General features: G+C 35.4%; 4 protein-coding genes across 4 annotated transcripts; 1 reads left to right on the top strand and 3 right to left on the bottom strand.

Annotated features, from left to right (window-relative positions):
* The first annotated feature begins 20938 nt into the window (after positions 1-20938).
* Positions 20939-28957, top strand: LOC128243399 (uncharacterized). The gene is made up of 8 exons (XM_052961156.1): positions 20939-21330; positions 21859-21919; positions 24063-24248; positions 24752-24817; positions 25173-25280; positions 25893-25997; positions 27637-27741; positions 27971-28957. Coding segments are annotated over exons 1-8 (1509 nt in total). The 5' UTR covers positions 20939-21329; the 3' UTR covers positions 28848-28957.
* Positions 28958-29906: 949 nt separating this feature from the next.
* On the bottom strand, positions 29907-32993 carry LOC128244331 (uncharacterized). Its single transcript, XM_052962346.1, has one exon. The coding sequence runs from the start codon at positions 32991-32993 to the stop codon at positions 29907-29909; it is 3087 nt and encodes a 1028-aa protein (XP_052818306.1).
* Positions 32994-35849: 2856 nt separating this feature from the next.
* On the bottom strand, positions 35850-66747 carry LOC128244803 (CCN family member 3-like). Its single transcript, XM_052962884.1, has 7 exons — positions 66740-66747; positions 43004-43018; positions 42120-42236; positions 40653-40685; positions 37130-37309; positions 36572-36683; positions 35850-36029 (listed from the first exon to the last, which is right to left on the bottom strand). The coding sequence occupies exons 2-7, from the start codon at positions 43014-43016 to the stop codon at positions 35903-35905; spliced, it is 582 nt and encodes a 193-aa protein (XP_052818844.1). The 5' UTR covers positions 43017-43018; positions 66740-66747; the 3' UTR covers positions 35850-35902.
* Positions 66748-81176: 14429 nt separating this feature from the next.
* LOC128244330 (multiple epidermal growth factor-like domains protein 11) lies at positions 81177-96413 on the bottom strand. The gene is made up of 13 exons (XM_052962345.1): positions 96260-96413; positions 95647-95679; positions 94643-94750; positions 93783-93806; positions 93325-93372; positions 90219-90329; positions 89908-89943; positions 88366-88383; positions 87769-87882; positions 87034-87066; positions 82761-82955; positions 82185-82296; positions 81177-81356 (listed from the first exon to the last, which is right to left on the bottom strand). The coding sequence occupies exons 1-13, from the start codon at positions 96351-96353 to the stop codon at positions 81230-81232; spliced, it is 1053 nt and encodes a 350-aa protein (XP_052818305.1). The 5' UTR covers positions 96354-96413; the 3' UTR covers positions 81177-81229.
* Between the last annotated feature and the right edge of the window lie 8274 nt (positions 96414-104687).

Genomic DNA, 104687 nt, shown 5'->3' with positions numbered 1-104687 from the left:
CATAGGCCCAACAATATGTACACACGAAGATATTGCATCCATAACTGAAAGCGTGAAATAGTTTTGTATGTTTCAAACAATTTAAATTACATAGAAGTGGGGTAAAAAGAAACTCATCTTTTACTGCTTTTGTTACCCAAGTCCACTGGTGTGAAGAAAGAGGATGTGGGAGTCCGTCAATGGAACGGTAGGAGGAATCGGTGATGGTACATCAGTTCAGGTGGATAGGGCATCACTTCCGGTTGCATGATGGGTCACTTCCGGTACAGTAGAAGCTATAACATTGAAGAAATTCACTTAAGACCAAGTTATTTAGTGAATTCATGAAAATGGCCCCCTAAAAGGATTAGAGTAACCAACCGTGATAGGGATTATCACTTTAAATAAGATAAATCGTCCTACTGTTAAGTATGAAATTAATCCCTTTTAGATAAAAACTTAATCCCACAGAAAAGAAACCTCCTACTTTTATATGCATTTATATAAAAATGAACATACACGAAATCGAAATAAAGTGTTTCTGCTACCCATGTTCGGTTCAAGAAATCTTGGGAAAGATGCTGGCACCTTTTAGCATTTTCACTGTAAGATTTCGAAAACCAACAGAAATGTTGGTTTCGACTTTCGTGCATTTCGAAAAAGAATTAATTAATTAATACATCTTGTTGACCAACTCCACCCCCACCCCTTCCCCGCCCTTGAGAATTGAAACAAACAATTACACTGAAATTTTATGAGATTGATGATAAATTGTTTATATAATTAAGAACTTCTACCTATACCGAATTTAAGTATGTGTGGTTTTCTTGATGTTTGAACTAATACACAGAGATAAATGTTAAGAAAATTATATACAGACTTACTTATAAAATAAAAACAATCGTTTTGAGCCGGCCTGTTAGTTATTAGTTTTTCTTTAAATGATCCCTGTGTTTACATTACCGTTAAATGTTTAACTTTTGCCTTATCTTAAAATGCGAAACAGACTTAATGCCTTCAAAATATTTCTTTAACACATAGGTGAGCACAATGAAACTTAATCTTTTGCCAATGATACTATCAACGTCAGCTGGCGCGAAGACTGTCCGAGTAGAGGTCACGTCGATGGAACATCACTTTATGTGAACTAATTAATGTAATTCTATTTCAATATAAAGCTGATTATGTAATATAATGAAGCACACTTAAGACCACGTTATTTCGGCAATTCATGAGAATGGCACCTTAAAAGGATTAGAGTTATCAACCGTTACTGAATCTCAAGGAAATTATATTTTTCGAACGTAAATAAAAAATATTTTAATTGAACAATTAATTCATCAAATTCTTGAAAAAATAAATGATGGATATTAACTTTAAATAAGATAAATCGTCATACTGTTAAGTATGAAATTATACCCTTTTAGATAAAAACATTATCCCACAGAAATGAAACCTCCTACTTTTAAATGCAATTTATATAAATATTAACATACACGAAAACGAAATTAAGTATTTCTGCTACCCATGTTCGGTTTAAGAAATCTTGGGAAAGATGCTGGCACCTTTTAGCATTTTCACTGTAAGATTTCGAAAACCAACAGAAATGCTCATTTCGACTTTCGTGTATTTCGAAAAGAATTAATTAAGTAATACATCTTGTTGACCAACTCCACCCCCACCCCTTCCCCGCCCTTGAGAATTGAAACAAACAATTACACTGCAATTTTATGAAATTGATGATATATTGTTTATATAATTAAGAACTTCTACCTATACCGAATTTAAGTGTGTGTGGTTTTCTTGATGTTTGAACTAATACACAGAGATAAATGTTAAGAAAATTATATACGGACTTACTTATAAAATAAAAACAAACGTTTTGAGCCGGACTGTTAGTTATTAGTTTTTCTTTAAATGATCCCTGTGTTTACCTTACCGTTAAATGTTGAACTTTTGCCTTATCTTAAAATGCGAAACAGACTTAATGCCTTCAAAATATTTCTTTAACACATAGGTGAGCACAATGAAACTTAATCTTTTGCTAATGATACTATCAACGTCAGCTGGCGCGAAGACTGTCCGAGTAGAGGTCACGTCGATGGAACATCACTTTAGGTGAACTAATTAATGTAATTCTATTTCAATATAAAGCTGATTATGTAATATAATGAAGCACACTTAAGACCACGTTATTTCGGCAATTCATGAGAATGGCACCTTAAAAGGATTAGAGTTATCAACCGTTACTGAATCTCAAGGAAATTATATTTTTCGAACGTAAATAAAAAATATTTTAATTGAACAATTAATTCATCAAATTCTTGAAAAAATAAATGATGGATATTAACTTTAAATAAGATAAATCGTCATACTGTTAAGTATGAAATTATACCCTTTTAGATAAAAACATTATCCCACAGAAATGAAACCTCCTACTTTTAAATGCAATTTATATAAATATTAACATACACGAAAACGAAATTAAGTATTTCTGCTACCCATGTTCGGTTTAAGAAATCTTGGGAAAGATGCTGGCACCTTTTAGCATTTTCACTGTAAGATTTCGAAAACCAACAGAAATGCTCATTTCGACTTTCGTGTATTTCGAAAAAGAATTAATTAATACATCTTGTTGACCAACTCCACCCCCACCCCTTCCCCGCCCTTGAGAATTGAAACAAACAATTACACTGAAATTTTATGAAATTGATGATATATTGTTTATATAATTAAGAACTTCTACCTATACCGAATTTAAGTGTGTGTGGTTTTCTTGATGTTTGAACTAATACACAGAGATAAATGTTAAGAAAATTATATACAGACTTACTTATAAAATGAAAACAATCGTTTTGAACCGGAATGTTAGTTATTAGTTTTTCTTTAAATGATCCCTGTGTTTACCTTACCGTTAAATGTTGAACTTTAGCCATATCTTAAAATGCGAAACAGACTGAATGCCTTGAAACAATTTCTTTAACACTTAGGTGAGCACAATGAAACTTAATCTTTTGCTAATGATACTATCAACGTCAGCTGGCGCGCAGACTGTCCGAGTAGAGGTCACGTCGATGGAACATCACTTTAGGTGAACTAATTCATGTAATTATATTTCAATATAAAGCTGATTATGTAATATTATGAAGCACACTTAAGACCACGTTATTTCGGCAATTCACGAGAATGGCACCTCAAAAGAATGTGAGTAATCTACCGTGACTGAATCCCAAGCAATGTATTTTTTGAACGTTAATAAAAAATGTTTTAATTGAACAATTAATTCATCAAATTCTTGAAAAAATAAATGATGGATATTAGCTTTAAATAAGATAAATCGTCCTACTGTTAAGTATGAAATTATACCCTTTTAGATAAAAACATTATCCCACAGAAATGAAACCAACTTTTAAATGCAATTTATATAAATATTAACATACACGAAAACGAAATTAAGTATTTCTGCTACCCATGTTCGGTTTAAGAAATCTTGGGAAAGATGCTGGCACCTTTTAGCATTTTCACTGTAAGATTTCGGAAACCAACAGAAATGCTCGTTTCGACTTTCGTGTATTTCGAAAAAGAATTAGTTAAGTTACACTTATTGTTGACCAACTCCATCACCACCCCCTGACCTCCGCCCCCGAGAATTGAAACAAACAATTACACTGAAATTGTATGAGATTGGTGATATGGGTTTTAATTAAAAACTTCTACCTATACCGAATTTAAGTGTGTGTGGTTTTCTTGATGTTTGAACTTATAAACAGAGATGACTGTTAAGAAAATCATATACATACTTTCTTATAAAATGAAAACAATTGTTTTGAACCGGAATGTTAGTTATTACTGTTTTTCTTTAAATGATCCTTGTGTTTACTTTACCGTCTACTGTTTGACTTTTGCCTTATCTTAAAATGCGAAACAGACTGAATGCCTTGAAACAATTTCTTAAACACATAAGTGAGCACAATGAAACTTAATTTTTTGCCAATGATACTATCAACGTCAGCTGGCGCGAAGACTGTCCGAGTAGAGGTCACGTCGATGGAACATCACTTTAGGTGAACTAATTAATGTAATTCTATTTCAATATAAAGCTGATTATGTAATATTATGAAGCACACTTAAGACCACGTTATTTCGGCAATTCATGAGAATGGCACCTTAAAAGGATGTGAGTAATCTACCGTGACTGAATCTCAAGCAATCTAGTTTTTGAACGTTAATAAAAAATGTTTTAATTGAACAATTAATTCATCAAATTCTTGAAAAAAATAAATGATGGATATTAACTTTAAATAAGATAAATCGTCCTACTGTTAAGTACGAAATTATACCCTTTTAGATAAAAATATTATCCCACAGAAATGAAACCTCCTACTTTTAAATGCAATTTATATAAATATTAACATACACGAAAACGAAATTAAGTATTTCTACTACCCATGTTCGGTTTAAGAAATCTTGGGAAAGATGCTGGCACCTTTTAGCATTTTCACTGTAAGATTTCGAAAACCAACAGAAATGCTCATTTCGACTTTCGTGTATTTCGAAAAAGAATTAAGAAATACATCTTGTTGACCAACTCCACCCCCACCCCTTCCCCGCCCTTGAGAATTGAAACAAACAATTACACTGCAATTTTATGAGATTGATGATAAATTGTTTATATAATTAAGAACTTCTACCTATACCGAATTTAAGTGTGTGTGGTTTTCTTGATGTTTGAACTAATACACAGAGATAAATGTTAAGAAAATTATATACAGACTTACTTATAAAATAAAAACAATCGTTTTGAGCCGGACTGTTAGTTATTAGTTTTTCTTTAAATGATCCCTGTGTTTACCTTACCGTTAAATGTTTAACTTTTGCCTTATCTTAAAATGCGAAACAGACTTAATGCCTTCAAAATATTTCTTTAACACTTAGGTGAGCACAATGAAACTTAATCTTTTGCTAATGATACTATCAACGTCAGCTGGCGCAGACTGTCCGAGTAGAGGTCACGTCGATGGAACATCACTTTAGGTGAACTAATTCATGTAATTATATTTCAATATAAAGCTGATTATGTATTATTATGAAGCACACTTAAGACCACGTTATTTCGTGAATTCATGAGAATGGCCCCTTTAACGAATTAGAGTAGTCAACCGTGACTGAATCTCAAGACAATTATATCTTTCGAACGCAAATAAAAAACATTTTAATTGAATAATTAATATCAAATTCTTGAAATAATGTCTATTATAGATTTTCTTTTTAAATTAGATAAATTGTCCTACTGTTAAGTATGAATATATTCCCTTTTAGATAAAAACATAATCCCAGAGAAAAGACACCCCCCCCCCCCCCCCTACAGTTATATGCAATTTAAATAAAAATGAACATACACGGACGTGAATTAAAGTGTTTCTGATACCCATGTTCAGTTAATAAAATAATGTTAGACGGACTTTTTGGTTTCAAACGATTTCTTAAAACATAAGTGAGCACAACAATTAAACTTATCTTTTGCTAATGTTGCTATCAATGGCAGCTGGCGCGAAGACTGTCCGAGAAAGGGTCCTGTCGATGGAACATCACTTCAGGTTGCAAGAGACATCACTTCCAGTTGCAGGAGGGAACTTAAACATAAAACCAAATCATGTTTTTCGATTTCAATATAAAGGTGATATAAAAGAAAGAAAGAAACTTATTACATGTCTATTCTTGACTAGTGTTACGAACAAATACGTATTTAACACATGAGGGTGGCCCCTGAAATACAGATAAGAGTAACCATGAGTGTGTCCATAAATTAATATTGAAAACACTCGCTGGGTCTATCCCTAAGTTTTGGGGTCCTCACAATAAATATTTTGTATTTGATATCAGACTCTGGCCCGTGAAATAACTACATAGATACCTCGTGAGTTGCATCTTTATAGTAATATGGTCAACACGCCATATGCCCAACCATATGTAAACACGAATATACTGCATCCATAACTGAAAGCGTGAAATAGTTTTGTATGTTTCAAACAATTTTAATAACATAAAAGTGGGATAAACAGAAACTCATCTTTTACTGCTTTTGTTACCCAAGTCCGCTGGTGTGAAGGGAGAGGGTGTAGGAGTCCGTCAATGGAACGGGAAGAGGAATCGTTGATGAAACATCACTTCAGGTTGAAAGGGCATCACTTCCGGTCAATGATGGGTCACTTCCGGTACAGTAGAAGCTATAACATTGAAGAAATTCATATAATTCTACTTCAATATAAAGCTGATAATATATATTAGAAAAATCGACTAAATAACACGTCAGTTCGGGGCTGGTCTTACGAATAATTAGTATTTACCACATGAGGGTGGCCCCTGAAATACAGATAAGAGTAACCATGAGTGGGTCCATAAATTAATATTGAAAACACTCGCTGGGTCTATCCCTAAGTTTTGGGGTCCTCACAATAAATATTTTGTATTTGATATCAGACTCTGGCCCGTGAAATAAATACATAGATACCTCGTGAGTTGCATCTATATAGCAATATGGTCAATACACCATAGGCCCAACCATATGTAAACACAAAGATACTGCATCCATAACTGAAAGCGTGAAATAGTTTTGTATGTTTCAAACAATTTAAATTACATAGAAGTGGGGTAAAAAGAAACTCATCTTTTACTGCTTTTGTTACCCAAGTCCGCTGGTGTGAAGGAAGAGGGTGTAGGAGTCCGTCAATGGAACGGGAGGAGGAATCGTTGATGGAACATCACTTCAGGTGGAAAGGGCATCACTTCCGGTTGCATGATGGGTCACTTCCGGTACAGTAGAAGCTATAACATTGAAGAAATTCATATAATTCTACTTCAATATAAAGCTGATAATATATGGTTGAAAGAAACCAACTAAATAACACGTCAGTTCGGGACTGGTCTTACGAATAAATACGTATTTAACACATGAGGGTGGACCCTGAAATACAGATAAGAGTAACCATGAGTGGGTCCATAAATTAATATTGAAAACACTCGCTGGGTCCATCCCTAAGTTTTGGGGTCCTCACAATAAATATTTTGTATTTGATATCAGACTCTGGCCCGTGAAATAAATACATAGATACCTCGTGAGTTGCATCTATATAGCAATATTGTCAATACGCCATAGGCCCAACCATATGTGAACACGAAGATACTGCATCCATAACTGAAAGCGTGAAATAGTTTTGTATGTTTCAAACAATTTAAATTACATAGAAGTGGGGTAAAAAGAAACTCATCTTTTACTGCTTTTGTTACCCAAGTCCGCTGGTGTGAAGGAAGAGGATGTAGGAGTCCGTCAATGGAACGGGAGGAGGAATCGTTGATGGAACATCACTTCTGGTGGAAAGGGCATCACTTCCGGTTACATGATGGGTCACTTCCGGTACAGTAGAAGCTATAACATTGAAGAAATTCATATAATTCTACTTCAATATAAAGCTGATAATACATGGTTGAAAGAAACCAACTAATAACACGTCAATTCGGGACTGGTCTTACGAATAAATACGTATTTAACACATGAGGGTGGCCCCTGAAATACAGATAAGAGTAGCCATGAGTGGGTCCATAAATTAATATTGAAAACACTCGCTGGGTCCATCCCTAAGTTTTGGGGTCCTCACAATAAATATTTTGTATTTGATATCAGACTCTGGCCCGTGAAATAAATACATAGATACCTCGTGAGTTGCATCTATATAGCAATATGGTCAATACGCCATAGGCCCAACCATATGTAAACACGAAGATACTGCATCCATAACTTAAAGCGTGAAATAGTTTTGTAGGTTTCAAACAATTTAAATAACAAAGAAGTGGGATAAACAGAAACTCATCTTTTACTGCTTTTGTTACCCAAGTCCGCTGGTGTGAAGGAAGAGGGTGTAGGAGTCCGTCAATGGAACGGGAGGAGGAATCGTTGATGGAACATCACTTCAGGTGGAAAGGGCATCACTCCCGGTTGCATGATGGGTCACTTACGGTACAGTAGAAGCTATAACATTGAAGAAATTCATATAATTCTACTTCAATATAAAGCTGATAATATATGGTTGAAAGAAACCAACTAAATAACACGTCAGTTCGGGACTGGTCTTACGAATAAATACGTATTTAACACATGAGGGTGGCCCCTGAAATACAGATAAGAGTAACCATGAGTGGGTCCATAAATTAATATTGAAAACACTCGCTGGGTCCATCCCTAAGTTTTGGGGTCCTCACAATAAATATTTTGTATTTGATATCAGACTCTGGCCCGTGAAATAAATACATAGATACCTCGTGAGTTGCATCTATATAGCAATATTGTCAATACGCCATAGGCCCAACCATATGTAAACACGAAGATACTGCATCCATAACTGAAAGCGTGAAATAGTTTTGTATGTTTCAAACAATTTAAATTACATAGAAGTGGGGTAAAAAGAAACTCATCTTTTACTGCTTTTGTTACCCAAGTCCGCTGGTGTGAAGGAAGAGGATGTAGGAGTCCGTCAATGGAACGGGAGGAGGAATCGTTGATGGAACATCACTTCTGGTGGAAAGGGCATCACTTCCGGTTGCATGATGGGTCACTTCCGGTACAGTAGAAGCTATAACATTGAAGAAATTCATATAATTCTACTTCAATATAAAGCTGATAATATATGGTTGAAAGAAACCAACTAAATAACACGTCAGTTCGGGACTGGTCTTACGAATAAATACGTATCTAACACATGAGGGTGGCCCCCTGAAATACAAATAAGAGTAACCATGAGTGGGTCCATAATATTGAAAACATTCGCTGGGTCCATCCCTAAGTTTTGGGGTCCTCACAATAAATATTTGTATTTGATATCAGACGCTGACCCGTGAAATAAATACATAGATACCTCGTGAGCTGCACCTATACCTTAGTATGGACAATACCCCTTTCGTCCTTCCATTGGTAAACACGAAGATACTGATTCCATAACTAAAAATGTGAAGTAGTTTTGTAGGTTTTAAACAATTTCAATAACATAGAAATTGATTCTTTTTACTGGTTTTGTTATCCAAGTCAGCTGGCGCGAAGATGAAGCGTGGTGTAGGTTTGTGTCGATAGGTCGGGAGCTTTCGTTGATGGAACATCACTTCATGTGGCAAGGGACATCACTTCCGGTTGCGGAAATGGACACTTCCGGTTGCGAAAATGGATACTTCCGGTTGCGCAAATGGAGATTTCCGGTAGAGCGGATACTGAAACATCGAACCGTTTTATGAATTTTGGTTTAAAAGAATATCATATAACATAGTAAAAGAAACAAAATAAGAACATATTCATAGAAAGCGGATACTGAAACATCGAACCTTTTTATGAATTTTGGTTTAAAAGAATATCATATAAAATAGTAAAAGAAACAAAATAAGAACATATTCATAAATATGTGAATAAAAAGAATATATATAAAAAACAACTAAAAAACTTCATTTGACAATCCTTTTCAATTTCTTTCAATAATTTCTTGTATATATGCCTTATCACTTCATATTTTGTAAACCGTCCTACTATAAAGTATAGAATTGACCCATGCATTGCAGATTATTACAATCTCAAACAAATTTAGCCTCCTACTGGTTATGTACAATACATATTAATATGAACATACACGAAAACGAAATAAGGTGTTTCTGCTACCCGTGTTCGGTTAAAGTAACCTTGGGAAAGATGTTGGCACCTTTTAGCATTTTCACTATAAGATATCAAAACAAACGGAAATGCATTCTTGATTTTCGTGTATTGTTAACAAAGATTGTTTGCTCCTACTTTTTGATGAGAACATTAAAATAAATTAAATAAGGGTTATTGAAGCTATGTTAACGTGTTTGACTGTATTCAGTGATAAATATAAAGCTCATCATTCTTAAAGCAACTTTTTTGTGAAAACTGTCGTTTTGTTTCGATCGTTGATCATCGTATTTCTAAACGTATAATTGTTTAACTTCCTCTTTAAAATACAACATTGTTTTTTTCCACATAAAATCGAGCCAATACAAACTTACTTTTTGTTGTAGTGGATCTCATCAGCAGCTGGTGCAAAGGGGGTGGGGGGCCTTCATTGAGACGGGGATGAGACGTAACTTCGTATGAGCCTTTTCAGTGGTTCCGTGGTGAGGATCGGCCCATTAATGTTGACGTCATGTACGTACAGGTAGGTCGCTGTGACGGAATGGATGTTCATCAGTTCCACTTCGGACAACAATTCATCAACTGAAAAATCTGGTTAACAAGTATTCCAGACGGATCACACCCATAATCGAACCGTTGACAGCCAAATCAATATAAACTGATCATTCTTACAATAAGTGAACTTAAGAATTATGATTTGAAAAATGTAGATCACGATAAAACTGCCACACTGCTTTTGAACTGTTAAGCAGGTCATTTTAGAATTATGAGATGATCTGAACGATTTGTTTACCGACAAGAATCGCACGAGAAATCACAAAATGAATAGAAACATTCCATTAAAGTATAAGCTATTATGATGAATAACAAACGAGCGAGCAAAGTATGCAAGGTACCTGCAACCTGGAAATATTTCTCGGTGGCCGCCAGAAAGAAGACTGATCAATGTGTTGGCAAGGTGGACCAAATATCACCATGTTCACTCAAACTTATGTCAACATGTCCACGGGCTATAAGGCATTGTTTAAATTCAAAAGAATCTTTATACCTGTTATTCTTTTTATGATTCTTGAATTTAGAGTTTGTGCTGTCCTTGCGGGGTGAAGTTGTGGTGTATAAGTATTTTATATAAACCCCAATACCATTTTTATTTTGTTATTTACCATACTCCACCTCAGCTGTCCTGTGGTCATTTCGATTGAATCGTTCCTTTTAACACATTTAATACTAACAATTCGCGCACGACTGGTTTTCACGTGTGAAGTGTAAATATCTTTGCATTTTCTATATACATGTACATCTTATTATAAATAATATTCCGTGTTTATGTATGGTATTTATGACTGCAGGAGAGTGTATTATGTCCAATTGTTTCAAAACGTGTATTTCAAATTAGATCTAGTTTTATTTGCAATTAGCATCGTTTGTCGATAGTTATTATTAACTTAATATGAGGGTAAATCATATCAATTGTTAAATCGTAACATAAAACATAGAAAAACTATTTGTATTACTATATATATTATATGTTTTAAGTACAATATTCGACGACCAGTAGTTTGATTTAGAGTGCCGCGAGGTAAAATCGTTGTATAAAAAATGCTTTATATGTAATTAACTGTAACAAAAATGATGTTAACAGGTTAAGTATGTTAGACTATAAACTAGCCTACAAGCGTATGGTTAAGAGAAAACTTGACTTGACTTTTCGAAATTATTTAAAAAGCCTAAAACAGCTATAGATAACAATGTTTCTATTGAAGATTTTTACAGTTATTTTTCATCATTGCAAAATGATATACCTTCTGCTGAAAACAATGAGGCAGGCGATTTTATCAACAAGCATGATTTTGAAAATTTCAATTGTAGGTTTGAGGAACTAGATAACCCTATTACATATGAAGAAATATTAAAGGTCATTAAATCACTTAAGAGGGGAAAAGCTTTTGAAGACGATCAATTATTAAATGATTATTTTAGTCGAGTCAGTTGAAATTATGTCGTCACATCTTGTTGATTTATTTAATACTATGCTCAATTGGGATCATTTCCCCCTAAAGGCGTTATCGTACCAATTTATAAATTAAATTCAATTCAATAGTTTATTAGCACAAACATTCAAGTTCATCGCCTTTACTTCTGGCGGTAACATTTATTTACATACATGAGAAGAGCATGATATTATAATACACATATTAATAACACTATTAGGATATTGATAATTCACGTAAAAAAGTAATCATTAACGTGAAATTGCTTGAACATTGGCGTACCTTAATCCTTTACAGAACAATAACTATAAATTGACCACCCTCGCTAATGCGGTCAGGCATGTTTTGACAGTAACGGGTATGTTAGTGATGAAAAGTGATCGTTGTAAGGCCACTGTTCAGAGCATAATTATTATTTGTTTTAGTTCACTGATCAGACTTAAGAAGAAAAAAGAATAAAAACAACAACAAAAAAAAACCCAACAACAAAAACCATTGTTTCAAAGCAAGCAATAATAGCAATATAAGAAAAAAAAGAAATAAAATAAAATAAACATTTATTGGTTTATGATACTTTCTCGTCTTAAAGTTGAAAGATATACATATTTAGCAAGTTTAATTTGTGTACTATTCTGCTCAAAAAAGGGCAACCCTTGCAATCCAAGTAATTACCGAGGTATAACACTAGTCAGCTGTTTTGCAAAGATTTTACCTGTATATTGAATAAACACCTGGGCAGAAAATAATGACATTCTGAGCGATTCTCAATTTGGTTTTCGAAAGGGTCGGTCTACTACAGAAGCTATTTTTTGTGTTCAATACAGTTGTCAAAAACTGTTAAATGATAAACAAAGATTGTACTGTGCCTTTATTGATATGAAACGTGCCTTTGATAGGGATGGTTTAAACAGCCTCTGGTTAAAGTTATATAGATCAGGAGTTGATGTAAAAATGGCCAGAATAGTTAAAAATATGTATGCAAATGTCAAATCATGTGTAACAACAATTTTGAAGTTCGCTGTCCGAATATTTTGAGTGTGCTGTCGGCCTTAAGCAAGGGGAGATAATGTCCCCGATATTATTTGCCCTTTTCGTTGATGACCTTGAGCTATTTTTAGAAGGTGACGTGTTATGCGGACTTATGATTGACGAGTAACTAGGATGTTTTTTGATGATGATATGGTTGTTTTGGGTAAAACTGTTGATGAATTACATAATAGTCTAAATACGTTACATGGATACTGTATCAAATGGGGCATACAAGTTAATATAGATAAAACGAAGGTCATGTTTTTTTCGTAAAAGGGGCAGAGTACACAACAATGAAAAATGGCTATACGACAATAAGTACATTGAAACGGTCGATAATTTTAATTATCTTGGTACTGTTTTTCAGTTTACTGGATCTTTTGTTTTAAACCAAGAAACCATTGCAGGAGGGGTCTTAAGGCACTAAATGTACTTATTAATGATACTAAATATTATAATTGCAAACCTAGTTTTCTTTGCCAATTATTTGACGCTTTTGTAAGTGCCACGCTGAATTATGAATGTGAAGTGTGGGGGTTTTCCAAATCAAAAGAAATTGAGCGTATTTGAAGTTTTTCAAAAACATACTTTGGGTTAAAACAAGCTCATGCAATATGGTCGTTAATGGGGAATTAGGTAGATACCACTTATATGTAAATATATATGGTAGAATTATAAAATTTTGATGTAAGACTATTGCCTAAGAAAATATTATTATAAATAAGCTATACAGCGAAATGTTGGGTAATCATGCTAACCGAAATAATTGGGCTAATGATGTAAAAACTTTGTTAGATAACTTTGGTTTTTCTTATGTGTGGTTAAACCCAAACTCGGTTAATTTGAAAAGTTTTCATATTGTGTTTTAAAATAGAGTGCTCGATGTATTTAAACAATCATGATTTGAAAATGTTAACAACAGTAATACCCTATGTACTTATAAATACCTTAAGGAGCACTTTGGAATTTAATTTTATCTTTTATCAAACAAATAAGAATGCCTTTTTTCCCACCTCAGATAAGTAGATCCAGTAATTTAACCAGGCTAGAAATTCTTATCTTGCCCACGGGCGAAGATAAAATGCCCCTATGGAACTCCTTTTTAATGGGCGCCACATTGTAATTACCTCCCTTGTTGAAGACTGTCATGTGTAGCATCATGGAAACCTTGTCTTGTGGCAATATTTAGAATGCTAATTAATTGCTTCTCGCTTCAAATGTCACCATAAAACAGTTTTCATGCACCTTTCAAGAAATAATGCATCACTCTCCTTAGAACTATTTAAAGATCGATTTGACCATTAACATCACTGGGCGCATATCCATGACAACCTCGAATTATCGCATATCGCATATCCATACGCAATTATTTTCACTGAGCAAAAAAGAGTTCCAGCAAAAAATACATTTCAAACTGAATTTTGTTTAACTGAGGTGGGAGAAAAAGCATCTTCCATAGCCGCTTATAGCATCCCGACCCTCGCGCAGGGTGTTTTGCGGAAACTCGGTAAACCTCGTTCGCTAAACACCCTACGCTCGGGTCGGAATGAACCTATCTTACACTCTCGGCCATGGAAGATACTTATAGTCTAAGCTAAGATTGTCGACACATAAATTACCTATTAAAACAGGAAGATATGGACGTAATAGAATTGAAAGAACTGATCGTAAGTGTGTTTTGTGTAACTCTAGCGATATAGAATACGAATACCACTTTGTCATAATATGCCCTGTGTATAACAATATCAGAAAGGAGTTCATAAAAACAATGTCAGAAACCCATGTATGTACAAATTTGTTGAATTTATGAAATCCCAAAATATAGTTGAAATAAGAAATCTTAGTAAATTAATAAACCAAGCATTTCTCTTAAGAAATTCTGTCACGGCAGAACGGCCAAAGACTTGAACTCGGTAACCAGCAAAGGCTTTCTCTTCTGTTATAAAATAGTATAGTTTTAAAGCTTTATTAGTAGGACTTCTGAATTCAATGTATTTTATGCCTTATTAGGACGATGTATGCCGCTGGACGTTCAGACTTAAAAGTCTAACCTTTGGGGGTAGGACCCTCTCCCTAATCATATTTAACAGTATTTGTTTGGTTCTGGAAGAAACTGCATCCGCCTCTAACGCCAAATCCTGGATTTATCCCCAATCATTATATTTCAAGCTATGCACGTGAACAAAAATAAACTTCACACTGATAATATGGTTACCAACTGACTAAGCATCATAACTTAAAAATATTACATGACTGCCTTTTTAAAGATAATTTATTACCTTGATGTGTTAAACATTTAACTTACATGATCTTAATGATACGTTACCTAGTATAAATTTAATTGAAATACCCTCTGGAGTCACTGATTGGTTGGTGTGCTCCACGAATAGAATGGCCAAACGGCATTTTGGTTATACACTTACCTACCTTCAAACTCTAGGAGCACTTGGATGGACCCGGGCTGGGACCAATAACAAATCCTTTTCTCAGATCCGGTACATAACCGACCCGATAACCTAATGGTAGAGCTTTTGCTTCGAGCACTTTAATAAGTGATAATGCAACCATAGAGCGCTGGCACACCATCATACACTCTTAGAAACAAAACAAAAGATACTGGTACATTAGTGACACAATGTCGTTGGCATATGGCTAGACAACTTAATGAAAGCACTCTGTTTTATAAACACAAAGTATACAAATGAAAACAGAGGTACTGAAAGTAAAAGTTACAGCCCATATTGTTGTAAGCGTGAAACGCTGAAAACAGACATCTTTCAAAACCATTGTTTTATTTTAAATGTCCAGATTGTAGAAGCCAGACAAGAACTACCTCGCGTAATGTTTAAGAATGTTTATGAAATAAAAAGATATATAACTGTGCTCTCAAATCAATCAGAATATGTTTATAAACACGTAATAAATCACGTTTCACTCTTCTGGAAAATCCGTCTGCCCTCCACGGAGCGCCAGTCAGAGGAGATAAGCGAATACCGTACATCGGTATATACATGGAACAGCGTATAAATTTACGTTTTTTTAATTCTTGGTTTTTGTATTTCATCAGAATTTAAAATTGCCCCGATAAAAATAACGAAAAACGTGTCTTATGCCAGGACTTCAAAACCGTGAAGTAGAAAACAGTGATACATTGCTTCAAACATTAACTCGACGGTTGTGTAAAACAGAGAAATAAGAAATAAATGAGCAGTTAATGTTCACAGCCGCTCAAATTCTTATCTCACTTTTTTATAATTTGAAATTAATGTTTAAATAAGTCACATTTCCTAGTGGTTGCTAATAGCTCAGATGAAAATGAACTTTTTCGATCTGATAGTTGACCTTTGAAAGTCAGTGTTGTGTTAAAAAAAACGTATTGTGTGTTTTATATATGTTTTCAATACACAACCTCCTGAAGTAAATTTAGTGTACCAATTAATATACCAATTGTACTACCAATTTATTTTTTAAGCAACCACATTCTTAACGCCTCGGTTATCTCCGGCAAACTCGACATCGTCGAGAAAAGTTGTCTAGCGTCTTCAAGTAAAACAAACAGTGGCTGGATATCACCGATCGGATAAGACAGTCCGTCGTAATGGGCTGGATGCATTCCTTGCAATCTTAACTACCCAGCCATCTTCAGCAAGCTCGGGATACAATCGGAACACCTCGGCCATTATCCAACGGTGACAATATATATCGAAGTTTGCCGGAGATGGCCGAGTTGTTACGATTGGCTCGGGATAGTATATTTACTGAAAAAGCCGAGTGCGAACAACATTTTTCTTCCTCATTGCTCCGTAGCTCATTCAAATATTAACAATTAAACTTAAAAAAATTGGCAAAAAACGCTACACTTGGCACAAAGGTTGCTTAAGGCTATTCTAAACACCATGTGTTTTTTCATTGCAAAAAATATATAAAACAGAAGTGCGCACCGGCTTTCCTACATGGTATGATTACATATACAAGGTGAGGAATCACGTGGCATAAAAGGGTCCCCATTTAGGTTACCCCGGATCACAATCGATATGATTAAACAACTAAGGGACTTTAATTTCTAATTAAAAATAACTTATATGAAAATATGTCATAGCCTTTAAAAGGCTATGCCATTTTCTGCTTCTAAACCCATTTTGTAGAACGATGACACAATTTGTATGACGATGCAACGCTGAGAACCCCTTTAAGTCACTCGATTCATCCCCCTGATATATTAATTTTGATGTAGATTAAAGGACATTACAACATGTTATAGAACTCTTTACAAAGTCTTTGATACAGCATCATTAATTGGGACATTATACGAATTACATACAAATTATATTTGTGACCTAACCTGCTTTGAATTCGAACTATATGAATATAAATAGGGAAATTCTGTAGTTTGGCTTTTAAGGGACCAGACACTAGATGGTCCCAATTTCGGCAAGTACATTATTGCGATAAATGAAGCATTTAATTGTCAAATCGAGCTAGTATGAGGCCGATATTACATCGCTTTACATGATTTAAAATAAAATAATATTTTGTCGCTGTCTCAGCTGAGTTTAACCGTTTAGAAATAGTGCATAATGGATTCCCAGTTTATTGTGTGTATATTTTGCATGTGAAACTCACATGATTAGTACATATACAGATACATGTACCGACGCTATTTTTAAATTAACTAGGATTTACTTGATAGACAAACTCAGTAAATTTCGAATTGGAAAATACGCAAAAATGCGACAGATACATACAGTCGAACCCCGTTGGCTCTAACTCCCAGGGACCGGCGAAAATACTTCGAGCGTCGGAAAATTCGAGCCAAGCGGGATTGTTAACCTTAAATATCAAGAAATCGGTCCTCTCAATCAAGTTCGAGCCAACGAGGAATTCGAGCCAAACGAGTTCGAGTCAACGGTGTTCGACTGTATGTCGGAAGCAATGTGATACATCAGTTAGTAAGATTCAATGCACTGAAAACAACGGTATCAATTTTGTGTAAGAATGGTTTTTGACCTTTTTTTCTTGCAATAATATCAGCTGGTGTCTAATCCTTTTAATTATAAGCATGATTAGATAATAAATAAAGATTATTGGTGAATAAAGTGCCAACAATGCATATAAAATCATACAGACATATAGCAGGTAACAGTTATGCGTCAAACGTGCTTGAGGTAATGGCTTGATCAGTTTTTCACCTGTACGCCTTATCCTGGTGCTGTAAGCTTTGAAGTGTTCAATATCTATTCACGCAGGCATGGCTGATAAGTCATTTGCTTCAAAGAAGCCACCCCGATCAACAGCGATAACTAGGAAATAATTCGGATGTTGCACATCCTCTTTATCAAAAGATACACGGATCTTTATTCAATTTCTCGTGGGAGCCGAACCATCGCTCGTAATAAACCGTGACTCACAATATTGCTGAATACCTTCAGATAAATTTTAATATTTTAAAAAACCATATGTTTTACAGGATTGTCCAAATTTAAGTTTTGACCATAATTATTTGACATTTTGTATCATGTAATATTTTCAGTGTTATATTTTAGGATTTTTACATGATCTTTAAGGGATTTCTGTTGAGACGGCCAAATTATCGTGTTATTAAATGTAATCTCATGTTATTTATACTTGAACATTTAACAATCACCTTCTTTAAAAAATGTAAGAAAACACATTTAAAGTTACCTCGCGCGTGGATCGTTTCAACCAAGTTAACTCGTGCCATGAATAATGCCTCAATTCATCACGAATGATGTGATGAACACAATAATGAAACCAAGTTAAACAGCGTGTATTCACTCATACCATACTGTATTTCAATTGAGGTCTATACAACGCACATACATGGCATGGCGGCAGGTACATGTTTAGATTTAGAATATGATACCCAACATGGGAATCGGAGAGTCATGAATTTGACTTGGAATATAACTTACTAGTTCATACTATATTTTCGAATACATGTTAATAAACAAGAATTCATTTGTACCATATCTCGTATCCTCATACACATATACATATAATATGTCTTCGAGTAAATCACAATACAAATAAGCTATACATTTAGTATATACATGTACATGTAAACCAAAATCCAGTATAATTTAATAATAATTATCTTCTTTAACTTAACATTATATTGGTGCTTATGAACTGGATGGTTAGTTATGCAATTCGGTTTATGTATTATTGGCGTTGAGAATAATTATTTTTTATTGTGTTGTTTTGTTGCGGATCTACATACACCAAACAATAACACCTGCAAACAATTGTAGCCTTTGATTTTGTTCTTAGTGTCTAGACAGTTATTAAAGGGACTGTACACCGGATTGGCACCCAAAAAAGTTTTTTTCTGTAACGAATCTCAGGACAATTATTTATTAAAATGTTTTACTCTTTGATATCATAATTGTAAACAAAATACCAGAATACTCAAGTTTATGTCAGTTTTCGATTTTTTTTCGCTATTTCATCACACGGCATACAGCCCCTTTAAAGGGACTCACGCACGTTTTGGACGCACATTTGTTTCCTAGCAATGCATCTATTTAAAACACTTATATTATAAATATATTACTCTCTGTCCATAATCGAAATTACTGAAAAAACCCACACAATTCAAAGTACATGTATAAAGAAAACCTTGGTTTAAGTGAGGAGCGCCGGTACAGTCAAGAATTGTATTGAAAACTGACAACAAAACCGCACGCCCACAAGAACTCTTAAATAAATTGAGGGATTATTAAACCTTTAACGTTGAACGTTACTAACGATTTTCAAATCATGGACTTCAAAGACAATATTTGGGCATATATCAACATTTGTTGAAGGGTTCCAGCCGTCAGTATCTTAGTTTAAGCATTCCCAATGATTTGCCACACTTTATTTCGTCATGGAAAAATGCATTGTTCAAAACATGAGCGTCCCTTTAATAATCGAATCAATGCTTATCAATACAGAATTGTTTCTCACATTCATTGTCTGTACAGCATTTATACATCGGGCCGATTGTTCAGAACTTTGTAAAGTTATCAAGGCAGTTAATACGATCATTGTTAACTGTCAAATCGTTATTGCCATGGAACTAAAATGGACACTTTTGCGGTCTTAATAACAAGGTTCGATAAACCTGTTACAGCTTAAAATATTTTATCCAAAGACATGAGCATGTTATAAAATAGTTCACCTTTTAAAATTAACAACGATTCTGTTAACAACGTTTTAAACAAAAAAATCTGAATACTCAGCCCAATGATTACCCCCGGGACAAGCCTAGTAGTCAAACATTCAAATATAAACCCTGTGTAGAACCACGTGATAAAAGGACCAAATGACGCTGAACGGAACACACGATAGTATAGACACCACAAACAGACCTGGGGCCAGTTGCTCAAATCCTCTGTTAAATATAACGCTACGTTACCTTAACAGTCCGTTAGTTCCCTAACGGGGCGTTACTTAACGCTCTGTTAAATATGAGTTGCTCTATGCAATTTAACGCTGACGTTAACTAACGGCAGCGTTAAATGCTTAACAGTCCGTTAACTCCTACTTCCTGTCCCATAATGCATCTTCAATCCAAATAATCCCATTCCAAGATGGTGGACTGCCAGATTTCTTCAAAATCTGAAAAAATGATAATTCTTTTTAAAGAAATGAATTGGGAAAATGTATCAATAAAAAGCTTTATCAACAAATGATGGGATTACCGCCTTGGAATGGTCAATGAAACACTAGGAGACGAGTTTACTGGGGGTTTAAACCAGTTCTGGTGCTAAAAACCTCTTACATGTCCAAACATTTATAAAAAATAACAAAGTTCAAAAATACTACTAACGGCATTCAAGACGATATAATGTTTGTAACACTTCGTCATTGTGAATGGCTGTTTCCATGAATGTACCCTGTGTTTGTAACCCCGTCCCCCTTGCGTACCGAACACTCATTTATACCCTACCCAAATCCTGCGTACCAAAAAATAACTGACGCGTTTGAAAATCCGCATACCGAATACTGCACTATAGTGAGTTTCTGCATACCTCTTTCCACTCTCATAAGTACTCATCAAATCTCCAATGAATATTGCGTACCAAAAAGTAGAGTTACACCCTCTACCCTTCAACCGACATATAAAACCAAAAAACTACTCTCATGAATGAATCTCGCTATCAAGCTAGATATGTTGTGTTTTTTCTCTGCTTTTTTCCCACCACAAGCACGTCCCAGCTTTACAGTAACATATCTATCACTTTATCTAAAACATGCCTTCGCATCAGGAGACTTTCTGTTCGACGGAATCTCGATATTTCTTGAAAAATACCTGGAAAATGAGTGTTTCGATTTGTTAAAGAATAAAACATTGGCAAATATACCTGATGGTTTTATTTTCAAAAGGTGCCATCTTTTCTACATACAAGTGTTTTGAATGTACACAAATGAAACCTGTTCTGGAATTTATATTTTTTTGTCTACATTATGTTACCAAGGACGCGTAATAATACCTACATAGGTTTTGACATTTACAGCACCAGCATACGGCAGAAACAGTTTGTATCATGAATGCTTGGAACCTGGAGAACAATAATAATAGCAGAATGTGCCGGGTTTATTGCAGAATGAGTGGATTGTAATACATCATACGGAGCAGAAGTAAGTTTTACATATTTCGTATTTATGAAAGAAGAAATATTCGAGCACGTACCAATAAAGTTCTTAAAGATGCACTCTTTCTCCAAAATAAGTAGTACCACAATTAATACAATTTTTTAATTTACCAAAAACGATGAATAAATATCGAAAACAATGGTTCTTATGAAGGAAATCGTGTTTAATTTTAAAAAAGGGTGCAGAAAACACGGTATTTCTACCACTGGAAATCTTTTAGGACTCACCAGTCATTTAATATGTGTGCCTTTTCAGCTGTTAAATACACGGTTACAATCTTTTTGTCAATGATTAATATTTTCCATAAATGCATTATTTAGTTTGTAGTTAACTGCTTATCACTCAAAATTTATTATACATGTATATGTATTTTTTTTTAAATTCGTTTTCATCGTAGCTTTTTAAGTAGCTTTTTGCATCATTTTTATCATTTAAATTGTCTGTTAAGTTGTAGCAACTATATTGTACCAATTATTTGGTTATTAATGTATGTATTAAATGGTATATTTTCAGTGCTTAAAGTTCTTGGAAACATTTGTAAATGTGGGGAAATCGGAGTTGCTTCGAGACCAAAGTATGTATAAATTAACATACCAGCCTATTCCTGATTATGATATATAATTGAGTAATCTAATGTAGATGAATAACATGGTATAACGCTCTATGCTCGGAATAGTACTAACCTATTACATAAAACTTAAACGGTTCGACAAGAGCATGTATATATTATTGTCGGTACTTATTTATCAATAGACTGCTTGTTTCTTTTATACATATGTTGTTCCATGGTCGTTATATGGTACGAATACTTTATTCTTAATGTTTTAACACGTGCCTCATTACGAATACATGATCAGGGGTGGTATTAATTACTGGTCCTTATTATCTAAGAACGATGTAGCTAATCGGATTGCGTGATATAAGTAACGGACCTATTCAGTGAATGAAGTCAATGATGTATGACCTTAAGTATTACTCAAGCTAAATATTGAATACCACCCCTGGTTTAAATCCCCCAGTAAATTCGTTTTCCAGTGAATTTGCGTTTCACTGGCCGTTCCAAAGCGGTAATCCCTTTATTTAAAATTATTAAGATGAGTGTGTGGTCTGTTGGTGGTGTTTTTCGTTCAGAGTCGTTTTGGCCCTTACCTTGTACATCTAAACAAGGTTTATATTTGAATGTTTGACTACTGGCGCAGTGTGTGTATACCACGTGATAAATTACTACGTATGCTACGTCGGAAGGCAACATTTTGCTTAAAATGAAGACTTAAATCGAAGATAACATTTCATTCACTACACCATTTTATATAAAAAAGGGCCGTCTATGCCACCTAAGGAGCCCCGCCTTCGTTTTATTACCGGAATAATGCCTTTACCTTGTACATCTAAACAAGGTTTATATTTGAATGATTGACTACTGGCGCAGTGTGTGTATACCACGTGATAAATTACGTCATAAGGGCTACGTCGGAAGGCAACATTTTGCGTCGAATGAAGGCTTTAAACAAAGATAACTTTCATTTCTTCACCATTTTAAATGAAACATGCCGAAGTCTGTGCCGCTTACGGAGCCACGCCTTTGGCCTTTTACCAGAGTTTGATTGAGAGTTTCGTTTCTTAAAACACTTGGACAAAACTTTTCATGATACGACCGTCTGACGGGGCACTGTCAAAACATTATTCCGGTAATAAAACGAAGGCGGGGCTCCTTAGGTGGCATAGACGGCACTTTTTTTTATATAAAATGGTGTAGTGAATGAAACGTTATCTTCGATTTAAGTCTTCATTTTAAGCAAAATGTTGCCTTCCGACGTATCATACGTAGTAATTTATCACGTGGTATACATACACTGTACTGGGCGTGTCACTGTAGTTTTCATTGTATTATTTATATTGATAGAGATTGAGAATACGCATGTTCACTTAATTCTAAATGCTGTAAGAGGCTCATTCATTATGTTCAAGTATCCACTTTTTTGATTTTCGTCATTTTTCATTTCGTTTTTATTTGCATAAACATTTCTGATGAGAAATCGTATACATTATATAAATATTGGTTAAACCAAACATATTTCGGAGATAAGAGTCTGCTGCGAACGATATTTCGATTAAACACATTCACGAAGATTCTACGAATCTTGTTCGTGTGCTTAGCCTGTGCGTGCACAAGCAATACAAAATAAATGTTCCATATCTCTGTTATTCAGTCGTAGATTACAGATGGCTGAAAAGGGACAAACAACCATTGAATAAAGCCGTCACTGACTTCTTAAATTCTAGCTACTCTATTGTTATTTTTAATGTTTTGACAAATATTTATTTGTGCGTCTGCACATTTCGGACTGACTCGAAGCCCTAGGGGCGTTTTAATAAAGATTGTAGTCGTAATTTGAGAGTATCTTAGTGCCATAGATTCTTATTTTGCAACATATTTGTGTGAATTTAACATTAGCCAGAATCAAAGATGAACACCAGGTTGAGGAAATAAAATATCAATGATTAATCTTTTGTGACGTTTATACAGTTTTAAGATTACTTTAGTTACGCCCAGGAGACGTATAACCATCAAATTGTCAAAAACATCGAAAACATGCACCCTTATTTTTTATGTATATATTATGGGCATAACGAGGAACGAAATTGTCGTGATGTATATTACATGACTTGCACATTCACAGCAATGATATTTTATCATGACCTACGTATCACTCCAGGGTCTCGGACGAGGAGACGATGCTGCCGCCATCCCCAAACGGCACCTACACTGGTTCTCTGTCGCCGCCAAGTTCCCCCGGAGCCCCGTCCTTGCCCAGCTCAAACGGCTCCCATGAATCGCCACCTGAAGTGATCAGACTCTCCACCCAGCAGTTAGGACAAGCGCCACCATTACACCCAAAGTTGTACGTGGTCCTTTTTGGTTTCTTAAAGAAGTTATGTAGAAAATAAACACGGAGATAAATACTAATAAATGGGATGAACAGCTTATGAAGGGGCTTTAACATCCCGACCCTTTTTGATACGCGGGTTAAAGGCGCACAATAAAAAATATTAGCGATGTTTGACCCTTTTTTAATTGGGGAATTGTTGGCCATGTTGCTATTAATTAAAAACACATTTATAAGGACTTATATTTTAAATATGTACCTAAATCATATTATTTATTTGTTTTATCTTTAAGTCAAGGGAGTTCAACATAGTAATGCATTGAAAAGAAATAATAACTTATATTGTACGTCTTTAAGATATTTTAAGGAGTAAACGGTACTGAAGAGGTTGGTCACTCAAAATTGCCCATTGTTCAGTAGGTCAACTCTTTCGGTACGCAAGTGGGTATAGCGGTTAAACCGTCAGTGAAAACGGTTCTATTTTTATATAAAGCATTCAATTACATACAATTTTCTAGATGCGCCAAGCGTAGCAGCTCGAGGACTAGAGAGGACAATGCCTCGGCAGTAAGAACAGAAAATAGGTATAACAGTTCCAAGGCCGGATAAAGTTATGTTGATGTATATATAGAATGCTATGCTGATATATATCTACTATGTTATGTTGACGTATATCTAATATGTTATGTTGATGTATATCTAGTATGTTATTTTGATGTATATCTAGTATGTTATTTTGATGTATATCTAGTATGTTATGTTTACGTATATCTAGTATGTTATGTTTACGTATAAATTGTTCACGAATATGTACCACAAAATATTTTTCTTAATATATATTTTTTCTTATAAGTAAAACAAAGTTACGCGGCACGTTAACAATACGTGTGTTTAATTGTTATGAACTCCAAAACCACACGATCATGTTGATTTATGCAGGATTCTGAGCGAGTCATGTGACGTGAGAAGGTACCTGATAGACAGAAAGCGTCTCCTCACCCAGCAGAACGACACCTCCGTCATGGAGGAAAAGGACACAATCATAAGGTAATACGTTACCGAATTCTTTGACCAATTTTCTTTTTAAAAATCTAGTGTCAACATTAGATGTTTGAAGAAATAAATGCATAATTAGCTTCTCACATACTTCCTAATTTTGGCCAACGAAACTCTTAGTTCTGTATAGATGAGGGTGAGTGGTCTAGTGGTATAGATGTCCCCTCTTTCCTAGAGGTTGTGAGCTCGATCCCCAGCAGGGGCACTTGTTTCTACCCAGGTAATGGACTCGAGCATGATTCTATAAGCTGTCAGCTTTGGTCACTTCGGAGCTAAAAGAAATTATTATGAACTAAAAATCTGACTCTGAGTGAGAAAGGTAAATTTTTGGATTTTTTTGCAAGCAACTCGAAGACAGCATTGTATATCTTAAACTTATTGTTCAGAATTACTCATAGTAAAATAGACATCCAGAGGCCGAAAACTCGCTATTTCAGCATAAATATGACCATCTGATCAAAAATAAAATCCCAATTTTTTTTCCAAAAATAATCAACAAAAAATATCCCCCCATTGCACTGTTTAAACACACTTGAATCCCACATAACTATTTGTGTTGATAACAATATCATGGATTAAACCTCTTTTTAATGTGTTTTGTAGACTGATCACGATTCTTGAGGCTCTACAGAGCGACTACGAGAGACTTTGCCAAGAGCTGGGTGATCTTAATCACACGAGAGAAATCTTAGAAGATCGAACAGCCAGGTGGAGTTTCACATATTTCTACATTTTCTGGATAGATAAATGACTGCCATAGGTTTTCAAGACATCATCGATGTATGAGATAAAGCTAGTCGAATTCCTTATCTGTAGATATTACTCAGAACTTCTCCTACTTCAACAGATCGTCGATTGAAATAGAAAATATCAACTCATGATTTCATCGTTTGTATATATCATTTCGAAAATATTTGCGCATGTTTATGAAATGATTGATTTGGAAATAATGGGGGTAAAGGTGAAGTTCATTACAAATAAACTGCTTAGCTCCTTTTGCGAACTAATAATTTATTACCGTTCCAAGCCAATATTAATTAATACAATTTATTTTCATCTTCATGGAATTTCCATTTATTCGTTGTCAATACAATACAAACATCTTTCTTACACTCTGTTCATATATACATGACAGTATGAGAATAAATACAATTAGTTAACAGTGTTAATATATGCTCAATAATACTACTACGAAAAAAGGATGGCTTTGTCTCTAGCGGCGGAAATAAAATGGTTGTGTATTTTTTTTATAGCCGTATATGTATAAAATATGTCTCTTATCACGGAAAAGAGGAAGTTACTTTAAATATCTTTACAGAATACAAGGGATATACAATGTGGTGCCAGATTACAAACACTTTGTCTTGTACAAACATAACGTATAAGTTTGTTACAATCGTTATGAGGGAACTCAATATAATTACTTTAATAAAACAAACGTTGTCGCATGTGAGTGTGTGCGTGCGTGTGCCTCAAAGAACACAATAAAGGTTGATGCAAATATATATATATATATATATATATACTCATGGCCAAAAGTCGTGTCCGGATGGGTTTCATTTGTGCCTTGCAAATCCTAAATGCCAATTTACAACACATTACTGTACCGGCAGTAATGGCTCAAATTCCAAAATTCTGTTTTCATTGAATGCATATTAATGTCCTCTTTCTATCGATACCAAATTTATGAGTGTGCGATATAAAACATAACAGATATTGTAGATTTTGTTGATCGGACAAGACTTTTGGCCATAAGTATATATATATTTTAATTTTAATGCATTTTCACGTTTTACTCATTTTACTTTAAAGATAAAAACCCCATATGATTTACATACAGATAAAAAATATTAGCCCATATAAATGTGATATAATGTGTTTTTAGAATTAATAGCTACCTAGCCACACATTCCCCAGTTAAAAAAGCGTCAAAATATCGCTAATTATTTTTATCTGTACCAAAATCATATGCATTTTGTTTAGTAGTGATTATTAAAATGAAATGAGTTGAACACGATGATGCATTTAAATGAAATAAAAAAACCACCCAAACCTTCACCTGAAAATTAACTCTCTCAGAATGAATTCTGGCTCCCAGGCATGTCATTTTAGATTCCATTATACAGTCGAACCCCGTTGGGTCGAACTCCCACGGAACGGCAAACTACCTCGAGCCACGGAAAATTCGAGCCAAGCGGGATTGTTTTTCTACAATATAAAGTAATCGGTCCTTTACGTCTAGTTCGAGCTAACGAGGAATTCGAGCCAAGCGAGTTCGAGCCAACGGGGTTAGACTGTATATATATATATATATATATATCTATATAAAAATAACATACTCTTGCAGTCAGGAGAATGAGATTGAAACCTTGAAAAATGAAAGCACACAGAGAGCTAAAGATCTGGCCGAGGCGAGCAAAACTGTCGCACATCTGAGCAAAGAGTTGGAAAGGTAACAACAAAGAATAATTTGTAAACATTTAATAGATCATTCCAATTTCAAACTGTGCCATGATATCATCATTTATAATAAACTGTAGATCTTTAATACAAATAGAATTGACTGTAGTGTGTTATAATACTTAAAGCACAATCTTTATTCCACATAAATGACCGTTTAGATGAACACAGTTATGTAATCTAATGCTTCGTATAATTGAAACATTACTTGCATATTGTAGAAACAGGTCCTCTCGCACATCAAGACATTTCCGATCAATGAAAAAATTCTCATCGGCAGCAGATATGGCGAAACTAAAGTTCAGCATGACAGAGGAAGTTCTAGTCCAGTCCCCAATGGATGAAAATAGCTGTAGAATCACAGGATGTGTGCTTGTCACCCCTACCACGATGGCTGTGGCCGATTGCAACAACAGCGCCGTCAAAATTGTAGACATCCAGAACAACAGTATTGTAAGATATTTCAGACTATGCGCCGCGCCCTGGGATGTTACAATTCTACCCAATGATGAAATTGCAGTGACTTTGCAATTGAAGAAATTTGTTCAAATCATTGCGTTGGACTCTAGGAATCAAGAAGTATTTCTCAAAGTCGATGGTGATTGTCGGGGCATTGACTACGTTCACAAGCTACGAGCACTGGTAATAACATTTGTTGACCCGGAAAAGGTGGAACTGATTGATCTGCAAGGTACTCCGTTGAAAACGTTCTCATTTCACAACGGCGAGGCTATGTTTCTACGTCCGCATTACGTTTGCTGTTCGAATACGGAAGATCTCGTGTTCGTTTCTGATACTTTAAAGAATACGGTCACAAAACTGTCTTTAGCTGGCGAAGTGTTAGGTGTATACAGTGATAGAGAAATGACAGAGCCTGAAGGTGTTTGTTCCACGAGTGATGGGGGCTTTCTTGTCAGCAGTTATAGCAAGAATTTGATACAGCTGGTGTCTAAAAACTTTGAAAAAATCGAAAATATTCTCACAGATATGGACGGTATAGAAGGTGTCCAAACTATGCATTTTGATCTTAAAAACTGTAAAATCTATGTAGCTTTATACAAAAACAACGTGAAAGTTTTCTCACCGTCAGGAAAATAGATTAATGTTTATCTCAAACGCGATTCGAATAATATGACCAGAACTAAAAACTTCGAATCTAAATTATATGCTTGCCGGCACCTAGCAATAAAATACTCCATCACCACTAATATCTTCGTTGTTGTTCATACGTAGAAAACAACATTAAAGTAGGGGATGATGACATTGCAAAATACACATCTGCCTACTCAGACGGAGCAGTGCATGTTCGACAACACAGCTTATCAAAAAGTTTAAAAAAGAAAGATTATCCAACCTACCTACTCTTTTTCGTAAGGACATAAAACCAGTAACAAACATAATTGTTTTAGGCATTAAGAATGTTAATTTAGGTGTGTTTTTTTTAATTTTCCAAATTTCATTTTTTTCATAGTATGGACCGAATTCTTAGCCGCTGAATCGTCCATGCTTGTTATAGTATCAAATGTTTAGGTCATTTATTTAACAATACCACTGGTATACTTTCTTTGGTAAGGTCTCAGAGAACATTTCCTGAATGTATGGTGCATGTACACGTCAAATAACGCATTTGCATTCAGATATAAACCCGTAATTTAGAAAGGTTGGTGATAAATAACCAATAATTGAAATTCAATTTTATTTACAGAGCTTAGGATTCATACGAACGCAGAGAAAATAGCAATACACATTTTAAATAAAACATGCGAAGGCGAGAAAAGAGACCTATTTGTATATGAAATCAATACACTTACTTCCAACACACATATTATAACAACGCTTTTTTATTTACTGACATCCATGGTCTAGTACAAAGCATTAAATCAAGTAGAACATACTATTTAACAGAAGCCAGACGGCAATGTGTAATGTCTTGTATTTCAAAATGTAAAAATGTCTAATGTTATATTGGTCAATGAGAATAAGGTTACATTTTCAAACAAGGAAAACAAAAGATAAAGCATATAAACACGCAATAAATCCCATATGTACCACTTTGAATACATGTACAACAGTTTACCCTAAATACACAAACAATTTTCATTTCTTATCAGGAACCATATTAAGCAAGTTAATACATGTGTAAGTGCTTTGAAATATTTACGATGGTGTGACTGAGCCCTTATCTTGAAAGTCCCCGAGAGGCACATATTTAACATCGTCACTCAAACCAAACGCCTGAGGCCCGACCACTTTCAACGCCTCCTCTGAAGACATCAGGGGATCTACTCGCATCGCGATTACCGCAACTCGCATTCCAAAGCGCACTTCCTCGGTCGGTATCGGCTGTGCCGTGTCCGCATCCATCATTGTTATCAGGTCAGGAACGCAAGCAAGAACTTTGGTATCATCGTGTGAGTGTTCCCTAGCAATGAGAAACTCGTTTTGAAACTCGATTGAGAATGAATGACACTCATAAGAGTCTAATCCATCTATAACGATCTTGCCTCGATTGAAACCATATAACAGAAACTTCCCATTTTCGGCCTGTAGAACTGCCTGTATAGGAGACACATGTGCTGCCCGAGCTCTAAGTACAGTATCACCGATTCTCCACGCGTGGCTAATTGTATGCTTTACAGCGTACTTTTCAACTTCGTCTTTTTTCAAATGTGACATAACAACTCCGCCACTACAGCCCATTTCTACACACACGTTTCTGAAATGATTTTCAAGTCTTTTTGAACTATCTACGTTTAATACCACAGCCCGCCTTCCCTTATCGTCCGCCAATGTCGCAGGATATGGCTTACAACCATATATAAAGGGAGTGAACATCTGTATCTCAGGAAACGCCCTCCCCATACCGTCACAGTCAAGTACCGGTAGCCCCAACTCAGCCCCAGCGACAAGAGAATCCAGACAGTTCATCCCTCCTATCTCTACTGTCATAATTGCAACGATTCGCTTACCACCTACCGTTGTATTCCGACTATTTCCGTTAGAGTACGTGTAATCATCTATGTAAGAAATGTCTTGGTTTCCTTTCACATGAGTTTGACAAGGATTTTCAAGAGCTCCTGTTGATGTATTATAACTTCCGACGTCATACAGGTCTTGCAAACATTGCAAAGCGCCGCTCGTTTCGTTTCCGGAAATCAACTTTTCGTAATATATCAGCGGAGCCCCCATAAGAATAAGTGGTACTATCAAATCTTTGTCAGCATCAATTGTTTTAAGGAATCGTTTTGGTGATACAACTCGTATTTTCTTTCCGTTTCGTAGTGCTTGCAGGGCAATCAATTTACCAATGTGCGGATTGAGACCACCACCACAACCCATGATACCAGCTCCGATTTCAAGGCAGGCAACATCATATTCCGACAAAATCCATTCTCCGGATTCTTCATCTATGTAAGGTTCTTCTATAGCAATACAATGTTCTACCTCAGACAATTCAACACCGGATGTAGAATACTTTTGCTTTTCGCTCTGTTGTTCACTTGTTTTGTCCACTAAAGTTTTCATTGGTGTGTCTGTTATAACCAGTTCATCAAGGTTATCTGAAATATCTAGTTCTCCAACTATCTTAATCTTTATCCTAGAAGCATTGCCCGGTATGTATGTCAAAGCCACATCTTCCATTTCAACGACAGCTAATGAACTAGGCAGGGCGCCATTAGCGATTGCGTCACGTTTGAGTTTTTGTTTTATTTCTTGTATTGCTTTTTCGCGTGCAGACTGAAATAACCGTTTACGTGTTTCTTCTGTTGGTTCATGCTCATTATCGTAGACAACCTGGCGATCAACAAACTGGTCATAATCCACTACCTTATCAACAGAGGCTGAAACCTGACTCATTGCAGCACCAACAGCATTCGCTACATCAAAGTTATCTGGCACAATTATTTTAGAAATGCCGCCAAATTTGGTTTGTTTTCCAACTATTATGCTGCCTCCACCGACGAGAATTAGTGGAAGATCCCTGTTATTTAGCCTTAGTTTGTCGATACATGTTGACACTAAGTCATTGATTTTTTCAACAGCTTTCCGTACGAACGCTTTACTGAAACCATCGACGTTCTGTTTGTCACCAACCTCTGTAAGACCAGCTGCAACAGCTATGTCTGTAGCAGTTACACTACAGTTTTCGGAACTTGTTTCAGCAAAAACGAACGCTTCCTGCTCTATTCTATAACCAGCACTTTGGGGTCCAACAATCACAAATTCCTCTCCCTCCTTAACCCCCGTTTGTACATAGGAACCACCACCAAGCCCAATGCTTATGACATCTGGCATTCGAAAATTGGTGCGTATTCCTCCAATTTTCACTTCGGTTGATGCCTCTCTTGGGAACCCTTTCAAAAGTATACCCACGTCTGTACTTGTACCGCCTACGTCAACTACCATTGCTTCCTTCACTCCAGATAAGAACGCTGCACCTCTCATACTGTTTGTCGTGCCCGATGCAAAGCAAAATACTGGGAAGCGCAGAGCCCGTTCTTCGCTTAAAATAGTGCCGTCATTTTGCGTCAGAAACAGAGGACATTTCATTCCAAGGTCATTTAATGCTAAACGGAAGCCAGTGATTGTCTTTCGGCAAAGAGGCTTAATGCATTCATTTAATACTGCTGCATTCTCTCTTTCTAGCAAACCAATTCTGCCAATGTCATGGCTTGCAGTAACACTAGCTTCTGGAAATTCCTTTTTGATAATCTCAGCAACCATTTCTTCCTGGTCTGACCGGACAGGAGAGAAAATTCCTGAAACAACGACGTTCTTTTCTCCTTTAAATTTTAAAGACTTGATGCATTCTTTTATTTCATCTTCATTTACTTCCGTAATATCTGATCCATTAAACTGGTACCCACCATTCACCATATAAACGCTACCTCGTACGGCAGGTAGTAAATGCTCTCCAAAGTCGCTATAAGGAGGAAGTTGATGAGATACAGTTCCGCATAGTCTTATAACAGCCACATTTTCCAAATGTTTCCCTTCCACAACAGCATTTATGAAGTGAGTAGTTCCTATATTGACCTGTTGTATTGCAATTCGTTCACACTGTGCTTTGGCTTTGAATAGCACTTGCCGAATTGCAAGGTTAACACCAGAAGTAACATCAGCTGTCGTTGCCGTCTTGACTTTGGTCAGAAGGTGCAGCTGACCAGATCGCATCTCCATCACAACGGCGTCTGTGTTCGTCCCGCCAACATCTACTCCAATTATCACCCGTGTAAGCGCCATAGTTTAACGTAGTGAAAGTTTACCGAAATTGAATATACTATAAATAAAATAAATAAAACTATTTATTTATATTTTACATCAAGCGCATCAGCACAACAAACAATTAGGCCGTTAACATCCATCCAATGTTCAGCTCTCAGTATTCAACCTTCCTTTTAGGTAAAACTGTCTGCACTCGATGAATATGCACTGTATTTATAACCTAATGTCAGGTCATGCACGGATTCATGACCTTACATTAAAGGTTAGTAACCATCATAGTCACGCAGGTGTAAGGCGTAGATAAAATTTGTTTGTTTCTTCTAACCTGATCGACCCCTTTTCCGACCGGCCCCTACACTTTTTTGCCGTAGTGTGGATTTCTTTGTAATTTTCTAAAAGATGTGTACTTTTTGAGTGAACATGTTAAATTTGATCATCGTTGTTTTCTAAAATAGTGGTATACCCTTATATGGGGCGATTTGTTACAGAAACTCAGTGCTTAAACAGGAAAGTAGAAAACAAGTATTGTTACATACCTGCCGTTGCTTGAGATGTTAGTAGAAACAAAAAAATGGTTGGCCTAATCGGACGATTCATACAAGTATACTTTATATATTAAACATTTCACTAGCACAGCGCATGACCTGTGCCCTGTATTTGAATAGGTCGCTTGCTAAATACAATAAAAAAATAGAAAGATTTATTGTCCTACCGAATATAATGTGAAAAGGTTTAAAAGGTTAATATTCATGTATGCTGTTAAAAGTCAGTCGAACAACAAAGCCGTTTTTCATTTAAAAATGTGTGTTATCTAGGTGTTATCTAGGCAGAACCGCACCATTTGCACTATGGAAAAAACTCGCGTAAACACAGCACTTTTACAAAAATATGACGCTTACGTCAACACATAATCAACTGAATTTTGGCGATTTAACTAATAAATACGGGAAGTAAAAAGTCGATCAATATGGAATTCAAAGTGGAATATTTTGAAAAATACTGTTATTGCATTGGTTCAGAAATTATTCGTGATTCTTAATAACAATTTGACCAAAATATATTGTTCGCCACTAGTTGTCCAATGAGAAGGCAGTATTTCTCGATTGTTCCAATACATTTATTTCAGTAAATTAGCAGTCAGCCGTAATTGATTTCAATCAGGTGAAGCAGTAGTTATTAACACTGACTGAACCTGTTTGTAGGTATTTAAACAGTATATTTGTAGACCACGAAACACCTGCGTCGCATCATATCATTTATTTTTATTAAGTATATATTAACATATCTGAGCCATTACTAAAGGGTTATTAGTATGCACTTACCAAATGAATGGGCGGAGTGTCTGTCACAATTATTTGAATTTATATTATTTACAGGTGGTAATTGTCAATCCTGATATAGACGTGGGCCTCTGTTTAAAGATGAGGGACTCATGCACAAAACAGAGTTAAGGGGCTTAGATCCCTTCCGAAATAGTTTCCAAAGTCATTTATATGCATTTGAAGACATTTCCTACTACTGAAAACGTCCAAGCAATAAACATTCCTTACAACTGTACAGCAGTCTAAATTGAGATTATGCACTAGTCAATTGTAACCACGCCCCCCCCCACCACCGGGGGTATACCAAGGATAGCCGGGAAAATGGGCCGTGTTTATACCTTTCAAGTGGCCCCGCAGTGCCGGATGAATGCGGTGGTTTTGTCTTCGCGCAAAATTTAGCGGGGAATGGGCCTTACCTAGGGTCCTTGGGGTGCGGGGGTATTTGGCGGGGATTTTACCATCAGTTCGTCCCCGCAGGGCGGGGATTTTACCCGGGGTTGGCATGACCGAAAGTCAAAGTCCCCGCTATTCCCCGGACCTGTAGGGCCGTGGTTACAATTGACTGGTGCATTAATGATAAACTACAAGTCTTCAACTATTTCAATCCCTGGATAATATATGGGTTTCTGGTCACGTATTCGTATGACCCTGAATACTTAGGTCAACCTGGCAATACTTATTATTTCAAACTAATAATATATATTGTTTCCTAATCATATGAGTTCTATATGACTTATTGTAACAACATTTAAATATGTTAAAACATTTTCCTCAGTATTCACGTTGACCTGAAACACGACGAAATGTGCATTTATTGTTGACGATGTACATTGCACATGTTTAAAATATGGTGTCGGTTCTCTTCGCAAGCCTATCACTTTCAGCTATGAAATTGACGATGTGTAAGACATAAAAAGAAACATTCAATGTCTGTTCACGTTCAACTGTGCTTTAGAACCGACCAAATGAGGAATAAATCATGTACAATCAAAACTCGATATGCCAAAGTCGTTGGGACCACGTACGAGATACAATGGAGATAACCAAATTAAAAATACACACACACTTAAAGTGATACTCTTATTCAAAATCAATACATACACATGTATAACAAACACCAATTTTGACTAATAAAACTTTAACTTCTTACTAAATAATGCATTTATGGAAAATATTAATTACTGATAACAAGATTGTAACCGTGTATTTAATAGCAGAAAACACAAAAATATTAAATGATTGGTGAATGCTAAAAGATTTACTGTGGTCTCATGAGGTAGAAATACCGTGTTTTATGCTCATTTCTTTCAAATTAAACTCGGTATCCTTCATAAGAACCATTGTTTTCGACATTTATTCATCCTTCTTGGAATATTAAAAACAATATTATTCATTTTGGTAAATCTTATTTGGGAGTAAGAGTGCATCTTTAACCAAACCCATTCGAAGAATGTCCTACATACTCCGGACACTGAGATAACATGGTTCGATATAGCGAGTATCGACTGTATCCACAATATAAACCAAATATATATATAAAATAAACAATATATAGCATGTTTGTAACTTTAATCGGAATAACACCGTAGCATTAGTATGCGGAAGCTACTGCTCTACGTAGCCTGTTGGGTATTGAATGCTGTATACTAAACCGCAGCTTGGGGTCTGGCAACATTTGCCCGGAGCTGGGGGCTCGAGGTGGCACATAGGAGGCAGGTTCCATTGAACGCACCTGTGTTTTGGTAAAGAAGTATTGATAGATGGATAGATATATCGATGCACTACAACTGCTTTTGGTGGCACTGCGAATGCAGGTTCAATGTAACGCACATGATATAAGACTACTGTTTTCACATCTGTCCTCAATTTCTTAAAATAGATTAAGCATAGCACGTATATGTATCATATTTATTTCAACCAAATATCTGAAACTGTCATAAACTAAAACATTATATTTTTTTTAATTTTAAGTAAAAATGGTTCCCATTAAAAGTCTCAAAACTCGTTCAAAGTGAAAAAGATCATTATAATCTCACATAAAAAGTGAGTAAAGCTTAATCCCGTTATAACGGACCTCGTGATGTGAGTAAAGCTTAATCCCGTTATAACGGACCTCGTGATGTGAGTAAAGCTTAATCCCGTTATAACGGACCTCGTGATGTGAGTAAAGCTTAATCCCGTTATAACGGACCTCGTGATGTGAGTAAAGCTTAATCCCGTTATAACGGACCTCGTGATATCGAGAAAACGGGGCCAGAAAGAACTTATACTTACAGCTCTTGACACTGGTATTTTCCTGATGCTCCATCCACGCAGCTGCAGGTATACTTGCAGGCGTCTTTCCATATCTGGCCCTGCTGATAGACGGTTCCGTTGTACAAGCATCCTGCACGGTGATTGCGGTAGTTTGGTTAAATAATACTATCGTGTGTTATGTGCACATTGACCTTCAAATTGATGACTAAGTATGCTATTTTAGTTTTAATTTAAGAACGGACATTTGCTTTATTGTTAGTACTCATTGTCTCTCAAAGAAATTGTCAATTCTTTTTATTTTCTACAAAAAAATCGATTACCTAATTCCGGAATGAACAAATGCTGCTTGGAATGTAAACAATAAACATGTATTTTTGAACAAACTTCTATAGCTTGTATAAGTATTGACTTTAAGCGTCAAATTATACCCGTTGTCAGTATCATTGCATAATTGGAAATAACAATTGAAGATACAAATAACTAAACAAATGTTACATTTTAATTGTCATTTTCGATATATCATATTAACAATGTTACTTTAGACTGTTGTGAATTAACTCATTTTGTCAGTTATACCTGTGCCAGAGCCGCTTATGCTACCTCCGGTTCTGGATACAGAACCACCGGAAGTAGAGCCAGAGCACATGTTACAGGTCATAGCACAATTCTCCTGGGCGTAGATCCTCGCACCGGCGTCCGTGCAGATATGAGAGGAAGAGTCCAGCAAGGCGCAGTTTGAGTTCTTGTCCACACAGCCTAAAGATAGGCCAATATAGTCAATAAAACACCAGCACTGATATCAGGGACATTTCAGCGCTGCAAAGAGTCCAAAGCAACTATTGCTAAAGTAACATAATCGGGACCGGCCAGTCAGCCACCGAAAGTGTATATGGGCCGAAGCACTGTGATTATTATTGTTATTGCATGTTGCAAACAATGGCTGATTTTTACAGGAATGGTCATGAAGTGATAAGATACGAGGACCAGTTATAAAGATCCGGGTTTGATCTTGCCAAAACATACAAAATCATTTAAAAATAGAAGTTACTTAACATCACGTAAAACAATATATAAATTTGATAAGTGTTCAAAGTTTGTAAACAAATAAGCCTGTCGTACGATTCCTCAAATCCAATTAACTGTGTTGTGAATGCGCATTAGCATGATCCTTCTATGATAATGAATAATTGTTCTTGAGTAAATTTCAGCACCGATAATGTCTGATATAAACATCCTACTAAATTCATAAAAACTGATCGGTAATTGTTATCAAGATTGATATTGAACGGCAAGGTATAGCAAGAGTTAAAATTAGATTTAAAGTGAAAATTGGTTGTCGTTGTGGAATTGATTTGATCACGTTTGGACAGTGCCATGACTACAGGTTTTAAATAAAGAGGCATTTTTTTCATTAAGTTAAACTTTTTCTTATACCATTTCATTATTTTAATTCATGGAATACAACACGAACAAGAGTATTGTAACGACCGAGCCCCGTGGTCCGTCGACGCTATCAACTGTCCCTTTTAGGGTGACAATGTATTTGTAGTGCCCCCTTGTGACTGCCCCACAAGTTCTGGTAGCGAAACCTCTCAATGGCAGTTAAATGTCATGTAGTCTAATCTTTGCGTGTCGAAAATAAGTTCACCGGAAAGACAACTCAAATCGATGTTTACAAGTTTTATAAACGCTGAGAAACAGTACACCAGCGGAATAAATCATCATTTAAATATCAGAAGAAGAAAAGGTACAGTATATAATCGCTGGGTAGACAAAGGTAAACGCTAGATCATCGTGTTGAAATCATTAAAACAAATTTTCCGCTATTTTTCTATTAAATTATTTTGGGATTTTATCAAGGGGAAATCATTAAAATTGACCCGAGCGAAAATGAGCCCACCGAAAACGACCCAGATTGGGTCGAATGACCCAAATTGGCTGACAGCCAATACAAGGTTGGGTCGTCATAGATCGTGAACTACTGAAAAGGTAAATAAAGATTCTTCTCTACATGAACGCGTGGATATTCACGTCTGATTTTCGGTTTTCTGTGTCTTTACCCAAGTTTATCAGGTTTGTGAGCAATTCAATCTGAATATAATGAATGTAAATAACTTAACATTTGTACTAACTTTTATCCCTAAACATTTAACATTGCTGCTTCAAAATGTGAAATGATTGCTCACTCGGCGGTGGCAAATTTCAAACAAGGGCGGCACGCCTGGAATGTTGGAGCGTTGCTAGTTTCTTGTGTGATTTGCCATTGACCGATAACAACAACAATACATATTATACAAAGAAGGTAAGTGCATATTTTCTAACATAACCAAACATATGCTGTGGCATATCAGTATTTTGCAGAAATCTTGCCTTTGTATAAATTACAAACGAATAATATATACTTGCTTGAAATAATTTTGCGAAAATATATAGAATTACAAACAAAGATGTTTCCTTTAATGTTTTCTCAAGTTAATGCATACGTTGATAAGATTTACAATTTACCTTTTTTACTTTATTCGGGATTCTTGGGATAAGAATGAGGTTGTGCACGTAGACCGGTTTAAACGCCCAATAAATTTACATTTTACCGACTGTTCCAAGGCGGTACTTAACAATACTTGATACACAAACCTAGTTATTTTATATAGTATATATGCACTGTGGTGTTTGTTGAGTTTTGTGCTGTTGTTCCATGTTTCTTGTTTGTGATTATTTTGTTTTTGTGTTTAATGTCTTTGACGTTTACCCTGTGCCATTAAACGGGGTTTATGTTTAAATTTTTGGCTACTTAGCTTGTTTCTGTAGTTTTTCACATAAGCATACATCAAAATGTTTCTGTTTAATTCCGACAGTCCGGGATCTTTACGAAAGCAGGGATTGTAACTGCAAGATCATCATGTAAAAGACAAACTTCAGTTCATCCCTCGATGGCCACACTTCAAAAAGCCGAAGCTGCATTAAGTTCCGGTTTTGGAATGTTGACATCATTAATATAATAAAAGGAAGTCGCATGTTATTGCAAATTGCCGAATAAAATATTCCAATAGGAAAATATTGTTTAATCAAAAGGTCAAAAATTGATCGGACATCTCGCAGAGAAACAGGAATGCCGATTCTTTACTTCAAAATTGTAACCGCGGCATTTTGTTAATTATTTTGTGTAATCAAATTACCAAGAACACACTTAAAAGGTTGCTACAGAATACTTTGGACTTTGTAACTTCTGCATTTTGTGTAAGGAAATAAAATTGCATCTGCTGCGTTATATTATTTTGAAACAATTCTAAATTAGTCATTTACATATTTCAATTATACAGGAACATCGATTTTATTATAAGTTAAAGAACTGACCATAGACAAAGTAGAATTATATTTAAAGCGAGGTATATTTGATTTATTTGCTTGATTTCGATTTGACGTTTTATTGGAATCCGTGAATATTTTCTGAAACGAAAATTATATTTGCTGGGTTTAAAAATCACAAAATCTGCGTCCTCATTAAAGTTTACTGATGTCATTCATTCGTGATCTTAAGTGTTGCAAGCTCAACACAGACATAAATTTAGAGTAAGCTGTGCCATGTACAAATCAACATCTAGCTTACAAGGAGGCCAAAGAGGAAGGGTGAAATAATGTTAATGTTATTTAACAAACACTAAGTTACTGGTATTACATTTTATGTTATTTCATTAAAACTAAACTACAGACATCAAATTGTATTTAATTTCAAAAGGAAGAACAGTCCACCTTGTCCATACAAAATGATGTCGCTGTAGAAGCAGAGATATAGGAATAGAAATAAAAGGAAATTAAACTTAGTGTGAAAGCTGCAGCTGTAAAACTTCAAAGCTTATCATTCAACGAACAATCGATTTGGAAAGTACAACTTCAAAAGAAGCTTGAAGAACGAACACACATTACATTCCTATCATGCTAAGCAAACGCACTTTGGTAAGCTGTTTAAGGTGAAATGGTAGCGTAACTATTTATTAAATAAAGCTTAAGGGCCGGTTGGCAGCAAGAAAGCAAATTTGTCATCAAATGCTTTTAAAGTAATCGTATATTAATAGAAACCACAGTACTAAATGTATCTTACCGGGTGAACCGCCGGATGATACTCCAGATCCACCTAAAATATAGATACACAATGTTGATCATTAAGTCCAGAAGTATGTTACTGCTCTTAAACAATGCAATGTTTGAAACACGTTTAATTTAAGGGTCGTCCACAATACAAAGTAGGTTCGGAAAGTCAAAAATAAAAATGTTTCAAATTTTCAATGTTTTTCATCGCTATTTATGGTACAATCTTTTGCAGTTGTTGACCATGCATGTAACATGTTTTAGTGTTAAAGAGTTGCGCAAGTTTTATGACGATATATATATCAAAGATGAAATGGAATTCTATTGGCATTGAAAAGGACAAGTATTTCGACAAATGAATATGCTTGTGTGCCAAAATATTCAAGACTATTAAATCAGCAATGTATTTCTTAATGACAACTTGCAAATAAGAAAGATATTTAAAAACACTATATTCTAGTTCTGATCGTGTCAAAACATCATGGGACCTTCACTACTCCTGTTAATGTAGAACTACGTTTGAATGTAAATGCTATCCTGTTGTTGCTTTCGACATTAATAGAGTATACTTGTTTGTTCCAGGGTATGGTCGCAATGTATTTCGAGCACCAAATGCTTCAACTGAGAAATTCTCTTTTGACATTCACGAGTTGAAAGGTATTGCGATCTTGCTCTGAAACAAACATTTTCTCTGTTTATAATATGCCTAAAAATATATGGAATGACTGTTTATTGTATTTTTTTCAGAAAATCGAGCCAAAATAGATGCGGACGTTACATCATTTTGGAAAAGACATCGTAAAAATCGTTTCCCAAATTGAGCGCTGACATTTGATTCGAAAGTGAGAGCGAGCTTACACTTCAAAACAGTGAAAACTATTTAATGGTTATTTCATTATTTGAAACAGTGAAATGTCATTTTTTCATCGAGAAACATCTATAAATGACCACAAAAATATACTAAAAATCAGGTATTTATCATAATTAAGAAATTGCCATAATGAAAAAGTGGTTTTGAAAGTTAAAAGTACAAAACTACTACAAACAGGGATTGTGCTTTTTAAAGAATTTTAGCGAGCTGAATAAATACATAATTTTATACTTCAGGCCCAAAGTTCTCAAAAATTAATTTACCTAAGGTGTAACTTCATCGCTTACTCATCTCATTTTACCATTTTACGGTCTTGCATGGTTCTAAATTCTTACTCTGTTAGAATAATATTTATCATAGATATTTTGGTAAAAAAAGTTTTAGAACAAAACTATGCTTGAGTAATAACTTTTTTCTACTTATCTGAATTTGCATATTTAATAACATCATAAACGAAATTGACGCACACAATTTTGAGTGACACACAGACATATCAACCCATTCTGTTTGACACAGGTCAATTGCAAAACAGCTGCACAGTTTGGGTAACACAAAAAAGCAAGGACACCAACCTTTATACGTCAAGAGCCATTAAATGAAACAACTCACCACACTTGTTGCAATACTTGACACAGTTCTGGGATACCCACGTGACATAGTCTGGGTTAGTGCACACTGAGAATCCATAGTCGGCGCAGTTTGTAAGGGTGTCCCGACAGCTCCCTGAAGCCGGATTAGACTATCTTTATTAATACGTTACAGAAAACCTTTTTTAGAAAACCAATAGAACCAAAGTATGAAACTTACAGTCTGACTCTGACGTAGACTGTTCAGTGACAACATTGTTTGGTACAACAATGTCAACAACTTAACAAGCGTAAAGTGCATACAACAGTAAAAGTGATACTCCCCCTGTAATGTATTGTATGAACAAGATGTTTGTTACAACGTTGTCAACAACATGACAAGCGTAAAGTGCACATAACAGTTAAAGTGATTCTCTCACTGTAATGTATTGTTTAAACAAGTGCAGCCAGCAAGTCACATGTAACGACAATATGAATTAATTAGCAATGGGCCGATTGCTCAGACATTGTTTAAGTTAACAACGAAAATATCTACATCGTTGTTAACTTTAAACTTGAACTATTTGATTATTTTCTCATACATTCAAATATAAACAAGTACAGCTGAAACAGTGGTACCTCAAATCTTGTTAACAAAGTTCTGAACAATTGTCGCAATGTTTCTAGATAAACCATTGGTTTGGCTATGCTTCTAATTTACCTTTATCCAAGTTTGTTAGAAGGCGATGTCCTATTTCGAATAAATTAAAGGATATAGTTAATTTATAGATATTTTCTTTGGCTTTGCTTTTATTTTAAGATTAAGTGGCGGCCTACACAAGTGATCAATATCGCCTACACGCAAATACTTATAAGGTTAATTACTGAATGTATCCAGAAAAACTAAATACAGAACTAGTTTATCTGTATGAAATGTCATGCCTGCGAATGAAAACCCGATGATAGTATAGTTTCAGTGATTTTTTTTGTCAACTATGAATTTATTTTGATTCAATTTTGCTTGCAAAAGAATGTCAACATATTTAACTTGGTTTATGTGGCATCGAATTATTTTATTTGGTCCATAGTCAATCGAGGATATTTCAATATTTTTATTCAATAGTATTAAGTAGATCTTTTCTGATTAATGCACTAAAACACAGTTCATTTCAGTATATTTCAGTCAGTCTATTTTTCTACCTGGACTTACTTGTTCAACAAGTGTCATTAGTCAAATGTAGCGTATTCTTAGTGTGCATTTTTGTGTGGAACACAATTGACAATCGATAATTTTTTTTTCGAATTTTACGTAGATCGATTTTGACGAATGCACTAAAACACCAAAATAAGTAAAAGTCCAATATTGATGATCTACAGAAAACAGCTAAAATCAGCTGATCCTTAACATTAACACGGCACAACTGTCAATCTATGTGAGTGCAACTTTAAATGGACTTGCACATGTTTTTATGAAATGCACTCTATTAAAATGCCGAAATAAAATGTGGCAAATCATTAGGAGTGTTAAAACAAAGAAACCAAAATGCTGGAACCCTTCAGCAAATGTTGATATTTGCTCTAATGTCGTCTTTAAAGATCACTATCTTTAGTAGCGCTTATAACGACTTTGTTGATGCGTGATTGGTTGATTGACATTATGATGTGACATTATAAATATATTGTACAATGTCAAAATATCCAATCATTTGCAAGTCTTTGTGACCTAGTGGTTAAGGCGTCCCTTTCTTATTTTGTCTTACCTTAACCGGCATGGGTTCGTAACCAACTAAAACAAAAATACTTTTTTATACTACACAATTTCGATATCAAAGAGTGCAATGATTAAATAAAAGGTTTCAGAAGAATTACCGGGAAAACTAATATTTGGTCCAATAACATGAGCAAGTCCCTTTAAATTTGTAAGTTTACCCGCCAAAATGATTTAAAAATGAAAAGGTTATTCAAGTTTTAAGTAGTAGAATAGTGAAGCTCATTCCCTCTGGCAACTAGCTCAAGAAGAAAACAAATTTAATCGTTAATTCAATCTAAACACCTCTTTAAATAGTTGACTAATAAGTCATGAAACTTCAGTGAAAACGTAAATCAACAATGCATTCCATAATAATAATTATGAGTCATCCTAAAATAATGATATGATTTACCATAACTTGTATTTGTCATACTGAATAATAGTAAAATTACAAGATTATACCAACCTAGTTGTGTTGGTACTCCGCCCCCGGGATCTTCTCCTGGAGAGGAACAACATCATTAGTTGGTACACCATCAACAACTTCATGTAACAAATACACGCAAGCATCATAACATACGTCTTATTCTGATAGAATGTCACATGCAGTATATGAAGATAGCTCACCAGAAAATATTAATAATTTGTGGTATTTCTTTAATTCTGGAGAATAAACAAACCAAAACAGTGACAGAAATAATCTAACACCAATTGTTGACGCTATATAAATATATTCAACTGTGCGAAAATGACTCATTTATTTAGCACACGATACACAGATATAGTGGCTTCACCGTATATAGATATCTATTATAATGACTGCGATTTCGCCGTTATGCTATACCCATGATGCCTACTCGGTATTTGAGCATGCCATGAGGTTAGGATCTATGACACTGCCTTCTCCGCGGAACTTGGCGCAATTCGACGATACGCCACGTTGTGTTATCGGCGTTGGGGCTTGAAGGGTAGCATTCGATAACACTTACTGCACTCTCCACGGAATTTGGCGCAGTTCCTGGATACGCCACGTTGTGTTATCGGCTTAAGATCATACCACGAGGGTAGGAGTCTATAACACTTACTTCACTTTCCTCAGAACATGGCGCAGTTCGTGGATACCCAAGTGGTGTAATTGGTGTTGGAGAATACCACGAGTGTAGTATTTTATAACACTTACTGCACTTTCCATAGATTTTTGGCACAGTTCGTGGATACCCACGTGGCGTAATCGACGTTGAGACATGGCGACTGGGTGTAAATCTATAACAATTACTGCACATTACGCAGAACTTGGCGCATCTCGTGGATACCCTCTTTGTTAATCGGCGGTGGGGCATTGCCCGAGGCTAGGATTCAATGATACTTACTGCACTTTCCGCAGTACTTTGCACAATGCGTGGATACCCACGTGGCGTAATCGGCATTTGAGCACACCGATAGTGTGTAGTCGGCACAGTTGTTAACAGCGTCCATGCATTCTGTGAATATTTAGATTCAATCAAAATACACCAATTGAAACAACGTTGACAAGCCAGATAGCCAACACACAACAAACAAACACCAAATAAAAGACACAAAACGGCACAAGACAACAGAGATAACGAAACTTACATATTATCGGCATTGGTAATTGCTGAGGAACCGCACTGTTAGTAAACACTTAATAAGAACTCGATGGGGTTTAAACCGGTTTACTAGCGCTTAACTTTACCATAAACGTTTAAAGTTACTTTCCACTTAATAACATAAGCAACAGTTATAGTTTATGCTGTGGATATATAGGATACAAATACTGATATTGTCATACAGATATTTCAGTAAAAAGGCCTCTATGTGTTGAAACAAGACACAATACTAACGTTTTTCAGTGTAAACAAGATTATTCCTTTGACTGAAAATTTGCATGAACAGCAATTTATCAGATATTAATAAAGTACACCTGTTAAAAGCTCTACCGATTCGACCAATACCATATGTACAGGCACAAACAGTATAACATGTTTAGTCAACGCAGTGGTTATAGCGCAATGGTTAGCACACAATCATGCTTCTCACAAAGGCGTCGAGTCGCGGCTTGGGCGTTTGCGAGTTTGGTCTGTGTTCACATAGACGGACAATTTGGTTCACGCCGTGTACTGTGTTGTCAGTGTTACTGATTTATAAAAAATATCATTCACGTTTCACTTACAGTTTCTTAACAGATAACGAGTGTTCATAATGATATGACAATGAGTGCACATTTTTTATTCTGAGTTTACAAGTGCAATTTTAATAAAAATCTAAGTCGTTTTGAATCTTTTATTAACATTATCTAAGTAATAGTTTCATTATTGTTTTTCTTATATTGGTGAATTAACCTTTAGCCAACATTGAACATGAACACAAAGTTGTGATTTTTTCCCGATAAATTGCCATTTGTGCATTCATACATATTAAAATAATGAAGTCACGACTATAATTCTTTATAGAAGATATTGGTCTATAAAAACCGAAATATCTTGTAGCCTTGTAAAGGAGAATTCAACTCATTGTGTCCTAGATTACTTAATAATGTATTGGCGGTCAACAATTGAACATCAAGTGACTGTGTCAATGCACCTTTTAAAGTTCTCCCCACTTGGGGATTTAGGAAACGTTAGACAGCCAACATATTTTTGAAGCCTTGGGCCAGGGATTCCGTGGTATGCCGTTAAAATTATTTTGTCTTTTAGCTCAGTTCATGACTAAGATATTACAAAGTTAACTTTGGAATATATAAGCTTACCAGGTCCACCTGAAAAAGAAGATTAATAAATTAGGCCACAATTTATAGCTATATAGCGAGCAGTTTTAAACAGCCATTCTCTCAGAAAAGTAACATGTAACAAACATGTCTTTCAATTGAACTCGTACATGTATCATTTATACGCATTCAAGGAAACCGAACCATAGATATGTGAATTTTGGATGTGTGATGACCCAATAGTGTTTTGGTATCATTTGAAAGTGTTATTCGTGCAAAATGGAAGTTATAAATAGTACCGAAAATAATATATATTGAATGAGTAATTTTGGCCTTCAAAAATTGCAAAAGTGGTCAGTTGACGTCCAGCTTTATGTTTAAATAACTTATGGATATTTATGTTGCATATACATACCCAGCAAGCAAATACCTTAATACAATATCACATGGCATCATCAGGCATCATTATTTAACATTATAATGAATGAAACTATAAAAAAAGTAGCTTATTTGTGGGTCGGAAAACGGCTTCAATGGACTGATACCAAAGTGTGTCCTCGCTACCAGATTTTATGATGTAGCTACAAGTTTAAGTTGCATTTAAGTTGATAAGCCGTTTGTGAAATTTCACTAACAACTTACAAATGTAGGTTCGCTGTTACTCGCATAAATCAAGTTCATCGTGCTATCGTACATGTTATCCTAAAGTTCAAGAAGTGTTTTGCAACAACTTCATTGACTCACTGGGAGCACTAAACGACGAGTTTGACAAGTGAATTATTATCTTACTGCAGTAAGCACAACAATTGTCCGCGACCCATCTGGAGTTTTGCGAGTCAGTGCACACAGCCCTGGTGTAACTAGCGCAGTTGGCGATCTTGTCGACACACATCACGCCTAAACATTAAGCCAAGAGCATGAAATTAAATAACAACATTGTTTACACACTTACGTGCTATTACTGTGGTAGTTAGCATTTTTTTTGATTCATGTAAACAAAACCAATGTGGATAAACATTTAATCAAATACAATTTTCTAAGTTTGTTTTATGATACATGGCTATTAAATAACCCTTACTGTCAGATATCAGTCTTATTTGCATGTAGACAGGTCCTTGTAGACATTATTCAACGTGCGGTGGTGTATTTTACTTCATTATTTAATTGGTATGTGAATTTTCCGGAAAGTTCGTATAAGACTGTCAGACAGTAAAAAAGATATTCAACATAAAACATAATATCGAACTTATGTTTGCTCTCAACTGATGTGATGCAAAAGTTCTTGAACTCCGTTTTTAACAAACGTTTGTAAAATGGGATTACCATTTCCCTAATAAACGGAAGTTACGAAGTTACGTTTATTTCATTTTTTATTCATATGCAATCTTTTTAATAATCAAAATATTAATCTGGCATAAATTATTGGGATAAAAATGAGGTACACAGTTTTGATCAAGGGATGTAACTACAGTTGATTTTTAAAGTACTTCTTAAAATTGATATTGTCACTGCAACGTTTGCTGCGAATTAATTTTACTGTTGTTATTTCACTTATGATACCCCATCTTTCACCGAAAGGCATGAAAGAAAACCTCTACTTTCCTACATATCCTCCAGTTTCCTTGATTTTTTTTTGTTCCTTGGCTTGTCTTTTGCAACAGTAGTCGATACAAATATAGCTCAGCATTCACGCTAATTTTTCCTTAATCAGCTTTAAGGTAAACGATATACAAGAATGTGAGTTATGGAGGCTTGATTGGGTAGGATCATTGGAAATGGTTTAATGAGTATGAATTAAATATGACATAAATATCGAAACAAATGGTACAACCTCCTTTCTTGCCTTAAAAGATTGCAAAATAAGTAGGTTCGGACCCGAATTTAGTTGACAAAAAACAACAACCCATATACACAATGATATAAAGTCATCTTTAATGCGTTTTCAGTAATTTAGTTTTCATATACACATCAGCAAGCAACGCCCTTTCAAATAATACCAACATTGTATCGGGTCACCAAGCATAAGCATTTAACATTATCGCCAATGGCGTTAACATACCAAAAACTTAATTGTACATCGGATACTTAAATTACAATTTTATTTATCTTACCTCTGGTTTTCCATGATTTTATCGCTTCTCGAAGCTTGCTTTTTGCGGCAACAACAACGACCAGGCAGATAACAGCTACTACAAATGTCTTCATGGTTACACAGTCCTTTCATAAGTGAACGAAACCGAAGAAACAACAAAAAACGAAATGCATGATAAGAAGGCAGGTGATGGTCTATATATGGGACCGGCAAGCCTAGAAGTCAAACTTTCAAGTATAAATTCTGTTCAGAGGCACATGGTGGAAAGCGACTAAAAGACATTGAACTAGAGACACACACTTGAAAATAACAAAAAACAGACCAAACACGCATCAAATAGCTTTAATAAAAAACGGCATGATTACTGCCTGGGAACGATCAGTGGAACGCTGGAACATGAGTTCACCGTGCGTTTAAATTAATTTAAATACACAAATCCCCTCACTTATGTCAACATTTATCATTAGTTAAACATTTTAAAAAGTATGTGCCTTGTATATCTAGTGATTGGCTGATATTTCCTTACAACAATGACTATATAAAGTACGGTATAAGCGTTGCAACATTTGAATAGCTTATTTCATGAATGTACCATGAGTACTTAATAATATCTAACGATTGTAAGAATCAGCGTGCCGAATAACTAACTTTTGAATTCTGCATACTGTGAACCACTCTCACGAGTGACATGATACTACCTACAGCAGATTTGACATTTAGATGCATACAGCAGAAACGATGTGTAGTATGAATGTCTGGAACCGGGCAAACAACACTTATAGCCGATTTTGCCGGGTAAATTGCAAAATGAGTGAATCGTACTATCATCCTGAGCATAAGTTAGTTTAACCTAGTTTGTATTTAACACTTATAGGCGATTTTGCCGCGTAAATTGCAAAATCGCTGAATCCTACTACTACCCTGGGCATAAGTTAGTTTTACCTAGTTTGTATTTATGAAATAAAAATGTTCGAGTACATATAAATAATTTTTTAGCTGAAATGAATTGACAACTTTTTCAAATTAATTTTCATCGTAGTTTTTACATATTATTTTTATTAATTAATTTTTCATTTAAGCTTTAATAAGTTTATGTCCTCGAATATACTGTACCAATTATTTAGTTATGAATGTGTGTATTAAATGGTATATTATCAGTGCCTAAAGTTCTTGGAAACATATGCAAACGTGGGGAATTCGGAGTGCTTCGAGACCAAAGAATGTATTAATTAACATACCAACCTATTCTGATACGCACACACACACGCACACGCACACACACACACACACACACACACACACATATATTGAGTGTGCTGAGCCTGTGCGTGCACAAGCAATATAAAATAAATGTTCCTGTTATTTAGTCGTATATCACAGATATCTAAAAAGGGACAAATAACCATTGAATAAAGCCGTCATTGATTTCTTAAATTTTGGCTTCTCCCTCGTTATTTTTAATGTTTTGACAAATATTTATTTGTGCGTCTGCACATTTCAGACTGACTCGAAGCCCTGGGGGTGTTTCAATGAAAATTGAAGTCGTAAAACATATTTGTGTGAATTTAACATGAGCCAGAATCAAATATGAACACCAGGTTGAGGAAATAAAACATCAATTATTAATCTTTTGTGACGTTTATACAGATTTAAGACTACTTTAGTTACGCCCTGGAGACCTGTAATCATCAAATTGTCAAAAACATCGATATTTATGCACCCTTAATGTTTAAAATATTGGCATAACAAGGAACGAAACTGTCGTGATGTATAATTACACTACTTGTACCTTCACAGCAATTATTTATTACTGATCTACATATCACTCCAGGGTCTCGGACGAGGAGACGATGCTGCCGTCATCCCCAATCGGCACCTACACTGGTTTGTCGCCACCAAGTTCCCCCGGAGCCCCGACTTTGCCTAGCTCAAACGGCTCCCACGAATCGCCGCCGGAAGTGATCAGACTTTCGACTCAGCAGTTAGGACAAGCGCCGCCATTACACCCAAAGTTGAAGGCAGCCTTTTTATTTTCATGTTTAAGAAGTAATTTAAAAAAACAAGCAAAAACATAGTGATAAATTCAAATCAATGCCATAAACGACTTCTTTAAAGAATTCGGCGAAGAGGTCTAACAACCCTGCCCCTTTTTGATTCGCGGGTTCAAAGCGCACAATAGCGATGCGTTGGGGCTATTTTACTGGGTAGTTTGTGACCACGTTGCTTTTAATTAAGATTTTTTATAAGGGGCTTTTTATCTGTACCTAAATCATACACTTTTTTATAGTTCAAGTCAAATAAGTTTAACATTATATAAATTATTATGCGCCTTTAAAGAAATATTTTAAGAAGAACTCGGTACTGAAGAAGTTGGGAAGGTGGTAACTCAAAATTACCCATTAATCGGCACGCAGGCTCTCAATGTCGTATAATTATAATTGTTGCGAAGGATTCGGATGTAAAATAAAGGACTTCTCGGTACGAAATGGGGTATAGGGGTAGCACCCTCATTGAGTACGTGTTTTTGTCATAGGAAACGGTTGCATTTTTTGTACAAAACATACAATTCTATTTAAATTTCTAGATGCGCCAAGCGTAGCAGATCGAGGACAAGAGAGGACAATGCCTCGGCATTAAGAACAGAAAATAGGTATAACAGTTCCATAAATGACTGCCATAAGTTTTCAAGACATCATCGATGTATGAGATAGAGCTAGTCGAATTCCTTATTTGTAGAAATTTCTCAGAACCTCTCCTACTTCCACAGATCGTCGATTAAAATAGACAAAATCAACTTATGATTTCAATGTTGATATTCATTATGAAAATACTTGCGCATGTTTATGAAACAATTTTGGAAATAATGGGGTAACGGTGAGATCTAATACTAACTGCTTAGCCCCTTTTGTGAATTTTCTTACCGTTTCAAGCCAATATTATTTAATATTATTTTTTTCAACATTCCTGTGATTTTCATTTATTCGTTGTCGTGTGTGTGTATGTATGTGTGTGTGTGTGCGTGTGTGTGTGTGTGTGTGTGTGTGTGCGCGTGCGTGCGTGCGTGCGTGCGTGCGTATGTGTGCCACAGAGGCGCAAAAATGAAGGTTGATGCAAAAACACAAATTCTTCGAATTTTATTTTTTTAAGCATTTTCAAGTTTAACTGATTTGACTTTAATGATATAAACCACATAAAAACCATATGATTTACGTAAAGATAAAAAAATATTAGCAGATATAAATGTGTTTTTAGAATTAATAGCTACGCAGTCACACATTCCCTAGTTAAAAAGCGTCTAAATATCGCTAATTATTTTCATCAGTACTCTAATTATATGCATTTTTTTAGTTTTGATCATTAAAATGAAATGAGTTAAACACGATAATGCATTAAAATAAAAAAAAACCACCCAAGCCTTCCTCTGAAAATTAACTCTCTCAGAATGAATTCTGGCTCCCATGCATGTCATTGGAAGAGTTGGAAAGGTAACAACAAAGAATAATTTGTAAACATTTCATAGAACATTCCAATTTCAAACTGTGTCATGATATAATTTGTAATAAACTGTAATAAACTGTAAATCTGTTAATACAAAGTGTATGGACTGTAGTGTGTTATAATACTTAGAGCACAACCTTTATTCAACAAAAAAATAGTTTAGATGTATGCAGTCATGTTTTCTAAGACTTCGTATGATTGAAACATTACTTGCATATTATAGAAACAGTTCCTCTCGCACATCAAGACATTTCCGATCAATGAAAAAATTCTCATCGGCAGCAGATATGGCGAAACTGAAGTTCTTCATGACAGAGGAAGTTCTAGTCCAGTCCCCAATGGATGAAAATAGCTGTAGAATCACAGGATATGTGCTTGTCACCCCTACAACGATGGCTGTGGCCGATTGCAACAACAGCGCCGTCAAAATTGTAGACATCCAGAACAACAGTATTGTGAGATATTTCCACTATGCGCCGCCCCTTGGGATGTTTCAATTCTACCCAATGATGTCTTTAGCTGGCGAAGTGTTAGGTGTATACAGTGATAGAGAAATGACAGAGCCTTAAGGTGTTTGTTCCACGAGTGTCAGCAGTTAAAGCAAGAATTTGATACAGCTGGTGTCTAAAAACTTTGAAAAAATCGAAAATATTCTCACTGATATGGACGATAAAGAAGGTGTCCAAACTATGCATTTTGATCTTAAAAACTGTAAAATATATGTAGCTTTACACAAAAACAACGCGAAAGTTTTTTCACCGTCAGGAAATAGATTAATGTTTTATCTCAAACGCGATTTAGGGTCCATTTCTATAATACAACTTTCAAAACTGCACAGCAGGATACTCAGATCAAAGATCTGATATGAGAGATCAAAGCAAGTAGATTAAGATCAATTAACAGAGGTTGAATACTGTTCACATTTTTTTTTTGGGGGGGGGGGGGTGTCACTTATAGAACGCCTAAACTAGGCCTTTAGCCATTAGTTGTCCAATTAGAAGGCATTATTTCCCTAATTTTCTAGTACATTTATTTCAGTAAATTAGCATTCATCCGTAATTGATTTCAATCAGGTGAAGCAGTAGTTATTAGCAATGACTGACTGTTTGTGGGTATTTAGACAGTATATGGTTGACCACAGAACACCTGCGTCGCATCAAGTCATTTATTTTTGTAAGTATATACTAACTATATCTTGAGCCATTACTGAAGGGTTATTAATATGCACTTGCTAAATAAATGGGCGGATAGTCTGTCACCATAATTAGTATCATTTACAGCTGTTAATTGTCAATACTAATTTATAGCCAGGTGTCTGTTTTAATATGAGGGATTCATGCACAACGCAGAGTTAAGGGACTTAGGCCCCTTTTGAAATCGTTCCCAAAGTTATTAATATTAATTTCAATGCATTTGCTACTAATGGAAATATCAAAGCAAAAAAACATTCCTTACAACAGTAGAACAGTCCTGATTGTAGGATTAATGCTGAACTACAAGTTGTCAACTTCTTCAATCCCTGAATTATAGATATGGCTTTCTAGACACGTATTCGTTAATCATGGCTAATTTTTGTCAGGACTTTTCCCCTGTAGACTTTGTCCGCCACATGCAAATTTAGGTCTTCTTCTCAAGCCTTTTACTTTCATACAGTCGAACTCCGTTGGCTCGAACTCAAAGGGACCGGGGGAAATACCTCAAGCCTCGGGAAGTTCGAGCAAAGCGGGTTTGCTTACATTTAGTATAAAGAAATCGGTCCTTTTGGTCAAGTTCGAGCCACCAAGGAATTCAATCCAAGCGAGTTCGAGCCAAAGATGTTCGACCGTGTATGAAACTGACGATGGGTAAGATATAAAGACAAATTTAATGTTTGTACATGTTCAAGTGAGCTTTAGAACCTACCAAAGTTCGAAGAATTCATGTACAATCTAAACTCGATATGCCAAAGTCATTGGGAACACATAAATATAAATAGATACATTCGAGATAACCGAAATACAAAACATGTCATACTTAACCAAACACATTCGAAGAAAAGGCTTTACATAACCAGAATATCGAGATAGCATAGTTCAACATAAGAGCTTTGCATGTATCCACAATATAAAAAAGATAAAAAACCTCAGATGCAATGTTTGTAACTTTATTCCGTATAAAAACGCAACATTCGTATGCGAAATCTAGTTCTCCACGTAGCCTGGTGGGTACTGGATGTTGTATCCTGTTGGGCAGCTTGGGGTCTGGCAACATTTGCCCGGAGCGGGGGGGTTCAGATAGCACTGAGATGACAAGTTCCATGTAACGCACCTGTGTGTCGGTAAAGAAAAACCGTTAAATAAATATATATATATATAAATGAACATATCTATGTACTACGACTGCCTCTTGTGACACCGAGAAAGCATGTTCCATGTAACGCACCTGCATGTCAGTAAAGAAATACCGTTAAAAAATAATATATATTTGAATATATCTATGTACTACGTCTGCCTCTGGTGACGCCTAGAAGGCAGGTTCCATGTAACGCACCTGTGTGTCGGTAAAGAAATACCGATAAATATATATATATGAATACATATATGCACTACGACTGCCTCTGGTGACGCCGAGAAGGCAGGTTTCATGTAACGCACCTGTGTGTCGGTAAAGAAATACCGATAAATATATATATGAATATATCTATGTACTACGACTGCCTCTGGTGACACCGAGAAGGCAGGTTCCATGTAACGCACCCAGGGTCGGTTAAGCAGTATCGTTACACTGCATTGACCTATAAGGGTTTGGGTGCATGTGTACGTTGCTTTCTGTCATCTGGTTGCCAATAAGTCAGATAGATCTTGACGTTACCTAATAAGAACAATTATACGGGTTGCTTGATTTAAGACAGACGCAAGATATTAGAATACCGTTTTCACATATGCCCCCAAGTTCTCAAAATAGCTTAAGGATAGCAATTTTAAATATCATATTTAATTCAGCCAAATAACTAACTTAAACTTTCATAAATCAAAACATTTTTTTCTTGATTTAAAGTTGAAATTATTTCAATAAAAAGTGAGTTGATCTTAATCCCGTTATAGGGGACTTATTTCGAGGAAACGGGGCCGGAAAGAGCATATACTTACAGCTCTTGACACTGGTAATATGCCGATAATCCATCCACGCAGCTGCAGGTATACTTGCAGGCGTCTTTCCACGTCTGGCCCTGCCGATAGACATTACCTTTGTAGAAGCATCCTGCGAAAAATTGCGAAGGTTTGGTTAAATCATACTCTCGTGTGATATATGCCTATTGACCTTAAAAAGAAAACTTAGTTTGCTAATTTAGTTCTGATTTTGAGGACGGGCATTTGCTTTATTGTTAGTATCTTTTTGTCTTGCAAAGGTACTGCCAATACGTTTTCTATTATACATATATTTAAACTTCGATTACCTAATTCCGGAAGGAACAAATGCTGCTTGGAATGTAAATAATAAACATGTATTTTTTGCACAAACTTCTATAGGTTGTACCGTTTTTGACTTTAATCGTCAAGTATCCCTGCTGACAGTATCTTAGCAGTCATAATGGAAAACAACAAATGAAGATACAAATAAGTAATCAAACGTAACTGTTTACATTGTCATATGTGATATATCACATGAGCATTGTTAGAATGGATTGTTGTGAATTAAATAAAAAATCTCATTTTGTCAGTGCCGCTTAAGCTTTCACCGAGTGTGCCATCCCCGGAACTGGGTTCTGAACCAACGGAAGTAGAGCCAGAGCACATGTTACAGATCATAGCACAATTTTCCTGAGCGTAGATCCTCGCACCGGCGTCCGTGCAGATACGATAGGACGGGTCCACCATGGGACAGTTGGAGTTCTTGTCTGCACAACCTAACAAAACATCAGCATTGACATAAGTGACTCATTTCATACAAAGAGTCCAAATCAACTATTGCTTAATAAAATGTTTACATGAGGTAATTTTAATGAATGTTTTCTCGGGAAACATTTAAAATTGACCACCTTGTCATAACTCTGACAACGGCAGCCAATTGATAGAAACCCTGCTAAGTTGTCTAAAGTTTATCGTCTGGCTAGTTTGTATTATTACCCGATGCCCTATTTAAATGAAATTCACTATTTTCGACTGTTTTACAAATTGTAATCAACATTACAATGCTTTGAACTGTTGGCCGGTTAACAGTATGAACTTTTACCCGCGCGTTAGACTACGTCAAAGGTACGTCATGGGTTTTACCGAGATTCTAACAAAAACTGCATATCGTTTAAACTCGTGTATTTCCGGTATTGTTTTTGTAATTTTAATTGGTTCAGGGAGAATACCGACGAAATTTCAAGCGCTCAATCGTCTATATGATCAAGATCATTACCAGACGTAAAAAAATAATCAATATCAGACGTAAACAAACAATGTCGCGATGTTTCCGAGATTGATCTCAACAATTTGCTGGAAAATAGAGACAAGTTCAGCAGGAAGACTATTAATAAAGGAACGGTTAGTGTGCTACGGAACTATTGTAGTGCAAAGCTAATTATTCAACGAATAATCGATTTGGAAAGTAAAACTACAAAAGAAGCTTGAAGAACGAACACATATTACATTCCTATCATGCTTAGCAAACGCACTTTTCTAAGCTGTTTGAGGTGAAATGATAGCATAGCTATTTGTTACATAAAACTTAAGGAGCGGTTGGCAGCAAGAAAGCAAATTGTCATCGTAAGTAAGCGTATATTAATAGAAACCACAATACGAAATGTATCTTACCGGGTGAACCGCCGGATGATACTCCAGATCCACCTTAAATGTAAATACCCTATGTTGATAATGAAGTCGAGAAGTCAGTTACTGCTCTTAAACAATTCAAAGTTTGAAACGCGTTTAATTTAATTAAAAAGGCCGTCCTCAATACAACAGGGTTCGGAACGTCAAAAATGAAAATGTGTCAAAATTTCAATGTTTTCCTTCACTTTTGGCATTAACGAGGTGAAATGTATTGCGACCTTTCACTGAAACAAACAGTTTCTCAGTTTTTCAAACAGGTTTTTGTATGCCTAAAAGATTTGAAATGGCTGTTTATTGTATATTTTAAGAAAAGTGAGCCAAATTGGATGCGAATTTTACGTCATTTCGGAACTTATATCGTTAAAATTATGTCCCAAATTGTGCACGGAAGTTAGAACGGGTTTAAACTTTGAAATAGTGCAAAATATCAAATTGTTATTTCACTGTTTGAAACAGTGAACTTTCATTTCTTTTTCATAGAAAAACATCAATAAATCACCACAAAGCTTATACTTAAAACTACCAAATTGTCGTGATTAACGAGTTGCCGCAATAAAAAGGCGGTTTTGAAGAATAAAGTACAAAACTGGCAAAAGGGACTGTGCCTTTTTAGGATTCAATCTTAAGCGAGATAAAAAGCATAACCTTTCAAACTTGTTCAGGCCCAAGGTACTCAAAACTATTGAATTTATTTAAGTTATTACTCCGTAACTTTCTCAATTCAGTTTACTATTTTACGGTGTTGCATAGTTCTGAATTCTTAACACTTTTACTCTGTTAGAATAATATATCAAATAAATCATATTGATGCAGCTTTTTTGGTAAAAATGTTTAAGAGCAAGAAATGTACTTGAGTAATAATTATTTTTTCTTGTTTTTAAACTTAACTGATTTTGCATATTTAATGATCTCATAAACGAAGTTGACGCACACAATTTGGTCAAAATATTAAGAAATGAAATATCATATAATATAATATGAAACAGCATTCATCTTATTTGTTGCAAAACGTTGTACAGTTCTGAGTGACACACACACATATCAACACACCTTCATAGTTCTGTGAGACACAGGGCTATTGCAAAACAGCTGCACAACTTATGTATTACATAAAAAGAGCAAGAAAAAACATTAATACGACAAGAGCCATCTTACCAAACAACTCACCACACTTGTTGCAAAACTTGGCACAGTACTTGGTTGACCACATGGCAAAGGCTGTGTTAGTGCACACGGAGGATCCATAGTCGGCGCAGTTTGTAAGGGTGTCCTGACAGCTCTCTGAAGATGGATCAGACTCAGTTTATTAATACGTTCCAAATAATCTTTTTGTTAAAAAACAAATAGATCCAAAGTATGAAACTCACAGCCTGACTCTGACGGAGACTGTTCAGCGACAACATTGTTTGGTACAACGTTGTCAACAAATTAACAAGCGTAAATTGAATATAACAGCTGAACTACGTGATACTCTCACTGTAAGGTATTGTTTGAACAACTGCAGCATGCTAGTCACATGTAACGACAATATGAATTAATTAGCAATGGGTCGAAGTTAACAACGAACTTAAATACATCGTTGTTTACTTTAAAACGTGAACTATTTGATAATTGTCTCATACATTCAAATATAAACAAGTATAGCTGAAACAGTGGTGTCTCAAATATTGTTAACAAAGCTCTGAACGATCGTGCCAATGTTTCTAGATAAACCATTGGTTTGGGTATGCTTCTTATTTACCTTTAGCCAAAGTTTGTTAGAAGGCGATGTCCTATTTCGAATAAATCAAAAGATATAGTAAATTCATAAACATTTATTTTGGCTTTGCTTTCAAATTTGAAATTTAGTTGCGGTCTACGCAATTAATCGATATCGCCTGCACGCAAATTATGATAAGGTAAAATACTGAATGAATGCAGAGAACCTGAATACATAATTAGTTTACCTGTATGAGATGTCATGCCTGCAAATGAAAAACAAAAAAGCATCATTTACAGATGATAGTATAGTTTCAGTGAAATCTTTTATCAACTTTGAATTTATTTTGATTCAATTGTTCTTGCAAAAGAATGTCAACAGTAGTTTATATATTTTGGAATATGTGGCATCGATTTTTTTATGTTGGCCAACGCCAATCGAGGATTTTTCAAATTTTCTACTCAATAGTATTAAACAGATCTTTTCTGACGAATGCACATAAAACACAGTTCATTAAGTATATTTCAGTCAGTTTATTTTTCCACCAAGACTTACTTGTTCAACTATAGTGTCATTAGTAAAAGGTAGCATATACTTAGTATGTGCATTTTTGTGTGGAACGCAGATGACAATCGATAATTTTTATTTTCAATTTTTCTGTTCATTAATTTTACGTAAATCGATTTTGTCGAATGCACTTAAAACCCCAAATAAGTAAGAGTCCATTAATGATGATCTACAGAAAACTGCTAAAATCAGCTGATCCTCAGACAGAAATATAAAATGGCACAACTGTCAATCTATGCGAGTGCAACTTTAAAGGGATTCACTCATGTTTTTATGAAATGCACTCTTTTTGAATGCCGAAATAAAATGTGGCGAATCATTGAGAGTGTTAATACAAAGATGCCAAAAGCTGGAAACCTTCAGCAAATATTGATATTTGCTCAAATATCGTCTTTAACGACCAAAATTTTCATTAGCGCTTTGTTGTTGCGTGATTGGTTGATTGATATTATTATTTGGTCCAAAAACATGAGCGAGTTCCTTTAAATTTGCAAGTTTACCCGCCAAATTGATTTTAAAATGAAAAAGTTATTCAAGATTTTAGTAGCAAAATAGTAAAGCTCATTCCCTCGCGCAACTAGCTTGACCTTGTAATGAAGTAAGAAAATCAAGAATTAGATTAAATTTAATCGTTAATTCAATCTAAACACCTCTTAAAATAGTTGACTAATAAGTAATGAAGCTTCAGTGAAAATGTTAATCAACAATGCATTATATAATAATAACTATACGTCATCCTAAAATAATGATATGATTTACTATAACTTTTCATATGTCATGCTGAATCATCAATAGTAAAATTTCAAGATTCTACCAACCTGGTGGTGTTGGTGCTCCGCCCCAGAGAGAAATGCCTGGAGAGGAACAACATCATTAGTTGGTGTACCATCAACAGCTTAATTTAACATTATACCCGCAAGCATCATAACATATGTCTTATTCTGATAGAATGTCACATGCAGTATTTGAACATAGCTCACCAGAAAATATTAATAATTTGTGGTATTTCTTTAATTCTGGAAAATTAACAAACCAAAACAGTGAGAGAAATAATCTAACATCAATTGTTGACGCTATGGATATCTATTCCGCGAAATAGACTCATTTATTTAGTATAGATACACAGATATTGCGGCTTCACCGTACATAGATATCTATTATAACGACTATTATAACGGGTTGTGCTATACCCATGATGCTCACTCGGTATTTGAGCATGCCACGAGGGTAGGATCTATGACACTGCACTTTCCACATAATTCGGCGCAGTTCGACGATATGCCACGTTGTGTTATCGGCGTTGGAGCTTGGAGGGAAGTATTCGATAACACTTACTGCACTTTCCACGGAACTTGGCGCAGTTCGAGAATACGCCACATTGTGTTATCGGCGTTGGAGCATACCACGAGGGTAGGATTCTATAACACTTATTTCCCTTTCAGCAGAACCTGGCACAGTTTTTGGAAACCCACGTGGCGTAATTGTGTTGGAGCATTCCACGAGTGAAGTATTCTATAACACTAACTGCACTTTCCGTAGAATTTGACACTGTTCGTGGATACCCACGTTGCGTTATCGGCGTTGGAGCATATCGCGAAGGTAGGATTCTATAACACTTACGTCACTTTCCATAGAACATGGCGCAGTTCGTGGATACCCACGTGGCGTTATCGGCGTTGGAGCATACCGCGAGTGTAGTATTCTATACCACTTACTGCACTTTTCATAGAATTTGGCACAGTGCGTGGCGTAATCGGCGTTGGATCATGCCAAACGGGTGTAAATCTATAACAATAAATGCACTTTACACATAACTTGGCGCATCTCGTGGATACCCACGTGACTTAATCGACGGTGGGGCATTTTCCAAGGCTAGAATTCTACGATACTTACTGCACTTTCCGCAGTACTTAGCACAATGCGTGGCTACCCACGTTGCGTAATCGTCGTTGGAGCATACCGATAGTGTGTAGTCGGCACAGTTGCTAACAGCATCCGTGCATGCTGTGAATATTTAGTTTCTAACAAAACACACCAATGGAAACAACTTTGTAGGGAACACACTGTTAGTAAACACTTAATTAGAACTCGATGGGGTTTAAACCGGTTTACTAGTGTTTAACTTTACCATAAACGTTTGAAAATAAATTTACTTTCCACTTAACATGTTTCTTAATTTTGTTTAAATCAGAAACACAAGTAACAATAATAGTTTATGCTGTGAATATATTAGATACAAATACTGATATTGTCATACAGATATTTCAGTAAAAAGGCCTCTAGTGGTTGAAAAAAGACACAATACATTACAGCTTGACTTACCATTTTGGTGAAAAGTTACTAAATGGCGATAACCATGTTAAAAAAATGGAGTTGCACCTAACTTTTTGAGGTGAGGTCTTAGAAAAGGCATGACGTTCTAAATAAAAAGGTGCAGTTGTATATACTAAAGAGGTGCACCTCCATTTTAAATTTAGAGGTGCAGTTGTATTTATGAAAGAGGCGCACCTCCATTTTAAAGTTTTACAATATATTCAGACCAGCACATATTAAAGAAAATAGAGGTGCACATCTTAATAACATACAGGTGCACCTGTAAAGTAATTGAATTTTAAAGACATTCTCTCATGAAACCATGTTGTTTCATGGAAAGGGTACCGCAACTCTCACTCGGCCATGGTTGTGTTTGGCGGGACGGGTCGACTTCCCCACACCCTGGACAGACTATTTAGTGACAATATTTCACATAATCTGTGGCCCACAGCAACAGTCACGATCACTCACAAAGCCATGGTGTCCGACCACAACCGTCCATTTATCATTTCAGTCATATTCTCGCACTCCGTCGGGGGCGCAGCCAAGGTTTTGCTTGAGAGGAGGGGATACCCCTCCCGCACCCTCCCCGTCCAACTTCTTTATATTTACAGTCACGATCACTCCCAAAGTTATGGTGTCGGAAACGCAACCGTCCATTTATTTTTTTCAGTCATAATCTCGCACTCAGGGGGGTCGCCGCAAGTGTTTCGCTTTGCAGGAACTGATACCCCTCCCGCACTCTCCCCGTCCGACTTCTTAACATTTACAGTCATAATCACTCACAAAGCCATGGTGTCAGACCACAACCGTCCATTAATCTTTTCAGTCATAATCTCGCACTCAGTCAGTGGGGGGGGGGGTTGCCGCCAGGGTTTCGCTTATCAGGAGAGGTTACCCCTCTCGCACACTCCCCGTCATACTTCTTAATCTTTACAGTCACAATCACTCACAAAGCCATGATGTCGGTCTGCAACTGTCCATTTATTTTTTCAGTCATAATCTCGCATTCCGATAGGGAAGGCGCTGCCATGGGTTTCGCTTGGCAGGAGGGGATACCCCTCCGACACCCTCCCCATCAAACATCTTAATTCAATAATAATCTGTCACACAAAAGTGGTGTTGCATGGCACAAGAGTTCTCCTGTCACACAATTCCTGTATATCTTTTTAGTTTCAATCTCTCAATCAGCGTGTTGATAATTGAAAGGTGTTCTTATCCTTTAATCTCAGTCAAAACATCTCACTCAGCCATGGTTGTGGCTCACGGACACCCCATCCATCTTTCAGTGACAATATCTCACTCAGCAATAGCGATTTCTGAACTGGTCAACCGCATAACATAAGTATATAACTTGATATGTTCATTTCATGATTCACTGAAAAGAGGTTTTTCTTTTACAAAATAATCATACCTGTTACATGTACATGTACGTGACAATCTCTGCTATGTGTACCGGTGTAATCCATGGTCGTAATTAATTCGGTAATCCAACAGGAATAAATTCTTCACAATTTCTATCCGATCAACAATTGTCAAACATTTAAATAGTATCGATATTGTACAATCTAAAATGACAACTACTTCAAAATGAACTGTCAGAACAGTGACCTTCGTTTAGAATGGTAAACAATGCGTATGAATATCATTAATAAACAAGTGAAAACAAATATATATCTCCAATATGATTTATTTGTCTTTGTGTGTTTACCTAAAGTATTCATAGTAATTGTTTATAATCATACTTTGAACTATTTTGATAGTAGGTTTATTTCTCGTAGTTTCAATGTTCACGAGTCAGTTGTCATTCGGTGTCGTCACGTTCTGATGAAATTTTGGTGTCCGGCATGCACGCGCTCAATATGGTTTATGAACAGAAAAATACTGGTTTCATCACCTTTACGTCTTTTTTTCAGGCTCATAGTGGTTGCACTTTTGACAGAAAGTAGTGCTAAGTGTAGCCGTAATAGGGCTCTGCCGAGCTTCGCACGGTTTAGAGCCCGTATTAACGGTGCGGTAAGTGTGGAACAGACTAGTGTAGTGCAAAACTTATTATTTAACGAACTCGATTTAGAAAGTAAAACTACAAAAGAAGCTTGAAGAACGAACACATATTACATTCCTATCATGCTTAGCAAAAGCACTTTTCTAAGCTGTTTGAGGTGAAATGATAGCAGAGCTATTTGTTACATAAAGCTAAAGGAGCTGTTGGCAGCAAGAAAGCAAATTGTCATTAAATGTTTTTAAAGTAAGCGTTTATTAATAGAAACCACAATACGAAATGAATCTTACCGGGTGAACCACCGGATGATACTCCAGATCCACCTTAAATGTAAATACCCTATGTTGTTAATGAAGTCGAGAAGTCAGTAACTGCTCTTAAACAATTCAATGTTTGAAACGCGTTTAATTTAATTAAAAAGGCCGTCCTCAATACAAAGTGGGTACGGAAAGTCAAAAATGAAAATGTGTCAAAATTTCAATGTTTTCCTTCACTTATGGCATTAACGAGGTGAAATGTATTGCGACCTTTCACTGAAACAAACAGTTTCTGAGTTTCTCAAACAGGTTATTATATGCCTAAAAGATTTGAAATGGCTGTTTATTGTATAGTTTAAGAAAAATGAGCCAAATTGGATGCGAATTTTACGTCATTTTGGAACTTATATCGTTAAAATTATGTCCCAAATTGTGCGCTGACGTTTGATTTGGAAGTTAAAACGGGTTTAAACTTTGAAACAGTGAAAAATATCAAAATGTTATTTCACTGTTTGAAACAGTGAACTTACATTTCTATTTCATAGAAAAACATCAATAAATCACCACAAAGCTTATACTAAAATCTACCAAATTGCCGTGATTAACGAGTTGCCGCAATAAAAAGGCGGTTTTGAAGAATAAAGTACAAAACTCGCAAAAGGGACTGTGCCTTTTTAGGATTCAATCTTTAGCGAGATAAAAAACATAACCTTTCAAACATGTTCAGGCCCAAGTTACTCAAAACTATTGAGTAATTACTCCGTAACTTTCTCAAATCAGTTTACTATTTTACGGTCTTGCATAGTTCTGAATTCTTAACACTTTTACTCTGTTAGATGAATATTTCAGATACATGTAGATCATATTGATGCAGCTTTTTTGGTAAAAACGTTTAAGAGCAAGAAAAGTACTTGAGTAATAATTATCTTTCTTGTTTTTATACTTAACTGATTTTGCATATTTAATGATCTCATAAACGAAGTTGACGCACACAATTTGGTCAAAATATTAAGAAATGAAATATCATATAATATAATATGAAACACCATTCATCCTATTTGTTGCAAAACGTTGTACAGTTCTGAGTGACACACACATACAGAGCAACACACCTTCATAGTTCTGTGAGACACAGGGCCATTGCAAAACAGATGCACAACTTAGGTATAACATAAATAGAGCAAGAAAAAAACATTAATACGACAAGAGCCATCTTACCAAACAACTCACCACACTTGGTGCAAAACTTGGCACAGTACTTGGTTATCCACATGGCAAAGTTTGAGATAGTGCACAAGGAGGATCCATAGTCGGAGCAGTTTGTAATGGTGTCCTGACAGCTCTCTGAAGACGGATCAGACTCAGTTTATTAATACGTTCCAAATAATCTTTTTGTTATTAAAAACAAATAGAACCAAAGTATGAAACTCACAGTCTGACTCTGACGGAGACTGTTTAGTGACAACATTGTTTGGTACAACAATGTCAACAACATGACAAGCGTAAAGTGCATACAACAGTAAAAGTGATACTCTCCCTGTAATGTATTGTATGAACAAGTTGTTTGTTACAACGTTGTCAACAACATGACAAGCGTAAAGTGCATACAACAGTAAAAGTGATACTCTCCCTGTAATGTATTGAATAAACAAGATGTTTGTTACAACGTTGTCAACAACATGACAAGCGTAAAGTGCATACAACAGTAAAAGTGATACTCTCACTGTAATGTATTGTATGAACAAGATGTTTGTTACAACCTTGTCAACAAATTGACAAGCGTAAGTTGAATATAACAGCTGAACTACGTGATACTCTCACTGTAAGGTATTGTTTGAACAAGTGCAGCAAGCTTGTCACATGTAACAACAATATGAATTAATAAGACTTACTTGTTCTACTATAGTGTCATTAGTAAAAGGAATCATATACTTAGTATGTGCATTTTTGTGTGGAACGCAGATGACAATCGATAATTTTTATTTTCAATTTTTCTGTTCATTAATTTTACGTAAATCGATTTTGTCGAATGCACTTAAAACCCCAAATAAATAAGAGTCCATTATTGATGATCTACAGAAAACTGCTAAAATCAGCTGATCCTCAGACAGAAATATAAAATGGCACAACTGTCAATCTATGCGAGTGCAACTTTAAAGGGACTCACTCATGTTTTTATGAAATGCACTCTTTTTTAATGCCGAAATAAAATGTGGCGAATCATTGAGAGTGTTAATACAAAGATGCCAAAAGCTGGAAACCTTCAGCAAATGTTTATATTTGCTCAAGTATCGTCTTTAAAGACCAAAATTTTCATTAGCGCTTTGTTGTTGCGTGATTGGTTGATTGATATTATGATGTGATAATATCAATATATTGTAAAAATGTCAAAATATCCATCAATCATTTGCAAGTCTTGGTGATCTAGTGGTTAAGGCGTCCCTTTTCTAAGTTTTTATTAACTTAACCGGCATGAGTTCGTAACCAACTAAAACACAATTACTTTTATATTACATTTGTTTTCTGGAATTTCGATATCATAGAGTAAAATAATGATTTAATAAGTGGCTTCAGATGAATAACTGGGAATTCTAATATTTGGTCCAAAAACATGAGCGAGTCCCTTTAAATTTGCAAGTTTACCCGCCAAATTGATTTTAAAATGAAAAAGTTATTCAAGGTTTTAGTAGCAAAATAGTAAAGCTCATTCCCTCTGGCAAAAAGCTTGACCTTGTAATGAAGTAAGAAAATCAAGAATAAGATAAAGTTTAATCGGTAATTCAATCTAAACACCTCTTAAAATAGTTGACTAATAAGTAATGAAGCTTCAGTGAAAATGTTAATCAACAATGCATAATATAATAATAACTATACGTCATCCTAAAATAATGATATGATTTACTATAACTTTTCATATGTCATGCTGTATAATCAATAGTAAAATTTCAAGATTCTACCAACCTGGTTGTGTTGGTGCTCCGCCCCAGAGAGAAATGCCTAGAGAGGAACAACATCATTAGTTGGTGTACCATCAACAGCTTAATTTAACATTATACCCGCAAGCATCATAACATATGTCTTATTCTGATAGAATGTCACATGCAGTATATGAACATAGCTCACCAGAAAATATTAATAATTTGTGGTATTTCTTTAATTCTGGAAAATAAAGAAACCAAAACAGTGAGAGAAATAATCTAACATCAATTGTTGACGCTATGGATATCTATTCCGCGAAATAGACTCATTTATTTAGTATAGATACACAGATATTGCGGCTTCACCGTATATAGATATCTATTATAACGACTGTGATTTCGCAGTTGTGCTATACCCATGATGCTCACTCGGTATTTGAGCATGCCACGAGGGTAGGATCTATGACACTGCACTTTCCACAGAACTCGGCGCAGTTCGACGATTTGCCACGTTGTGTTATCGGCGTTGGAGCTTGGAGGGAAGTATTCGATAACACTTACTGCACTTTCCACGGAACTTGGCGCAGTTCGAGGATACGCCACATTGTGTTATCTGCGTTGGAGCATACCACGAAGGTAGGATTCTATAACACTTATTTCCCTTTCAGCAGAACCTGGCACAGTTTTTGGATACCCACGTGGCATAATTGTGTTGGAGCATTCCACGAGTGTAGTATTCTATAACACTAACTGCATGCCAAACGGGTGTAAATCTATAACAATTAATGCACTTTACGCGAACTTGGCGCATCTCGTGCATACCCGCTATGGTTAATCGGCGGTGAGGCATTTCCCGAGGCTATGATTATATGATACTTACTGCACTTTCCGCACAATGCGTGGATACCCACGAGGCGTAATAGGCGTTGTAGCATACCGATAGTGTGTAGTCGGCACAGTTGCTAAGAGCGTCCGTGCACGCTGTCAATATTTAGATTTAAACAAAATACACCAATTGAAACAACGTTGACAAGCCAAGTAGCCAACACACAACAAACAAACATCAAATAGAGGACTCAAAACGCCACAAGCAAGACAACAGAGATTACGAAACTTGCATATTATCGGCATTGGTTATTGTTGAGGGAACGCACTGTTACTAAACACTTAACAAGAACTCGATGGGGTTTAAACCGGTTTACTAGCGCTTAACTTTACCATAGACGTTTGAATAATAAATTTACTTTCCACTTTACATGTTTCTGAATTTCGTTCAAATTAGCAACACAAGCAACAATAATACCATATGTACAAGCACAAACAGTTAAACATGTTTTTGTCCTGATAGCGCAGTGGTTATAGCGCAATGGTTAGCACACATGCTTCTCACAAAGGCGTCGAGTCGCGGCTTGGGCGTATGTGAGTTTGGTCTGTGTTCACGGACAATAAGGTTCACGCCGTATACGGTGTTATTGATTTATAAAACAATAATTTTCTTAAAGCGATTCACGTTACACTTACAGTTTCTTAACAAATAACGAGTGTTCATAATGATAAGACAATGAGTGCACATTTTTTATTTTGAGTTTACAAGTGCAATTGCAAAAAAAATCTAAGTAGATTTAAGTCTTTAATTGAAACTATCTAAGTACCATAGCTTCATTATTGTTCTTCTTATTTGTGTGAATTAACCTTTAGCCAACATTGAAAATGGTTGTGGATTTTCTTTTCGATAAAGTGCCATTTGTACATTCATATATTTAAAAAATGAAGTTACGAGTATAATCCTTTATAGAAGATATTGTTCTATAAAAAACGAAATATCTTGTAGCCTCGTAAAGGAGAATTCAACTCATTGTCATACTTAATAATGTATTGGCGGTCAACAAACATCAAGTGAACATCAAGTGACTGTGTCAATGCACCTTTTAATGTTCTCCCCACTTATGGGCAGCCAACACAGTTTTGAAGCCTTGAGGCAGGGATTCTGACACGTTTCCCTATTTCAGTAGTGGAATTTAGACAACACAACTTGCAGTTTTTTTCTAATTTTCATTGGTGTGCCCCCGTTGAATAAAGCATTGATCGATGCATTATGAACATTTTCTTAAAGTTTTATGAATGTGTCGTTTTCTTTATTGCTATTTTGGCGTATGGAGAACAAACTTCTCTTTTTATATGCGGCCAATTTACATAGAGCTCAAATAAGTGTTATAAAGTATGAATCTCTTTATGACAACATGTACATAGAAACAGGCATGTGAGAACAAGTTAGGCTCCAATATGAAAATATGATTTACTTGTAATATTGATTATTATGATTATTATTATCATATAACAAAAACATCCTGCAAGGCTATAACGGAAGATTCGTACTTTTGGGCATGTCCAAGAGACCATTTCTTATATATTTTTTTGTGATTCACAGCAGGTGGTTTGCAGTTCAAAATAAGTTGTCTTTCAACTCGGTAAATTACAAAGATATTACATAGTTAACTTTGGAATATATTAGCTTAACAGGTCCACCTGAAAAAGAAGATTAATAAATTAGTCCACAATTTATAGCTATAAAGCAAGAAGATTTATCAGCTATTTTCTTATAGTAACAAACATGTCTTTCAATTAAACTGGTATACATGTATTATTTATACGTATTCAAGGAAACCTAACCAAAGATATGTGAATTGTGGACCAAATGGCGTTTTGATATCATTTGAAAGTGTTATTCGTGCAAAACGGAAATTCTAAATAGTACCGAAAATAATATATCGAATAAGTAATTTTGGCCTTCCGAGTGGTTAGTTGACGTCTATTTTTAATTGAAAAAAAGAGAGCAAATGTGCAAAAGGAACTTGAACAGGTTTATGTATAAATAGCTTATGGTCATTTATTTTGCATATAAATACCCAGCAAGCAAATACCTTTATACAAATAATACCAACATCACGTGACATCACCAGACATCATTATTTAACATTAGAGTTAATTGTATTATTAAAAACTAGCTTATTTGTTGGTCGGAAAACGGCTTCAATGGACTGATACCAAAGTGTTTGTTCGCTACCAGATTTTATGATTGCATTGAAATAGTAGAGCGTATGTTAATGTACAATTATTATACTAAATTACATTGTGTAAGCGTGATCCATCGGAAGACGTCAATGTATCAGTATTATTAAAAATGTCTGCCTATTGTTTATTGACAATCAAGCATTGACAATATGTTCAAGAACGAGTGTGTCTGAAGTTCAGTTTGACGAGGCTGTTTTGAGCTTCGCCATGGATCATTTCAGAGGTTGCAAAACATGACGTGTTCGTGTACGTGTAGCTCTAGACGTTTAAGTTGCAGTTAAGTTTAAAAGCCGTTTGTGAAATTTCACTTACAATTTACAAATGTAGCTTCGCATAAATCACGTTCCTCGTGCTTTCATATATGTTATCCTAAAGTTCAAGAAGTGTTTTGCAACAACTCCATTGACTCATTGGGAGCACTAAACGACGAGTTTGACAAGTGAATTAATTTCTTACTGCAGTAAGCGCAGCAATTGTCCTTGACTCATCTGGAGTATTGTGGGTCAATGCACACAGACCTGGTGTAATAGGCGCAGTTGGCGATCTTGTCGACACACATCACGCCTAAACAATAAGCAAAGAACATGAAATTAAATAACAACATTATTAAAACACTTACGTGCTATTACTGGCGTAGTTGGCGATCTTTTTGTTTCCTGTAAACAAAACCAACTTGGATAAACATTCATTCTAAAACAATTTTCTAAGTTTGTTTCATGATACATGGCTATTAAATAACCCTTATTGTCAGATATCAGTCTTATTGGCTTGTAGACAGCTGGGATAAGACCACGCTTCATTGTAAACATTATTCAACGTGTGGTGGGGTATTTTAGTTCTTCATTTAATTGGTATGAGAATTTTCCGGACGTTCGTATTACACAATCAGACAGTTTAAAAAAATATACAACAGAAAACATAATATCGAACTTATGTTCGAACGTTTGTTTTCGTCTGATGTGTATGTACGAAAGCAGAAGCTCGTGAGCTTTGCTTTTAACAAGAGTTTGAAAAATGGGATAACCATTTCCCTAATAAACGGAAGTTACGAAGACGAAGTTACGTTTATTTTTATTTTTTTCATATGCAATCTTTTTAATGATCAAAATATTACTTTGGCATAATTTATTGGGACAAAAGTGAGGTACACAGTTTTGATCAAGGGAAGTAACTACAATTGATTTTTAAAGTACTTCTTAAAATTGATATTGTCACTGCAACGTTTGCTGCGAACTATTTTTACTGTTGTTATTTCACTCATGATACCCAATTTTTCACCAAAAAGCATAAAAGAAAACCTCTACATTCCTACACATCCTCCGGTTTCCTTGATTCTATTTGGTTCCTTGGCTTGCTTTTTGCAACAGTAGTCGATACAAATAAAGCTCAGCATTCACGCTAATATTTCCTTAATCAGCTTTAAGGTAAACGATAAACAAGTATGTAAATTGTGGATGCGTGATGATCACACATTAGTGTGGGATCACTGGAAATGGTTTTATGAGTATTAATAAAATATGACATAAATATCGAAACAAATGTTACAACCCCCTTTCTGGCCTGCAAACTATGTAGGTTCGAACCCGATTTTAGTTGAAATATAGAACACATATACAAAATGCAATAAAGTCATGCGTTTTTAGTCATTTAGTTTACATAAGAAAATCAGCATGCAATACCCCTTCAAGTGATACCAACATTGTATTATCATTTAAGCGTAATCATTTAACATTATCGCCAATGGCATGAACAAACCAAAAGCTTAATTGTACATCGGATACTTTAATTACAAAATTTATCTTTCTTCTAGTTCTTCTTTAGATTTTCAATTCCCGAAGCTTGCTGTTTGCGGCAACAACAACGGCCAGACAGATAACTGCTACTACAAACGTCTTCATGGTTGCACAGTCCTTTCAGGAGTAAAGAAATTGCAGAAATGAATGATAAGAAGGCATATGATGGTCTATATATGGGACCGGCAAGCCTAGAAGTCAAACATTTAAGTATACATCCGGTTCAGAGGCACATGGTGGAAAGCGACTAAACGGCTCTGAACGAGAGACACACACTTGTAAATTACACAAATAGACCGGACACGTATGAAATAGCTTGTTCAATAAACGACAGGATTACCGCCTGGGAACGGTCAATGAAACGCTGGAACACAAGTTCACCGTTCGTTTAGATCAATTTTAATGCACAAAACCTCTCACTTGTCTCAACATACATCAATAGTTACACAGTTAAAAATATATGCCTTATATATCTATTGATTTATTAACTCATATCTCCATATGACTACTGGCTACATACAATACGATATAAGCGTTGCAACCCTTTATCATTGTGGATAGTTTATTTCGTGAATGTACCCTGACGCCGTTACCCCGTCCCATTGCATACCGAATACGCGTTTATTCCCTAATCGATTACTGCGTAACTCGTAGATAATAACTAACGATTTTGAGCCTCAGCGTGCCGACCAACCCAATTTTAAATTCTGCATACCTCACACCACTCCCATGAGTCACATGATAATACCCACAGCAGAATTTATATTTAGAGCACCAACATACGGCAGAAACATTTAAAAAATGAATATTACCAATATTTTGAAATCATTTTCATCGTCATTAGTATCACACATAAAATCGTTGCCTTTTTACAAAGATCTTTTGGTATAATTTAAAATTTCAGTTAATCTAGCTATAACAAGTTTATGTACTGTATTTGATTGTTCCAGTTATTGAGTTTTTCACGTGTGTATTAAATGTATCTATTCCGTTTTTTGAAACATGTAGGGAAATCGGAGTTGCTTCTAGACCGAAGTACGTATTAATTAACATACCAGCCTATCCCTGATTATGATATATATGTATACTTGTAATTTGAGAAATCTAGTGTAGATGAATAAACGGTTTCTCGCTGATAGCTAGGAATGGCTTTAACCTATTACATACAACTTAAATGGTTAGACATGAATGTCAAATTTCGCTGACGTTTTGGGGTGAATTTAGAACATTCATAACAAATTCTTTCAATGAAGTGAGCTTTAGAGAACTATCATATAAAACCATAACCTTTTGTGATTTTATGCCAAACAAAGAAAAAAATGGTTATCAAATAAATTTTATGATACTTTTAGGAAAATATTTCATTTCTAAATCAAAATGTAATGGAAAAATTACCAACAAGTGCCATGTTTGTCCAATATCTTAGTAAACGACTAAAATAGAGAAAACAATAGCAACAATGAAGAATAAAATCAACACCTATAATAGACGATGGCAACATTTAGAACACTTATTATCTGAGTAAAACAGCTCTAATATATAGTAGTATTGTTAAGCGCATTTGAATGAAATATCCACCAAAGTACTGTACTTCATAAGATCCTTGATTTTTAAAGTTAGTAGTTTTTTTTTCATTTTTAAATTTAACACTATTCCGAAACAATCAAATACACACCATCTCTCCCATTTTTTTCTACCTTATATATATATATATATATATATATATATATATATATATATATATATATATACACTGTTTATATTTAAATGATGGACTTCTTTGGCTTGTCCCTGTAGTTTTCAATGTATTATTTATATTTGAAATATATGTCTCAGAAGAGAGTAAAAGAATAAGCTTGTTTGCTTAATTCTAAATGCTGTAAAAGGCTCATCTATTATGTTCAAGTATCCATCTTTTTAATTTTCGTCATTTTTATTTCGTTTTTATTTGCATAAACATTTCTGATGTGGAATCGTATCAATAATTTAAATATTGGTTAAACAAATTATTTTTTGGAAATAAGAGTCTGCTGTGAATGATATTATGATTAAACACATTCACGAGGATTCGACATCTTGTTTGTGCACTGAGCCTGTGCGTGCACAAACAATATAAAATAAATGTTCCACATCTCTGTTATGTAACCGAAGACTACAAATGGCTGAAAAGTGAAAAAGAACTGTTGAATTAAACCGCCACTGACATGATAAATTCTGGCTACTCTCGTTAATTTTAATGTTTTGACAAATATTTATCTGTGCGTCTGCACATTTTGGACTGACTCGAAGCCCTGGGGATCGTCTAAATAAAGATTTTAGTCGTAAATTGAAGTTATTCTAGTTCTATTGCTTCATTATTTTGCAAAATTTTGCCGTGATGCCCAAGTATAATTACCCTACCTGTAAATTCACAGCCGTGAGTTATTACCATGGCCTAGATATCACTCCAGGGTCTCGGACGAGGAGACGATGCTGCCGCCATCTACACTGGTTCTCTGTCTCCATCAAGTTCCCCTGGAGCCCCGTCCTTGCCCAGCTCAAACGGCTCCCATGAATCACCACCGGAAGTGATCAGACTCTCGACCTAACAGTTAGGACAAGCGCCGCCATTAAACCCAAACTTGTACGTGGTCCTTTTTGGTTTCATGTTAAAGAAGTAATGTAAAAAATAAACACTGAGATAAAAACTAATAAATTGCTTGACACCCCGACCCTTTTTGATACCCGGGTTAAAGGCGCACAATAAAAAAATATAAGCGATGTTTTGGCCCTTTTTAATTGAGGAATTGGTGGCCACATTGCTATTAATTAAAAACACATTTATAAGGGCTTATATTTTATATATGTACCTAAATCACATTCTTTTTTATCTTTAAGTCAAAGGAGTTCAACGTAATAATGCATTAAAAAGAAATGACTATAGTACTATGTACTGAAGAGGTTGGTGACACAATTTCCCATTATTAAGTATGCACACTATTTCGGTATGCCTGTGGGAATAGGGGTTAAACCAGTGAAAACGGTTGCATTTTTTAGACAAGCATTCGATTACATTCAAATTTCTAGATGCGCCAAGCATAGCAGCTCGAGGACCAGAGAGGACAATGCCTTGCCAGTAAGAACAGAAAATAGCTATAACAGTTTAAAGGAGGAATAAAGTTATATTGATGTAAATCTAGTTATGTTGACGTATATCTAGTATGTTATGTTTAAATTGTTCACGAATATATACCACAAAATCGTTTTTTTAATATATTTTTTCTTAAAAAAGGATACTGTGTTTGATTTGAAAGAAAGGTGCAGAAAGCACGGTATTTCTACCTAATGAAACAATAGTAGATCACAGTAAATCTTTTAGCATTCACCAATCATTTAATATTTTTGCGTTTTAGCTATTAAATACACGGTTTACAATCGTGTTATCAGTAATCAATATTTTTCAAAAATACATTATTTAGTAAGAAGTTGTAGGTTTATCACTCAAAATGTATGTTTGTTATACATGTATTGATTTGGAATAAGAGTGTCACTTTAATAGATCATTCCCATTTCAAACTGTGCCATGATATCATCATATGTAATAAACTGTAGTTCTGTTAATACAAAGAGTATTGACTGTAGTATGTTACAATTTTTAGAGCATAATCTTTATTCCACATAAATAATCGTTTAGATAAATTCAGGCATGTAAACAAAGTCTTCGTATAATCGAAACTTTACTTGCATATTATAGAAACAGGTCCTCTCGCACATCACGACATTTCTGATCAATGAAAAATTCTCATCGGCAGCAGATATGGCAAAACTAGTTCTGCATGACAGAAGAAGCTCTAATTCAGTCCCCAATGGATGAAAACAGCTGTAGAATCACGGGATGTGTGCTTGTCACCCCTACCATGATGGTTGTGGCCGATTGTAACAACAGCGCCGACAAAATTGTAGACATCCAAAACAACACCAATGTGAGATATTTCAAACTATGCGCCGCCCCCTAAGATGTTACAATTTTAACCAAAGTTGAACTTGCAGTGACGTTGCAGTTGAAAACATTTGTTCAAATCATCGCGTCAGACTCTAGGAACCAAGAAGTCGATGGTGATTGTCGGGGTATTGACTACGTTCACAATCTACGTGCATTGGTAATAACATTTGTTGGAAAAGGTGGAACTGATTGATCTGCAAGGTACTCCGTTGAAAACGTTCTCATTTCACAACAGTGAGGCTATGTTTCTGCGTCCGCATTACATATGTATTTCGAAAACGGAAGATCTCGTGTTCGTCTCTGATGCTATAAAGAATACGGTCACAAAATTGTCTTTAGCTGGTGAAGTGATAGGTGTATACAGTGATAGAGAACTGACAGAGCCTGAAGGTGTTTGTTCCACGAGTGACGGAGGATTTCTTGTCAGCAGTTAAAGCAAGATTTTGATACAGTTGGTGTCTTAAAACTTTGAAAAAATCGAAAATATTCTCACTGATATGGACGGTATAGAAGGTGTCCAAACTATGCATTTTGATTTTAAAAACTGTAAAATCTATGTAGCTTTATACAAAAACAACGTGAAAGTTTTCTCACCGTCAGGAAAATAGATTAATGTTTGTCTCAAACGCGATTCGACTAATATGACCAGAATTAATAACGTCGAATTAAAATTATATGATTGCTGGCACCTAGCAATAAAATAATTTATCACCACAAAGATCTTCGTTGTTCATACGTAGAAAACAACATGAAAGTAGGGGATGATGACATTGCAAAATACACATCTGCCTGCTCAGACGGAGCAGTGCATGTTCGACAACACAGATTATCAAAAAGATTAAAAAAGGAAGATTATCCGACATACCAACTCTATTTGGGGACATATAACCGGTAACAAGCATATTTTTCTAGGCATAAAGAATGTTAATTTAGGATTTTGTTTTATTTTGCAAATTTCATTTTTTCATTAGTATGGGACGAATTCTTAGCCGCTGAATCGTCCATGTATTTTTTCATAGTATCGGATGTTAATGTCATTTATTTAACAATACCACTGGTATACTTTCTTTGGTAAAGTATCAGAGAACATTTCCTGAATGTATGGTGCATGTACACGTCCCATAAAGCATTGCATTCAGATTTAGAAAAATTGGTGATAAATAACAAACATTACATAGCTTAATACGAACGCAGAGAAAAGAGCCATATACATGTTACACGGTTACGTATGGTAAAAGTGTCAAATTGCCAACGTTTTAAATAAAAAAAACATGAGAAGGCGAGAGAGCTGACTTATATGTATGTGAAATCAATATACTTACTTCCAACACACATATTTTAACAACGCCTTTTATTTACTGACATCCATGGTCTAGTACAAAGCATTAAATTAAGTAAATCAAATTTTACACATGTCAGACGGCACTGTGCAATGTTTGGTATTTCAAAATGAAAAAAAAAATCTAATGTAATATTGGTCAATGTGGATAAGGTTACATTTTCAAACCAAGAAAACAAAGATACAACATAGGAACACACAATAAATCTCATATGTACCACTTTGAATATACAGTTTACCCTAAATACACATACCATGTTCACTTCTTATATCAGTTACCATCTTAAGCACCATGTGCTTGTACTTTGAAATGTTTACGATGGTGCGACTGAACCCTTGAAAGTCCCCGAGAGGCACATATTTAACATCGTCACTCAAACGAAACGCCTGATGCCCGACCTCTTTCAACACCTCTTCTGAAGACATCAGGGGATCTACTCGCATTGCGATTACCACCACTCGCATTCCAAAGCGTACTTCCTCGGTCGGTATCGGCTGTGCCGTGTCTGCGTCCATCATTGTTTTGAAATTCGATTGAAAATGAATGGCACTCATAAGAGACTAATCCATCTATAACGATATTGTCTCGATTGAAAGCACCTGTTGAAATTCGTCTGCGATTTTTCCATATAACAGAAACTTCCCATTTTCGGCCTATAGAAATGCTTGCACAGGAGACACATGTCCTGCCCGAGCTCTAAGTACAGTATCCCCGATTTTCCACGCGTGGCTAATTGTATGCTTTACAGTGTACTTTTCAACTTCGTCTTTTATAATGTGACATAACAACTCCGCCACTACAGCCCATTTCTACACACACGTTTCTGAAATGATTTTAGTTTTTTAAACTATCTACGTTTAATACCACAGCCCGCCTTCCCTTATCGCCCGCCAGTGTCGCAGGATATAGCTTACAACCATATATAAATTGAGTGAACATCTGTATCTCAGGAAACGCCCTCCTCATACCGTCACAGTCAAGTACCGGTAGCCCCAGCTCAGCCCCAGCGACAAAAGAATCAAGACAGTTCATATCTCTTATCTCTATTGTCATAATTGCAACGATACTTTTACCACCTACCGTTGTATTCCGACTATTTCCGGTAGAGTACGTGTAATCATCTATGTAAGAAATGTCTTGATTTCCTTGATTTTCAAGAGCTCCTGTTTATGTATTATAACTTCCGTCGTCATACAGATCTTGCAAACATTGCAAAGCGCCGCTCGTTTCGTTTCCGGAAATCAACTTTTCGTAATGTATCAGCGGAGCCCCCTTTAGAATAAGTGGTACTATCAAATTATTGACAGCATCAATTGTTTTAAGGAATCGTTTTGGTGATTCAACTCGTATTTTCTTTCCGTTTTGTAGTGCTTGCAGGGCAATCAATTTACCAATGTGCGGATTGAGACCACCGCCACAACTCATGATACCAGCTCCGATTTCAAGGCAAGCAACATCATATTCCGACAAAATCCATTCTCCAGATTCGTCCTCTATGTAAGGTTCTTCTATAACCATACAATGTTCTACCTCAGACAATTCAACACCGGATGTAGAATACTTTTGCTTTTCGCTCTGTTGTTCACTTGTTTTCTCCACTAAAGTTTTAATTGAAGTGTCTGTTATAACCAATTCATCAAAGTCATCTGACACATCTAGTTTTCCAACTATCTTAATCTTTATCCTAGAAGCATTACCCGGTATGTATGTCAACGCCACATCTTCCATTTCAACGACAGTTAAGGAACCAGGCAGGGCGCCATTAGCGATTGCGATTGACTGAAATAACCTTTGACGTGTTTTTTTTTCTGTTTGTTCATGCTCATTATTGTAGTGAACCTGGCGAAAAACAAACTGGTCATAATCAACTACTTTATAAACAGAGGCTGAAACCTAACTCATTGCAGCACCAACAGCATTAGCTACATCAAAGTTATCTGGCACAATTATCTCAAAAATGCCGCCAAATTTGGATTGTTTTCCAACTATTATATTGCCTTCACCGACGAGAATCAGTGGAAGATCCCTGTTATTCAGCCTAAGTTTGTCGATGCACGTTGACACTAAGTCATTGATTTTTTCAACAGCTATCCGTAATTGAAACCATCGACATTCTGCTTGTCACCCACCTCTGTAGGTCCGGCTGCAACAGCAATGTCTGTAGCAGTTGCACAACAATTTCCTCTCCCTCCTTAACCCTATCGTACATAGGAACCGCCAAAAACCCCTATGCTTATGACATCTGGCATTTGAAATTGGTGCACATTCCTCCAATTTTCACTTCGGTTGAGTCCTCTCTTGGGAACCCTTTCAAAAGTATACCCACGTCAGTACTGATACCGCCTACGTCAACATTGCCTCTTTCAATCCAGATAAGAACGCTGCACCTCTTATACTCTTTGTCGTACCCGGTGCAAAGCAAACTACTGGGAAACACAGAGCCCGTTCTTCGCTTAAATAGTGCCGTCATTTTGCGTCAGAAACAGAGGACAATTCATTCCAAGGTCATTTCATGCTAAACGGAAGACACTGATTGTCTTTTGGCAAAGAGGCTTAATGCATTAATTTTATAATTTTATACTGCAGCAGTCCCTCTCTCTCTAGCTAACCAATTCTGACAATGTCATGGCTTGCAGTAACACCAGCTTATGGAAATTCCTTTTGATAATCAGTAACCATTTCTTTCTGGTCTGACTGGACAGGAGAGAAAATTCCTGAAACAACGACGTTCTTTTCTCCTTTAAGTCTTAAAGACTTGATGCATTCTTTAATATCATCTTCATTTACTTCCGAAATATCTGATCCATCAAACTGGTACCCACCATTTATCATATAAACGCTACCTCGTATGACAGGTAGTAAATGCTCTCCAAAGTCACCATAAGGAGGAAGTTGATGAGATGCAGTTCCGCATAGTCTTATAACAGCCACTATTTCAAGACGTTTCACTTCCACGGCAGCATTTATGAAGTGAGAAGTTCCTATATATATATACCTGTTGTATTGCAATTCGTTCACATTGTGCTTTGGCTTTTAAAGGCGCTTGCTGAATTACAACGTTAACACCAGAAGTAACATCAGCTCTCGTTGGGGTCTTGACTTTGGTCAGAAGGTGCAGCTGGCCAGATCGCATCTCCATCAAAACGGCGTCTATGTTCGTCCCGCCAACATCGACTCTAATTATGTCCCGTGTAAGCGCCATATTTTAACTCAGTGCAGTTAACCGATGGTTAATACAGTCTAAATACAATGTATAGAAATATAATTGGGTCACATAAAGCGTATCAGCACATTAAACAACTACTCTGTGAGTAACCATCCAATGTTAAGCTGTGCAATCGTTCTCCATTTAAGGTAAGACTGATTGCATTCGGTGTAATCTCACTGTATTTACAGAAGCTATTACAGCTCTATGCATACACACGCACTCATGCGTGTCCTTCATAATACTACTGACACGGATATTCCCACATAAAAGGGAAACAACCATTCACAGACACTAGCACAGCGGATGATAATGTGATAGTTGCCTTTTATTTGAAAAGATCGCTTGCAAAATACAAGTGCATACTTTAGATTGTATCACAATTTTAATGTGAAATTTCTTTTTGAAACTAAGGTTTGTAATTTTTTTTTATAAATTGCAAATTTATTTCTGCTTCAAGATATTGGTAAAATATTTTGTAGCTTAATAAGTTCAAGTCAGTTTATCAAAACTTCAAATTTTAAATTTATATGTTATCTAGCTAAGCAGAACAGCATCATTCTCACTATGGCAAAAGCTCGTGTAAATTCAGCACTGTTACAGAAGAATGACGCTTACGTCAAACCATAATCAACTAGATAAAGGGGATTCAACCAATAAATACGGGAAGTAAAAAGTCGATGAATATGGAACTCAAAGTAGAAATTTTGGTAAAATACTGCAATTCCATTGGTTCGGAAATGAATTCAATCATTATTAGAGATTATAAAATATTGCCGTCCGACGTAGCATTTATGACGCAATTTATCACGTGCTATACATTCACTGTGTAAGATATACAGACCCATTTAATGTTTGTACATGTTCAAGTGTGCTTTAGAACCGACCAAATTTAGAATAAATCAAAGCTCGAAATCAAAGTCATTGGGAACACGGAAATACTTCGAGATACATTCAAGATAGCCGAACTTCAAAACATGTCATACTTAACCAAACATATTTGAAAAAGCTATCCATAATCAGATACCATAGTTCGACATAAGAGTGTTGCCTGTATCCACAATATTAACAAAAAATAAAACATAAGATACAATGTTTGAAACTTTATTCCGTATAAAAACGTAACATTCGTATGCGATATCTAGTTCGCGACGTAGCCTGGTGGGTACTGGATGTTGTATCCTGTTGGGCAGCTTGGGGTCTGACAACATTTGCCCGGAGCTGGGGGGTTCAGGTGGCACTGAGAAGGAAGGTTCCATGTAACGCACCTGTGTGTCGGTAAAGAAGTATCGATAAATGTATACATATAATTATATCTATGTACTACGACTGCCTCTGGTGAAAACGAGAAAGCATCTTCCATGTAACGCAGCTGTGTGTCAGTAACGACATCGGTACATATATATATATATATATATATATATATATATATATATATATATATATATATATATATATATATATAATGAATATCTCTATGTACTACGACTGCCTCTTGTGACACCGACAAAGCATGTTCCATGTAACGCACATGTGTGTCAGTAAAGAAGTATCGATAAATATATAAATATAATTATATCTATGTACTACGACTGCCTCTGGTGACAAGGAGAAGGCAGGTTCCATGTAACGCACCTTTCTGTCGGTTAAGCAGTATCGATACATATGTATATATCGATGTACTAGGACTGCATCGGCCTATTAAGTCTTTGGTGCATGTGAACGTTGCATTCTGCCATCGCGTTGCCAATAAGTGAGATATATCTTGACTTTACTTCATTTGAAAAAATATATGAGTTGATTGTATTAAGACAGCCACAATATATTAGACTATCGTTTTCACATATGTCCCAAGTTCTCAAAATAGCTTAAGCAAGGCAGCTTTAAATATCATATTTAATTAAGCCAAGTAACTTACTAAAATTTAATTAACCAAATTGTTTTTCTTGATTTAAAGTAAAAATGCTTAATATAAAAACTCTTTAACAGTAAAAACCTACGTATTTATCCCACACAAAACGTGAATTAAGCTTAATCCCTTTATAATGGACTTTAGATATATCGAGAAAACGGGGCCGGAAAGAGCATATACTTACAGCTCTTGACACTGGTATTTTCCTGATGCTCCATCCACGCAGCTGCAGGTATACTTGCATGCGTCTTTCCAAGTCTGGCCCTGCTGGTAGACGTTACCGTTGTACACGCATCCTGCAAAAGATTGCGACAGTTTCGTGAAATCATACAATCGTGTGTTATATGCACATTGACCATAAAATTAAAGACTTAGTATGTTATTTTAGCTTTAATTTGAAAACGGATATAGCCGTTTTATTGTTTGTATCTTTTGTCTTCCAAAGCTAATGTCATTTCATTTCTTTTGTATATAAATTAAAACTTCTATTACCTATGTTCAAAATACACAAATGCTGCTCGGAGTGTAAATGTAGTAACTAAAAACAGCACAAACTTTTATAGGTTGTACCATTATTAATGTAAAGCTTCAGCTATCCCAGTTGACAGTATCATAGCATCTTAAATCGTAGACAACAAATGTGAATACATATAGTTCAACAAATGTAACAGTTTACATTGTAATTTTTGAAATGTAACGTTAGTATTGTTACTTTAGACTATTGTTAGTTATGTCAAAACGCTCATTTTGTCAGTTATACCTGTGCCAGTGCTGCTTATGCTACCTGCGGGTGTGCCACCCCCGGAACTGGGTACTGAACCACCGGAAGTAGAGCCAGAGCACATGTTACAAGTCATAGCACAATTTTCCTGAGCGTAGATTCTCGCACCGGCATCCGTGCAGATACGAGAGGAAGAGTCCAGCATGGCGCAGTTGGAGTTCTTGTCCGTACAGCCTAAAGATAGACCAATATAGTCAATGAAACATCAGCATTGACATAAATGATCTATTCAACGCTGGAAAGAGTCCAAAGCAACTGTTGCTTAGTAAAATTGGTATATAAGGTACATTTAATTAATGCTTTCTGGGGAAACAATTAAAATTCGCCACCTTGGTATAACTCTGACCTCGGCAGCCAATTGTTTACAATCTTGCTTATTCCTCTAAAGGTTTTCGTATGGCTATTTTTTTAATATTAAATGATTGGCTAATACTGATTGATGTATAAATATTGACCAATCAATAAAGCTTGAAGTTAACTTTAACCAAACAAAAGAACAAATGATAAACAGTTTTTTTCTACAATTTTGCGGCGGGTTTGTTCTGAGTTTAAAAAAAAGTTTTCTATTTGTTATTGTAGCTTAAAATGTATGCTTAAAAAGCGTTTTCGTCTTATTGATAAAATAAAGATAAGAATAACATAACATACTATCGGTCATTGTCGAGCCTCCTGTGTTGACAACTCCTGAAATAGCATAGTATATAAACTATCGGATGAAGCATAAAGGAGTTTTTCTTGACAGTTTTTCATAAAACATAGTATTTGGAAAATCACAATAAGTATTACAATGAATTTAATGGACACATCAATTTTTGAGTTTAAGACAACAAACAAATATTTGACCAACCTTTTTTAAGCGTAGTTATTCAAATTCAGCAGCAAAGCAAGAACAAGCAATTCATTGAGTTTAAGAGTAGATACATTTATGACACGAGAAAGACACTTTCATGCACATAAATTGAGTTTAAGTGTTATTCGACATCAGCGATGAATTCCTCGTTTTATGTCAGTGAGACAACATCTGATTTGACCGTAGCGAAGAGAAAAATTCTTTCATTAACATTTATATGTTGCTTTTGTAGCCTAAAACTCTTATTGCCCTAAGCAAATATATCAATTTGCCTCCCTTAGGCGGTTTGTTACATGTTGTAAACAATGGCTGACTTTTACAGGAATGGGCGTTAAGTAACCGGATAATACAAGTGTTAATAATAAAGATCCGGGGGTGATCATGCAAAAACATATAATTCATATATTAGGTACTCGATTTCACATTAAACAATACTGAATTTTGTTATATATGCACAATTTGTAGATAAATAGTTGGTGTTTGAGGTTAAGCCAAAGAGTTTTAGAAGGATGCTTCACCCAGCACCCTTCTGCCCTCATGGATAAGACAAACATGGACACCCCCTGCCTTCGTAGAAATGAATGCTTAAGATAATCAAATATTTATTCTGTTTTGATTAAAGTTTACAACATGGTAATAAATACATTCAAATTTTAAATATTTTGCAGTTGATACAAATAGTACTTATACACCATCCCTAGCATTTTCTGTCAAATTCATAATGTATAAGTTTTTCAAGCCCTTTGAATTTTTTCCCTCTCTTTCTTCGCAACCTGTCCCTCTTCTTTTTTTTAAATCCAGGCTAAAACCAAAGTTGATAGATCCAGGATGCTCTTTTGTAGGACGTTTTATTTATCAAACTAGCAAGAAAGTACTGACGTATTCTTCAAATCCCATTTAGTGTTTTGTAAAATGATGCATCTTTTTGCCTCTTTTTTGGCAATGCACAATTGTTCCGGATTTAATTCCAGCACTTGTAATGCCTGCTTATATCCTTCGAGTCTGATCGGTTATTGTTATAAACAGCGTATATACCTTTCTCAATTAGAAACTGATTTGATCACTTTTGGACTGTACCATCATTACAGTAATTAAATCAATAAGTATTTTTTCCCTTTTTTTGAAATATATCTTTATTTCAAATTGAAGCCATGCAACATGAACAATAGTATTTTACAGAAATATTGCCTTGATATTAGATACAAATGAAAAATATATACCGACTTGAAAGGTTTAATAATTTTGCGAAATTGTATTCAAATACATCAAAATGTTTCTGTTTAATTCTGAAAGTCCGGGATCTTTACGACAGCAGGGATTGTTACTGCAAGATCATCCTGTAAAAGACAAACTTCAGTACATCCCTAAGATGGCCTCACTTCAAAAGACCGTACCTGCATTTTTACGGTTTTGGAATGTTTACATCACTAAAATCATACTGAGCTGCATCTTATTGCAAACTGCCGAATAAATAATCGAAAGAGAAAAAAATGTTTTATCATGTGATCAAAATGTCGATCAATGATTGGACATCTCATAGGGAAACAGAAAAACATTAACTTCAAAACTTGTAACTTCGGCAATTTGTAAAAAAAATTGTGTGATCAGATTACTAAGAGAATACTTAAAACGATGCTACTGTAAAATTGGGATTTTGTATCTTCTGCATTTTGAAGTGATGCTATCGATATGCTACTTTTGATTATTTTGTAACCATTCTTATTCAGTCTTTTAAATATTTCGATAATATAGTAACATTGATTTCATTATGATTTAAAGAACTGAACATAACAAAGGTAGATATATATTTAAAGCGAGGAACATTTAGGGGAACTGACATTTATTTTATTTACATGATTTTCATGTATTATGTTATTGGAATCATTGAATTATTACTTAAACGAATAGAATGTGTTAAATCTGCCTCCTCATTGAAATACACTGATATCAGTCCTTTGTGGTCTTGAGTGTTGCAGGATCAACACACATTTAAATTTGGATTAAGCTGTATCATGTGCAGATCTACATCTAACTTACGAGGAGGCGAAACGATTTCATGGCGAAAGGGTGAAATGTTTATTTTATCACATTCTATGTTATTTCACAATCACTTAGCTACATACATAACATTGTATGCTATTTCACAATCACTAAACCACAGACATCACAGTGTATATTATTTCACAAACACGGAACTACTAGCATCAGATATTACGCTATTTAACACTCTATAACCTACCACACATATTGCAATGGGCTGGGCAGTTTTCCTTTGCCCATGAATTGTACATGGTTGATGTACAAATGTCTGCAGCATATCCGGAGCAATCCAGCTTGTCGTTACAATATGATGATGATGATGATGAACCTGGGAAAAGCGTGTGGTAAGCAAAGCCTTAATAAGCAAGAATGCGTAGAACATATTGGGATTTGTACATGGTGAAAGCGCAAATGTAAAGAACTCTACGTTTAAGTTTAAATGAAAGGGTTTAAGCGCTGCAGTAAGCAATTGCAAAAAAGATGGAAGCCTGTGTAAAGAAAGTGAATCCATATAATAAAATCATCGTCAAATGATATGATAAAACACTGGCATCACGGCAAGATATATGCAGTAAGTGTGTAAGCAAGACCTACCTGAGCTCATTTGTCCGCCTATGCCTCCTGCAATATGTTATTTATAAGCGATAGGCTAAGCGTGTGTAAAGCAGTGATGTTAAGTATTTGAATACGTTTAAAGTTTTAAAAAGAATGCAATTCTGTTAAACTACCTACGAGATGATTTATTGTACTTATTAAAAATGTATGCTACAAAAACACAAAAATAAACGAATAAAAAACATATATTAATATTAGTTAATTTAGCTCGCAGGATCTGTTACTTAGTAAAACAGTTGAACGTTTAATCACTTATTACTTAAATGTATTGAAAGAATAATCCAACAGAACAGGAATCTCACTGATTGACCTACCACACATATGACAATGGGCTGGACAGTTGTCTTTTGCCCATGACGCGTACATGGCTGATGTACAAATGTCAGATGCGTAGGAAGAACAGTCCACCTTGTCCATGCAAAATGTTGCCGCTGTAGAAGCAGAGACAGAGGCATAGCAAATTAAGCTTAAAGTGAATGCTGCAGCTGTTACACTCCAAAGCTTATTATTTTACAAAGAATCGATTTGTGTAGCAAAACTGCAAGAAAAGCTTTGACGAATGAACACATATTGTGCACCCGTCGTGCTAAGCAAAGGCATTTTGTTAAGCTGTTTAAGGTGAAATGGTAGCAAAGCTATTTGTTACTTAAAGCTTAAAGCCGGTTGGCATCATGAAACCAAATTTGTCATGAAATGTTTGTAAAGGAAGCGTGTTTGAGTAGTTACAACAATACAAGAGTATCTTACCGGGTGATCCACCGGATGATGCTCCAGATCCAGCTTAAATGTAAATAACAAAATTTGATAATTAAGTCCAGAAGTCAGTTACTGCCTATGGATAATCCAATGTTTAAAACACGCGTTTAATGAAAGGGATGTCCACAATACAAAGTGCGTTCGAAAAGTCATAAATTAAAATGCTTCAGATTTTCTGTTTTCCCATTGAGTTTTTAAGACACAATATTTTGAAAAGGTATACCACATATGCAATATGATTTGGTGAGTTTAAGAGTTGCGCAAGTTTTCCGACAAATATTTTCTAAAAGTTAGTTGAAATTCTGTTTGCTTTCAAATGGACATTTCGTCCGACAGAATGAATACGTGTGTATATCAAAATGTGCTTGATAATTTAATCAGCAATGTCCTGTTGCTTCTGTATAATATCTTTGCAAATAACAAATATTTGTTTAAAACAATGAACTATCATTTTTATTTCCCTTATAAATCTCTATAAATCAGTGGGAAGCATATAACAAAAAAGTAATTTGTCTGGATTAAAAATGGCCACAATGAAAAATACAAAATTGTCAAAATATTCTTTGCCTTTTTAAGGTTCAATCTTTAGCGATATCCTTTCGTACATTTTTAGGCCAAAGTTTTCATGAACAACCGTCACAAAACAGCTGCACGGTTTGGCTAACACACGCCTAGAGGAAGAACGCTAACATTTATCAAGCACAGCCATCTAACCTAACAACTTACAGCACTTGTTGCAAAACTTGGCACAGTTCTGGGTTGACCACGTGGCATAGTCTGCGTTAGTGCACACGGAGGCTCCATAGTCGGCGCAGTTTGGAAGGGTGTCCTGACAGCTCCCTGAAGCCGGATCAGACTTATTAAAACGCTCCAGAAGTTATCAATTTAATACATTCCAGCTATGATGCTTACAGCCTTACCTTGGCCGAGACTGTTCTGTTACAGCATTATCAACAAGTAATCTAAGTGTACATAACACTTGAACAAAATGAAACTCACACTGCAATGTATTGCTTGTAAAAATACAGCCAGCAAGTCACATAGAATGGCAAAATGAATAAATTAGAAATGTGTTACTAGACAAACCATTGGTTTGGATATGGTTTTGGTTGACTTTTAACCAAGTATGTGTGGAAAGGCAATGTCCAGTTTTGAATACATATAAATTCAAGGAATGAGTTATTTCATAAATATCTTATTGGGCTTTTTAGGTTTAGGTTCATTTTACACAACTTATCCATACCGCCTACACGAAAATACAAGTGGAGAGGCATACAACCTAATTATAATACAGAAAAACTAAATACAGAATAAGTATATTACCTGTGTGAGATGATATGACTGAAAATGAAAAACAATTACATGTATAGATGATAATATAGTGAATTATTTTACCAACCATGCATTTATTTTGATTCAATTATGCTAACAAAATAAGGTCAACTGTAGTTTATACAAGTTTGAATATGTGATATTGCGGATGTCATCCTGTATTAGTTTCAAGTATTTTTTGTGTTTGCATTTATGTGTGGGCCAATGACAATCGAGGAATTTTAAAATGTTTTGTTCATTAATTTAACAATGCACCAAAATAGTTTCATAGAGAATATATTTCAGTCTGTCTATTTTTCCACCAAGGCTTACATGTTAAACGAGTGTCAGTAGTAAAAGGAAGCACATCATTGGTGGTTGCATTTTAATGTGGGCCAATGGCAATCGAGGAGTTCTCAAATGTCTTTTTTTATTAGTTTTACGTGTATCGATTTTGACGAACGCATCAATAAACACCAACTAAGTTAATGTGTTCAGAAAAAAGAGCGGGCTATCTCGGCCTGCATTGTTTGCAATATTTAAAGCTTTGACAATGAAATATTAACGTAATGGACGGCGAAACACATCCGACTTTAAAGCATGTTCCTGATATTGAAAATAATATGAAAAAAGAATGGCGACAACTTATTTAAGATATAATTTACAAACTATATATATACTATTCTGTCTAAGAAATTGGGACCATACAAATAAGGTGGTAGTGTCATGTTTTGACAAACAATAAAGGTATTGTGCTTAAACGTCGCGTGTATTCTCTATATGTACGTCCTTGTTATTGTATTTTTTATCATAGTCTTTAAAAAAAATTCCTAGACTGATATATAATACCAGAAATTTCCTTCAAAGCGTAATTTGTCAGTGCTTTAAATGTATACCATGGGCAAATCAGCCTGACACGTTAAGACAATGGATAGTTTGATAATAAACCAAATTTCGTGTCAATGAAGCGTTTATTGTAAGATTGCAACAAAGCGAGTATATTTTGTGGTTTGTATGTTTTTTGAAAAAAGACCATCGAACTGATTTTACTAGAAGTTATATAAAATGTGTGGAGTTTTCGTAAAAAAAAAACGTATTTTATTGTGTAGTGATTTTCTTAAAGTCCTATAGCCTTTGTAAAAACGTACTTAGTTAATTGTCTTAGTAATAGGCATTCTCCCAATATTTGATGGCGTATAATAATCATAGAAATGTTTACTGAAATAGGCAAATATAAATAAAGATGTAAATTGTAATTATTCAGTGGTGTTCTTCAAAATATCGTCATATTTCTTTTTCAATATTCGTGTTTAAATGTATTCGAGCAAAACATATTTATCCATTTAGAACACTACAAATGAGTATACTTGTCATATTTTATCCTAGATAGATATGGCTTTTTAGCCACAACATAGACGTTCACATTTTTTCGATGGATGTTTCCTTATGTTGAACATAATAATATCTGTATGTTTAGATATAATGATGTGTTATACCATCGCTGGTAATATATTATGCTTTTTAATTAATAATATATTTCAAGATCCTACCAACCTGGTAGTGGTGGTGCTCCGCCCCCGGAAGAAGAGCCTGCAGAGATACGCAGCGTTAGTTGTTCTACCACTAACAACTATATTTTGCAAATACATTGAAGCATCATTACACAGCTCACTAGAACATATTTTAATAAATTTTGTTTTATTTGCTTTCAAAAGAGAAAAATAAACAAACAAGAAAAAATATAGGAATATAGGACTCTTCAACACTTACTGCACTTTCAGCAGAATTCAATACAGTTTGTGTATACTCACGTTATGTTATCGGGGTTGGAGCATACCATGAAGGTAAGATTATATAACACTTACTGCACTTTCCGCAGAACTTGGCACAGTTCGTGGATACCCACGTTGCGTAATCGGCGTTCGAGCATACCGACATTGTGTAGTCAGCACAGTTGCTAACAGCGTCCGTGCACGCTGTAAAATATTTAGATTCAAACAAAATACACCAATGAAAAAAAACGTCGATAAGCCCAGTAGCCTGGAATTTATTGGAGATCCGTACACATATAAACAAACACCATATAAGATACACATAACGCCACAAGACATCAGAGATAACGCAAGTTACCAATTATCGGCATTGGGGTAACCGCCTTTTCGCGGTTAGCGAAAGCTAACAATGACTCATTGGGGCTTAAACCGGTCAACGAGAGCTCAACCTTACACTTCAGAGACACGCCCAGTGACTCACAGCCAAAGACTTTCTAAGATATTTTAAGACTTAAAAATATTTCCATTTTGTTTCGTGTTATGGTGACATTAAAGATGACATTAAATGATTTCCGAATGGGTAGCTACTATTGCGCCATTTGAACTAATATTTAAATGCCTTACTTAAATTTGTCTTATTTATGAAAGAACAAATTTTAATTAATCAAAGAGTCCAAAACGAGTTTTTTTTTTTTGTTTTTTTTAATTTAGTGTAGGGTTATTTACATAAAAATCGTAACACATTTGGTTTAATGCCAATTTAATATTTTATGCAAAAGTTTGGGTAATGTAGTTCACTTCATATTTATATAAAGCAGTTTTCTCAATCCACAGTAAAACTTATCAAATGATGAGTGAAGGAGTGAAAGCCAGAGTGAAATAATCAAGTTGTCAATCGAGCGTTCGAGTCTACTTGCAGGGTACTCTTGTGTTATCTGCTGGATGTGCAGTTATCTTTAAGACCTTCATTCAGAAACTGATTATGCTTCAACACTTTATGGAATGAAGGGAATGATTTTGCTTTCTGCTGGATGTACAGTTATCTTTGAGACCGTTATTCAGTAACTAGTAATGCTTCAACCCTAAATAGCTTGAAGGGAATGAAGTTCTTCTATCTTCTGGACAGTCATTCAGTAACTGATTGTGCTTCAACACTAAATGATATGAAGGAAATGAACTTCTGCTATCTGCTGGACGTACAGTTACCTTAAAGACCTTTATTCAGTCACTGATTGTGCTTCAACATTTAATGGTTTGAAGGGAATGAACTTCTGATATCTGCTAGACGTGCAGTTATCTTAAAGACCATCATTTAGTCACTGACTGTGCTTCAACATTTAATGGTTTGAAGGAAATGAACTTCTGCTATCTGCTGGACATGCAGTTATCTTTAAGACCATCATTCAGTAACTGATTGTGTTTCAACATTTAATGGTTTGAAGGAAATGAACTTCTGCTATCTGCTGGACGTGAAGTTATCTTCAAGACCGTCATTCAGTAACTGATTGTGCTTCAACATTTAATGGTTTGAAGGGAATGGACTTCTGCTATCTGTTTGAAGTGCAGTTATCTTTAAGACCATCATTCAGTAACTGATTGTGCTTCAACCCTAAATGGTTTGAAGGGAATGAACTTATGCTATCTGTTTGATGTGCAGTTATCTTTAAGACCGTCATTCAGTAACTGATTGTGCTTTAACCCTAAATGGTTTGAAGGGAATGAACTTCTGCTATCTGTTTGATGTGCAGTTATCTTTAAGACCATCATTCAGTAACTGATTGTGCTTCAACCCTAAATGGTTTGAAGGGTAATGAATCACTGCTTTTTTCTTATGTGCCATGTCCTTCGAAATTCGACACCGTTGGAATTTTTTGACGAACGGACTCAAAACGATGTTTGTTTTAAGTGGCACTCGAATTTAAAATTAATATATACACATGTATAACAAACATACATTTTGAGTTATCGAACATTAACTACTTACAAATAATGCCTTTACGGAAAATATTAGTAACTGATAACAAGATGGTGACCGTGTTTTTAATAGCTAAAAACGCACAAATATTAACTGGTGAGTGCTAACAGATTTACGGTGATCAACTATCAATTAAGAAGGGAGAAATATCGTGTTTTCTGCTCCATTCTTTCAAAGAATCTTTCACAGAATCCTTCATAAGAACCCTTATTTTCGATATTTATTCATCCAATTAAAAAAATTCAAACAATTATTTTAAATGCGGTACATCTTATTTGGGAATAATAGTGCATCTTTATTGTTTTTATGTGTTTTCTTCTGACGTTGTGTGTCTCTCGGTTAGGATTCGTCAGCCTTTCATTTGTGTGTCTTTAAACGGAATCTAAGTACTCTTTTAGGATTCTAGGCTTCACCCAGTAGATTTCAATGATTTAAAATAAACAGGGATATAATTGATTGTTTCGAACAGTGTGGTAAAATATTTATATGAAAAACTACAGAAACAAGCTGTGTTCCCGAATGTCTAAACATAAACCCCATATAATGGCACAGGGTAACCGCGAAAGATATAGAACACAATAACAAACACCACACACACAGTACATTAATTAAACACTAGATGTGTTTATCAAGGATTGTTAGGTACCGCATTGGATTTATCAGTAAACCTTGAAACTATAAAATGTAATATAATAACAAATATACATAAACTCAAAATATTAAATAAAACATTTTTGTTATAAAGTCAAAAACTTTGTACTAATGGTTTCTAAATAGATAACGCGTGTCCCCCTTGATAAGAACATGAGTGCACATTTTGTACGTTGAGTTCACAGGTGCATCGCCGTTTATAGAACAATATCATTAATGTCTTCTGATTCAACTTGTTAAAAGAGTTAAACTCAAGATATCGGTGTATAAGAACCGAAATAACTAGTGACCTCGGAAAGGACAATTCAACTCATAGTGTTGTCCTAGATGACTATAGTCATTGCGGTCACATATTGCACACCAAATGACTATTTATATTCATCAATTCTTTCCGGGGGAGGGAGTGGGGGACGTCCGACCCAAGGGTTTTTGAAACACCTTTCTGCTTCAGGAGTTCGATTTGCAGTTTGTCTAAACCCGCTGGCTGTGCTCATACGGAGAAAAGCATTAATAGGTGCATACTTAACATTATTTTGAAGGTCTTATGACTTATGCAAAACAAACTTCACTTACATCCACCGCTGCTGGGCATCAGCATTGGAGCCGAGGTCATTTGGGGAACTAGAATATAAATATTAATTAGTATGAATCTTTACCCGAGCTATTATATACACTGAAACTGGAATGTGAAAGCAAGTTATGTTTCATTATGGTAATGTCATAAATTAATAATAATGTTTATAGCCATTTCTACGAACGTTGATGTAAATCGTTACTTTGATGCAAGAAATCCAAAAACTGCTTGTTTTAAGTTTGTTTATGCAGTTTTTGAGTCCTGAGCTAGGGCGACGATAAGAACACGGCAATGATAAACCTGACGACCTGTTCTTTTGGGAAATACCAAGGGAATATGCTTGATTACAATTAACAGCAGTTGGTATGCAGGTCTTTAGTTATTGTCTTTCAATCAGTTAACTGCAGTTATATTATAAATAAGACATAATCTTGGAATATAATAATAACTATCTTACCGTTACCGCCGCTTGAGCCACCGCCTGAAAAAGAAGACAAATAAATTAGGCCACACCATAAAGCGACCAAGTTTTAATCAGCTGTTTGCTCATGTTTAGAATTACGTCTTACAAATAAACTGGACTACATGTATAATGTATACGTATTTAAGGTATCCGACAATGAATGTGAATTTTAAATGCTTGTTGGTCCCATATAATTTTGGTATCATTTTGAAGGGATTTGTACGTAATAAATGATCATGTAATAAAAAAGAACGAAAATAATAAACAAGTTGTTTTGGCCTTCAAAGATTACAAAATAGGGCATTTTACGTCCAAATTCAGTTGAGATAAAGAGCAAATATTAAAACCTTTAATTACTTTATGTATCAAGCAAATACCTTTCAAATGATACTAGCATTATATTACTATAATAATTATATGCATCAACATTTAACTTTTAGGGCCATGAAGCAATCAAAGAACAAGCTTACATGTATTTGTGGGCCGAATAAGTTATCCGTATTTTAAAAAGCATCAGCATATTTTTAATTGACTGCAAAGCTTGGCAATATGCACGCGTGTATGAAATTCAGTCAGACGAGGCAATTTTGAGTTTTGTCATTAGTTGCGAGTCATACCGTGTTGTTTACTTGTACGTGTAGATAAGCGCACGAGTTTCAGTTAAGTTAAAAACACGCTAAGCTCGCATAAGTCATGTGTTTCGTGCTACCATACACGCCCTACTAAACTTGTGTACAATATTCACAAATCTGCAGGACGCAGTGTACACACATTAACCCACAAGTACACGTATAAGAAAACAACTCCATCCGGAGCTCTATACAACGTGATAGATGAGTAAATTATTATCTTACTGCAGTAAGCACAGCAATTGTCCGTGACCCACCCGGAGTATTGCGGGTCAGTGCATACAGACATGGTGTAACTGGCGCAGTTGGCAATCTTGTCGGTACATGGCCCGCCTGAATAATCATTTATGTACATGTTAATAAATAACAACATTATACACCAACAAACATGGTGTTACTGGCACACTCGGCGATCTCTTCAGTGCATACCCCGCCTGAACAATTTTTTAAGTACACCTTAATAAATAACAACACTATGTACACACGGACATGATGTAACTGGCACAATCGGCGATCTCTTCAGTGCATACCCCGCCTGAACAATCTTTTTAAGTACATGTAATTAAATAACAATATTATACACACAGACATGTTGTAACTGGCACAACCGGCGATCTCTTCAGTGCATACCCCGCATGAACAATCTTTAAAGTACATGCTATTAAATAAAAACATCATAAACACACGGACATGGTGTAACTGACGCAATCGGCGATCTCTTCAGTGCATACCCCGCCTAAACAATCTATTAAGTACATGTAATTAAATAACAACATTATAAACACAAAGACATGTGCTGTTTGGGATTATTTCAATGCATGTACCGCCTAGATAATCTTTCAAAACAAAAGTATATAAAACAACAAAATCATGAAATCTATGTTAGAATGTTTTGGACAGTAATCATCCACAGTAAATGACATTTATGTGTCAGCAAAAAGCGAAAAACAAAATCACATTTAAACGACGTTACAAACCACACGGTCCTATTTATAACAGAAAACCATTCTTTACCACGTCGATAGATTGTGAAGTTTGGGATAGAAAAAAATATAGATAATGTTCTCATTCCTTGGCATTTCTTGCCCATAACAGTAAAGGCATAAGTGACAAGTTGGTATATGTAGCTTAAGTATAGGATGAAATCAAACTCATGCTAGCAGTACAGGCATAAGTGATAAGTTGGTATATGTAGCTTAAGTATATGATGAAATCAAACTTATGCTTACTTGGTGCCTGGGTTCCAAACGACAGGGTAAATTCTGGAAAGAGATAGACGTTTATTAACTTATTTGAATTTGAACTGATAACTGTTATGATCAAAAGCAAGAGCGAACCAAGTTTGATTAAAATAAACTCGCATGCTGAAAGGTCCATGCTGTTACACCAAAAGTATCTTTTTCAAAATTGCACTAATCAAATCTTATTGTCAACATAACCTTGTAATTTTCATCGACAACCTATAATTTTCCTTTATATTTTTATGTTTCTATTTGGATATCATTTGAAAAGGTTTTATGAATAAACATATACATATAAAATTCATATAGAAATTATGTCTTTTATCACAAACAAGATTGTTTGACCTTAATAGATTGCAAAGTAGGTTAGTTCGCGCCCTATTTTGTTTGAAACAAACAGCAATAACGACATCTATGATGAGATTTTAGTCGTTTTGTTAAATTAACATATTAATTACCAGCAAGCAATATTATTTTAATTAATATCAACATTGTATGTTGTCACCAGGCATCGACATTTAACATTATCGTCAATGGCACGATCTAAAAAAAAAGCATAATTGTACATGGTACCTTAATTCCAATAAAACACTTATCTTACCTCTGGTTTTCCTGGATTTTTTGGCTTCTCTGAGTTTGCTTTTTGTGGCAGCAACAACGGCCACGCAGAGAATAGCTACAAGAAAGGTCCTCATGGTTCCACGATCCTGTCGGTAGTGAACGAAACGACAGAACCCCCCAAATCGAAATGAATGATAAGAGGGCAGATGATGCTCTATATATGGGACCTCTGCTAGCTAGCTATCTTTTGAGCGTGTGTTTATACAATCGTTTAAAGATTATGTCTCTCGTTTTCATCATAAACTGTGGTCTTTAGTATCAGGATCATCATACAAGAACATAATGGAATGGATGTGTTAAGTCGTGCAATGGAAACAGTAAGGTCAAGCCAAGCCCAACATGTTTCTTAAACATGATAGTAGCTATAGTATTTAAGCTATCTAATGTACAATATTGTGTATAGTGGAATATAGTATATAGTTTGATGGCCCCGTTTCATACTTGTATTTGAAGTCCATGTATTCTTTTACGGAAAAATATTACAAACAATCGTTTTGGCCTTGGAAGATTGCAAAATATGTCATTTCACGTTATATTTTAGAATATTATGAATTAAAGAACATTTTACAAACTTTGATAATAATCAATAATAAACAATAAAGCATTTTTAGGCATTTATTTAATGGATTAGTAATTAGTAGCCAGTACTTTTTGCAAACCATACCAAAGTTATATGGGGTCATCACAATTTAACATAATAATGACTGCTTCAGTGAAATGACAACCGTATTTGTTAATAGGACACCTTCATCAGGTGCTTAAGTATTGAAACATAAAGTAAATCATAAATGATCAAGAATTGGCGGAGTGACCGTTGAGAAAAAGCCTTTCTTGATGATAAAGATTTGACTTCAGGTCATCTAACCACTACAAAGCAGGCTTCAACGTGAAATGATATTGAACATTGGCTATATTTTCAATGCAAACTCTGACACAGGTAGTGTGTATTGGATAATTTGCGGTAGGAGCACATTTAAACACCCGCGAAAGTTGAAATTCTAAAAGGCTAAACTTAGTACGTAATGATTGCCTATCTGCAATTTTATTGGCTGAAAATATAGGTTCTTTTTACGCATTGTTTTGCTTTCAAATGTGTACCTCTATTTTTTGCTAAGATAAGGAAGTAGAATTAAGCAGTATAAAGGCGGCCAATTGGGCTTTGACCAATGGAAACGCTTTAGATAACTGCAATGCATATTGCGATAGTACGAATGTTCACAAGGAAGACAAAAACATGCAGACTAATCATTGCAATTTTTGTTCATGATTGGATTATCATATTTATATTGTAATCATTCCCAGACTTACAGAGACTGAGGCCGGTTGCTTTTAATTTAACTCATCCAAGCCATGTTGAAACAGGATTTATATATGTATTTTTGAATTCTGGCCGTATCCCTGTAGTTTTCATTGCGTTACTAATTATCAGCTGTCCTTAATAGTCATGAGTATTTCATTGATAATCTGGAAAGTGTAAATTACAGGACACAGTGAAACATGCATATAGTCCATGCTTTGTACTTGTTAGATATAAAATACAAGATACAAACTACAATAAATTTATTTCACGTCGGATATTCATAAAATACAACACCAGCTCGTAAAGCTTTTTCCGACAAAAAGCAAATCAAATTACACATCAATAATGCAACAAAGAACCTGGAAGATAATAAATAAGTGCATTTAAATAAGATTAAAGCTAAAACGCATTTGCAAAATATCTAAGACTTGAAAATATCAAATTAAATGGTTATAAATATATCGATTCTAAATAGATATAATATTATAAACATTTGAGATAATTAAAATTAGAACTGTTTACAAGATTTCTTTATTAATCCTATAATTACAAGGTTACCAAGATGATGCTTATGTCTTATTTCAATATAGGAAACAAAAAAGCTTAAGCTTAAAACCAAAAAATGCAAAAAAAAAGTATTGATGAAAGAGCAGCTATCAAAAATAAAATAAAAAGCAGCACAAACGCGTGGTATAACAGACCTTTCCGATAATTAAAAAGAAAGATGGACTTTCAGAAAAAAAGCTGAGCATATATAGATTAGAGACAAATGGTAAAGTATCTTCTTCGCATAATCGATAACTAAGACACATACTAGTATACAACACTACCAAAACAAATAAGATTAAATTTAGAGCAGTCTAAAAACAAAATGATGAATTGAAAATGAAGATACATATTGCACAAAGTGTTAATTTTATAAGAAATATAACTGATATAATTTTAACAGGTTACATAAAAAGATAAAGATGTAAGCAAATGTAGCTTATAAAACAATGTACAGTGTTATTTAATTCGTCACATGGAACAATTGAATTTGGTCCTGACCAGGTGTTTATAATCTTTTGTATAATTTAAATTGTCTACTTGTCTAAATTCATTTGAAAGGCTGTGCCTGGGCAGCCTTAAAATGAAATGAGCCATATGTGGAAGTTCTTACACTAGGTATGTCAACTGTGTTTGCACATTTGAAACTGTATGTAGGTGTTCTATAAAATTAAACTAGATCATGTAAATATTCTTGTGAGATACCATGTAAGCATTTAAAAGTTTCAATAGCAATTGTTTTAATCATTCCAGCATGAAGGGTAGACAAATAACAGCGATTCAATAGATCTTCATAAGATGACTTAGAATCATAATAGACTATTCGAAGGGCCATGTAATAAAGTTTTTCTATTTTTTTCATTTTTTTGTACTACTACAAAAATGCCAAATGATAGAACAATAGTTAAAATTTGATCTGATAAAATATTTAAAAAAAGCAGAATGTTCATTTCAGAGAAAAAAGAGCTAAGTCTTTGAATAATATTCAGTTCAGTTCCCGCCTTTTTGCACTGTTGTGATATTTGTGTGTCAAATTTTATCATGTAATCTAGTTCCACTCCTAGAAGTTTGACTTGTTCATCACATTGTATTGTGTTGCTTGATAAAGTGAATGAGTTAATTTCATTGTGTGTTTTTACCAATTGATATAGCTTGAAATCTATCTGGATTTGCTTGCATTTGATTTAAAGAGAACCAGTCAAAGATTTGATTGCTCTCTGTTTCTATTGTTGTCTTAACTGCATTCTTATTTTGGTGTCAGTCAGAAGTTGTGTTGTCATCAGCATTATTGTAGAAATGGGTGCTGCTGGTAAATAGTAACAATGTCGTTTAAGAAGATCAAAGGCGCTAGTTTAGACCCCTGAGGGACACGCTTGAGAATGCATTGCCATGTTATTGTGTGATCGCCTAATTTGACTCTTTGTTTTCTTTCTGAGAGGTAACATTTGTGAAGACCACATGATACCTCTGTGAGACAATAATATTTGTTGATTAAGAGTTCATGCGGCGGACAATCGAAAGCCTTCGAAGACAGTCGAAAGCCTTCTGCAAAAAATATTATCATAAATGAATAGATTGCCCAAACGTTTTAGTAGAAAAATGTATTTAATCTCTTGCAACGATTTGATTAACATCTGTTCAAAATTTAAATATTTAAATTGTACATTGATTTATTCAAATAAATGTGTTTATTTTATACATGTATTGTGTAGCCACTTTCATGTGGCCGTCCGGGGTTGGTGTGGAAAGAAACTACCTTTGTAGGTTGTTCGGTGTTGTAACACAGAACACGGGCAGATTGTTTGGTGCGGTAACTTAAGACGAAGGTAGGTTGTTTGGTGCGGTAACAACGTACCCGGGTGTGTTGTTTAGTGTGACAACACAGAACCTGGGTACATTGTTTGTTGTGGCAACACAGGACGTTGGAAGGTTGTTTGGTGTGGTTTCACAGGACCTGGGTAGGTTGCTTGGTGCTGTAACACAGGACCTGGGTAGGTTGCTTTGTGCTGAAACACAGGACCTGGGTAAGTTGCTTGTTGCTGTAACAAGGACCTGGGTAGGTTGCTTGGTGCTGTAACACAGGACCTGGGTAGATTGCTTGGTGCTGTAACACAGGACCTGGGCAGGTTGCTTGGTGCTGTAACACAGAACCTGGGCAGGTTGCTTGGTGCGGTAACTTAAGACGAAGGTTGGTTGTTTGGTGCGGTAACAAAATACCTGGGTATGATGTTTAGTGTGGCAACATAGAACCTGGGTAGCTTGTTTGGTGTGGTATCACAGGACCTGGGTAGGTTGTTTAGTGTGGTATCACAGGACCTGGGTAGGTTGTTTGGTGTGGTATCACAGGACGTGGGAATGTTATTTGATGTGGTAGCACAGGACCTGGGTAGGTTGTTTGGTGTGGTATCACAGGACGTGGGAATGTTATTTGGTGTGGTAGCACAGGACCTGGGTTAGTTGTTTGTTGTGGTATCACTGGACGTTGAAGGTTGTTTGGTGTGGTATCAAAGGACCTGGGTAGGTTGTTTGGTGCTGTAACACAGAACCTGGGTAGGTTGTTTGGTGTGGTAGCCCAGGACCTTGGTAAGCTGGTTGGTGTGGTGACATAGGTAGGTTGTTTTGTGCGGTTACACATTACATGGGTAGGTTGTTTTGTGCGGTTACATAGGACCTCGGTAGTTTTTTTGTTGTGCTGAAACACAGGACCTAGGCAGGTTGTTCTGTGCGGTAACGCAGGACTTGGGTAGGCTGTTTGGTGCAGTTACACAGGTCTTGGGTAGGTTGTCTGGTGTGGAACCATATCATGAAAATATATAGGCATTTTTATTATCATGTGCATACCTTGAGTGGGTTTTCAAATAAATGAGCTTCTGTCTATAAATTGAAAAATCGTGTTTTCATCACAACGTTTCATTTTCATTTTTCATTAATGTGGTTATAACACGCTCTGTAAAATGAAAAATTGAATGGATCGTGGATGATTGTTCTAAATTTATACATATACAATACATTGAGTTGCAATCCTCTACTTTACTTAATGATAAGGTACCGATCCTTGCCACAGAGAAAACTTTGACAATTCGTGTGACTTTTTGAACCTTACGTATCTGAAACCATTTTTGGACGCGAAATTTTCCATTTTAGAAAGTGTCACAGATTGGAAATTTTAAGGAGTGGGAGGATATATAAACACAGACCGGCACGTTGTAATGTCGCCACCACCCTTAATTAGAACATGGAAATACGGTCTTGTATTAAAACAACGCGAAATATATATTTTCGTGAACAGGCATCTATATTGTCACAATGTATCTTATTTCAAAAGTAATATCTCTGCTAAGTTGACAAAAAATCGTCTGGTTGTGTTTTACGATAATTTCCGAATAGTTCCGATCGCCGTTCGGAATATGGCGGAAACGATCGTATGGTATTTATGAATACTATTTAGGTCAGCATATACGATAATGGAACGACAGACAGGCCTATACGCGCAATTCTACAGGCAATCCCACTATAAACACAACTTATTTTACACAATGGTATTTAAAGTTTTCTTATCGTGATTTTAATTGTTTGGATATTGTTAAATGTACTTTAGGCCAACTAATGACTTTCTTGATCACTGTCTTCTTGTGCATTATTTGACGTTAAAGTTAAAGATATTATATCGATCATTTTAATGATAAGCAATTGTTTAAATCGTCTTATCATCCTAGAGTACTCACTTCGTTCTGACTCAAGTCAATTTGAAATACAAACTTAATTTTCAGTTAATGAAATTGCGAATAATTGCTTGGGCCGATTTTTTCGAATCTACTTAAGTCTGTTAAAACACGATTAAGCTGAGTTCACTAACTTTCTCTTTCTTTCATTTGTGTAGAATTTACTTTTAAAGTGTTTTCTGACTTTAAAGCTGCACTCTCTCAGATTGACGGTTTTGACAACTTTTTTTTATTTTTTTTTTGTCTTGGAATTGGCCAATTTTTGCATTATATCGGTAAACCAGTGAAATGAGATTGCTGACAAAATATTAGATTGAATTTTCATATTTACGTTTGAAATTTAATGTTTTGTGGTTAATAGGGTTTTTCATGTATTTAGGTCACATACTAGCTCGTTTGGACAATTCTAGGCTTGATTCGAGGAGCTACTGTATATGCCGATTTTTAGATCATCTGGTGTTTAGTCCCTTTAAATTCGATAAATTCGCTAACATTAGGCTTGTACGAGTACTCGCTTATACATGAATATAGTGCCTTTCATGTGCTATGACATCTGTCAACACGAAGAGTTTATAAGTTTCGAATAATGAGAATGAACCTTCTGTCTAGAATATGTCTTTTGAAATTGATGCCTGTATGGCAGTGAAATTATAAATTAATTTTTTCAGGACGATATTTTCTCGGCCGATTAATTCAGAGATAACTTGAGTCTGGCGGACACATTGAATGCATTTTGGCAACTAAAATGGGAAAAAGAAATACATTGTTTAATATTTACACATTCCATTCCTTAAATGAACTGCCTTTCGGCAATTGTGGTTATCATCCGATGAACACAACATCTTCGGATATGTTCGGATCGCGAATCATTGCATAACAATATACATAAAAAATGTTTATCTTATTTTTTTTGTATTGTCAGCAGGTCCCGTACAAATAAATCAGAATTTTAAAAAGTATTAATTTATGATATGCTTATTGTATTGTTTCCATTAGTATTTCAATTTTACGTTTAAAAATGATTTCAAGTGGTTGATCTTGGTTGATCTTTTCACGCGTTATTGTGACGTAATTTGATAAACTGTTTACGGTTACAGAATAGGTGAAAAAGGTTAACTGTAAGGTTTTCTGAAATGAAATGAAGTATTGTTCTAACAGTTCTTGAAAGAAAAAATGAACTATAGGTGTAAATGTAAGGAATGAATTGCTTCGGACTCCACACACTTTAACAACCCCAAAAACACCAATCCCGCAAATCATTCCTTAAACAGCGCACAAATGTTCGTTTGTTTGAGCTTATGAAGGTCTGCCCGCGCCAGTTGTCTACATTTACCTCACCGAGACGCCTTCATTCAACTGTTTTAAATACCATAAATGACATGAAATAGAAGTGTGTGCCAGTTCCAGTCACATCTTGATAAACGATACTTCTGCGGTGCCTATTGGTGTTTTATCAATGTATGTAGAATACCAGTTTACGGAATACAACTTTCATCGGTTTCAAACGCTACTGGGAACCCCCATTTTCCAAGTAATACCCTTTTAATGCCAGGCAAGTAGTTAAAACCATCTTTTAACGTATTTCGTCATGACGCGACTGTGAACTTAACGCGCAATATTCCGTACCTGAAGCGAACGCTGAACCACAAACTGTCGGGGCGGTCATAACAAATACATCTTCCAATATATTGGGCATATTCAAGGCAGATAATAACGTCATAGCTAAATGCACAGACAGTTCTTCGAGCGTTCTTCTAATTATTGGTTTTATTTTTTCAATTATAAAACACATTGTTTGTGGCTGAATTTACAAAATGCTGTTGACACATTTCGAGACTACTCGAAGATACGTCGTAGTGGTTATACTATAACTTAAGCAATGTCACCCGCATATGCTGTTTATCGGCATCATTCGGCCGTCGTCTTTGGGCTGCGAGAACTAGGCGATTAAGCGCAGGACAGTTCGATATAAATGGGTAACTAATGTTAATAATAATAATAATAATAATAATAATAATAATAATAATAATAATAATAATAATAATAATTAGTAGCATGACAAGACCTTACAGAGTTTATCGATTGCAGACAACGTGTTCATAAATGGCGAAATGAGATCGCATTTACCCGACGTATGGCCCGATTCTTCATCTTGACATTAGGCAGACTTTACACAATGTTTCTGAAGCTTATGTCGTGAATCGTGACAAACACGAGTATAAAACATTGTTAGTGAAACTCTCGTTACCGTCGTGGTGGATCTGTGGTCTAGTGATTAGACCCTTGACTTCAAATCCACATGTTCGACCACGCCCCATCTCCCCCACCTCAGCACTGACAAAAGTAACCAGCGTGGGAAGAAACATTAAATGGGAGTCCCATGAGACAGTGCTATACACGTTAAAGAACCAGAGTAGCTCTAACGAGGGTAACATTCTGTCAATGCATTATGTTTTATAACCTAACTCACTGGTTCCGACTCCAATGAATAAAATTGAGTAAAAAAATGTATCGACCATCACTCACTTTAAGTAAATTCCGCACATTCTTCGCACAATTGGAATGCACGTTGTTGCCTATTTTCGTATATTCGACCAAACACAATCGCCGAGAAAAAAACATTACGATTTAAGATCGGTAACATACTCTTTGGTGCGACATAGTGTGCAAAGAAGTAAGGGGTTCACATCAACAATTCCTTCGACATTTGCGACACCTGAACGATAATAATGAAAGTTGTCAATGAACAACGAGGTTGTCAATGCCATCTGCATGATTCGAGGAGCCACATCGTTGTCAATTTTTTTTTTATATTGTTAATGTGACAATGTTAAACTCTT

Source organism: Mya arenaria, chromosome 8, assembly GCF_026914265.1.
Source record: "Mya arenaria isolate MELC-2E11 chromosome 8, ASM2691426v1".
NCBI lineage: Eukaryota > Metazoa > Mollusca > Bivalvia > Myida > Myidae > Mya > Mya arenaria.
The sequence above is the reverse complement of the archived record's forward strand: the minus strand, read 5'-3'. Positions and strand labels throughout refer to the sequence as shown.

Excerpts from the sequence above, each read along its gene's own strand:
- LOC128243399 (XM_052961156.1), top strand. Across the intron at positions 24,818-25,172 it reads GCAGTAAGAACAGAAAATAG|GATTCTGAGCGAGTCATGTG; the intron begins GTATAACAGTTC and ends TGATTTATGCAG. Across the intron at positions 25,998-27,636 it reads TTAGAAGATCGAACAGCCAG|TCAGGAGAATGAGATTGAAA; the intron begins GTGGAGTTTCAC and ends ATACTCTTGCAG.
- LOC128244803 (XM_052962884.1), bottom strand. Across the intron at positions 40,686-42,119 it reads CAAGTATTGCAACAAGTGTG|GTGGATCTGGAGTATCATCC; the intron begins GTGAGTTGTTTC and ends TCTATATTTTAG. Across the intron at positions 36,684-37,129 it reads CATAAGCGGCTCTGGCACAG|GATGCTTGTACAACGGAACC; the intron begins GTATAACTGACA and ends ATCACCGTGCAG.
- LOC128244331 (XM_052962346.1), bottom strand. The coding sequence starts at position 32,993 with ATGGCGCTTACACGGGTGATAATTGGAGTAGATGTTGGCGGGACGAAC.
- LOC128244330 (XM_052962345.1), bottom strand. The coding sequence starts at position 96,353 with ATGAGGACCTTTCTTGTAGCTATTCTCTGCGTGGCCGTTGTTGCTGCC. Across the intron at positions 94,751-95,646 it reads GTTTGGAACCCAGGCACCAA|GCGGGCCATGTACCGACAAG; the intron begins GTAAGCATAAGT and ends ATGATTATTCAG. Across the intron at positions 87,067-87,768 it reads CAAGTTTTGCAACAAGTGCT|CTGGATCTGGAGCATCATCC; the intron begins GTAAGTTGTTAG and ends TTTACATTTAAG.